The sequence below is a fragment of the Ammospiza caudacuta genome, chromosome 4 (assembly GCF_027887145.1).
Source record: "Ammospiza caudacuta isolate bAmmCau1 chromosome 4, bAmmCau1.pri, whole genome shotgun sequence".
Lineage (NCBI taxonomy): Eukaryota > Metazoa > Chordata > Aves > Passeriformes > Passerellidae > Ammospiza > Ammospiza caudacuta.
In genome coordinates, this window is record NC_080596.1 from 76,535,751 (window position 1) to 76,677,066 (window position 141,316).

The window sequence follows — 141,316 nt, forward strand, 5'->3', positions numbered from 1 at the left end:
CCTCAGTGAATTCTCAGGCTGACCCTGCTGCTGCTACTCACCTCAAAGATTAATTCATGAAAATATTTAAGTGGATTACTGGGGTGACACGAGCTGCAGCACCTCTCCCTGGCATGGATTTCCTCAAAAATAGGCCTGGTTTATCTGTTATTAAAGATATCAGCTGCAGGGGAGCACCAGCCCTGCCTCACTGGAGTGTTTCTTTCATGAGCTGTCCCTTGGCACCTTTGAACTAAAACATTTTCTCTCTTTTCTTAGAAACCAGAAGACGAAGATGCAGGTGCAAGAGGTGAGTGACAGGCCCTGGCATTTTCCTCTTCAACTTGGCAACATCTCATCCCCAAGAGATAAAGGAGGCAGGTGCCAAAAAGCAACCTAAAAATGCTTCATCTGATAGAAGATGGCTGGGAGGAGCCTGAGCAATGACTTAAGGGCAAAAACAGAACAGAAGGTTCTCCTGTTCTCTGTTTTTGGTTTTGCTTGGGGTTTTTTATCTGTTTAGGTTTTTTCTTTGGTTTTACAACTATTAAGTCATTCAAATCATTGAGCTCTCACCCAGCAGCAGGTACAAAACAGAAGGACAGGAGGTGTTTGTGGCAGCCCAGAAGCTTTGTGCATCACCCAGTGCTCATAACTCACCACATTTCTGTGCGTCCAATGCACCATTCCCAGCTCGAGCTTGGGGGTGACCATATTCCATCCCTTCCCCAAACCATGGCTGCCTATTCAGATGTGCCCATGGTTCCCATGTAAGTTCCTGCACCCCAAATCCCCCTCTGCACCATGCTGCACCAGGGCTCCTGCCTCAGTTTCCCCCAGGCACTGAGGAGCAGCTGCTGCAGCCTCACAGGAAACACCAGTGCAGACAGGGATAGACTGAGGGGTAACCCAGTTTCTAGGGCACACAGGAACCTTTTCTTTATGCTTTCCCTCCTGCCTGCCCAGCTCACCCTGGGTGACCAGGAAAACACCATCAGAATGAGAATTGCAATGTCCTGGCTTGGGACAGGAAATGCTTTTTGCCCACACACATTTTGCTTCTGCAAATCGACCTCCCTGCAGCTGGTTTGTCACTCCTGCTGCTCTGAACAAAACCACTTCTGCAGGTTTTGTGTGTTGTCATTATAGCACAAGAGTTCTATTGTCGTTACATTGCAAGGGTTCCATATTGCCGGAGTTTTGTACTCCTTGATGTTTCTTGTAGGCAGCTCCTCTGGGCACTGACTCTTCCTTGTCTTCACAGCAGACAACTGACTGCAGTTCCCACCAACCCACTCTTTTATAACACTCTTCTGATTTGCTACAGGTGTGGCCTGTTAACATCAGGCCTGCTCCCGATCCTTAATAATTAACCCAGCTGCAACTCTTTAGGGGATAAGATTACTTTCTAAACTACCTTTGTTTACCTATACTCTATTCCCCTACATTTGTGCACCCTGGGGCTTGTGGCAAGAGAGACACCAGGAAATCCCCATTACTGCCCAAAGGCAACCAGGGCTGGGCTGGTGCTTGGCACAGCTGGGTGCCCAAGAAGCTTTGGAACAGCATTTTCACACCTCTGGAGCCTCATTCTTTGCCAATCAAAGCATCTTTTAAACCAGATAATTCCTGTTCCCTGTTATACATCCATGGGCTTTTTAGTACAAGAGGTAATTGCCATTTAGTTCTCCAAATTAATACAGTCCCTCCCCAGCATTAGTAGGAAATGGATCCCTACGAATTTATTTTTCTTTCAAAGGCAGGTGGCATTTTTTAAACTGTCTGTAGAATGGAACAGACTGTCATTTTCACAAGGGATATTTATCACACCCAGAGCTTTCCTGATCCTTCTCTGCCTTTCCAGGGGAGAAATGATAAGGAAGAGCTCTTCATGCAGCCTTGTTTAGGAGAATGTTTGCAGTTTTCCCTTATCTCAAGCCCTGTTGCCAGCTCTGTGCAAGGATGTTCTGTCTCTGTGGGGAGAAAAACACCCTGCAGAGCTCTCCCACTCTGCCCTGATGCAGAGGGGCCTCAGGAAATCATCTCCTCAAGGATGGCTCTCCTTCAGCAGCCCTCAACTTGACAGAGCTCTCGTTTTTGCTATTGCACCATATTGCAGTTTTAGCTCTTGTACCATATTGCAGTTTTAGCTCTTGTACCATATTTCGGGTTTGATTTAGAGAGGAATTTTCTGCTGCTCTGAGCAGCTCCTGCTCAGTGCAAGGAAGCTCTGTGGAAGGTAACACTGCAATTCATCCCTCACAAAGCTCCCCAGGATCTGGCCTGCCATCCTTGCTGCCAGCACAAGGATTCATTTCCCACCACCAATTAATATCCCCCTGAAAAGGGGTGCCCAATCCCCAACTCATCAGATCAGCATCAAACTCTCAGTTGATGGAGAGCAGTCATTTTTATCATTTTGGGTGTAATTTGGCCGTCTGGAAAGCCTCCTTTAAACTTCTCTGCAGGCAACACGTTCCAACAAGAAAAAATCTCTCTGAAATTGTAACACCCTGTCTAACTCAAAAAGCCCCCACAAACCCTTAGCTCTTCCTTCTTCATTCTTTTCTGAATGTAGAGAAAAGCTTAATGAGAGGACAGGAGCGTGCAGAAGTTTGAGGTAAATTTATAAAGCCCAATTTATTTATTTATTAATATAAGAATTGACCATCAGTGTATCTTGAGAATACCCTTCTGTTATCTGTCACTGCTTGAAATGGAGGCAGACCTTTGACCTGCACAAAGAGGATTTAGGAACACTTTGCAGCCTCCTCTTGGAGGTCCCTGGCTGCAGCCCAAGGCTCAAGGAGTCTTAATTGCCTTCTTGCTCCTCTCTCTTTATATCTGAATAAACATCCCCTCTTCTCCCTCCAGACCTGCAAACGGGAAACCTCCCACGAAACCCAGGACACCAAACTAGCACAGATCAGCATCTGCTCCTCCTGGCTGCTGGATCTTCTCCTGGGAGCTGTCAGCACAGAAATCCATCTCCTACCTAATCCACGAGGCCACAGCACCTCAGCCACTCTGCCCTGGCAGGTCTGAGGAGACAAGAGGGAGCACGGACACACGGACAGGCAGCAGCAGTTCCTGTGAGCTGCAGGGTCAAGCACAGCTCCTTCCACACCCTGAGCTCCCCTGGGCAATGCTGCAGGGTCAAGCACAGCTCCTTCCACACCCTGAGCTCCCCTGGGCAATGCCAGGGGTGAAGCACAGCTCCTTCCACACCCTGAGCTCCCCTGGGCAATGCTGCAGGGTCAAGCACAGCTCCTTCCACACCCTGAGCTCCCCTGGGCAATGCCAGGGGTGAAGCACAGCTCCTTCCACACCCTGAGCTCCCCTGGGCAATGCTGCAGGGTCAAGCACAGCTCCTTCCACACCCTGAGCTCCTCTGGGCAATGCCAGGGGTGAAGCACAGCTCCTTCCACACCCTGAGCTCCTCTGGGCAATGCCAGGGATCAAGCACAGCTCCTTCCACACCCTGAGCTCCTCCAGGCAATGCCAGGGGTGAAGCACAGCTCCTTCCACACCCTGAGCTCCCCTGGGCAATGCCAGGGATCAAGCACAGCTCCTTCCACACCCTGAGCTCCCCTGGGCAATGCTGCAGGGTCAAGCACAGCTCCTTCCACACCCTGAGCTCTCCTGGGCAATGCCAGGGATCAAGCACAGCTCCTTCCACACCCTGAGCTCCCCTGGGCAATGCCCGGGATCAAGCACAGCTCCTTCCAGACCCTGAGCTCCTCCAGGCAATGCCCGGGATCAAGCACAGCTCCTTCCAGACCCTGAGCTCCCCTGGGCAATGCCAAGGCCCAAAAGCCACCTCTGCTCCCAGGGACAGGGCTCAGGCACTAGAGCCAGGCCAATCCTGGTGCTGACACACCTCAGTGATGAGAAATAAGGACATGAGCTGGACCTTTGCTCAAAGCTCTGTGTGATTTCCTCCCAAAATGCAGCCAGAGATGGCACTTGCTACACAAAGCCATAGAAATAATTTTCCTTACTCAACACATCTTGTTGTGGTCCCTCTCTCCTAGGGCTTTTGTTGTTTCATGTAATGGAATACAAGACTGCTTTGAGAAGCTAAATATGGATTCATTGCCTTACTTTTGAGGTTTTTACAGTCCTGGGGGCTAAGGTTCACTCCTCCCCTCACATTTGTTCTGTTGCTACCTCTGATCCTATTTCTGCAGGAGTTTGGCCTGAGTAAGGAAAGTCAGATTTGCTTTCTTGCTGAGGGAAATGCCTGAGTGATTTTAAAAAAACAATTTTGTCACTTGTTTTGGTTAAGCAGGTTGTTTGCCATGTTGATATTTTAGGGATATGTTATGGACTACTGTAAGTTCTGTCTTTTTCAGATCTGTATTTCATGTAAATATTTCCTTAGTATACTTGCAATTTAAGAACTGAGATATAAAATAAAATAAAATTATTCTAGTCAGATTCATGTTCATGGCCATTATTTATTTCTTTCTTTCTTCGGTTCCTAGTCTCAGAAAAGATAAAATCCTTCAGGGAGATAATAAACAAGGGGTTGAAAAAGTCTTGGCTAAGGGAAAAGCCAGTGATTAATGCACCATCCTGAGCATTAGGGTGCAGACTTCAGCTTCCAGCTTTCCACAGCCTAAAATCATCTGAAGTTGTCTTCCCAGGGATTTGTGATGGGCCCAGTAACACTCCCACATCCCAGGAAACTGCCAAGAAGGTGACTGAGATAAAGAGTCTGTGGGTTCTCTGGAATTCTTGTCACGGGGCTGATAAAAACCTGGCCAAAAGAGGAGTGGAAGAAACCCTTTGATAGTCTCCTCCTCTGTAAACAAGATGGGAAGGAGAGAAAATCAAAGAAAAACAAAGTTCTTCCAAACTTACTTATTTGTAAGAAAGAAAAAAAAGAAAAAAATCAGGATTAGATAAGTGTACCTAAACAATAGCGAGCAAATACTGAATGGCAATTCCACAGAGCTACACACACTATGAAAATAAAAATAACAGAAAAGCCCCAACATTGAGGCTGTGAGATCAATTTAATTATTGGATGGTTTCTTATTGAATTAGTGTGAGCTAAAAATTTTCCCTTAAAAAGTTATAACTCCAAGTGTTTCTGCCAAAAAGCTTTAGGTCTTTCCTCATTTTCTCATATCCACTTTTTCACATCACACATCACACCACATTCCTGCAGCCCAGGCAGAAGGGCAGTGAGCTCCTGCTCTGGTACTGACCCCCACACCCAAGTCCTCTTCCAACAGATGAAGGAACAGAAGCAGGATCTGTTTGCTCTGGGAATTGTTATTTGTTTCAGAGGGGTTGTTTGTTATTTCAGAACACACCTGAGCCCAGCTCGGGAGGCTCTGGGATGGCTCTGGGATGGCTCTGGGATGGCTCAGCACATCTGCACGCTGATCCTCCAACCCAGCTCTGCAGGCACAGCTCACACAGCCCCAGTGACCCTGACACATCCCAGCAGCAGCTTCCTCCACTCATTATCACACTTTGATGCCCAGTGATACAACCACAGCTCCCAAAGCACTTTCCATAACTCAGCTGTCGGCAGCAGCGCAAAGAGCGGCGCCCGTTTTCTGTTTTCTGACAGAGACAGGAACCATGAGGCTTCTTGGCAAAGGGTTAGCAAAAAAAAAAATTAATAAAAAACCCTACACAGAAAGATAATCAACAATAAAGCCTGTGTGCAAAGCTCCAGGAAATGCAGCCATTGCCCTGTGCCAGTGGTCACCCAGAGGCAGCAGCAAGGGACACCAGAGCACACAGTGGGCTTGGGGCAGGACAGAAGGAACCCGTGCTGAGACCAAAGAACCACAAGCAGATAAAACAAAGAATAAGCAAGTCACAAATTCTGGACTAGAAATTAATTTTTTCAGAAATTCTTTTTTCCCTCAACGTTTTGTCACAGAGGCCAAGCACTGTCACTTTACCCAAGAGGGTCCTGACGATATCACATCCCCCAAAGAGCGGTGCAGCCTCCCAAGCCAAGTGACAAAGTGACAGAGTGACAAAGTTCATCTCAGCTGTGCTGCACTGTCCCCAAGGACAGACACTCCAGGAGAAGATGGCTGGGTCATCTCAGGGCTGGGTCATCTCATGCTCTGAGTATCAGCCCAACAGTAACTGCATCAAACTCAGCAGCACCTGGCTTCTGACAGATGAGGGAAAACAGAGCTTCTTTGCAAAGGTGTAATAAAAAAAAACTCACACAGAAAAGCAATTAACAGGAAAGTTCAATCAAACACCAGCCCAGCCCCTTGCACTCAGGTGAAATGATTCTTTCTAAGCATGCAAAGGTTCAGGAAACATCACCCATCCCCATGTGCAAGTGGTCACCTGGAGGCAGCAGCAAGAGCCCTCTCTGGTGAACCATAACAGGGTTTTTTTGAAGAGCAGAAGACCCTGTGGTTAAAGAAGAGAGCCACGAGTTTTAAAAACAAAGAAAAGGCAGAACACTCACTTGTGCAAGGAGCAATGTCAACAGGTTCCAGTGCCAAAACCAACTACCTTTGGCTGAGCAATAGCAAAGAAGAACTGAACAAAGTGCAACAAGAACAGAGAAGTACCCAGCAGTGTGCCAGAAACCTGTGCTTGGAGATAAACAACACACATGGATCTACACCAGGAGCACCTGAGTCACTGTGGGCTCTGCAGGCACACGGGACTCCATGAATGTGCTCAGGAGAAGGAGGCAGAATCCCCGCCAAGAAAAGCGTTCCAGGGTCTGCACCAAAGATGGGGCAGCTCTGTGCCTTCTGCACAGAATCTGTGGGGAGGGAAGTGATCCCACCTCAGCCATGAGCAGCATCACTCTGGATCTCTAGGAAGATCATCCAGAAAAAATCCCTGAGGCACTTCTAAGAAATGATGAGGTTAAAGGGACCCAGACTCTGGACTTGAACTGAAGGCATCTGCATCCTGGTGTTGGGGTCCTGGTGACATCACATCCTCCCCAAAGAGCGGCAGAACCTCCCAAGCCAAGTGAGAAAAACCATCTGAGCTGCTCTGCAGCAGCCCCAAGCACAGGCACTCCAGGGGAAGATGGACACGTCTCCTGCCCCGCTCCTGCTGCTCGCTCTGGGATTCTGTGAGTACGGACACGGGGCTGTGCAGCCCCTTCACCGGCAGGGACAAGGAAAACCTTTCTATTGAATCCAAGACACTGGGGCAAATGATTAAGGGAAAGGAAAAAACCAAAGCAAAACTGCTGACCTTGAGGTGCGCTCAGTAGTTGTGTGGGGAGAAGCAGAATCACCTCAGGCAGCAAAGGGCAGCCAGAGGGGCGGCTGCAGCACCACCTGCACTGGGAACAGAGATGGATCCAATGAGTGCTTCCAGAGGGGAGGGAGAAGTTTAAAAGTTAGTTTTCACAGAGAGCTTAAACAGCTTATCACTTCAGAGAAGCTGGGAAGGTGTAACGTCCCTGAGAAGACACTGGAAGGGCAGCACCCATCTCTCAAGCCCGGGATTGCTGAGCACCCTCCATGCACCCTCCCAGCAAGGACTCCAAGGAAACCTTCACATCCTCCACACAGTGAGGTCTTCCCTCTCCATTTGAACTTCCAGCACATAGAAAGGGAGGTTTCCTCAGAGAACCCTTTGACTCTTCCCAAGTGGTTCCAGCAGGGATTTCTCTCCTGCAGGCTGCCCTGGGATCTACGGCCAGAAACTTGAGATGAAGGTCAGGTCTCCCAAGGACATCGGGCAGCTCCGGGTGGGACAGAGGCTGGAGCTGGAGTGTCACACTGACAGGAGCCATGGGGCATCCTGGATCCGCCAGGACAGCAGTGGGACCCTTCACTTCATTGCCTTCATCAATTCCATGTCCCGGCTCACGTTTGAGGGGGGGCAGAGAACGTCCACACGCTTTGAGGCGAGCAAAGACAGCACGATCTATCGGCTGGCAGTGACATCTTTCACACCACGGGACCAGGGCAGCTATTTCTGTGTGATGAATCTCAACCAAATGCTGCACTTCAGCCCTGGCCAGCGAGCCTTCCTCCCAGGTCAGCAACACCTTCCCCAGCCTCACCCAGCCCTGCCAAAATGCCCAGCACCTCCTGCCCGTGCCCTTCGTAAGCACCATCCCTCCACAAACCCCATTTCCCTGCTGGCTTGCCCAGGGCATCCTGTGAGCAACCCCTGCTCCTCCTGCCACAGCCTCCCTGCTTCCCACCTCTCCTCCTGCCCAAAGGCAAACATCATTGGGCTGCATCTCCCCATGCCCATCTTCCCCACCCCAGCCATGGCTCTGAGGGGAGAGCATTAAAGCAAAGTCCAGCACCACCCTCTCCCTCCTCAGCACACGCAGCTCCCAAAAGCTCAGGGGGCTCAGGCTTTGTGGGGGTGGTGTCACAAAGTGAGAAACAAGCAGGCTGCAGCTTCTTCTTGGCTTTTGAGTGACCCTCCTTGGGGAGACCCCATCCACACTTGGCTCTATGAAGTTCCCCCAGAGCTGAGACCTTTGCTGTGCACAGGAACAGCCCTGCCCAGGCTGGAGAGCAGAAGGGCAGAAGAAATCTGTTTTATTTTATTTCCCTACATGCTGACTTCATCCATTTCACTTACAGCCACCACTGTACTGGCACCCAGCACTCCAGGACCCACCACCCAGGGGGGCACCACTGAGGAGCCCAACCTCACAACTGCAGATCCAGGTAACCTGAATGCAGGGAGGGAGAGAGGAAGAGCTGCGCCCTTGTCCACTGATACCAAGGGGGATCCTGCAGATATTTTGGGATGGGGGGAAGAGTGAAAACCCATACAGCTTTAACAGAGCTGGAAGGAATAAATTCCATCATTTCATTCCCCACAGGAAAGGCTAAGCATGATGTAAAAAGCATGAGCATATCCCATGCCTGGAACACCAGGAACAGGGGGAGGGAAGCGAGAGCCTCAGGGCCCAGGTCTGTTTTTAGTCTCATCAAAGGACACGGGAAAACTTTTGGCCACGTGTCCCCCCTCCAGGTGCCAGGAAAATGCTGAGAGCAGCAGACCATCACTGCAGGCCCAGGGAAGCTCTGTGCCTCCGTGGCAGCTCCCCTGGCTCCTCCAGAACTGGCTGTAACACCAGCTCTGAGCACCTGGTGGACCTTCCCTCTTCTCTATCCCTGCAGACAGCAGAATGCAGGAAGACCTGGATTCCTCCTGTCTCGCCTTCCTCTGTGTCACTTTGGCAGGGCTCTGCCTCCTGCTCCTCCAGCTCCTGGCCACCACCATCGTGCTGCATCAACTTAAGGTTGCACCTACCCCCTCTAGGTGCACCTCAGGCCTGAAACCACAGCCCTGTCCCCGAGAATGTGCTGGCTGCTTTGGGAGGTGTGGGACAACAGGACACAGTGCAGGAGAAGGATCCCTGCAATAGTCACTGCCTGGACATCCTCCAACCAATCATCCTGACACTTCCTGAGTGCCCTTCCCCTCCCAGTCCAGCCCTTTCCCATGATTTTGTAGGAAGCAGGTGCAATGATCTGATTGCAGCATCAGGGGCTTTTCCCCAACAAAAGGCCATGTGTTTTGCATGGGAAGCATTGCCTTGAAAATATATTTTCTCTATTCAATGTTGCTGAATGTGACATGTGACACACACCAAAATTAAATGCATGAACATTGAACAGAAAGCTGTTCAGAAAACTGAGCAAAAGCATTCTTCTGTATTGCCATCCCTGTAAACTCTGTTATTCTTCCAAATTAAATTACTACCTCCTGACCCAGAGATTAATTATTTATTGCCTGTTCTACTGCTTGGGAGCCTACAGAGGACAGTCCTGTGGGAAGAAACAGGGTATTTAAATTCAAGAAAGCATTTCAATAAGATAAACACGTGTACAACAACATGGAATGCTAACACAGGATAAACAGAGAAAAATAAAACCCCAAGCAATAAAAAAAAATATTTGGGCATTAATACCTGACATTACTAATAGTGATGCTCCACTGTGCAGTGCTGCACTAAGATCCCAATCCTGAAGCAATATTGATCCAGACAAGACTGATGCAGTGAAGAACTGGGAGAAGGGAATCTTTGGGTTTGGGGTTTTTTTGTCATTTTGTCGGGTTTGCTTGTTGGTGCTTTTTCTGCAGTCTTTCATTTGCACAGGAAATCAACCTCTAAAAAAGAATGACAATGCTGACAGTGGTAATTACCCCCCTGAACACAGCTCCAAATCCACTGCACAGTGAAATCTTCCCATTTTTGACCTCTAGTAGCACTGCAACAGACACCATGAGTTAGCATAAGCCTGTAAGGGAAGGGAGTTGAAAAGCAAATGCAGCTCTCCACCTGTGGATTTTCAGGGAGATCCTGCATGTTTGTAGAGTGCTGTCCATCCCAGGGGGTAAAACTTGTCCTTCTGTCTCTTAGACATGGTTTTCTATCACTGAGCTCCTTATATTTTAGTATGTTTTACAAATACATCCAGTACACTGCACTGAACTGCTGTGATTCCACCTTGGCTGCAAAAGGCACAATCCTCTTTGCAGCAGGGCAGAAGGCTGAGAGGAGCAGAAGAGCTTGGGGTGAGCACCAAAACAAACCCTTTGGTAGCCACTGCCCCAGTTTCTCACTGAATACCCCAAAAATGACAGACTTCACCACAGAAGCCTCCAGCAGAGGCAGTGACCCAGCACAGCTCTCCAAAGCAACACTGAATTTCCTTTAGCTCTTCCTTCCACACAGTCCCTTGATCAGCTTGTGCTTCAGCTCAGCTCAGCTGCACCCAGCACTGCACCTTGCATTTAACAGAGCCTGTAAAGTTCTCCACCAACAGGTAGACCTGATGAACAATATTCTCTATAATCCACCTACAACCTGGATTTTCTTTAGAAGACTTTGCACCCCTACTAATAAGGTACCAGTAGAAGGCAAAGCCAAAACATCTCTTGCACTAAAATGTTAAGAAGCAATTGCAAGTATGAGTGCAGCAGTGAGAAGGGAAAGTGCCAAGAGCAACCCCAGCCCTGCATGCACACTCCTCTAGCAAATCATGCAAGTTCAGGGCAAACTGGCTGGGTTTGTGCTTGGGTGGCAATGTCTGGGCAAGGAGCCTGGACTGCTGCTTGCACTAATAAAAAGAGGAGAACTGGCTGAGCTGGAGTGCAGAGAAGCAGCTCAAGGGTGCTTGTTAGTGCAGGCAGGACAGGCCCTACACATCTGACAGCTTTTGGTCACAGCACATGGAAGAGGCTCCAGTTCCAGCGAGCTGACAGAGCAGGGTGCAGGCTGGAAGCTGTCACAGGGCAAACTGGAGTCTGGCATGGAGAGTGACATTCAAACAGGAGAAGGAATGCATTTGTTCAGAGGTCAAGGTTACCCAGCTGCACACTTGCTCCAAACTAACAATGGAGTAGCTCATAACTCAGGATCTGAGGGGCTAAAGACAAGCCAGGAGTTAACACTTCATGGTGCACAATTTAAGCATAACCTCAACTAATAAAGAAAAAAAAAAAAAAGAGTACAAAATGATTGCTGAAAAAGCCTATGAACATGAAAAAGGATTCAGATGCTCCCAAAACACAGAGTATCCAGAATTTGTTGACAGACCCCTGCTTTTAGACCAGAGCTTTAATTATTCAGTGAACTTTTCTGAGTGAGAAATGATTTTGATAAATAAACTCCAGATATATAATACAGCCAAGATTACCCCACCAGAACCAGTAACTGGACTGGTCAGTTAAAGTCAAAAAGCTTTGTCTGTCCAAGTATTTGACAGATGACATGTCACAGGAAAGTAACCTAAGCTCCTCCCAGACTGCTCAGACTAATTCTGTGGTGCATTTTGTGCAAGTGCTTGGAATCCACCCCCAAAACCATGCCCTTGCTGCTGCTTCTGCAGCATTCAACACGGAACAGCAAAATAAGGCAGGGAAAAAAAGTACAGAAACCTCTGGAAGAGCAGTAAATAGGCAGTGAAACAACCTCCCTGTAAGTAGCTTTCTTCCTTCATCAGAACACGCAGGGTCAGCACTACCTATCCATCACCACATTCCCATCCTGAGCTGTGCTGAATAAATTGAATGCGTGTAAATTTTTGTCATGGGAGATTGACCGCATCTGTTTGTGTTCCATATTCCTGGAAACCTCCCACATAACTTAGAAAGCTTGGAAAATAGTGGATTTGCTCTCAGTTCTGAGGGGAAAGAATTGTCAGCAAAAATAGCTACATTCATGTATGTATTTCCTCTCCCCACAGGCAAATGTCCCATGGATGATGCTCAAGAACTGAACTGAAACATTATTTACACCTTCCCCATCCCCTTTTTCTCCAGCCAAAGAAAAAGTCCTAGCCATAACCTGACACTTAGTAAGAAGAAAGAAACCAACAGCAGTGTCACCAGGTCTGAAAATAAACACCAGGCAGAGGAAATGCAGGAGAAAAGGGCATCTCCTGTTAAAAGCCAAACTCAGGGAAGGTTTGCTCACTGCAGCCCAGGTCACAGCACCCACCAGTCTTTGTTCCAGTCTGCACTGCTGTTTTAAAACACCCTCTAGAAAGTGAAAAGTTTGAGGTGGAATAGGAACTGGACAATACTTCAGGGCTTTTGCATTTGAAAATACAGATACAACTGTCCTGTAAAAATTAGCATAAATCAGTGTGATCTGAAATCCCAGTTCCTACAAACAGACCCAGCAGGACTCAGTAAGAGCTCACAGGAGGCTGTGAACAGCTCCAGTTCCTGCATTTCTCTACAGGACTGCTAACTTAATGCAAACTTGGAGTCATGGAGAAAGATTAGGTCACTCTCATCTCACATAGGTACGTTTTTGTAAAGCACTTATCCTTTTTACATATTAAGGCTTGAATTAAATTCAGAGTAGTGATGTAACACCACATTGCAGCTTTACTCACTACAAATCATTGCTGCCAGACTTTTTTAAAAATTTCATTTCAAAAGCCTCTTTCCCTACACTTCAGTCTCCTACTCACAAAAGGAAAGGAGCAAGGGTTGGGATGGATTAAGGACCAGGTTATCCCTCCCTGCCCAAGAGACACATCAACCTCTGAAGTGATAAGCACAGAAAGAAAAACTGTACCTTGCAGTGGGCAAACAAACCTTGCAAGCAAAATCTAACCCAAACTTACTGCCTTTACCTTGGCAAGCTGGCTCTGAGTGATAAGTAACTTCAACCTTGAATTTTAACAGCAGCCATCCTGTAAAGCACCAAGAAAGATTCAAAGCAACAGGATGGAGACAGGTCTAAGCTAACAGAGATCAGAGGCTCTGACTCATTACTGGGAACACACAGCATCCACTTCAGCTTCCCCACAGGAGACTGAAATCAGTGCTTCCACAGAGGAACACTGCTTTCAGGAGGAAGATTGTTAGTTCATCCATGCCTAGCTGCAATGTGCAGTGCTGAGGTCACAGCAGGAAAGGACTTAATTAAAAAATACTTCAGAGAGCAGATGAACATCCAGAGTACTAACAGGAGGTGAGGACATGAACTTTGTGTAAATGACAACCAAAAATGAACAATACCTGTGAAGTTTAAAAGGTGCTACTTTCCTTTCCTACTCTTTTGAAGATTTCATAATGCTTTATAACACAAGTTAGACCTGAAACACCACAAGAACACATCACAATACATTTCCTATTTAAGGCATTTGCCAAAATTCAAATCCAAGTCTATTAATAGACATTGAACTGACACTACAAACAAGCTGCTGGTATGAAAATCAAGTTATAAACATCCATTACTTTCAAAGCACCCATAAGTTAAACTTTATATAAGCATGGTCAAAAAATTCTTGACTGGCTGCCCACCCACACCACTAAGTTGGGTGCATTTGCTCAGGGCTGCTGTTGTGACAGCTTGCACAGGGAGGAGCAGCAGTGGCAGCCCAGCACAGCCCCAGGAGGACAGGCTGATCTGGACACAGATACAAACACACTGAGTGTCCTTACTCCCACCCTGCAGCACCAAAAGGCACCTGGGACACACAGGGCTACTTCAGGGACCAGTCCAAGGCTTCACAATCTGCTCCAAAAGTGAAATGGAGGCACATCACAGGTCCCACTGCAGCTTCAAAATAAAATACATTTCTACTGTGGATATTCCCACCCCACTAGGGACACTGCACACATACCAGATGCCCTCTATACTTTAGGTATGGAAACCACAGAGTTTTATTCACTCTTCCCCTGCAAGCCTGCTCTCCAGTTACCAGGAGCACAGCAGGCAGTAGCAGGAGAGAATCCACATCACTTCACAGGGCAAACCAGATTATTTGTGCCAACCAAAGTGCAGAACTGCTTCCAAATGCCCAGCACAGCCTCCTGTTAGGGTGAGCACACACACTCACACACTCTCAGTACTGAACCGTGAGCAGCATCTGTTGGTGGAGCTGCACAACTGCAGGCAAGGATTTTTAAGTCAGACAGGGAAAGAATGGCAATGATCTGGTGAGAATAGAGTTTCTGAGTAAGCTATGGATCCATAACATGATATTTAATAACCAAGGTGAATCTGTAGCCTATTTCCATTTAATAGCTGTTCCATCTTTGGGCTCTAAGCTACCAACATTTACTGGTGTTCACACCAGTGCTAAAATACCATCAGTGTAACACAGAAAGATGCAGCACTCATACTTCAGGCTGGCTGTGTGGGGGGTTGTTATTGTTGGGATTGTTGGGTTTTTAATTACTTCATGTCCCATTTCATATAGATCCAAAGCATTAAGCAATTCCAGTCAAAAGCAAATATTAGAAGCAATTTCAGCAAGACTAGGAAGCCTACATGGAAAATAATATCCTCACCCGTTTATTGTTGATTTCACCACTTGGTAATGCGGCTGTTTAGGACTCAGTGTGAATACAATGCAAGTTTTGCAGAAAATCACACACCTGCGTTTTTTCACATGTATCAAACACATCTGAAGTTTAAAATTTGTGTGCCTTGACTCACTTTATAATGTCTCTGTAGGTTTGTCCATTGTCACTGATCCCACAAGAGTCCGACTCAGTCTCTCCAGTCAGGTGACAGACAAATTCAAAAGGTGTAGATTTCCCAAAGACGGTCTTCAGTCTGTAGTGCATTGTGCTAGTGCGTTCAACCAGTGTGTCAGTGTTCAACCACACGAGCGTGGGGTTGGTTGGTTGCTGTTTGTTTAACTACACAATACAGAAATATAATTTTACATGTAGCTTTGCATGCCTTATGGCTGCTTGCCCTACTATAGGACAGTGCAATAAATACAAATATATGCACACTAAAAAAGATTTAACTGCCGTGATCTACATCTCCTTTATGAGTACAAATTTACCTAGTCAACAATATGACAAATTTAGCAGAGAAAGTGGCAATGGCAGTAATATTCTACTACAAAAACAAGGCTAGAAGCAAAGTGTTCTCAAGCTACAGAAAACTTGCTACCTCCTAATATATGACGTAGGGCCCAGTTCTGCCAAGTGCAGAGTTGTGATCAGTAGACTGCATCAGAACATGCTTTTCCCCCCATTTAACAATGAATACTTCTACAATTTATTTGGTTTTGATAACTGTTTATAAATAGCACACTATAATGACTATTAAACTATACAGCAACATGACATTTATAGCCTAATCCTGAATACAAAGTTCAAAGAACATGACTACAAAGGCCAGAGAGCAAATGTCATCAACTAAAAGCATTTCCACTTCAGAATTTATTGAATGTTCTCTTACACAAACGCTTTTCAATCGTGAAACCAGAGGAACAGGATTTCCTATTCCCTCTCTGCCCCAGTAGCAGTTTAGCCACACATCACCCTTATAAATTAGTGATGGATTTCAACAGGTAGCCCCTTGGGGCTATATATTTTATATACTTTATATATATGCACATTTACTTTGAATTCTATGTAAAAGTTGAAAAAATGTTTGAAAGAAAAACTCAGAATATATCACAGCATTTTCAGCGAAAAAAATACAAATTAGTTTTATAACGACTATTCAATTTATCAAACTTTTTTTTTCTGAAGTATTTACCTTTAATTATGTACACATTACAGGAAATAAAACTTTGTCCACAAACATTCTCTAAGATGACAGTTATCAATAAAATGATAGAATAATAGCAGGAAGAATATTAAACAAATGGGGGTGATCAATTTCTGCTTTTAAAAAGTAAAAAGTCACCATATAATTAAGTACAAAAACCTGCATTGAATGACAACTGCTGGTGTAGTAACTTGATCAGGTATGGAGACCAAGAGTATAGTAGAGCCCTATGGTAATAATATTTCTGTAGCATTTCCACTTGGTATGTATATACTAAATGTTGGCAAAGTTTCTGTAGCATTAGCTTATACAAACATAGGAGTCCTCAGTCTGCTGCATAAAAGGGAACAAGAGTGTTTTACTTCTCCTGAAATGCACCTGAAATCCAGAGTGTCACTTACAAACTGCATAATGTAACTTTTCTTCAGAAAAATATCTGTTTGGCATCTCCAGGGCTCTGTTCCATTGGACAATAGGGGCATTTTAACCTGGGGACAAAGACAATGTGTTAGAACTGGGGCAATGTGTGACAACAGAGCATTAAAGGCACTGAGCTGTCCCTCTGCAGCAGGAAACAATTGCACTCTTAAGCCACAACACTTTACCTGGCTCCATGAAAAGTCACCTTTAGCTGAGAGAGAACTTACCATGCTTCTCCTTCTAGTTGTAGTCTCTCACCTGTCACCCTGAATTACTAGATTATCATAAAGAGCAATTTCTCCGTAGTTATTATTCCTACTTGTGGATTTGCTTGTTGCATTGTAGAATCACAGAATGGTTTGTGCTGGAAGGGACCTCAAGGACCATTCCAACCCTGCTGCCAAGGGCAGGGACACACTCCACCAGACCCACCCAGCCTGGCCTTGCAGAAATTTTAAATCAGCTGGTAGCTCTCACTGTGGCTTCGTCAATATCCAGTTCATTTTAGTGTCTGGTTCCCAAGATGCTGTGATTTTCCAACCCACTTAGATCACCTCCTGCAGGCTCTGACTGAAGGGTCAGCCTGGTCTCCCTGCTGAGGTCTCTCAGACAATCCCACCTACTTACAGTATTTCTTCTTTTTGAAGAAATTGATCCTGTTCTGAAGCATTGATCCATTTTGCCCCCCATCTCCTACATTTGGGCATTTTACCTTCTCCCCCCACCCACCCCTCCAGAGTTAATTTGTCAGAGCTGTGCTGTCAGTAAAACTGATCAATGAAAGCACCAGGAATGAGTGATCAGGGACAGGAGTGATGCAGCAGCAAGTTTACAGCTTCAAATGGCTAAAGTCACCCAAAGTCACCCACAAAGGCATCCCTTAAGGCACAGAATGCAAACATCACTTGACATTTTCATTCACAGCCTCACTTATTTTCACACTGGATTTCCCAGAATGACTTAGAGCTCTAAATTAAGCTGACAGCCTCCACAGAAGCTGTATATTTAATCCAAACAACCACTGTTCTTCCTCAAGAAAATCTGTAGAGATTTGTCTCTCCCATTTCCTTCTCTCCAAAAGCCTGAAGGATCCCATGGATATCTAAGGAGGAGTATTTCCAGTTATAATTCCTCTCCCTGCTCAATTATTAAGCCATATTTCCCCTAGAGGTTTAATTTTAGTTTTCAATAGATTTTTCATGCATTACTAACCTTGCTCCCAAGGAAAAACTGTGTGTGTAAAGCCTTCCAGTTTGAATTTAAGACAACACAATGGTGGCAACAAAGTGAAAAATTACTCTGCTTGCTGCATTCCTTCATGCAAGCTCACTTTCAACAACATCAGAGGGTTTATTATGCTCTTCTCCAGTGCACCAACCCAGTTTATGCAGCTGTCAAGCCATTCTCCAAGATTAACAAGCTTCCACCAATCACTTAATTAAGAACTCAGTTTTCCCACAACACATTATTCTAGTCTTAAGATGTGTTCTTATCTGTATGTTGTTTGTACTTACTTGCTGCCATTAAACATTTTATTCAAAGCATCTCTGGATATAATATGACCACAGACTAATTTCATAGGTGGATTATTATCTGTTGTTTGCTGACGAAGAATGGGACAGGCAAATATTGAATGATACCAGCACTTTTTACCGAGGTCCACTTCAATCTGTGAAAGAAATGAACATAATTTATCTCAGGAAATTACATTTCTAGATAAAACCCCTTTAGGTCATGGCAGTTACTTAACAGATTTCACAATTCAACTGTGAAAGCAACAAAATCCATTGTGTGGATGCCTGACAATTTCCCAGACAAAAATACTTGACTGTGATCTTAAAATGGTGATTTATGTTGGGGATGGGGAGTAACAACAAAACAGCATATTCTGCCAAGGGACAAGTGCAAATTTTTTTGTAAATCTATGCTCTGGCAGGAAAACTGAGCTGGTGAACCATCAAGACTTTCTGGAACTCACAGGCTAGAAAATAAAAAGTAATTTATAGATTTCATTTTAGGGAGAAATTAAAAAAGAGAAAAACCCTTGGATTGACTATATTCATGTTCTACGGCTTCTTGAAAGGCTCTGCCAACACCTTGCTGTCATGTGAATAATGAAGCATATCACAATCACTAATTTTCAGTACCAACACAGAAGATACTTGTGCAGCACAACTCTTGCCATCAGTACAAAATTATTTCCAAAAGGGACATATAACAGAGAAGAACAGGTCTGTGACTTCAGTAATTAACTGAGAACTGCAAAAATCACACCAGAGCTCACCTGGCTCTGAGCAGTCCTCTGTTCAAAGGTTTAACCTTCAACAAAACCTGACAATGTGACCTTTTCATGCTACCTAATCTGTCTCTGCACAAGGAAAATAAGGTTTCCCACCCCCATACTGCATTAGCAGAGGACACTAGAGACCCTTCCATTTAAAATGCAAGGAGACACACGTGTATTATTAACTGATTTGCATCAGACAGGAATCTTTTTCCAAATGCTCCCTGGCTGGACAGCAAGGCAGGAATCTGTCACACTCAGAGGTTACACTCCCAGCATTACAGAAAACACAGCAGGGAGAAAACTCAGCACTCCTTACTCTGTAAATGAATCTCTTCCAGCTGCAGTGGAAGAGGCTAACTCAGTTCATGCCCAGTTTGCACTAAATAAGTTTCCTTTCCAAATCAGGAGCAGGTCCCTGGAGAGCTGCACACACTTGGCAAGAGCTATAAAGGGAAACTGGGGTTTCATAACAACTGAACTTCATTTCAACTGATCTAAATGAGATGTGCTGGAAGCATAATGCACTGGATCCCAGCTCCTGTGTCCCCAGATGCAGCAGTAATTCTTTCATCTCCTGTCTGCCTGATAAAGAGCCAGTGCAAAGCAAGCCCTGGACTGAGCTCAAGCCTAGCTAGGGGAAGTGAATGTGTCTCTGTGGGACCCATTTTCTTTCCAGTTATACAAAACATCTCTGGGAAAGTGGAAGGTGAGAGCATCAGTTTCTTCAAGGTCATTTGTCAAAGACCTTTCCAATCTGAAAGGGGATAACAAGTGAAAGGAGGGGCAACAAACAAAACAGAGGTACAAACCTGATGGACAAAAAATAATGGAGATAACAACAAGAAACAACCTTGACAGGTCATCAAGAAACTGCAACCAAACCTGGACTTTGCAACAGGCACAAATCTAACCCTGAGGAGAGGGGATCAGTAGAACTATATGAACTGTAGGAGGAAAGTGCAGGGGAAGGAGACTGAGGAGGAAAAGCTGGAAAAGGGGGCTAGGGGGTCGTGCTGTAATTGAGGATCCATGAGCACGTGTCTGCCTGTGAATCTGGAGTTTGTGCTTTCACTGCTGAATGGCAATCATTTCCAGCCAAGGAGCAGGAGGAGATCTTGGCTGCCTGTACTTTTGTTTCAGGTGAGTCCTGTGTGGGAGCTGCTGAGGGAGTGCTGTGTCTGGGGCAGCCTGTGTGGCTGCCTGGCTCAGTGTCTGGGGGTGTCTGTGAGCCCCAGGCCCCAGAGCTGCTGGAGGTGGTGGCCATGTAAAACATCCTGTAACATGCAGCACAAAACAAACCTGAAAACAGCATTTGCTGTCAGAAATCTGCCCCAGGGGTAGCTCAGCCCCCACTCACCGGGAGTTCATCCTTCTGGTTCCACACCCCTGTGCACTGCCTTTGCTCAATTACTGCCTTGATGTTGATTAGAGCTGGTAATGCTACACAACCTGCTGAAAAACTGCAGAAAAAGGACATGTTAATATGAGGTGCATGTTAGGAAAGCAACACTTCTCACATTTCTATTTTAAAGGTTAACTGGGAGACAAGGTTGTTGTATTTTTTCATTTACATCTTGTTATACCTGAAGGGAGCTTGGAAGTACAGACAAGCAAGAGTTTGGGGCAGGTTATCAGTTATCCATGTGTTTTAGGTACTACATTGTGGACAGAAAACAACAGTTAATCCCTCCTCTGAGATTCATATGGAATTGATTTCTTCTACCACCCACTCTGATTTTGAGCTGTACAGGAGGAAGACATCACATTAGTTTATACAGGAGGTTGCTCTCAGCTATGGTGGAGTATGTGCAGCACAAGAGTTTCCATGTAACCCACACACAACTCATAATCCTTTAATTATATATAATTATCATGTAAAGAAACGTGTCTTTCCACCCTCACCTTAAACCAAGAAAAGAAATGTAGAAAAAGCAGGTAGGTAAGGAAAGGCAGGAAAGCAGGGCCTGTGACAAGAACAGCAGTATAAAACTGCCCAAAGTCTGTGTCCCAACAAACAGTTCAGCCTCCTCTGGGATTTACCCACTACCAGAACTCAGCACATTATTTGGAAATATTTCAGTATTTTACAAAAGGAAGTATGACAGAGTTTGCCATGAATTAACAGATGACCTGATGGATTTAATTCAAATGACAGTACTGGAAACCACCAGCAACAGAAACAGGATTTGACCTTGCTATCAGCCTGCTCTGTTTGTTTGGCAGATTATTTTACTACTTGTGCAAGTTTTATTGTCTACATAAGTCATGCCTTTCCTCCATGTGAAACCTGTGGATCTCTTGCCTATGCTAAAATATATATACACACACATATATATATACATACATACATATACACACACACACAGATATATATATATATATATAAATAAATTCTATCCCTCACCTCCTGGCTGTTTTAACCCTTACACTTTGCTTTTTTATTAATTCAGCCCAGAGTATAACTTGTGTTAACCCTGTGAGAAGTCTAACAAATAGCATTAGTGTGAAAACATCTCTGAAGAGCTCTTTCAGAATATAAGAACTCAAGTCAATAGTAAATTCAAATTCCTGTAGTCCTTCAAGAGCCCAAACCACAACCTCCATAACACAGAAGTTTTTCTGCTGTCTCCACATAATAAGTTAGACCATGAGGTCTGTACAGGGAGAAGCCAATCAGCATTAAGAAAGTGCCCTCTACTCATGCTCAATAAAGCAAAATATTTTACAGCAGAGATTTCACTTCAAGCTTGTTTAGTTCCTAAAGGATCGGCAGCACTCCAAGCTCACACCAGATGAGAACAGTCCTGTTTATGACAAGAGCATCAACAGCACCTAAACAGTAAATACATTTCAGCACAATCAATTCCACACCAGGAGCAGAGCAGATGTCCCACCACTCCAAACATCAAGAACAGGGACTTTCCACATCACCAAAAGTCTCTTGGCCATGTGCTGTGAAAACTGCATTGCAGCATCAGTGCATGAGCAATGAAATTCTAAGGCAGTGCTGGTTATTTGCATGAAACAAGAGGAAGATGAAAAAAAAACATTTAAGCTCTAAATACCTATAAAATACTCCAACTGAAACTTGAAAGATTATTGTAGAAAAATAATTAGTCTGAAGTGCTCCCTTTGTTGTTTCTGTTGTATTTTGTGACTGAGGTACAAACAGGAAAAGCAGAAGGCTTAACAATGTGAGAGCTCTGAACCAAGCACAGAAATCTAACAATAGTGAATGGAAAGAGTAAAAAAAAATAAAGCAAAAAAAAAAAAAAAATTTAAAAAAACCTGAAGCAGTGAAGCTTCTGCTAAGTACCAAATCCAGCCTAGAAAGACACATATCATTTATTTTCTGTTTAACATTTTAAATGAAAATGAGAACATCAGGGGAGTGTACTGGGGGAACTGACATGCAAAGGCTAAATAGCAGCTAATCTGTTTCATCTTCAAAGAAGCTAGAAGGAGATTGGGTTGGGTTTTCTTCATATTTCCAACAGCCTCCTACAGATTTGCATTTTGTCAGATTAGCTACTGAGTTTAAAAGTGCCTCTTTCTTCTTTGCAAAAGAGGCCCAGCAGACAATTTGGAAATTTTAGCAGCTGAAACCACAACATAAATGTTAAGCATTCTTTTAAGAAGATGACTAGTAATGTGTGGAAAAAAAAAAACAAAAACAAAAACAAAAACCAAACAAAATTAACAAATGCTGATGGAATCATGGCCACATTTTCAGGGTTATTTTTCAGCTGAACAGCAGGGACAGCTGTCACACATTTGTTGTGGGAATAACTGGCTGATTGCCATCCCCATCTTTAGCAGTTATGTCTAAGCTATGGAAGATAAATTCCACCCAGGAATGCTTCCTCTTGAGCTGCAGTGGTGCAGGGTAAAGTCCAGCACACAGGAACCTCTGGTTTTTAACCTTTGCAGGCTCGTTAATTGTAACTATACCCTGTATTTAAAGCAAGCTAGTCAAGAGTCATTTCTTTTGTCCTTAACAAAAAACAGGAACCAAACCATGAAGCACCTGTCTCAAAAGCAAGAGAAAAGCAGCATACCTAACACTGAGAGGGGATTCCACTGAGAGCCCCAGGAGAGCACAGGCATCCCTGGTGAAGATGTCACAGATGTCAGCCCACTGGTTGGCGTCCAGGAGGTGAACGTAGGGCGAGTTCTCGATGCCCTGCCGCAGGTACACCAGGCTGCCCATCAGAACCTGGATATCTGCCAGGGAGCAGCAACAGCAGAGTTTGTAAACAAACAAGAGATGGGGTCTCCAGCTGGAGCTTTCACATGGAAAACAGGCAGATACACACAAACAACGACAGCCATGACAGCCAGGAGAGCTCCACTCCTGCTACTTTTTGGCTGGGGAGTTGCCAGGGTGTGCTGCCTGGGAATTTGCTTCTAGCAGGTTTACTTGTTTTTGTAAGCTTTCTGACACACACAGCACCCTAAAAAAATAGGATTTGTTGGATTCAGCTTGAGATGGTTCATTTAACTCACATGATCTCCATTTTTCAAAAGTTTAATTTCTCTTTGTATTACCCCACGCAGCAGAAAATAGCAGATGACTATTCCAAGAACATTCCTCTGCATTTTTAGCACTTTACTCTGGCAGCAGGCCTATTCTAGATGTAATCTACATTTTATTTAAAGAGTCAAAACCCTTAAATTTAAGCAAATGTGCAATCATTCAGGTATTATTTCTGAGCCCTCTCAAAAAAAGAAGAAAGAAGATCATTCTAATTGAAAGGATTTGGGTTATACATGATAAATCCAAAAAGAAGAAGCCTTTAACAAACTGAGAATAATGGAGTAAAACATATTTGGAACATGTTTTACTCCAAGGTGCTATATCCCAATGCTTTAATGTGACCAAAAATGTACCTTTCTGATGATTTAGGGCAAAGGGCTGGAAGTTTTTCGCATACTGCAGTGCTTCTCTTTGATTTGCAGTCCCACCCATCAATAAGCTGATGAAATACAATCTGTGCAGTTTGAATTCCAAGGAGCTGTTCTGTGCCATCAGCATCTCTCTGTTGGAGACCGCCCACCTGCAAGAACGAGGAGGCACAATGGGACGTGACACCAGAGCAATTAAATGTGAGCCCACAGCACATGAAATCACTGCAATTATCTATTATCCACATCTATTCCAAGGACAGTGGGACTGTTCCCTGAACTTCTGAGAGCCTCCACAGAGCACAGAAAATGGCAAGGCCCTTTACAAGTGATGGAGCACAAAATGTGGACGATGTTAATTCTGGTGCTGCTGTAGAGGCTCAGCACTGCAAAATTCAACGTTCACTGCTTGAAAGACATGACTAAATTAGGCACAATATAAGGCAGAAATAGCTCAAGTCTATTGTATTTCAATTAATAGCACTCTAAATCTTAACAACTACTGACAGCTCTTCAGCTGCATGTCAAGAAGTTTGACCAAGAACATTTTCCAACACCCTCATACACCAAACATGTCCAAGGCACCGTGTTTGTGTGTGTGCATCTGTTGCCCTGGAGAGGGAACTGCATCTATGGGACCACATTATCAAGATCTCACACTGGGGAAGGAAATCAGTTTAAATATTACACTTTACTCTGCTTAAACTTTGCTTTCTGTGTTATTTTCAACTTGGATAATAAAAATATTTCTCATTTTCTGTGTCTCTTTCACCATGACAACACTAATGTTTGGCTCCTAAATAACATGAAAGAATTCTTAAACATACAGAGAGAGTAAAATGAACTGAAATTGTCAAAGCATTTTATTCAAGTTTTTCTTAATTATTTAGGATTTATCCATCCCTTTCTTGGGTTTTTTTTTGGTGCTGGTTTATTTCTTTTTCCCTTGATTCCATTTAGTCAGGCCTAAATCAATCCAATCTTTCTCTTAAGAACCTCAAGTTTCAATGTCCTCCAGTACATCTGTTTCTCATTAGTGTTAATTAGTTCTACTATTTTCACTGTGGGGGCCCTATTAAGCAAAAAGCTTTTCACTTTTTAGCAAGGAAGTGAGGAAGTCTGTGTTCCTTAAAAAAACCAGGGTATGTGAGGCTACTTTTCAATCAATACTAACATGAGAAAATTAAGCATTCTCACTGTATTGGGAAGGCTTTCAAAGCAAGTCAGCCTCCTGCACTAGGATGTTGCATTAATGAGCAAGTATCCACTTTCAATTTGTTGTGGTGGAAGTATCAGGAGCCTGACTTCACTGGCAAGGCTTTGTAAAGACACAGTAACCTTTCAGTAGGAAACAGTGGAAAAGGGAGCCTTTGAACTACAAACAAGCCCTACTGTCCCCAGTTTCAGGCAGTTCCAGATTTTCCTGCATCTCCACCAGGAAGAGCACACTCACTAACCATGGGTGCTGAGTGGGTTTTGGGGTGGTCTCATAAGTTGGGGTATAATTGCATTTTTATGATCAGTGTGCACAGTTTAAACAGGATATTACGGCAATAAAGTACAATGCCAGCTACAAAAACAAGAGCCTGAGGTTAACAACCATAGCACATGAAGGACAAAATCTGTTATAAATAAACACTAAGACTAGTCCACAAAGAGATATTAATCTCTATTGCATCAAAAGAGCCTCCATCCTCTCCCTGCCAATATTTGCACCCACATGACAGAGTACTTCATCTTGCTGAGGTTGAGTCTATTTTTCCAAATTAGCTTTTAGGCAGGCTTTCCATTTTTAGGTCTTTGAGTGGCAGCACAAATTTATATCAGAAGAAAGCAACCACAGAGGCAAGGCCTGAGGTGCTCAGTCTGGGACATGCTGTTCCTATTTCCAACAGAAAAACAAAAAACCAGCAAGGGAGGTTTAAAACACTCAATCCACATATTCTCTACAAATGCCCAAAATTATTAGTAATCACATCACCTGTCTTCCTACCTCTTCTCAAAATGACACCCAGTCATTTTCACTTCTGAGACTCAAATCCATCTGATTTTTTTTAAAGTTTACACTGTGCTTTGCAAACCAGAGGTACACAGGATTCCCTTCAGCTCCCACATGGGATTTAGATGTTAAAATGAATTTAACAAAGCCTAAAGATTAAATTAAGTTTAAATCATACCCCAAAGGACCCAGCAAATACCAGGACCTGTGCAACTTGCTGTTTACAGGCAGAAGAGAAGAGAGCATCTCTTTTCCAAATTACAGCCAAATCTTTGAACCTCCAAGTCATTTCCACAGGAGGAAATCACACAGAGGCCCAACCTGGGCTCTGAAGGGCCAGAATACACCCTGAAAAATAACTGCATTTCTTTTCCCATCACCAAACCACGGTGAGAAATGTCACTGGAAGTTCATGGCATACAGAGATTACACAGCTCAGAGTGCAAGGCCAGACTAGGCCTCTACAAAAGTCAACTTCCACAGCCCACAAGGGAAAACAAAAAAGTTATGGCCAGTCGCATTCTATTTAAATCTGAAAGGTCCTATTTTTTAAGTGTTGAAATTTGTATTAGAAAGAAAACCTGGTTAACAAATACAGTTAGGATCTTTTTTTTTTTTTTTTTGAGACACAAATACTAATTTCCATCACCTCAGCAGGGTTTTGAAGTCCTTTTGAAAAGTCATTAATTTGACAACTCCCTTCCCATGGCAGTGACCAGGAGCCACCTGTGTCTGTTTTGTTTCCAGCCCTGAGTGAAGCTGAGCACAGACAGAAAGTGCTGGCAGAGCCAGAGAAACTGGTTGGCTTTTAATCCCAGCTTTTCACAATTTTGCATGGATAAAACCTGCTATACTCCATGTCCTGCTTCAGGAGACTGTAATTAATCATCCTTGTGTGACACTTTGCCTCAACACCGCTGTCAGCAGCCTGACCCTGCAACGGGCCAGTCTGGGGCTGTTTCAGGCTGAACTTTTATTCGCTGGTGCCAATTTTAGCCCAAGGAGCACAGTGCCACTTTCTGTCACATGGGGGCCATTCACACAGCACTGGTTTCTATCCCTCCTCCTGAACACTTGTGGAGGAAATGAAAGGGAAATACCTTCACAACATCAGCAGTTCTGTAAAATTGTGAAAAGCTGGGATTAAAAGCCAACCAGTTTCTCTGGCTCTGCCAGCACTTTCTGTCTGTGCTCAGCTTCACTCAGGGCTGGAAACAAAACAGACACAGGTGGCTCCTGGTCACTGCCATGGGAAGGGAGTTGTCAAATTAATGACTTTTCAAAAGGACTTCAAAACCCTGCTGAGGTGATGGAAATCAGTATTTGTGTCTCCAAAAAAAAAAAAAAAATCCTAACTGTATTTGTTATCCAGGTTTTCTTTCTAATACAAATTTCAACACTTAAAAAATAGGACCTTTCAGATTTAAATAGAATGTGACTGGCCATAACTTTTTTGTTTTCCCTTGTGGGCTGTGGAAGTTGACTTTTGTAGAGGCCTAGTCTGGCCTTGCACTCTGAGCTGTGTAATCTCTGTATGCCATGAACTTCCAGTGACATTTCTCACCGTGGTTTGGTGATGGGAAAAGAAATGCAGTTATTTTTCAGGGTGTATTCTGGCCCTTCAGAGCCCAGGTTGGGCCTCTGTGTGATTTCCTCCTGTTGAAATGACTTGGAGGTTCAAAGATTTGGCTGTAATTTGGGAACCCCCTCAGCCAGAGAGCTCAAACCATGACATTCTGTCACATGCTGATCTCCTCCCCAGAGCCATGGCTTCTACATCAGCAGCACCATTGTAAATAAGGCCCCTCTGTGCCCAGCAGCAGCCAAGAGAGGCAGACAGCTTTTGCACTGTCCAGTTGAAACAGAATAAACATTATACACAGAAATAAGATGGGGAGGGGTAAGCCTACACACAAACTGTGCTGACAATACACCCCATTGTCTGCCCATGCAGCTGGAAAATAAAAATTCCTTTGAGGGACGACCATGCCTTCTCCTTTGTTTGAAAAATATTTAACACGTTGCAGAAACTACATGATACAACTCAGTAGCAATGAGTAAGGCCTAAAGCACTGCAAACTGGAGCTGAAATGAATTTAGAGATTTCAAGGGAACACTCATAACAGCAAGTTACTGTTCCTCAGGGATTACCCTTCACAGCTCTGCTATTATTTGAACTACAAGATATATGTGGTGTAGCTGACAGTAAATCTTGTTTCAGCTGTAATGTCAGTGTTGCTTCCCTTCAATTAGCCAATTGAACAGCAATAAACCACCCCAGCTCTCCACCTGGGTAACTAGATTCAAAGCCCAACTATTTAGGTCAAACTCTGCATGACCCAGAGGCATTACCCAGGATTTGGTCAATGAACACCAGGGTTTGAATATCAGAGTGTCCTTGCACTGAGTTTAGATGCCAATAATGCTCAATTGACACACCTATGTTGGTTCATGTAAAAGGCAACAGAAAATGTTGTTAATATGAAAATGTGCTTAACTGAATAATGCAAAAAATTCTATCTTAAGTATATGATCTGTGCTCTGGAATGAAAGACAAATTTTGAATTTGTTTCAGTTTCACTGTTTTTATTTTTTAAAAGTCACTTTAAAGTTGGTTAGGTTGTTTTGTTTGTTTGGTTGTTTTCTATGTTTTGATTTTTCTTACTTTTGAGAGCAACCTAAGTTTAGAAAAGTTAAAAAAAAAAACAGGATGAGGGATTTCAGGGGGTTTCTTACTGTTTTTCAGGAGGAATCTCATTAACAACACTGCCACCCCAGGCTCTTCCCACCCTCTGGTCCCTTGTCTGGAGAGGGAGGGTGACTGAAGGACAAGAGAACTTTGATCCAAGTCAAGTTCTGCTCACCCCAAAGGCTTCATGGTACACACACATTAAATAAGTCCTGGTATCCTTCACAATGGGACCTCTTAAAATAAGGTTACTAATGATCCAACAGAAAGTCAAGCATCATCATTGGCCAACAACTTTTCCTCCAAGTGATGTTTCTTCCTTAAAGCAGCACCACAAGTGATTCAAGTGAACCCTTAATCTAGGAAAGAGACCCTCAGTTAATCACTTCCCATGGGGAGTGACACAGAGGGGATGGAAAAGGAAAGATCCACTCAGTAAATTCACTCACTACCCCTCTCAAAGGACAAGCAGGGACACATCAGAATACACAAAGAGAGGACTGAAAGTGAAAAAACTAAAGAACTGTTAAGAGCATTCCTTAAAAAACATGGGGAAAATAAATGAGTGGACTCACTCTAGTGCAGGTCTCAAAACTCTAACTTTTAATGCTTCCAATATTCGATTTAACTCCACAAATGGCTCTTTTTGACTTTGATCTATTGACAGACCAGATTCCTGAAAAGACAAAAAAAAAGGGGACTTTTTCGTTAAAGCATAAAAAACAATGGGTTGGCCGACAGTTTAAATATTCATCTGGAAAATTCAAATGAGGAAGCCAAGACAAAGCTTCATCTTCCTCAATGGACAACCTTCAACAGCCACACTTGTTACCTGACAGAGCTCCTCAGCTACATCCAGCATTCCCTGCCTGAAGAAGTGCTCCACCATCACCTCATTGAGGATCCTCTGGCTGTCAGCCTGCCAGCACCCATCTATCCCCACGCTGCTGATGTCCGAGTCAAAATTCTGAAAGACACAAATTAACAGTTAATAGGCTGCAACAAACCAGCCCACACCATTTCTCTTTAATCATGCAGGACACCTGTGGCTCCACCCTGATGCCTTCTGCCTATTACTCACTGGGCCCTCAATTATCTCCGAAGTGAAATAAATACATGGCAGCTTCCTTCATTACCTCCTGTGGAGGAAGAAAAAGAAATCTTTTAGGCTGCTCCTTTCAAGTCTGAATATTATTCACTACAAGGAATTACAGCAACAAGTTTAACTAGAAAGTTAGAAAACTAGTTAGCTAATAAAGGGGTTTGAGTCCATGATGGATTTCTGAAGGAAGTACCTGCAGAAATGGCTCTTTCCATATATGAAACCTGAAAATGTTTAGAGAACAGAACACAAAATCACCTACATTAGAATCAAGACAGAGTCATCAATATATCTCTGTTAACTCAGCACACCAAATTGCAAGTAATGCTTTAACTTAAGGATTTTTACATATCTGGCTAAGCAATGCTGAAAGAGCAAGAAGTCACTTCTCCCCACATCCAAACAACAAAACCCAAATCTCTGATGACCCCAACATCCCAACAACAGGCTGAGCTTTGAAGATCCAAGAGATATTTTTTAGAACTAACCCAGCTGATCCCAGTGCCATGTATTTTTAGGCCAGTGGCCTAGGGACATATTCCAGCAATAACTGAAGACATTGTCACGCTGGCTCCTTGGTAACACTTGGCACTGCTTGGCACTTTGCCTCTTGGCAGCAGGAGAGCAACATTTATTCTAATCCAAGATATAAACCAGGATTTTTAACTGCTAACACGTTTTATGGTCAGGGCAAGCAGGTTAATTTTAATAAAAATCCTCACCCACTGCTTAAAAAAAGCCTCTTGCAAAATAAAGAGTCTAGAAGCCAGTGCATTGCTTGCTGCCTGCTCTGGTGACTACAGCCCTCTCCCAAGAAGGAACTTCAGAGGAGCTGTGAGGATCCACAGCCCTGCACAACATGGGAACAGCAGCCTCTCACAAACACAGGTTTCTGTCACACAGGCAGGGCAGATAACACCCAGCTGGTACCAGCTGTCTTCCCATGCACAGCTCAACTTCACACTGCACCTTCCTGTTACTCACCACTTACTAATTTCCTTCATCAGCACCTCTACGTCCCCTTTGATGCTGCTCTGTGTCACCATGAAAAAGGGACAGCCTTTTCATCCCTGCCCACACAGCTCCAAAGCCACTGCTTCCTTCAGGGCTCTCAGCAAGCTCTCAGTGAAACATTAACCTCAGCCTGGCAAACTGACTTTTCCACCTTTCTGAGATGGTGGAGCGAGGTGAGCATTTAAATTATTGGCACTGATTCATGTCACACATTTAATAACATTCTCACTTGGGTGTCTTAACCTGTAACTCCTTGTCATGCTGTTCACCTCTAAGCTGTATCTTGAAAAACTTAACATCTTGATAATACTGTTCTTATTTGTGCTGATCAGTCAAATCCTTAAAGGTTCATCAGCTTTGCTGACTCTGCTCTCAGTGTCCAACCACCACCAGTAGGTAACAAACAAATCCACTAACAAAGCACTAAGGATATAAGACAGGGTTCAGAATGCACAAACTCACATTTGTTACCTCATTTCCAGGGTGGAGATCATCTTTAATCTAAAAATAATTGACTAGAAGTTATTCTTCATGCAATTCCAAGTCCTAGCAATGACACAATCCCCTAAGCAGAAACTGGACAGTTCTGGGCAGTTACCAACCAGTGAAGCTGCACCTATGCCTCAAACATGATCACATCATTCTCACTGCTCAGGGGCAGAGATGCTGAAACCAATTACCTCAAAATGCTCATTTTCTTTTGAAACAGCAAACCTACCAGCCCTTACAAACCCCACCATTAGATCTTTCCAAGTCACATAACAAAGTTATCAAGTCCCATCATTCAACCTGAGGACCTCAGTCATTCTCTGACCAACTCAGTCTTGGTCAGGTTCTCATTCCAATAATCTTTTTTAGTTAGTTTTAAACGATTCTGAGGTCTGTATTAAATGTGGGATTCTACAGCTCTGCCTCCTCTGGGTGCCGAGGAGCTTTAGGAACTGATTGCACAGATTACAGTGAGTGACTGCCACATGTCAGAAAAAATTATCACTTGCCTTTGGCTTATATATTTCACAACTGTCAGGCATGAAGGATCTGCTGGTGACTACAACCCTCGGTTTTGTTTTGTAAATGCTAACAGTATGCTAACTGACAGCACGTGGGGTGTAGTAAGATTTCAACAGTTCAAAGCATTTCTGCAAGTTAAAAACTCCAGAAAGCTTAAAACCCAAAAAACACAAAGTAACCCATGTGTCAGTTAGTACTCCTGAGGAACACATCTTTTTTAAAAGCTTAATTTGCAAGCCTGGGGCCAAACTGTACAGAATTATGTGCTAAATACACTAATGATACAATGTACAGCACATTACCAATAAGTGCTAGAATGTGATGACTTCAAGATGCTCACAAACACAAGCTGGACCTTTTCAACCAACATACAACCCTCCATGTTACAACAGGATATGAAGAAGGATGATGATTAAGGACAGTTTTATTCCTCAGTTATTTAGTTCAGATTACTTTGTGCATTCCTCCTTTCTGAATTCTTACCCAAAATACAAATAAAACATTTGTTTATCTTCTCTGTTCAATCTGTTTACACATAATAGAAAGCTCAACTTGCAGAGACTCTGTATTTATGTAGCCCCATTCTTCACAGCAGCACAATTAAATGATGTTCAGTAAAGGTTTTTAGTGTGTTCCTACACAAGTTTTTACATGAAATGAACATTAACTTAGGCAAAAGGCTGCTGTCCCAAAACAAAGACTGGATTAAAATGTTTGCCTTATTACAGATATAAATTCAGGGGGTACATGGAAGGAACTACCCTTTACTCCACCTACTTTCCTAAATGAAGGCATTTAACCACTACTCAGAGTGCTCCTAGAGGGAAAACATTTACCAGCCTATCAAACATGCTTGGAGATGAATTCAAACCGTTCCAAAGAGTGACTGATTTACAGGGACACTGAAGAATGAGCTACCTGATAACAACTTGCTGAACAACAGTGACATGACGAGTTCTGGAAGCAGAGAAATTGCCAGTACAATACAGAAAAAAATGGATGCAAACATTTCCTTTCAAAGGAGAAAATGCTCTTTGGAAGACAGGGTAACCTTTCATGGATCAGAAGCTTGCAATCCACATAGGACTGCCCTGAAAAGAGGTTCAGCTTATTAGATAAACTTTCCAAACAACACACAAAGCTCTGGCATTTCAGAATTTAATGTATTTGATGCCAAATTTGAACTTCATTTTGCTCTAAGGGTTTCTGTTCTCAGAGGGAACTCTGCAGGCAGACAAGTCTAGGGCCCAGCCAAGTTCACAAACCACAACTACAATAACTTAAAAACTGACCAGACTAAACTTTTTATGTATAACCCTGTCCCATATGGGAAAAAAGAAATTTAACCTGAAATTGCCAATGGCAGATAATAGTGCCAATGGCAGCAAGTTCTTTCACAATCCCAGCTATTACAACGACCTGTGTGGGCGCAGCTGGTGAGAGAGAGACGGTGAATTTTGTTTTTTGAATCAGAAGGCATATTTATTAATATATATAATACATTATTACTATACTAAATAGAATATAGAGAGAGGTTTGCAGAGCTGCTAGCTAAGCTAAGAATAGATAGAAAAGAATCTACAACAAAGTTGTGTCTAGGGACTCAGTCCCCTGGCTTGCACTGATGATTGGCCCTTAATTATAAACATAGAAAATGAGCTAATCAAGGTGAATCTTGTTGCATTCCACAGCAGCTGATAATAATTGTTTACCTTCTCTTCGGGGGCCTCTGGCCTCCCGAAGACGCAGAAATCTGAAAGAAAGGATTTCTGTGGAGAAATGTCTGCGACACCCAGCTTGCTAAATAGGAAGTCTATTGATTCTACATGCAACAGCAGCTGCCATGTGGCTGTGTCACATGGAACGAGCAGCAGTATTAGCAATTTCCCAACCTCAAACCAGGCCATGCACCTGGGCCTGAGCACACAGGCTCAGTAACACCATGAGCAGTGGTTGGAGATGTCAATCTGTCTGTAAAGTGAGTGAGGACTTACATGTGACACAAACAGAACTCCAGTCTCGTGAATCAAGGCAAGGGCTGTGCTGCCTTAAACTCTACTGAGTGTTTTATTTTGGAAGCAGCAGGTTTTGACCAGAATGTGTTGAGAATCAATTCACTACATCAATTACACAATTACTTCTACTGCTTTAAGCTTAAGTACATGATGGTGGAGGGATGGGGGAGGGCAATTCCAGTTTGGGACTCTGGTGCCAACCAGGACTTTGCTGGCACGTTCCAAGTGTAGCTTCCAGCAGCTCAGGGAAATTGCACTGGGTACATATGGAAGATTTGCTTCAAATGTTACAGTTCAGGGAAATGCTGAATTTCACCTGCATTTAAACATTACACACATTCATCTGACAAAAAGGCCCAGACCTTGGGGTATATTTTAAAGCAGGCCCTTTAAGATACTACCATATTTGGGAAAATTTAAAAAAAATCTTTTATATTTATATTGATATTTATATTTTATATATCTATATGGCTATGTTTATATTTATTCCCAGCAGCACAGGGAAATTGCACTGGGTACATATGGTAGATTTGCTTCCATTGTTACAGTTCAAGGAAATGTTGAATTTCACCTGGATTTAAACATGACACACATTCATCTGACAAAAAGGCCCAGACCTTGGGGTATATTTTAAAGCAGGCCCTTTAAGATACTACCATATTTGGAAAAATCAAAATTATTTCTTTAATATTTATATTTATTTTATATTTGTATAATTAATATATTTATATCTTTATATGATTATGTTTATATTTATTCCCAGCAGCACAGGGAAATTGCACTGGGTACATATGGTACATTTGCTCCAAATGTTACAGTTCAGGGAAATGCTGAATTTCACCTGGATTTAAACATTACACACATTCATCTGACAAAAATACCCAGACTTTAAGGTATATTTTAAAGTAGGCCCTTTAAGATACTACCATATTTGTGAAAATAAAAAAAATCTTTTATATTTATATTGATATTTATATTTTATATATAATCTATATTTTTATCTCTTTATATGGTTATGTTTATATTTATTCCCAGCAGCACAGGGAAATTGCACTGGGTACATATGGTAGATTTGCTCCAAATGTTACAGTTCAAGGAAATGCTGAATTTCACCTGCATTTAAACATTACACACATTCATCTGACAAAAATACCCAGACTTTAAGGTATATTTTAAAGTAGGCCCTTTAAGATACTACAGCTGGGGAAAATCAAAAAAATTCCACCAAGGACATATTTAAGGAGGCAATCCTAACTTGTGCTCTGAACTTCCCAGAACAACATCCTTTGTTACAAGCAGAACTGGGGACTTGTGCAGCTCCCACTGCTTTTAATATTTTAATGCAAACACCACAGACAAAAAGTGAGAGTGAAAATCCAGAGGAACAAGCACACTGCACACAGCCAGCTGAGCTCATCTTTGAAGACCTCGCTGAAAAAGCCCTTCTGACACTCAACAGGAACAGAGCAGATTAATGAGATCCTTTCTACTATTTTACCAAGCAACATATCTGAAATTTTACAAAATGCTTTTATTTACATCTCTTATTTTTCAAATAAAAACACTACATAAACTTAAAACATCAGAACAGAACACTGGAAAAACTATTCCCATGACAAGTGAAGCAGTAATTTGGAGATTAGACTCAAGCCTAAGCTTCATTATGCTTGTAAGCATTTTCTTTGGCTTCTAAGAAATACCATCACAATTTCCACTGAACACTGACACCCTCTCCATACAATCTGGGGCTGTTCTACCTCAGAGGATTTAAATGAAAGTATGGCTAAACCTGGAGGTGTATTTGTACACAGTCCACCTGCTAAGGCTGAATTGGAAAGTTTAAAAACTTAGGACAAGATTACATAGATTTATTTCAGGCTTCAAGCTGGTAATAAGGATGGAATTTTACTCTAGTTAATTGGTTTAGATACTGCAGCAAGGATTTGAGACAGATGAATCCTTAAGCTTTGGATAACAGTGATGTGTGGATTAAAGCTTTTAGTACAAAGTTTGAACTCTCCAGGATGGTCAGTCAGACATAAACAAAAAACACAAGTTTCATGGACATTCTGCCTAATAATGCAGCATTGTGTACTTTGTTTCTTCATCTCATTATTGTTACATTGTGCTTTAGCAGATTATCATCACTACCAAAGTTGAAATGAGATTCCCAAAGGATAAATCAGTGCTGTGTACTGAACAAATGTTTAGATCCTGTCAGAGACACAATCTGATGTGAGGCTACCACAAAATGTGCATAATAGCAAGTATCAGACTCCCTGCACACAGAACTAATAATTTATATATTATACATAATATATAGCATATAGCATATATAATATACAATCTATAATATGCAATATACAATATATATAATAGAAGTAATTTATATATTACTTTTATATAAAAGAAGAGAGAGAAAAAAGCATGGCCTGAAAGTATACATGTAGCACCATTTCAGTATAATTTCAAAGAATTGTTAATATTTACCTACAAAACCAGGTACAATAATATTCACATCCCAGTTATTACTGAACCTGGAATTCAGATGTCTCACATGTAAAGCACCAAAGATAAGCTGCCCTATCTTATTTAGACACAGAGACTGTGAGATGCTGAATCTCCTCTATTGCACATTAAGAGCACTGCTGTAAAATTCAGCTCCCAAAACCAGTAACACCCCTGAAAGAGGTACAAAATGCCTTTCATAAAAAATTCTCTGGTCTTACAGGATCACAGAAGGTTTTAGGTTAGACCTTAAAGATATCTTGTTCAAACCCCTGCCATGGCAGGGTCTTCCCATTGGACCAGACTGCTCAAAGTTGCTTTGAACACTTCCAGGGATGGGGCAGCCACAGCAAAATGGCACTTCAGAGTTACCTGCTGCTGACAATCAGCTAGAAATACATATATACACATTTATAAAAACTAACAGTATTTCTTACTGAGGCACACATTGAAGAAAACATTTTGCTAAACTGATAAAACACAAAATATTTCTACATGCTGTAAGATCTATAGGGTCTATTCTGTAAGAAATCAGATTTGAGCTGTCCCAGAGGGAACAGGCTGGCTGCAGAGTTCTCAAAGCAAGTACTGGCTGCCCACTGGCTTGCCTTTGCTTCTGCAGCTGACAGAATATTTAGTTCAGATTAACTGTAGGAAAAATCTAAATGTTGTGTTATATTGTGATAATGCAGTCAAAGCAGAAAACAAATACCTTATCAATGGCTTTTCCAACCCTGGATACACTGCTGTGGATGTCCTTGTGGTCTGAGGCCAGCTTCTGGACTGTGTCTTTTATTCTCTTACAACACTGGGTCATAACAAGTGAAATCGTCCCCGACAAGTCCCCATCTTGATCTGGATAAAAGAGAGGAAAATCACCAACTTTGCTACAGAAAAACTGGAATATCAAATCTCTCAATATGCAACAGCATCAACAGACAAAAAGTGGCATTAAAGAAATGCAATCTAGAGAGTATTTGCAAAGCAAGATCAGCTTAACTGCAGGCAGATGTACAGGAATTCACCTGTATGAAAACTCTCCTGTGGAATTAGGAATCCAGCTGGGTGCACAGTAACACTGAACAAGTAAAACAGTTTAAAAATTTAATGTAAAAAAATTTATTCATCTGCTGTGACTGGGACACATTTTCCTGTGTCCCAGTCACAGCAGATGAATAAACATCTCAAAGTCACACTCAGTTCCCAAATCTCTAAGCACAGAACAGAAGGACACTGATCAGGATCATTTTCTTTAGACAGCCCCTAGAGGTACATGAGAACACCAGGTTTAACTTCAGGATGCAAGCAAAAGTGGATTAATGATGGCCCAATAATGAATTCCTGCCCCACAAGCCCCCACTGCTACTGGCCTGTGTGTCTGAGCTGTGTGAAACTTCTGCTCCCTGACTTGTGGCAGAAGCTCTGAACAGTTCCCAGTTCCCCTCAGTGGATGAGAAGCTGTCCTTGGAGGACCTGTGGACCTTGTTATGAGATTTATTCTCTAGAAATATTCTCTGTGACATTTCTTAGCTGATGTCCAACAGGTTCACTGCTGTATGACCCACTCTGTGAAGAAAATAACAAACAGGACAGGCTTACAGGCCCTGACCACATCACAGCTTCCACCCTTTGTGCCTTGATTCAAGCATCACTCAGAAGCTTGAGTCAGAAAAAAAATTACCTTTTTTTGGTGCTTTACTTCAGTTCTTTCTTCCTGCTTTTGATTTAAAAATACAAGAAAAAATTTCCCTTCCAGTCTTACCTCTGAAGGTCTCTCCTTTCTCAAAGTTGAAGAATTTTTCCTTTAGGGACACAGACTTAGCAGCCTTCCTGCATGGGAAGGTTAATTTAAGTGGGAGAGGAGCTCAGAAATGTCTCCCTAATATTCCAGACCCAGAGCCTTCATGTGAAAAAACAAAATCACCAAAATATCTCTTCAGAAGAAGGATTTTATGGAAAACGTGTTCACTTTTTAAGTTTGTTCCTTTTTGATTTCATGTTTTAACACATCTTTGCTTTCAGCAGCGTGTTAAGAGCCCAGTTTCTGCAGAGAGCAAAGAAATCCAGAAAAAACTGCAATCATAGGGAGCAGATAATAATTTCACAGCCGTTTTTCTAGGCCCCTTCCTTCTTGCACCCTCTGAAAGCTGCTCTGGCACTGTCACACACTGAGCCACCCCCTGTGAGCAGCAACAGCTCCTGCCCAGCCCCACCAGGGCAAATTTCCACAGCATTTCTGCATTAGCCATGGGTTCTAAGAACAAAAATAACCTTTACCATGCTTTTTCCTCCCTGCAGCCCCATGAAGCCAAGGATCATCTCCTGGGCAAAAGGCTAATGGGGTTCTGTGGCTTTTTTCCTAGGGGATGAGTGAGGAGAAATAAGATTGAAATAGTCACTTCAGTGATTCTGTGCATCCCAAATTAAAACTGAAAATTCCACTCGACTATTCCAAAAAGTTCATCACCTAAAATTATTTCAAGAATAATCATTGCTATTTAAATTTTATTACAAACACTTGAAATAACATGAAGGATCTGTAACTGTCTCATGAATTTTGCCATGGCCAAATGACCAGCCAGAGATTATGCACCAAGTAAAATGGAAATACTCATTCCCCAGGAAACAGAGAGGCTGAAATGCACTTTCTTCAAGCCATTAAGCTAAAATCCAACCAACCCACATGGGTGCCTGCTCTTACCACAAGCAAAGAAGTGAATTTTTGGTCCCTGACATCGTAGCACAAAGCCAACTGCAGCAAAGCAATGAAAATGTCTGCAGAGGAAAAGCCATCAGAGCTGCAGAAGGTTTTCTCTCTGCTCCAACCAAACTCTGAGCTACTTGCACTAAATCAGGAGAAAATCTGCAGCCATCCCATCCCTGCTGCTAATTCAGGGTTCACAGGACTGAGAGCTTCTCTCTGTGACGTGTGCACAGTCACAATTTAAAAAATTCAATGTATTGGCCCACAAGCAGCAAGCACAGGGCAGAGGGCAGTGCCAAGTTTACTCAGGCACACACTTACACCACCCAAGAACATGCAATCCTTGGCCACTCCAGAAGACAGATTTATTAAGAGAACAGAGAAGGAAAACAAATTTGTCCTCCCATTCACAGGCCTGAGCACAGGGATGGTCTGCCCTTAGGCTGCAACATGAAATCAGCCCAAGACATTTTAATACACTTGTGGTGGGGGAGAAGGAAACCAGTTTAGAGGCTTAGGCAGTTTCTAATAGTTTCTTCTTCTCCACCCACTTCCTTTTTTATCCAGTGCCTATTTAAGGTCCTTTCATGCATCTCTGCTCTCAGATCTTGTCCTAACCTCTTCTTCAGCACTCAGGGCTTTCATTTCTCTTTCCTTTTTCCTTTGAAATTACATCCAGGAGCCTATTTCTGCAGTTCATAGCCCTGAAATAGACTTCCACATTGAGGTGGCTGGCTGCTTTCAGTTCCAGCCATTTTCAGAAATCCTCAAGATAGTGGGTAAAAGCTGAAAATACCTGTTCTTTTCAGAAAGTTACAAATAACATGTTAAAGAAAAGAGAAAATAGCAAGAATTTTGACCCCTATGAATCCAGCTCACCCTCAGATGCCAAAATTGGAGTCCCTAGATGTCTGAGGGTGCATTAGCAAAGTACTGGCTTCATTCTAGAGCACTCACTGAAAGAAAGCTCAATTTGGGATGTGCTCTCTGGGACAGCATCACTTGGTAAGTGCTGAAATTATTCACTGGACAGTGCCAAATCCAACTTGGATGGAAACCCAATGAGGATCCTGAAGGAATCACACACTGGAACCTTCTAAATTCATTACAAAGGGAGTAAAAGCTCTGGGGCTGCCACAGGAACGTCACAGCCAAACCTTTAGAGCCCAACAAAGACCAACACGAGCGTGAGGGTGACACACACAGCTCTCCAGCAAGGTCAGCACCTCACTTTGTGAACACACATATTTTAGTGACTGTCCTCAATGGCCAAGCCCAGGCTGTTCCAAACAGCACAAACAATAGTTACTGAAACACAGGTCAAAACAATGCCAAAAAGACCAAGCCTTATTTCATCCCAAATAAACCCCTCACAATGAGAATTCCATGTCTGCTCTCTACAGAAACTTCTGGGTACACACAGAGCGGCTCCAGCACACTGGTGCTTGTGTTCCTGGAATTATCCACACTCCCGAGCGAGCTCTGCACCTGTATTTGCACAGGCAAACAACAGCAACCACGACCTCCCCCATCCAAACAAAAACAAAAGCAGAGCAGCAGCACAGTTGGTCACAGTTTGCTCTCACAGTTCCTATTTTTAATCCCCGAGCCATCACCCGCTTCCTGCATGGCCTTGGTAAATCACTTCAGCTGCCTCTCCACTCCCTCCCACTCCAGCGAACACGGCCCTACCTCCGTGCCCGGGATTTCGCAAGCCTGAAACGCCCCGTGTTTACAGCTCTGCAAGCGCCCAGCATCAGCTGTGACACACACACGAGCCTTGTTTACCTCTGCTTCACCGCCAAAGCCGGCCCAGCAAAGGAACACAGCTCAGGGACACAGGAAAAGAGACAAAAACAGAAAAGAAACGGGGGCGGGGAGTGGAGGGGGGAAGCAAACAGGTCAGCTCTGCCCTATTTCCTCCGTATCCCCCCGGGACGACCAAGCCGCCTGTCACCCAACAGAGGCACGCCAGAGCTGCTGACCGGGAACAAACAAACCCCTCCAGGAGGCCCGGGAGGGTGAGATTGATCACACAAATCTGGAATATGCTGAGCTGGAAGGGACCCACCAGAACCAGCGAGTCCGGCTGCTGGCCCTGCACAGGACAGCGCCAACAATGCCACCACGGGGCTCAGAGCATTGTCCCAACACTCCCTAAACTCTGCTGTGCCCACTGCCCTGGGCAGCCTGCTCAGCGCCCAGCCACCCTCTGGGTGAAAAACCTTGTTGTGATAGCCAACATAAACCTGCCCTGCTCCCACCTTTTAAATGTTCCCTGTCAACAACGCCCCAAAGCTCCGGGGGCTGCGGGGGAAGATCCCCGGTACAGAGCCCTTGGGATGGGGGGCCCCGGAGCCCGGGCTCCCCTCAGGATGGGGGTCCCTGGAGCACAGGCTCCCCTCAGGATGGGGGTCCCCGGAGTCGGGCTCCCCTCAGGATGGGGGTCCCCGGAGCCCGGGCTCCCCTCAGGATGGGGGTCCCCGAAGCACAGGCTCTTCTCAGGATGGGGGTCCCTGGAGCACAGGCTCTTCTCAGGATGGGGGTCCCCGAAGCACAGGCTCCCCTCAGGATGGGGGTCCCCGGAGCCCGGGCTCCCCTCAGGATGGGGGTCCCCGGAGCCCGGGCTCCCCTCAGGATGGGGGTCCCCGGAGCACAGGCTCTTCTCAGGATGGGGGTCCCCGGAGCACAGGCTCTTCTCAGGATGGGGGTCCCTGGAGCACAGGCTCTTCTCAGGATGGGGGTCCCCGGAGCCCGGGCTCCCCTCAGGATGGGGGTCCCCGGAGCCCGGGCTCCCCTCAGGATGGGGGTCCCCGGAGCCCGGGCTCCCCTCAGGATGGGGGTCCCCGGAGCACAGGCTCTTCTCAGGATGGGGGTCCCCGGAGCACAGGCTCTTCTCAGGATGGGGGTCCCTGGAGCACAGGCTCTTCTCAGGATGGGGGTCCCCGGAGCCCGGGCTCCCCTCAGGATGGGGGTCCCTGGAGCACAGGCTCTTCTCAGGATGGGGGTCCCCGGAGCCCGGGCTCCCCTCAGGATGGGGGTCCCTGGAGCCCGGGCTCCCCTCAGGATGGGGGTCCCCAGAGCACAGGCTCTTCTCAGGATGGGGGTCCCTGGAGCCCGGGCTCTCCTCAGGGGGGCTCCCAGCCCACAAAGCCCGAAGTTTTCAGGGGTGTCCAGCCCACAACGCCCCCAATCTCGGGCTTCCCCTCGCCGGAGGGAGGAGCGGGGCCGCGTCCCCTGGGCAGAGGGGGTTGCGGGGGGGTTTGCACGTACTCTCGGTCTGCAGGATCTCCCTGCGCAGCCCTCCCGCGTACTGGATCAGCTCCTCCAGGCTGCGCTCGCACAGCTGCCCGTATCCCGAGAACTTCTGCAGCACCTTCTCCAGCTCCCGCTCCACCGTCACGCACTGGTCCATCGCGCCCGGGCCGCGCTGCTCCTCCTCCTCGTCGTCCTGCTCCTCCTGCTGCCCCGCGGCCGGGCCCCCCGCGCCGCCCGGGCCCCCCGCCAGCCCCGGCCCCCGGCCGGCCCCGGCCCCGCTGCCCCGCGGCACCGTCACCCCGGGCCGCCGCACTTCCGCGCAGGCAGCGCCGCGGACACGCGGGGACCTCACGGCGCTCCGCGCAGGCAGCGCCGCGGACGCCTCGGCGAGGGGCCTTGGCGCAATGCAGGGCGGAGCGGGGATTTTCGGTCAGGCGGCGCGGCGGGCAGCTCGGGCGCGCCGCCGGCGACGGGGGAGGGAGGGCGGGCGGGCGGTGTTTTCCGGTGTCCCGGGGGGAGCGGGAAGCGCTTCCCGGTCAGGTGGCGCGTAGGAGTCAGCCTGGGGAACGGGGATGCCGTTGCGGTCAGGCAGGGAGATGGGCAGCTCAGCGCGGGGGCCTGAGGGGCGCTGTTGCCATGGCGACGCCGAGGCCTGAGGGGCGCCGGGCCCCGGACGGTCCCTCTGGATCTTGGGTGTGAAAAATGCGGATTTTATGATTGGCTTTTCACAAATATTAAAATGAATATGATATGTTTTATGTTGGAAAGTTATGCTGTATTAATTTTTGAAGTAGTTTGTTAAGTATAGTTTTAGGTTATAACATAATGTTAAAATAGAAAGTATGTATGTGGGATATTTTTTTAAAGAAAGGAATGAGGAACTCGCACCAGATAGCAGGCACAGGACACCTAAATCTTTCAGAGAAAAAGAATTTATTGCTCTCTTATCAGAAGAAATGAACTTCGTCCCACCTTGCTCAGCCCTGACGATGCTGTCAGGGTTCAGAGGAAGAAGCTGACACCAGACAGAATCCTGTGTTTGAATGGAATTTATGCACCATGTAGGAGGTGCATGAATATGCAACAGGTTGTTGTTTTTAAGGGTTAATCCTGTGTTAACGTGTGTCCTTTTTCAGGCTTATTTTGCCCAGAAAGAGGCACCTGGACTGTCCATAACTCTTTGTTTCTATTGTCTCATATTGTCCAAATTATTATTACTCTAATTGTATTCCTATTTTTATAACCATTTTATTACTATTAAACTTTGAAAATTTTAAAAACAAGTGATTGGTGTTTTTCACAGGGCTGAAGTGCATTGGACTGGCAGCAGCTTTTAAAAATGTGCTCAAAGAGATGGCTCAGATGGAATTGCACTTGGTTAACAGCAGCTCCAGGCAAATTCAGAGGAGATCACCAAGATGAGAGGGATGAAGCACTTCTCCTGCGAAGGCTGAGAGAATGGGGATTGTTCAGCCTGGAAGAGAGAAGAAGGCATTGAGTGACCCAGCTGAGGCCTTCCTGGACCTGAAGGGAGCTTACAGAAAAGATGGGGCAAGACTTGACAAGGGCAGGTAGTGACAGGACAAAGGGGAATGGCTACAAAGTGAAACAGAAAGGGTTTAGGTTGGATATTAGGAAAAAATTCTTTACTGTGGGGGTGGTGAGGCCCTGGCACGGGCTGCCCAGGGAAGCTGTGGATGCCCCATCCCTGGAAGTGTTTGAGGATGAAGCTCTGAGTGACCTGGGCTAGTGGAAGGTGTCCCTGCCCATGGCAGGGGCTTGGAACTGAATGGTCTTCAAGGTTTCTTCCAAGCCAAACCATTCTGTGATTTTATGCTGATGGCTCTGTGAGCTTTGGGGTCTGGAGGCAGCAGCCCAGGACACACAGGACTCTGTGTTTTGTGCAGCACACTACAAACAAAGCTCCTGATAAATTTGGACAAAGTTAACTGGAAAACCAGCATTTGGTCTGAGCCTGGGGTAGTGTTGCTTCATCTGTGTCCACAGTGCTGGGCACAGGAATACAGGAATTCAGTATTCTCACAAGCACAGAGCACTTGTGTGATGTGCAGTGTCAGTAATTGGCCACATTTTGGCCCAAACCCCTGCTTTTATATGTTTTTGCTCTTCATTTAATCACAAATCATGCTTAAACACAAGCACTATCTTCTGGTTTTTTAGGTCATCAGCACAGGGGGTTTAATTTGTGAAGTTCTCCACTGCTGTGGAGAACTCAGCACACTCAAGCAAGGCCTCCTTACTTATTTATTTATTTTGGATGTTAAACAGAGCTGGTCTTTTTCAAGGGGGCAACAAATAGCTTTTCACTGGTACAAAACCAGAAAATGCACACTGGCTAGGAAAAAAAAGTGTCTTTATTTGTAGCTTTAATAATTTTATTCTGCTCCTGTAAGTTGGTTTGCCCTGACTGACGTTAATCACTGTGTGTTTACAGCAGGGGGTGACCATCAGCTCCAGCTGTGGCTGCAGAAAGTCCTGATCACCTGCAGGGTGTCACGGCTGGCCCTGAGCAGGGCGCTGGGCTTACACCCAACCCGGATTGCTGTGTGAATCACCGCCAGATCGCGGGACTGCCTCACCCATGGCAGGGGCTGGGACTGGCCGGTCCCTGAGCTCCCTCCCGGCCCGAGGCACGCCAGGGTTCCACGGCTCCACAGCCGAGCTCTCGGGAGCGGTCACTGTTACACACTCACACCTCTGCTAAATCTGCTTCTCCTACAAAGCAGGGAACATCTGATTTAAAATTCCTCTGCCCACAGCACAATAATAAATAAATAAAACTGCCTCCCCAGCAGTCTGGGCTGCTGCAATCTTGCTTTGAGATTCTCATAGAAGCTTTTGTTATTCAGTATCAATTACAAAGAGGCACAGTTTCCTATCACGCTTAAAACATGTCAAGATGCACCCATGTTGATAAAGAAGCACATCAAGAATTTCTGTGCTGGGGAATTCTCAGAAATTCACAGAATTGTAGAATATCCTGAGTTGTAAGGAACCCACAAGGATCATCAAGGTCCAATTTCTGTCATCCAAGTAAATTGTAATGCAGAGGTGGCTCTTGGGAAAACTCTTTCACGTTGTTTGAATATTAGTTTGCTAAACTGTTATCTTTATAAACTCATTTAAAAATTGTGTGATATTAACATGGTAAAGGATTGAATTAAGATGTTTAATCCCCTGTTTTATGGTCAATCCTCTCCTTTACTATTTCAAAATGACAATACTTTTCTTATGTTCCCCCCAGAAGTCTGGATTACTGTGTGTATTCCCAGGCTGCACAGTCAGCAACTGCCCGTAGGAGAGGATGGGGGAGGAGAGGGAATCCTTGCCATTTACCAAGGGACAGCAGATAAAAACACTGCAGATTTAGCTGTCTGACAAGGAAAGGTGGCTGTCCCAGTTCTCAGGATTTCAGCTCATTAGCTCCTAAATGATAGCAAAATTTTTGTGCTGCCAAAATTATTTAAAAGCAGATCCTTGCTTTAAGCTTTTGTTTAAAGGTGGAATTTATATTCTCCATTCTCTTCACATTTGTAATATTTGCTCTGTGAGCATAGGACTGACTGACTGATGACTGTTTAATGATGTTAATTAAGTAGTGTTAACCCTGGGGTCTTTAAAAATGCCAGCGTGTCTCATCCTTGTGCTCAGCCCCAATGAATTTCAATTCACTCTTAAGATATTTAGATTTTCCAGATAATTAAAACTCCCTGAAAGATTGTTTGCAGGTGACATGTCTAAGACATTCTGAGCTGGAACTGGAAACCAAATGACAGCTACATCTAGAAAATGGAACATTTTCTGGTAGGGTCAGCTTAGTGCATCAGGGATGCAGAGGTGGGGAGGGAAGAGAGGATCAGAGAGCCTGGGGGAGGCACTGGATCCATTTAGGTTTGCCCTGCCAGACCTTTGGTTAACTCCTCACCTGCTGTTCTTGGTTGTATCCTCCCTCATCTGGGTGCTTCAGTGTTGGCAGCTGCTTTGTTTTGGGTTGTTTTGGGTACTGGCTTGAAATATCATTTGTACTTTTCTGAAATGACTCCAGGGCTTTGAGTTGTGGCAGATGATTGGCTTTGTCTCTGCAGGGGCCTCATTGAGCTCAGGCCACGAGCACTGGCAATGGCACGCTGGTGACAGCCTCCCCAGCAGTTGGTGCTGCAAATAGTTCAGCTGTGAGCGTAGAGGAGTCATTGTTGTGAGGTGCCTTCCTGCCGGGGGGGCCAGGGCACCCCAGGAAATTACAGGGGAGAATCAAAGGAAACTACTGGAGCAGGGTCTGAGGTGCTCATGTAAAACAAAGAAACAAACCAAACAAAAAAATCCCACCACAAACCCAACAATGTTTTCTAACTAAAGTTAAATATACAAAGTCCTTCTTCAAACTCCCACCCGTCACTTCACACGGGTGGGAGTTACTTCTCACTCACTTGAAACAAAAGGTAAAGAAATCAGGCAAAAGTGGCAAAAGAATCTGGCCTTCGCAAAGCTTCTGGAAAAGAACCCTGTTCCTGGGGCACTCCAGGGCTCAGAGCCTGCCTGAGGCCCTCAGACAGGTGATGGGAAATGTTTTATTGACTGTCCTTGGCTCCAGCAGCTGCAGGGACAAAGCCACTCCCTTTGTTTTTGCCAAGGGCAAAGGATTCATCTTCCTGATGCTTTGCCACCTGCTCATTAGGGGACGGGCCCTGGCTGAGGCAGGGCAGGTTTCCCAGGCTGGGAAGGAGAGAGCAGCACTTGGCTCTGTGAGCCCCTCCACCAGGCTGTGCCTCTGGAACCTTCTGTCCCACCTGGCTCTGTGAGCCCCTCCATTGCCTGTGCCTCTGGAACCTTCTGTCCCACCTGGGCTCTGTGAGCCCTTCCACCAGGCTGTGCCTCTGGGACCTCCTGTCCCACCTGGGCTCTGTGAGCTGTGCCTCTGGGACCTCCTGTCCCACCTGGCTCTGTGAGCTGTGCCTCTGGGACCTTCTGTCCCACCTGGGCTATGTGAGCTGTGCCTCTGGGACCTTCTGTCCCACCTGGGCTATGTGAGCCCCTCCACCAGGCTGTGCCTCTGGAACCTTCTGTCCCACCTGGCTCTGTGAGCTGTGCCTCTGGGACCTCCTGTCCCACCTGGACCTGCCACCCGAGACTTGCTGCAAACCCTACAGAGCTGCTGAAATCCCTTTGTATTTAACACAGTGCTACCAGCACATACAAGGTTTGCACTCTACTTTTATCTTTTCCAGATAAAAATGTTGAAGAATGAAGTTGTATGTGACTCACAGTGGAAGGGTACAACATTTACCAGCTCGTAAGAGCTTTGTGAGTGGCTACTTCTGCAATCCCTCCACTCTTCCCCTTTCAAGAACCAAAAGGAGCACATTCCTGAAGAACACAGTGTCATGAATTTTTTTTCTGGAAGAGGCTGTGTTGGCCATGTCACAGAATGAGCTGAATGTGGATTGTTGAGTTTTTTTCCTTTAAAAATTATATCAACACACTGAGAAACCTTTAAATGTGTTTTAAAGGCTCTGAGGAGGAAAGTGATTTAAATGCTATTTTCCAGATCAATATTAGTGTGCCTTTTTGGAAATGGATAGTACAGAATTACAGCATGTACACTCTGGGGGTTTCTCAGTGCTTTTAAATTTAAGCTGTGCTATTTTTGTGCTCATCTGTATGAGCTGCCAATTTTCATGCAAATTATGGATTCTTAAAATAACTGAACATACAGAAGCACTGTTGAGTTTCTTTCAGAGGAGAGCCTTCCTCTCAATGCAGTAACTCGATTTTAGTACATTTTTTTTGTAGCAGGCTAAATTGCATCTTTGCAGGCCAACACTTCTTGTAGAGCCTGGCACGGTTCTTGGAAGATCACTTCAGCAGGGATCCACGCTGTGCCCCAAAATGCTTCCAGTGTGAGCACAGCCCCAAGTTAAACCCCTGTCCGAGGTCGGGGTGCAGCTCACGCTTGCCTTTGGCTGTCGCTTTGGCACCAGCTCTCAGTGCCGAGGCCAAGCCGCAGAGTCCGAGCTCCGAGCGCGCAGATGAATCTCACTGTGGAATTTTGGAATTTGCTTTCAGAGCCGCGCAGATGAATCTCGCTGAGGAATTTTGGAATTTGCTTTCAGAGCCGCGCAGATGAATCTCGCTGAGGAATTTTGGAATTTGCTTTCAGAGCCGCGCAGATGAATCTCGCTGAGGAATTTTGGAATTTGCTTTCAGAGCCGCGCAGATGAATCTCGCTGAGGAATTTTGGAATTTGCTTTCAGAGCCGCGCAGATGAATCTCGCTGAGGAATTTTGGAATTTGCTTTCGCGCCAGCCGAGGGCTGGGAGCGGGGCTGGCGTGCGGGAATGAGGAGCGGAGGGATCATCCCCGCAGCCAGCAGCCCGAATCCAAATAAACTCTGTCCACTAAGCTGCCCCAAAACTGCCCGAACACATCGACCCTGCAAATACCGGCCCCCAGTTCTGCCTCTGTAAATATTTTTCTTTTCATGAAAAGCGTCGGCCGAGTCGGATCCTGCCCTCTCTCCCTCCCCGCTATCCGAGGTATTTATATATATTATTTTTCTCGCAGCAAAGCGCAGCCGCAGGGTCCAAAGTTGCAGCCGGGGACAGGGACGCGACCGCCCCCCGAGCCCGGGGGTGCGGGGTCGGGCCGCAGTGCTGAATCACGGCGCGGGGAAGGAGAAGGGGAAGAAGGGGAAAAGGGGAAGGGGAAAAGGGGAAAAGGGGCAGGGGGCGGTGCCGGCTGCTCGCGTCACTGTTATGTCTCCGCGGCTCCGCCGGGGCGGGGACAGCGGCAGCGGCGGGCGGGAGGCGGGGGGGCCGCGGCCCCGCTCCCCTGACAGCCCCCGCTCCCCTCCCTCCCTCCCTCCCCAGCCCGGCCTCCGGCTCGGCGCTCCCGGGAAGATGTGGGTGAAGCTGTGCTGTTTGCTGCTCTACTTCCTGGCGCTCTTCGTGCTGGCCCGGGTGTTCGAGGCCGTGGCGTGGTACGAGAGCGGCTTCCTCGCCACGCAGCTGGTGGACCCGGTGGCGCTGAGCTTCAGGAAGCTGCGGACCATCCTGGAGTGCCGCGGGCTGGGGCATTCGGGGCTGCCCGAGAAGAAGGATGTGCGGGAGCTGGTGGAGAAGTCAGGTACGCGGAGCTGCCCCGTGACCCGGGGGGACGGACGGAGGTCGGCGCCCGGCCACCCCCGCCCGGGCTCCGGCCGCCCTTGGATGGAGGCGCGGGCGCCGCTTCCCTGGGCAGGGCGGGTTTGGGGAGCGAGCTGGCTGCCCCCGGCAGGGGAGTGCCATGGAGGGAGCCCGGGGATCTCGGGGGGTGGCGGTCACAGCGTTGTGAGCCCGAGCGAGTGGAAGGCCTGCGCTGGACGGGGCACCGGCAGCGGCCCTTCCCTTCCCTTCCCGGCCCGGCCCGGCCCTCCCCGGGAGTTCCGCTGCGGGCGCTCGGGTCAGTGCGGGTGGCACAGATACGACCCGATGTCGGCTGCCGTGAAAAACGAGGAGGAGAGACTCCGAATAGCTGCAGTAGGATAGTGTTTACAGCTGGGGCCGGCTTGTTCCCGTGTATGCCCAGCCGAATGCTGGGTTTATTACAGGTGCGGTTATCAAGATGGGCCCCAAGGAAAGCGATGATTTCATGGCTGAGGAGAGCAAGGGATGGGTACCCAGGGTTGAGATGGTTTTACACAAGGGGAGCAGAACTAGTTCCTACTTAGAAAAATCAGCTCGGAAAAAGGCGGGGAGGCATTTCAGAAGTAAGGAGAACCAGGTGAAGGAGATAGACTTCTCGGGGCTGGTGAAGAGCAGGGGAGATGGAAGAATGGCAGAAGTGCCCTGAAAGTAAGGATGCTGCCTGGAGCAGCCGGAGGGAGCTGGCCCCAGGGACTGGGAGATGGGGCTGATGTAATAGCTGTAGTGCCAGCCAAGCAGGAAAATGTGAGTAGTGGCTTTTAAATCAGTGATGGAAGGGCTGGTGATCCAGGCGAGAGAGAAATCCCAGCAGATGGGATAGGCAGTGAGGGTCTCTAATGTCTGGACAGAGAAGGATGTAAGAAATCGTGAAGGATTTGTATGGATGTAGTGCCTGCCAAATAACCTTATAAATGCTGGTTTAAATAATTGATATCAATCCTGGGCATTTAAATTTATTTTGCTTTTGCTGTTCATTGTTTATTTATGTTTTTATGTTGTTTATTGGCTTTGCTGCTCCAACAGGAAAAAGCATTAGGCACTTTCACTTTTGTTTCCAATCACTTTCACTCCTTGGCTGTCAGGTACTTTAATGATGTCATGATGTTTGGGTTGCATATGCTGCAGGGAAGTGTTTAACTCCAAACAAACTGTATTAACCAACTTCTTCAAATGTCATGGAAACACTTCTCATACCAACAGGCTTTGCAGCATTTTTCTGTGGTTGCGTTTTGTTGGGGTTTTTTCCCCTCTAAATATTATGAATATTTTTGCAAACCCCTAAAGGGTTTCAGCTGTTGCACTTATTTTCATATTTTTAAGGAAACTGGTTTTGGACAAGACCTCATTTCTTAAAGCTTAGTAGATTAGTTACTAGAATGCAGGTTGTCATTAACAGTGTTTGTAATGATTGTGAAACAGAACACGAGAAGGAAATGAGATTACGAAGGAAACATAATCAGATGATTTTACCGTGAGCTTTTTATGTCACTGCATTTGGAGTTCATGGGAACTTTTCCCAACTGTGCAAACAAAGGCCAACAGCTAAATTATTCTGCCTGAGATTTTTACTAGTAACAGGACCACAAACATTGGGTTTTGGTCCAGAATTAATGATTGAAATTCTGAAAGTATGTTTGAATTATCAGTGTTAAGAAATTGCTTGCTGCAAAATTGCAATCCTGTGAAACGAAAGCAAAGATGTACATGCTAAAATTGCTCTCAGCCACTGAGTGTTGTTATTTGCAGAGAATGAGCCTTAGAAAATGTTCTTTTATTCCTTTGTGTGCTCGTGCATGTGTGGTGCATCTGTGTAATCAGAAACAGAGCATTCATGTCTTCTGTGGTCTGACCGAAATCAAATTGTTCACAGTCACGTCACCAGAGACAGAATTATAGTAACAACTTAAGCTTTAGCTACCTTTGTACTGAAAAGGTTCTCTGAGCAACCATGCAAATATGGTTAGTTAAACTGTTACTAGAATTCATGAAGTCATCTTTCTCCAGTGCCATTTTAATTGAATTTCTCCAACTGTCTCTGTTTCAGGAGACCTCATGGAAGGAGAGCTTTATTCAGCTCTCAAGGAGGAAGAGGCCTCTGAATCGGTTTCCAGTACAAACTTCAGTGGTGAAATGCATTTCTATGAGCTTGTAGAAGACACAAAAGATGGGATCTGGCTGGTACAGGTATATAAATTTGACTTTTTGGTTTAATATATATTGATCACACCCAAAATGTGGTTCAAAGGAGGAGTTTATGAGGGTAGTTAACTAGTTGTAAAAACGTGTAACAGGGAGATGGTGACAAAGATAAATTTCATCCAGGAGGTGAGGAATGGAGAAATAAAACAAGAAAGGCTGGAAGTGCCAGAGTTCCTATACAGACAGGAAGAAAAAAAAAGCTTGTTATTCTGTGGATTGCTTTTTGAAAAGCAGGCATGTTAGAAGCAGGGAACGAGCAGAGCAGCACACACTGAAGTACACAGAGAATGCAAGTCCTTGGCCCTGGGTTTGTGAGAGCCGTGTGATGTGTGAAGGAGGTGCGTTAGTACAGATGCTCCCAGCTGGCACAGGCTCCTGCTGCTGCTCTTCCCTTTGCTTGCATTGCATGCTCAGACCCAGCCAGTTTAAGTTTCTGCTTGTCTGAGGGGCTTAGAGCCCTTGTCAAATCTCTGTGGGCTCTTCACAAAGGCAGGAAGGATCTCAGTCTGCCAGCTTCCCAGGCCAGCAGGCTGCTTCTGCAACATATTCCAGTGGCTTGAAGTTAACTTTCTCCCAAGCCTTTTGTGCCCAGCAGTTTCACAGTCTGTTTTCCAAGGGCTGCATGAAAACAAGAGATCATTTAGGAAAATAAAGACAGACTTTTTCCAATAGGATTCTGAAGCAATTAATCATCATTCCTGAGAACATAAGTAACCTAGACCAAAATGTAGAAGTTATTTTTCTGTGTCAACGTGTCTGTTGACAAGAGGGTGTTTTTTAAGGCATAATTTTCTCCTAACACCCATATTAGGTGGAATTCACACAGGTGAATTCCCCACCAGGCAATTAATTAATTGTTCCATTGACAGCTCCTACCTGGTTTGTCTGGTCTCACTTCATGTTTTCTATTTAACAGGAAGTCATTAAATCTTGATAAGCTATTTATTACACCTGTACTGTCACCACATCAGATCTCATCCCAAAATAGACAAGAGGACAGATTCCCTTCAGACTCAGAATGGCATTTATGTTTTGGGAAAGATACATTTGGAGTTCATTGAATCCAAGTTTGAGGTTTAAATCACACAGGAGGGTATTCTTCAAGCAGAGGGAGAGTGTTGAAAAGCAGTTTACATGTCCCCAAGCTAGCTGACAAATACAAGCATGAATATGCTGTGAAAAACCTTCCCTCCTCCCTGTGCAGCTCAGAAGGGTGAAATATGATAGTTCTCTGTTGTCTCTTGCTTGCAGAATTTTATTTGTAATGGATTTTCCACTAGCATCCCAACAGCAGGTCAGATAGGCTGTGTTTTGATATCTCCAGTGTGACGAATGTTGTCATCATTCTGGGAATATTTACACAGCTATTCAGTTGGTCACAATAGCTGTGGAAAAAAAAATTAGTGGAATTTACAGAATAATTTACTTGCTGAACACTATTTGTCTGTTTCTCTACAATAAAAACCACAAGAGATGTCGAATTTCTATTTTTCATTCTTGCTTTTCGAGTTTTCGTCACTTGGAGTTTTCATTTGCTCCATTCCCCAGCACAGCTCCTGTCTGGGTAACTCCTGTGCTGGATTCTTCATGTCCTTTCACAGGATTTCCCACTTTCCTTAGACCTCATCCCTGCAGAGCTGGTTTTTACCATCCCTCCCCAGTTCTAGCTCTTGATTCCCTCCCTTGCCCATCCTCCTTTGCTGTTTGCAATCCTGTGGGAAGTTTCCAGCTAATTAAGCAGCTCGATGCTCGTGCAGGGGAGCGAGGGTGGGTTTGGTGACCGTGGGCAAGGTCAGAGATGCCCCTGCTCTGTTGCTGCTGCCTGGGAAGCAGGAGGGATCTCCAGGTCCTTTTCTGGATCCTGAGCCCTGAATCCCTGTTCTCTGGGGCTGCTGGAGAGGAGCAGAGGGAGAGGAGCAGTTCTGCCTCAGCTGGCACGGTGGCTGCTGCCTGACTTGGTTTGACACTCTGTGATGCTCTGTGAGAGGACTTTGAGGATGATTTTTATTTTCCAGATGAAATTTCTGCTGCGGCACAGGCTGGGAGTGTGATAGCCATCACTGTCTGCAGAGAATCAAAGGGAAAAAATTGGAAACAATTACTATGTCTTGATATGTTTGACAAAAATTGAGGGGCAAGTTTATGATTGAGAGTCAGCAAGATGAGTTCCTTGAAGAAAGCCAAAGTCAGTACACAGGGAATCAGTGTTTTGTGGCTTTGTTTCTTTATTTTCTGGAAATCCACATGCAAAGCATCCTGGTCCAGTGGTAATTTGTTTACCAGTGTAGCTGTTCACAGCTCCTGTGTGGCACTTCCACAGAGCCACAGACAGCAGCATGTTCTTTCTCCTATTAGCTCATGATCTCATCACCTTTCCTTTTATGTTGTTCTTCTTGCTTGCCAGCTGCTGTTGTGTACTTCTTTGGCTGGCAAGGAGGGTGAATTTTAGTTTCTGGAGCTGCTTCTCCTGTTGGTTAGGGGAGTTATGTGTAATGTTCTTTCTTTTCCAGGCTCTGGTTAGTCTCTAGAAGCCTGTCACATCAGTATTGTAGTCATTATGGCTTTTGAAAATTATCTACAGAAAAAAATCCTCTCTGAATGAAGTTAAAATCCAAATGAATGTATATTTTTATTATTAAAGTCTCTACTATAACATAGTGGCAGAGAGAAGTAAAGGGAACGTTTTTCTTGGCACTGAAGTACGAGGACAGACATTTTGATTGTGTCTGGTAGAGCTGCAAAGGCCATTATTATGGATATAAAATTCTGCAGTCTGTTCTGCATCTCAGTTTCTAGTTCAAGTGGTGTAGTCACAGGGCAGGGGATGTGCCTATAGCATTTTGGTGGTGATGGTTTGTTTGTTCTTCCTTTTGCTTGCATGTAGGATGAGTGATTTTCATATTTATTTGCATTCTGAATTTTGCCAGGTGATCAGCTCATGTTGCTAAAAAGAAACAAAGCAGAAACTCTTTCAAAATACATAATTCAGTATTTGTGTCTTTCCCAATAGCCCTTCAGGATCATTTACCACAAGAATACCTGATTTTAAGTTTCAGTTTTCTTCTTGAGAGGCTTCTTATCCGGTCAAGGGTGCAGAATAACATCAGCTGGAATGGAATAGTCCTTGTACTGCCTCTGTATCTGTGTTAAGTCATTGCAGAAGCTCATTTATTCTCAATCTCTGACTTAAGTGACAGCATAACTGACTGTCCAGATCAGTGCATAGGTCACCTCACCTCCCTGGAAAAACTGCTCATGACTTTGATGTGGTTAATTTCTGTGTGCTGTGGTGGATGTAGTCCTTGCCTATTTGGACGTGATTTCTCACAGTCTCTTTCTCAGAAAAGAAAGACAAAAAGTTTCCAGATATCTGCAGTCCATATGGGTGGATTCTGAATGAGTTGTGAATTCTTAGGAAAGAGAGTCTAAGTGGAAATTCAGTTCCATTAACACATTGTCAGATAATAAACAGAAAGTGAGATGTCTCAGAATTAATAGAAGTGCAGACATTCATGTAGAAACTTACTGACATTATCTGGAATAAGTGAGCTTTTTTCCAAGCTTTTAATAAGTAAATTACCAACCCATTTATAATTAATTGTATTTTTACATCTGTTTTAAATATAGAAATAGAGTTTGCAGCATAGCTGTTGATGAAAAAGGCTTCTATGAGTGGAGTTTTTGAACCTTTTTATCTTTGTGGAGCCCTAGAAATCTTGCAGGTCATGCATGGAATCCTTACAGTAATATTGAGATTCCTCTGCTCATTTACTCTCTGCAGTCACTGTGCAGGAGTGCATGGGTGTCTCAAACTGGAAACCACTGAACCAGACAGACAATTCTCATGTTCATACAAGCTTACCAGCTCATTAAATGAGTTACAAATAAGTTTTGTCTTTGGCAAAACTACACAGGCTTTTTCCAGTAGAAATGTCTGTGTTCCTTATGTGGAGAGTGACTTTGTGGGGCTGGCTGAGACTGACTGCTCTGAGGGCAGCCCCTGGGTGTGTGTGTGTGTGTGTGTGCAGCAGGGAATGGTGTCTCTCACTGATGGGTTTTGTTCTTCCTGATGGTGTAGAGTCTGTCACAGTGCCCAGAGCCGAGGAGCACTTGGACTCATGGTCTTTGTGGCTGAGCTGTAAAACCAGGGTGTCACTGTTACTGTGGATTTGAAATTGTGTGCTGTTGGTGTGAGCAGGTGTGCCCGACACTGTCCCAGCTAGAATTGGTTAAAATAAAGAGAGCTGGAGCACACGAGGTGTTTGTTCTGCTTTTGCCCCTCTCTGACTCACTGTCATGCCTTGTGATATTCGAACACTTTTGGTTGTGAGCGAGCTTCAAAACTTCCTGAGAACAAATCTTGTTCCTGTGACCTGCTTTGAGATCTCTGCGTACCTGTGTGAAAGAAACTGGACAAAATCTGATTTAAATGCACAGAAAACAGGGTAATGCCCAAGTGAGGTCGTTATCATGTCATGCTCAAGTTCTTCAGGGGTACCAGAAAAGGAGTCTGTCTTTGCATATTGCATTGCTACAGCAAACTTTAACATCAGCTGAGCTTCCTTGAGCCTCTTCAACATCAGTTGTATTTTTACTTGTGTTTTAAGAATCTATGTTTCATAAAATAATCTTTAAAATGCTTAATGGTACTTGGAAATTAAGGAGCAGCTGGATCTGTGATGGTTATAAAGTAGCTACTGCAATATTAATGCACCTGCCCAATACACTTTGGGTTTGGATTAGGCAAGAGAGGCAAAGTGCCTTGCTTACTTAGTCCTCTTTTTCCAAGTGTTTGTGTCTTTCTGGCTCTGGGATATTTGCTCCTTAAGTCTGTTCTTTAATGTCATAATTATGACTACTTTAACATATAGTTAAAAATATTTCTTTTTCTAATTTACTGACTTTTCTAATTACTTTCTTGATTGAACTCTTCTGTGTAATTCAGTGTCATGAGAACTCTTCCAGTGCAAAAGCTCCCTGTTCCATTGTCTTCTGCAATCACCAGAATCTCAGCATTTACAGTATTACAGAGATGGTAATTCAGACCTGCTGACCCTCTGGCCTGGGTTAGGTGTGGGTTAGGGAGCAGATCCATTCTGTGGTGTGAGCTTGTTAAATAACAGGGTTACTGTGATCCTATTGGGTTCCCTTAGCCCATTAAGATGATTAATGGATTAATTGAGTTCCCCTCATTGTCTTACTTGTCACTCTGACATGTGATATGCCACAGATTGTGAACATAGCTAATAATAAGCAAAGCTGAGAGGGTTTGTGCTTCTCCAGGCGTGGTGTTTGTTTCCCATCTGTGTTAGCTGATCTCCTAGAAGGTACCTTCTCCTAGGAGCTTGGGCTTTATTTCTGTAACATGAAATAGAGTGTGTGATTGAAAGGGACCTTTCTGATGAGCTAGTTCAGCTTTCTGCTAGACCGTAGAATGTGTTTAGAAAATATTTTGCTGTCTCTCTTACACTGTAAATTGTTCAAATACTCTTGTTGACTGTTTTCTTCTTAGAAATGTGTGTCTGACTTCTGGCTTGGGTGTATTCAGGGCTAATTTGTTCCTATTGGGCATAAACTGACATTGCCCTTTAGTTTCACAGTGTCCTGATGTCAACCACACTCTTCCCAGTAAGGGAGGTCAATCAACCAGTTTGTTTTGTCAGGTCTGATATTCCCTGGCTTTGCTTGTTTTGCAGCCAGTTCCTGGTGATGGCTGGTGCTGGTTTCCTTGTGGAGCAGCTGATAGCCCCGAGCATTTGCTCCCGTTGCTGTTTCTATCTGATGAACTCCCCAAGTGTCCTGTTCATTACTGAATTCAATTTCGTGTGTGACACTCTGCATTACAAGATTTGTGCAGCTCTTCCTGCATGCTGTTGTAATCCTCTTTCTCACATAGATGTGCTTCCCAGTTTTATGTCTTCTACAAATGGCTTTGGGAGACTTCAGGTTCCCACAGGAAGGGCATTAATGGGAATATATGCTGAGCTGAGCTCTAAGGTAAATCTATTAAGTCTGTTAGCACCTTTCTGGCATTTTGATGTCTTGCTGTAGCCACTTTCTTGCTCGTTTTAAAACTTTCCTTTTTTTTTCCACTCACTATAAAAGCCTATCTGTAGCTCTCGTGTAATTTTTCCATGTGACATAAAACATGACACAATAGCAAACTACAAACAGGGTACTGCATTCCCTTTTTCTCTTGAAACTCAGTTGTTTTCCTTCAGGGAAAGTTTCTGTCAATCAGGAATGATACATCTTTAGTAGTTGCATGCTGGAAAGAGGTGGAAAATGCAACTGTCTCTGCACCTCTAAAACTTCTACAGTTTTGCATCCTATTGAAATCAATCTGGTGGGATTTTTTTTTTCATTTGCTCTTAAATATAGCTACAAACTTGTTACTGTCCTGTCAAAATGTGAATTGGTCTGACAGGGGTTTGCAAGAAATTTTCACAGGTTCACCTGTGATCCTGTGTGTTTGTGCTAGGATGGAGATACCCTGCTGACTGATTTAAGTGCATTAAGTTAGTTGAGTTCTGCTTTCACATTCAAGTGATGTAATTTCTTCCCATAAACTTGCTTAACTGGTCCATGGCCAGCCACCTCTCCCCTCCACTGAAAACTGAGTCATGGTATTAATTTAACTATAAAAAGAAAATTATCTTACATTTCTGTCCTATCTTCATTGTTTGGTGATCCTGCTGCTTCTCCCCCTCTTCTATTCTTATTCATATGACTGAAAAACCTTTTGGTACAACTTGTAATAGTCTTTGTGTGACCTAACTTGAATAGCTCATTTTTCATTACTTTTTTTTTCCTTGCATATCTTTCTTTGATAGCTCTTCTTTTTGACCTTTATTTCAATCCTTGTGGATTGTCAAACTATTTCTAACCTCTCTTTGGAAGTGATTGCTAAGAAGGAGTGCAGAACTTGGCAACCTTTTTTTTTTCTTACTTGAAATATAAAATCCTGATAGCTTTAACACCATGGGCTTGAAGAACTTCCAGGCCTCTTCCACATTCAAATTCCCAGTCTCCTCAGTCACAGGTTTTTAAGCTAAATTTCTTAACTTCTCAAAATTCACACTTTTAAAATAAAATCTGTTACAAGTGTTTGCAGGTTATTTTTAATTTAAACTGAAGTACATTTTGATTGCTTAACCTGCAGTGTTTTCTTGGACTCCTCATGCACAGAGGTGGTGACTGCTTTCCAAAATACAAAACCCTTGCCTTGGCATGGTGAACTCCCAGTGCTGTAAGTGGGTGTTGTCTGCAAGGAGCAGCTGCAATGGACATGTTTATTTGGGGTTTTTTTTTCCATAATGACATAAAAAAGCACAAGCCCAAAATATTTTATGAAGCTTCAGTATGCAAAACCATAGCAGAGTTCCTCTATGTAGTTACAAAATACTGACTGCTACTTAGGTCATTGTTTTTCAGTATAAATAACTTTCTCCAGGAGAAAAGATTTTTCATAAGAAATTAATTAAGCTGGTGTTAAAATATAATGGTGATTGCCTTTGCAACAAATTTTTGTCTTGGCACTTAAAGTGAATGTTGTGGTGGCAGGCAGAAGAAACAGTGAGCAGGGTTTGTCCTCCTGCACACATTAACATTCTCTCCTCACTGTTGCACAGCATGCACACAGAGTTTTAGGAGAAGCCAATCTCTGAGTAGTTGTATCAATCCAGTCACCAGAGTTTTACTTCTGTGTTTACTAATAAAACACAGTGGTTGCTTGCCACGTTGGATGCATTTATCAAGCCATAGTAGCTCTGAGGATATTTTAAGGATATTTTATGGCTTTATGGTGCCTTTAGGAATTTGGTCTCCCTTGATTGAAGTGCATGAAAAGAAGGAATTTAAAATACCCAAAGCTTCAGTCACATTGGGTGATGTAATACAGTAATACAGTAGATTTCCCAGCTGGTTGTCTCAGTGTGTGATGGTTTCATTTATCTAATCAAAAAGGCTTTTCTATATGATGTGTGTGTTTTAAGAATAACTTGAAGGATTCTTACCTAGATTTTCACCTCCAGTGTTACTTAAACATTTTGGGCTTAGTGGAATAGGAGTGTAATCTGTGACTTCAGTTTGTTTCCCTATGTAGAGCATTCTGCTTGGTGAATTCTTCTATTTTAAGATTCTGTGAGGCTGCTGCTTACCACGAAGCAGATAATATTTATGAGTCTCAAAGGCTGGACACACTTTCTAGGCTGAATCTCAGCATGTCCACAGAGAACTGTTAATCATGGTGACAGCCCAACTTCCAGGGGCAAGCTGACATTTGAGGTTATTAAGTCAGAAAACGATTGGGATGAGTTTAATGGCGGGTAAACAAATATCTAACAAATGGAAGTTTCAATATTTAATTTAAAAATATATTTCAAGTGGCTGCCAGTAAGCCTGCAGAAGCATGTGAGTTGTTTCTAAAATAGAAAATGTGGTGGCTTGTGGAATAGTGCATGATCAGTCATGTCATTCAAAATTACCTGTCAGCTGGCAGCAGGCAGAGTTTTCTTCTCCTTGTGGGTTTTTCCCCCTCCCTGTACAGATAAAAGTCAGAGGATGAATGCTGCTTCTTTGTCATCTGTGTCAGTAGAAGCTTACAGTGAGGTAACCTGAAGTACAGCTTTAATGTACTGGGTTAGAGCAAATTAAACTTGGGATATATCACAGCAAGTGATCGTCCTGAAATGGCAGATGGGACACTGGGGTTGGTGGAACAGTCACATCAAGTTGCAGAGTGAGTCACAGGCAAAGCTGGAAGGAGTCAAGATCCTTAGGCATTATCTGGGGGTTTAATCAGCAGTTTCCACTGCTCAGGAACGGCTGTTGGCAGTTTAATCTGGTACCAGGTACATGCATTGCCACCCCTGCTTGCTCTGAGACAAGGTTTCTTTGGTATGTTCTAAGTTCTGAGGCAGAATTGTAATAAAATGATGGTCCTTTTTTATTGCAAAGAAGAGGAACCTGCTGTACCCCTCTCCTTTCTCTCCCACTATGAACTGGTTAATGATAGTTTTGTTATTTTACCAAAGTTTTTGTTAACTGCCACTGATTTTGGTGTCTTAACATGATGATGCACTTCTTTCTCTCTGCAGAACCACATTTCTATCTTAGTGCTTCACTCTCCAAAGACATTTACCATGACTCTCAGTTGTACATTCATACTCTGTGCCCTAAAAGAAGGGGAAGGACTATCAAGCATGACCAGCACTCTGTTTGCTTGAAACTTGCTGTTTATTTCAGGAACCAAGCTGACTGTGATACTGGTTTTTCCTTTTGGTACTAGGTCATAGCAAACGACAGAAGCCCACTGGTGGGTAAAGTCCACTGGGAGAAAATGGTGAAGAAAGTCTCGAGATTCGGCATCCGTACTGGCACTTTTAACTGCTCCAGTGACCCCAGGTATATCCTTCAAGGATTATCTCAATCCCCAGAGTATCTTAAGGCTCAGCTGTGTTCTAGCAGCAGGGCTTGCTGTGTTGTAAAAGTAGCTGTGACAGAAGGTGGCTTTATTCATGTTTTTATCTCTGCTAAAGTCTGCTCAGAATGCTCCATTACATTATTTATCAGCTCTGCAGCTTCCTAAAGCATCGTGTGGGTAATGCATGATTAGGCTGTGGAGAGCATAATACAGCAGTGGAGAGGAATGAGCAGAAGAGTTTGGCCTTCCAGTTTAGGCATTCGGGGAAAGGAACTGTGCTTGCTTAGGACAAAGCTGAATAGATCAGTTTTAGAGTTGTTATGTCACCATCTGGAAGGGGAAAGCACAGGTTAGCATGAACCTTGCATACAGTGCCTGCCTCCCAGAATTACTGACAAATCCTGTTCCCTGACAAATGTGTGTTTATATATAAACTGGCACACACCCTTGGACAACACACAGTGTGCTGTGCAAGAGTCACTCTGTTTGCATATGATTTCTAACCAGGAAGAAGAGCAGAGCCAAAGAAGCTATTAATAATTCTCTGCTGCTGTAAAAAGAGGCTTTTTTAAAACATTTTGTTGGAGGCGTTTGCTTTACATGACAGGAGACTTTGTCTAGAATTCCAGTGGCATGTATGGATACACACATCTTATGCAGCTTAAGTCCTAAATGTTTATAGAAATCTCAATGTTAATCATAAGAGGAAATGCTTAGGCTTTGTAGTGCTTATGCAAAAGAATCTTGTATTTGAACATCTTAAAAATTTGGCAGTGTTTCTCTTTGCATATCTCCTAAGTAGCCTTAATGTTCTGATCAAATACCATGTTTTAAATTAATTCATTTTTTTTAATACAAGAAATGTTTTATCGAGTAAACCCTTGTGAATAGTTTTCATCAGGTTGCAGCTGAAATTCAGAAGAATACTACATGCTGCAGTAATCAGCATACCTTTATTAGTAGGGAGGTATTTTATGGCTCTTTCTAAAAATGCTGCATTCAGATTCCTGGCAAGGGGAGTTGTAATTGTCTAAATCCATGTTAACAGACCAAAGCCACAGAGGAGCTAGGTAGGATGGCTGGTGGATGAAGCTGGTGGTCCCAGTGTGCAGGGTTCTCAGACAGTGCATACCTGTTGGCTCTGTCATGGTTTGATTGTTGAAGCTTGCCAGATATTTCCTTAAAGGAGGACTAGATAATTGAGTGTAGTGATATTGGTAGGAAAAATGCATGAGAGAAGGGATCTTGTGAGAGTTACTGTGCTCTGGACAGTTCAGCCATGAAGAGTCTTTTCTTTTAGTTTTGGATTTGGGGTTCATCCCATCTACCTGTCAGACAGTGTGGGTATTTTTTTAGCCCAAATAATCCAGCACCGTGTGTGTGCTTCCTGCTCTGCTGGTTTTGTGGCCAGCTCTCTCACCTCACCCCTTAGCCTGTCAGCATCTTGACAGAATGGTCCCAGTAGGAAGCAGACACTTGTCAGCTTCATTAAAGCAACAGTGTCTGCTCAACTTCACCCCATGGCTGTTTGGCAAAGCCAGGATGGAAGGAAGCACTGGGAAAGCTGTGGGATATTGAGTTACAATACAGATATTGAGTTACAATGGGATATGGAGTGGTTTTCTTCTTGCCTGAAAGGCCAAGGAAAAGCAGCTTTTAATTCTAAAGCTTTAAAGCAAAGAGATAGCTTGTGTATTATTCAAATCCAGTTTACAAAGCATCAGTGGCTGCATGGCTTTGTTTACTTTAATGACCTGTGAAAATTAACACTATTACTCTGCCTGTTTTATGAATGCATATCTCTTTACAATGTTCCTGTAAGATATAAAAGTATTGTAAGAATAAATATGCTTTGGCAGAGAATACTGGGTACCTTTATTTCCTGCTATTATATTATAAAGGTTCCCAGGTGCTCAGCATGTCTCATTTTTGGGCTTAGAATAGAAATGTAAGGACAGTTCTGGGGTTATGAAAGTGGAATCTAACCTGCCATTTTCTTTGTAGATACTGCAAGAGGAGGGGTTGGCTGAAATCCACCCTCATTATGTCGGTTCCACAAACCAGCACCTCCAAGGGCACAGTGATGCTGAAGGAATACAACGGGCGCAGGATTGAAGTGGAGCACATCTTCAAATGGATCACAGCCCACGCTGCCTCTCGCATCAAAACCATCTACAACTCTGAGCATTTGAAAGAAGAATGGAACAAAAGTGACCAGTACAGGGTGAAAATTTATCTGTTTGCCAACCTCGACCAGCCTCCGGCCTTCTTCTCTGCACTGAGTGTAAAGTTTACTGGAAGAGTAGAGTTTATTTTTGTCAACGTGGAAAACTGGGACAATAAAAGTTACATGGCAGAAATTGGTATCTACAAGACACCATCGTACATACTGAGGACTCCTGAGGGGATTTACAGGTATGGAAATAACACTGGTGAATTTATATCACTGCGTGCCATGGATTCCTTTTTGCGCTCGTTGCAGCCAGAAGTTAACGATTTATTTGTTTTAAGTTTAGTTTTGGTTAATCTGATGGCTTGGATGGACCTGTTTATTACACAAGGCGCCACTATAAAGCGTTTTGTGGTTCTTATAAGCACTTTAGGGACGTATAATTCACTATTAATTATTTCCTGGCTACCAGTGTTAGGTTTTTTGCAACTACCCTACTTAGACAGCTTTTATGAGTACAGTTTAAAACTCTTCAGGTACTCAAACACAACTACTTTGGCTTCTTGGGTGAGGGCAGATTGGATGTTCTACTCCTCTCATCCAGCCCTCTTCCTCAGCACGTACCTTGGCCATGGTTTACTAATTGATTACTTTGAGAAGAAGCGAAGGCGCAATAACAACACGGATGAAGTAAATGCCAACAATCTGGAGTGGCTGTCGAGCCTGTGGGACTGGTACACCAGCTACCTGTTTCATCCCATTGCTTCTTTTCAACACTTCCCTTTTGACTCAGACTGGGATGAAGACCCGGATTTGTTCTTGGAGCGGTTGGCCTTCCCTGATCTCTGGCTTCACCCTCTGATACCAACTGATTATATAAAACACTTGCCCATGTGGAGGTTTCAATGCCTCAGCGCCCATTCTGACGAGGAAACGCTGGAAACCTTTCCAGACAGCGAAAGTGACTCTGACAGTGAGAACAAAGAGGTCTTCAGCAGCGACAGAGAGCTCTCGGAGGACGATGAGCTGAGCACGTGTCACAGGTGCAGTGAAGGAGGTGTGGATGCCTGTTCCTGTGCCAGCCACTCTTGTCACCACGAGCCATGGGAGCGCAGAGCCAGGTCCTACAGCTCGTACAGCTCCGCGGGCGACCTGGAGCCAGACTGGTCAGCCTGGCCCTCCGACATGTTGCACTGTACGGAATGTGTGGTGTGTCTAGAAAATTTTGCAAAGGGCTGCCTGCTGATGGGCCTGCCCTGCGGCCACGTGTTCCACCAGAATTGCATCATGAAGTGGCTGGCGGGCGGGCGGCACTGCTGTCCCGTCTGCAGGTGGGCGTCCTACAAGAAAAAGCAGCCATACACACACCCGCAGCCTTTGCCGAGCGAGCCCCCGTCTTAGCTGTGTGCCCCTGTCTTTTGTAAGCTTTCGGGATATTACTGCTTGCCTTTTCAATGTTAGTCACTTAAAAGATTACGTGGTTTGAAGTTTTAGTTTAAATGTTAGTGCAGTGAACTAAAATATACATGATGCTAACGTTAATGACAGAATCATTTGGTTGCCTTGTATGTTGAACTGAATGCAAACTTACCTTGCAAATAATTTGTTCTCTTCAACATCTGAAAACTTGATGCTGTTTTTGTAAGCACAAAAATCAAGCCTACAAGAGAAGCGTATTCCAGCAAACATTTACGAGTTGGGATGTGGGTGAAATTGAAATTCTAATCGGAGACAATTGCTTAATTTAAGTGTTTCTTATTTTAGAGTCTGTTCTGCACATCTTTGTTGAATAATGTATGTTGTAAGACAGTACCATTTAAAAAGAAATCGGTGAAATAAATTATTTTAAAAGGAGATTTGTAATGTTAATTGTTTTGATAAATATTTTGTGTGTATGGTTACGGATGTCTTGCTGGCCTGATTTATCTGTGAAGACAATAAAAATATAACACAACTCTTGTGACTAATAAATCATCTCCTAGGGATGCAGGAATTCAGTGCTCTGAGCCACTGGCCAAGGAGAAGGCAGTGGTGTTTCACTGGCAACTGTTTCCTTCCTAAGTCTGCTGTGTTGAGGTGCTTCTCTGGATGTGGTTTTGCAGTTATTACAAGCTGCTTTTCCAGATGGAGACCCTCTCCTAGCAGCTGTCTCTGCAGTACCCTCATCTGCAGACATCTAGGAAGACTTTACGGCAGCTCCCTCTACAGCCTCAAAGTAAACTGTTGAGAAGGAGCAGAATGTTGTCATGCAGTGACAAAAGTGGCTTGTAAAGGTACAAATTGCCAGCTTCCAACTGTGCTGGTATTCTGAAGTGATTTCTGGTTCCTTTGATAGTTCTTTGGAGCCATAAAAAAAATGAGTCTTGTTTTCTTGATATTTCCATATGAAACCCTGATTTTGGTTGTACCTTTCAGAAATCATTTGGCTGAAAGTAGAGAGGAATTGTTGGTTGGAAGGAAAAAAGGGGTGGGGGGGAAGAGCAGGAGATTTATATAAGTAGAGGAAAAGGCTAAACTAGAAAGATATTTTCAATTGTCTTATTTCTTTCCTAAATTTTGCCTTTGTGATAGGAAAGGAGGAGAATGACATAAAGATGATGATAATAGGAAATTCAAACACAGCTCCCCATTGCAGTTACAATCCATCTCCCAGTGTCTTTATAGAGTTGGGAGGATGATGCTCAGAGCTGCTGGCATTGTTTTATCTGTCCAGGGTACCTGGCCATGCTCTTTTTTATAACAAATGTTTCAGGGCTCTGTCACCAGGTGTGTTCCCAAGAGGATATTCATGTAATTAGCAGAAGAGCTGTTTTTAATTTACTGAGTCCTTTTTTCTCTCTCATTTCCTTTTTCCCGGGGCAGTACTGAAGCAGAGAGGTACAAGGGGCACAATATCAGCAACTCTCCTGTGGTCCAGAAAGTCATTTTTATTCCAGTTGAGACCTGCCAGTACATGTCCTGTCTGTGTCATTACAGCCTCAGCAGAGCAGCAGAGAGACATAATGAGGGCAAAGATCATTTCTGCTTCCAATTTGTGCAGCAGCACGGCGTATGTGCTTGTCATGAGTAGCTGAAATCCACATTGTTTCAGGACTGTTTTGAAATCTGCACTGAACTGAGGCCTTGCCAAGGGAAAGGAGAAGTTTTGTGAGTATAAATGAGGCTGCAGCTGAGGTGCTGACACACACAAGTGAGGTGCTGTACCACAGCCCGCTGCAGCCTTTCTCTGGTACCTCGGCACTTTGCCAAAAGCTGTGAGCGCTGAGCTGGAGCAATGCTGTGTCCTTGGAGCACTGAGTGCTCGTGGATTGCACTCTGCTGATGAAGGCTGACCTCCTCACCCTCACACACAGCCCCAGCAGCTCTGCTCCTGTGCACTGGCTCAGCCTTGTTTGCAAAGCTTTGTGCACACCTGTTCCAGCTGAAGACTGGTTCTAATGGCCTCAGTTGCTCTACTCATCCTGTTCTTTTGATGGATGACCCAAACTGCTGGTTAATTAGCAGGAGAGCCACTGAGGGCACATCCACAGGAGCAGGTAATCATGACCAGCAGGTAGCTGTGGAGGGAGGTTTAGTCCCCTCGTGTCTGGGTTATATAAATTGTTGTGATGCAGTTCCTGGCAACGCATCTGTTACAGAATCTTGAGCAGCTGGTGTAGTGTATGGAGAGTCCCAGCAGGACAGCAGAAGCAGTTGGATGTGTTTATTTTATGAAATGCTCGTGTCAGTAGCAGCAGAAGCATCCAAGGAACATTGTTTTCTACAATGCAGGATCTCAGACAGCCCTTCCCTGACGTGTTGACAGTTGAACATCCGGAGCAAGGAGCAAAGACTGTGCCTGTAACAAGGTCAGCGGTTTCGCTGCTCGCATGTTTTGCCTCGCAGGGCTGGGTTGTGCTGGTGCTTGTGAAGTGTCTTAACTGAGATGCTAAACATTCGTAAAGCATTGTTTTATTCTCTGATGTCTCGTGCCTGGAAGCTGGAGACCAATTGTAAACAGAAAATGTCAAAGCACTGAGGTGAGGGTATTCACTTGTTTGTTAGGTTTAATAAAGGCAATGGATGTTTGGTGCTGCTGTTACAAAAGATGGATTTAAATAATCTCTAAATCTCTTTGTCACTCTCGATTTCATCAATTATTGTTTTATTAGCACTGGCTTTCCCACTGCTGGTGCTCAGTCCAAAATGAGAGCTCTCTTTTCCAAAGCTTGTTTAGGTATTTTTTCTGCATTAGATTCTGGAGGGAAAGATGACCAAGGTGAAACTGTACATTTTTGTAACTCATTAAAAAGTCTGTCTCCAGTAATTAAATAATGAGGGTAAGTATAATCCTAAGGTATTAAAGAGTTAGGTTAAGTTAATAACACCTTTTTCTTTCTAAGCTTTTGCACTCTGTGCATCACTGATTTATTTCTAACGCTCTCAGTCTCAGATTGTGCACCGGGGTGTGAAGAGATGGACTGACTCTCTGGAGCTCCAGCAGAGCGGCTCCAAGCTGTCCCTTCATTTCGGCCAGGTGACCCTGCGGAGAGGAGGGTGAGGATGAGCCAGCCTGGCCTCCGGCATTTCTCCCAAAGAGCCCCAGGGCAGGGTGGCCATGGGCCGGAATGAGCCCTGTCCTGGCGCGTCCTGGGAAGAGGCCGGAGCGGGAGTCAGCCCTTGCACCGAGAAGTTACGGAGATGGCGGAGTTCCAGAGAAGGGAGCTGAGCTGGGAAAGGCTCTGCAGCAAGGGGGTGATGAGCACTGAGGGGGCTCAGCCTGGGGAGGCTCAGGGGCGCCTTATTGAGCTCTGTACGGCTCCTGACAGGAGGGACAGGGTGATCCCCACCATTATTGCTCTGTACGGCTCCTGACAGGAGGGACAGGGTGATCCCCACCATTATTGCTCTGTACAGCTCCTGACAGGAGGGACAGGGTGATCCCCACCATTATTGCTCTGTACGGCTCCTGACAGGAGGGACAGGGTGATCCCCACCATTATTGCTCTGTACAGCTCCTGACAGGAGGGACAGGGTGATCCCCACCATTATTGCTCTGTACGGCTCCTGACAGGAGGGACAGGGTGATCCCCACCCTTATTGCTCTGTACGGCTCCTGACAGGAGGGACAGGGTGATCCCCACCCTTATTGCTCTGTACGGCTCCTGACAGGAGGGGCAGGGTGATCCCCACCATTATTGCTCTGTACAGCTCCCTCACAGGAGGGGCAGCCGGGTGGGGATCAGGTTCTTGTCCCAGGAAACCACCGACAGGACGAGAGGGCGCAGCCTTTAGCTGGACCAGTAGAGTTCAAGTTGCGCATTAGGAGGAATTTCTTCACATTGGAATGGGCTGCCCAAGGCGGTGGTGGAGTCACTGTCTCTGGAGGTGTTTATGGAAAGACCGGACGTGGCACCCAGTGCCATAGCGGTGTTCGGCCGTGGTTGGAATCGAAAATCTCAGAAATCTTTCCCAACCCGACAGACCCTTGAATGAGTTACAAACACGCCCAGGGTGAGGGCCCGGCGCTCCCTCAGCGCCCGCCCCTCCGCGCGGGCGGGGCCGTGCGCAGCGCCACGTGACTGGCGGGAAGCCGCGAGGGGCGGGGCGAAGCCGTTCAGGCCCGGCCCCCCGCACGGAGCGGGCGGGGCGTGCGTTGGCGCAGGCGCAGTGCGCGCTCCGGCCGGCCCGGCTGCGGGGAGCCGGAAGCGCCGCGCGGGGCGGCCGCCATGGGGCTCTTCGGGAAGACCCCCGAGAAGCCGCCCAAGGAGCTGGTGAGGGGCCGGAGCCGCCGCGCGGGCCGCTGAGGGGCCGGGAGTTTGAGGGGGAGTGGCGGCAGGGCCGGGCGGCGTTGCTGTGGCGTCGGGCGGGGGCTGCGGAGGGGCCGGGCTCGGCCTGGCCCTGGCGGAGGCTGCGCCCGGGCCGGGCCCGGGCCCTGAGACCTCAGAGAACCCCCCGGTGTCTGGAGGGGCCTGCAGGGAACCGGAGAGGGGCTCTTTGTGAGGAAGTGGAGTGGCGGGGCAAGGGGGAAGGGGTACCAGTTGATAGAGGGGAAATTTAGGTTAGATCCTGAGATGAAATTCCTCCCTGCGAGCGTGGTGAGACACTGGAATGGGTTCCCCATGGAAGCTGTGGGTGCCCCATCCCTGGAAATGTTCAAAGCCAAGCTGGATAAGGCCTGGAGCAAGCTGGGGTAGTGGAAGGTGTCCCTGCCATAGCAGGGGTGGTTGGAGCTATATGGTCTGTAAGGCTCCTTCCAACTCCCTGATATTCTATGATTCTGTGATTCTAGCTCCTCTTGCAGGCACAGCTTTAAAATTTGGAAACAGTAGCTGAAATGTTGGGACTTGTGGGGGGAAGATGAGTCTGTAGACAAACCGTGTGTCCAGGAACAGTTTTCTGCTGTCACAGTGGAATGAAATAATCAAGTCACTGGTGGATTTCACTGTTGCCTTTCCTAAGTAGCTATGAATGTGTTAGAAAACCTGCTGTTTGCTGAGAGGAAGATCATACATTAGAAAAGCAGCAGGGAGAAGAATGACAGGCACACAAGCTGAAGGTTTGGACAAGCTGCAGTGTCACAGATGTCCCCTGGTGCTTTGTAGCAGCTGAGTCCAGGGGAGCAGGCTATGGCTGTTGCTCTCTCTCTCATATCTGGAGAATCTGGTGAGAGAATCAGATGAGGAATGTGCCTTTGGGAGTGTCCTTCCCCTCCTCCCCTGCCTGTGGCAGAGTCTGTGTGGGCTGGGTCAGTGTGCTGGGCTCCTGAGGGGGGCACAGGGGGAGCTGGGGCTGGGGGCTGCTGCTCTCGGCGTGGGTGAGCTGTGGAACCCCCACGTGTGTTCGTGCTGCACTCAGGAGTTCTCACCTCCTGCCTCAGGGCTGCTCTTGCTCTTTTGCCTTCTCTAACTGGTGAGCTTGCCATGTTCTCCAGTAGCACAGAGCCTGTGAGGCATCTTGGAGCTCTTGGAGGATGGTGCCAGCCACCTTGAACCTTCTTTTGGTGCACAGCAACAGCACAAGGAGCACTGACCATAAAATAAACCACAATAACTTCCACCTTTACATGAGGAAAAGCTTCTTTCTGCTGAGGGTGGAACAGCTGTGGGGTCTCCCTCTCTGGAGCCATTCCAAACCCACCTGGACACTTTCCTGTGTCACCTGCTCTGGGTGACCCTGCCTTGGCAGGGGGTTTGATCTCCAGAGGTCCCTTCCCAAGCCAGTGATTCTGTGATTCTCTGCAGAAAACCCTGCAAAGGCAGCATGGGACAGGTGGAGGGAAGGGTGACAAGAGTCCTCTTGCTGTCATGAGCCCTCCCTGGGGGTGCAGGCTGGCCTGGTGGCTTCACAGGCCTAACACTGATACTGAGACACCCATTATTAGTTAAAAATTCCTTTCCTCCTGTACCTAACTGCAGCTGATTTTCCTAACTGCTTTTTCTTTCCTTTTAGAAGGAATAAGCAGTAGCTGTGTGTGCATCCTGCTGGAGTCTGCCAGCAGCTGTGCTCAGATGCAGTCCCTGAGCAGGGCTGGGGGAGCCATCCAAGCACTGCAGGAGGATGGGGAGGGGTTGAGATTTTGGTGATGGCAATGATGTGCCCTCAGTTCCTTTGTCTGCCCACTCTGGGTGTGAGATAATTTATTTATGATCAATACAAGGCAAATATCTTCAGCCCTTGTGAAGAGCTGGTGATGCATTCCAGCCTGTCTAAAGCTGGGGATTTGTTGTACTTTTAATGCCATACTTTTAATGTACTTTTAACACCTGGATTGTTTGAAGTTAAAAAGTGGATTTTCCTCCAGTGTGGTGTGAGTTGGCTCTTTTCAGCTGGAGTGCTTTGCTGGCTGATTCTGGAATGGTGCAGTGCTGTGAGGGTGATGTTTTTGTTTAGATCAGGAGTGAAGCAGAATTGTTTCATCAGCCTGAAGCTGTGCTCAGGGTAGTTATCTCTGCTCAGCTGGACCTCATACTCCCGTTCCAGCATTGCTGCCTGTGCCATGGTCTGTGCATGTCCTGTGTGAGATGGGCACTGTGGCTTCCTTACAGCTCAACACACTGCTGGCTCATGTAGCTGGGAGCATGGGCTGGCCTGGAGCAGAGTCAGTGGGATTGCCTCCTCCTCTTACACAGAGCAGGAGAAGGGAAGGCACAAACACCCAGCTGTGCCTTTGGGGCAGTCAGGTCAGAGCCCTGGCAGTGCTGGGAAAGAGTTTCCTGCTGTCAGAGTGAGCAGGTTTTGATGACAGCCCACAGCCAGTCTGATTTCATGGTGTGTTTGTGCTGGGCTGGGCACCCCAGAGACAGAAGCTGCAAATCCTGCTGTGGTTCACTTGGCAGTTGCTGATTGTGCTGCTACATGGAGGTTTGTTGTGTGTTGGTTTGTTGTAGAATACAAGTTGTGGAGCAAATCTCTGGCAGGTGTGACGTTTGAGGCAGGACAGAGCTCTGTCATGTTTCTCTCAGTCTCTTCCCTCTGCTTTTTCCCTCTCATGTTAAAAGGGACCTTTTCAGCTTTCTGTCAGGGTGAGGAGTGACTCTCCACGATGTTACCTCCCCTGCTCTGAAGAACAACAGGGGAGGCTGCACTCACTTCTGGGTTTGGGTTTTTTTTACCTGTAACCCAGGGTTTAATTAAAAGTACAGGAGCTTTGTGAAACCTGTTAGAAACTTCTGCACCTCTGCAGGGCTTTGGGTTGTATGTGGGGGTTTTTAAGCTGATTTTGTACTTGGGCACCTCAAATGATGGCTGCAGTCAAAACATAGTCCTGTCCACCATGACCAAGAGAAAGTCTTCTGAGACTGGTGAAAGTCTAATAAATCTGTTGCTCTGCTGGGTTTGTGCACCAAAGAGAACTTGCTTTACAAGTTTTCATTGCACAAGTTCTCCTCACTCTGCTTCCCTGGATGGTCAGGGCAAGTGGAGCTCCCTGGGTGAGCCACAGGATCTGGAACAGAGGGATCTTGGCAGGTGCCAGGAGGGAGCTGCCAAAGGAGTGGCTGTGTTTGAACAGCACCAAAGGCAGGGGAAGGGAAGCTGGAGGGCAGAGAGACCTGAGCAAGGGGGAGGAACCAGCAGGAACCTCAAAATGTTGAGCAATGCAAGACTGGGAGGGATGTGCAGCCTGGGGCTGGCTGGGCACCAGCTCTGCAGGAAGGGATCTGCTTTCCCATGGATAATAAATGAGTCCTGAGCTCCCAGTGCAGCTCCCAGTGCACTTCTGCAGCAATGAGGGCAAACAGGGTGTGTGGGGAAGCTGTGCTCACAGTGCTGAGTGCTCTGTCACTGTGCTGCTCAGCAAGAGGCCACACCTGCACAAGTGTCCCAGTGTGGGCACCCAGCTCAGGAGGGATCTCTGCAAGCTAAGGAGGGGTGGCAGAGGCTGCACAAGTGTCCCAGTGTGGGCACCCAGCTCAGGAGGGATCTCTGCAAGCTAAGGAGGGGTGGCAGAGGCTGCACAAGTGTCCCAGTGTGGGCACCCAGCTCAGGAGGGATCTCTGCAAGCTGGGGAAGGGTGGCAGAGGCTGCACAAGTGTCCCAGTGTGGGCACCCAGCTCAGGGAGGATCTCTGCAAGCTAAGGAAGGGTGGCAGAGACAATCAGGATGGAGGAGGGCTGGAGCCTGTGGTGCAGGAGGAGTGGGAACTGTGCTAATTTTGGCTTGGAGAAGGTGAAGGAGGAAAGATTTAAAGCCTCTCACTGCCTCTGCTGGGGTTGTGGTCAAGGCACAGACAGGTACCTCTGGGGTGGGGGGCTACAGCCACAGCTGGCCAGAGGAGAGTTTTGAATTGAACATGAAAGGCCAGCTTGGATGGAGCTCTAAGCAATCTGGTTCAGTGGAAGGTGGCCCTGCCAACAGCAGGGCACTGGAAATATTTGGTCTTTAAGGTCCCTTCCAACCCAAACCATTCCAGAATTCTCAGAGGAAAAGTCTTCACCACCCAGGAGTAATTTCAGTGCATCTGCTCAGAGTGGCTGTGAAGTCTCTGCCCTCAGACTGTGTCAAAACTCCATGGATGAGACCTGGACAACCTGTCTGAGCTCTGAACTTGATCCTGCTTTGAGCTGGGGCTGGCTTGGAGACCTGCTGGAGATCTGACTGCAATGGGCAGTGGCACTCTCGGGGCTGTCATGTGTGCCAAAGTCTGTCCCTTGTGCTGAAACCCCCTGGGGCAATTCCCTGTGTGGGAAGTGAGCCAGGCTGTGAGCATCTGACTCCCAAATCACATCCTGCACTCATTGAAGAGTTTTGGTTGGAAGGGATCTATAAAGGTCCTCCTTAACAAATTGTCTGAACATGAAGAGCAGTGCAGTAATTGATGGTATCTCTGCAATGTTTGGGGGTTTTATCATTTGAATAATGAAATATTTGAACATCACTCATGACTTGCAGCTCATGCATTTTGAAGTGCTGCTTTTGATACTGAATGTTTAAGTTACATGAAAGTATAAAAGCGTAGTTTTGAAGTTGGAATTTCAAGTAACTCTCACTTTCTCTTTTTCAGGTCAATGAATGGTCCTTGAAGATAAGGAAAGAAATGAGAGTGATTGATAGACAGATCAGAGGTTTGTACTTGTGTCTCATGTTTTGTTTTTACTCTCCTTGTGTGTCTTCAAGGTTTTTTTTTACTTTAATTGAGGCAGGCTGTGAAATTTAATAACTTGGGGTAGTCTGTCACATCTGGAGTAAAGGAAGATAAATGTGATCCTGGGCCAGACTCAGTCTGTGTTACAAAATGATGTTGCTGTGAAGTTATCCTAGGAACATTTTTAAAAGAACATGAATATTTCATGCTCCCAGTAAGACATAAATGCTCTTAAATCCCTTTGGATAACATGTATTAGACTTATTATCCAGAATTTCACCAACACTGATTTAATGAGCAGTATCAATATGGTAAATAATTCCACATATGGACAGTTCAACTGGCATGTTCTGGTGTGAAAGTGCACATGCCAAGCAAAAGTAGCTTGCTGTCAGCTTGGAAAAATTACAAACAGAAGAGAGGAAGGGAAAAAAAAAGTATTTTCTGTGTGTGGGTGTTTTGGTATTAAATAATGAGCACTGCACTGCTGAATGTGTCTTGAAAAGCAGAGGAGTTGCTTAATATTGCACTGCTGTTAGTTCAGAATTTGTTCTACCTGCCTTCCCTGAGCCTGAAAATAGGTTTGGGCCTAGGTTTTGTTTTGCCCTTATTTCTTATTTCAAGTCCCTACCCTGTCCCTGGGATTTGTCCGTGGGAGGTGCTGGTGAAGGATATTTTGTGTCAGCATCTGGTTCCTGTTTGCGGTGGCACCTTGAGGAGCACATCCTGCATTGCCCATCCTTCCCCAGCCCTGTGCCTCTGCAGTGGCCTGGCAGGGGTTGTGTCTTGCAGACTTGCAGGGGTTGGTTGGAGAAGGTTGTGCAGTACAAAGTCTGTCCTTGGCTCCAGCATGAGGAACACAGTTTGTGTCTTTCCCAGGAAAATTGATCTACAGGGATGTGAATTCTTTTACTTTCCCCAGGGCACTTTGTGTGGCTGTATCAGGCACAGAGGAGCTGCTACTCTGATCTTACTAGCAAAATATGTTTTAGAGGCTGCATCTTCCACAGAAGCAAAATACCCACATATTCACTGCTGATGTTTCTGGAAATTTTGGGGTTCTCTTAACTTTTTACATGCCATAATGCTTTTAATGGCCTGCACAGATACTGGGTTACATGGGTGTGTGATAGTTTGATGTAGATGCAAATCTAATTATTTTAGCAGCTCTAAACCTGTGTGTGTTTCAGAGTCCTACATTCACAGAAATACAGTTCAGCACTAGCCACCAACCATCTGCTGCACTGATAATTGCCTTTAAAATAAGGTACAGAATATCTTGGTGCCAGGATTTCACATTTTACCAAGGGTCACCTATGGATTGGTTCTGCTGGACGCTTCCCAGGCTAGCAGGCTGCTCCTGAAGGATGGCAGCCAAGTGCCACCAAAGGCTTCCTCAGAAGTTACCCACTGCAGTTGGATTCTGTCATGCTCTCCTGTTTCACCTGAGCCTGACACAGGAAATCCCTGCAGTCTTTAAGGAAGGATGCTAAGCTGGAACCTGTCTTAGTTTCCTTGGGGAAGGCTGTGCTGGATGTGTTTGAACAAGGCAGCACTGGATCCACCTGGGATGAACTGAGTGGGCTTGGATCACTTGGGCACTTGGCTTGAGAGTCAGCAGAGTTACTGAAATAGCAACACACTCTGAAACCATCTGTTGTTGGACTCTGGCTGCTGTAGTGATTTCTCTTTGGGGTAGGCTGTCTTTCAGAGCTTGGAAGGTTTGGAGAGATGAAAGGTATCCTTGTTCCTTCAGAATTGAAATTTTTGAGTAGATAGAGTTGGAGTAACACAGTAACTTTGTGTTTTGCTGAGCTGTGAGGCCCTCTCACAGGTGCTTGGGCTGCTCTGTGCCTCTTGTGCTTGAATGTGCTGCAGAGGCACTGGGGAGGTGACTTTGGCTCCCTTGAGGAGTGTGGCTGGCACTGCCCTTCAGAGATGGAGTTGGCAGTTCCTGCATCCTTGTGCCACTGATCTCATACCCAGCACTTGCTGCCAGTGAGAGCATTCCCTTGGGGCAGGCTGCCCTGCACAATACTTGGGGTTGTTTTCAGCCTGCCAGAGTGAGTGTTGCAATTCTCAGTGCTGCTGGGTTCTTCTGGTGCTTTCTGTTTCCTGCTGGATCACTTCAGCTCTTTCTTACCTGGGACTCAGCTCAGTCCCATGTCTGACACACAAATGTCTTCAGGTTTGTGGTGTTTCTGAAAATAATAGTGGGAAAGCAGCAAAGGTTTGTTTTTCTGATTTTAATCCTACAGCTTGCTGCCAGTCCTTTAAGGTAAACACCTCAGTGAATGACACTGAGAGAGTTACTGGTCTTGAGTACAGGGTGCACTAACTCCCACCTGAGAAGCTGTGGTGAGGTCTCCAAGTGCCAGAAGGAGTGTGTTGATGCCTTTGTTTTTATAAAAGGGCAGCTTCTGATTCTTCCAATGTATAACTTTGTCTGGTGTAAATCAAGAAGACTCAAAGCTAAATCTGAGCAGAGGCTTTCTTTGAAAAAATTGTTCTTGTGGTCATTTCAATCAACTCTTTGCAGGAAGGTGAGGAACCCTTACTATCTGAAGTCTTTATTTACTTTAGGATAATTTTTCTTATGGACTCTGAGATCCACATTTCATCAGTGACTAATTTATTGCTGAGTCTGGAAAAGAAAGGAGATTGATATTGTCCTTACTTATTGTGCTTACTCTTGCACTTTTTACTCTGGGCTTTTTGGAGTACCTGGCTCCTCCTGTTCACAGCCAGTGTTGCCTGGCAGGGCAGAACTGTCAGCAGTCACATCAGATTTGCTGGAGAAACCACTGGTATTTAAGAATTTTAATAGTTCAAATCCAGCCATGCTGGATTTGCTCTTTGCTCATGCTTAGTTCAGTATTCCCACTTAAGCACACTCTTAAAAAAGCTGTGGAACAAAGCTGGATGCCAGGAGAGTTTGAACAGGATGTTTCAAGTTGGATGTATATTTTGTGTATATTTATTTGCATCAGGCCAGTTTAATAGTCAGGAAGTTATTTTGAAGTTGTGAGTCAAGTCTTCCTCTCAGAGTGCTGTGTTCTTAGAGGACCTTTTTTGCTTTGTAAGCTCTTAGTCAGCTCAGCATCATGGACTGATATTCTCAGACAGTCCTTTAGAGCTCTCTTGACTGCAAAGGAAATTACAGAGCTGGGTGTTCAGTAATTAGAATTTTCCTATTAAGATTTAGCTGAATTAATCAGCTGACATGTAAATCAGCCCAGAACAAGGTAACAGAGGGAATCTGAAATCAAGCAGAAACAATTCTTTCCATTGGAAACACACCTCAACAAATGCTGATTTCTCTTCTATATCCTTAGGAGTTGGTCACTGTTTGCTGTGTTTCTCTGTGCTGCAGATATCCAGAGGGAAGAGGAGAAGGTGAAGAGGTCAATAAAGGATGCTGCCAAAAAGAACCAGAGAGATGTGTGTGTGATCCTGGCCAAGGAGCTGGTCCGCTCTCGGAGGGCCGTAAGCAAACTCTATGCATCCAAAGCTCACATGAACTCAGTTCTCATGGGCATGAAGAACCAGCTTGGTAAGAGCAATTCTGGGCCCAAGCACTGCTCTGGCAGCAGAAGTGAGGTCTGAGGTTTCCTTGTCCAGAACCAAAATTAAATGCAGGCAGAGCTTGAATGTGGGAGCAGCTGTGCTCCTGTGGAGAGCAGCTGATTCCTGTGGGCTTCAGGAACCTGGGAAGATCATCCCAGAGCTGTGAGGCTGCTGAAGTTCTGCCCCCTAACCCCAGCAGGCACATGCAGCCACACTGTCAGAGCAGAGCCTTTGCCACCACCCCATAAACACACACAGCTTTCACTCACTGTCAGCAGCTCCACCCGCTCTTCCTCTTCAGGTCCACTTGTGGAACACACACACAACACACACAACAGATCAGTTGTTCCAGGAGCTGCTCTCAGATGCTCTGTTCAAGCTGGCCATACACCTGCTACCTGCCCCAGATTTCCTTCTCTGCCTGAACTGCTGGTACCTGGCCCTGCAGGCCCCTGAGGTTTGTGTGTTCCCTGATCCACTTCAATCCTTCCCCAATCTACCTTTGGTCATTCCCCTAAGATGCAGATATGTTCCTGTAATCCCATTAAAAGATCCATTGCAAGTTTCCCCCGTGTCCAGACATGCTCTTTTCCCCTACATCCCTGTAAGGAGTCCTGCATCCCTGTAGTCAGGATTGAGTCTGCAGGATTCTCTGAGGCTGTTTCTCCAGTGCCCTGCCTGGATGGGTGTCCCACCCCAGGCTCTGAAGAAGTCAGGGAGCTCCCAGTTTTGGTTTCCTGGGATTCCTGCCCTCCTTGTCCCCTGCATCCTTGCTGGTTCCCTGTTTGCTGGGATGAGCTGCTCAGCAGATGATGTGACAGCTCTCCTCAGAGCCTGAGGGTTCCAGTGGTGTGAGAATCACATGCTCTGGAACTGAGCTCACAGCAGTTGGGAGCACATTCTTAGTGTGCATTTCCGAAGAGTTGGAATGCATTCCTGATACCCCTGTGTCCTGGTGGAGCCTGTGTCCCTGATTTTGACAGGATCTGTCACAGGAGTAGAATTCTCTTCATCGTGTAGTTGTTGCTTCTCTAGCAAGAGTCTGGGGGCATTTACCAACAGCTGCATGGGGATGGGGCAGCAGTGCTTGATTTCTTAGTGTGGATGAACCCTTTTGCCCCTTGACTTAACACCCATGTTCTGTAAACTCTCCCTGGTCCTTTGAGTTCCTCCAGAATCAGCATATTTCCCTTGTTCCTTATCCACATCAGAAATCTGTTAAAATATGCTTCCTGCAGTTTTCCATAGCTGGAAGCAGTCCAGCCTGTAACAAGCAGAGCAGAAAGCTGTAAAGACAGGAGAAGACTTGGTGGAGATGAACAAGCTGCTGAAATGTCAAAGCATTTCCTCCACCCCACCATCATCCAAGTAGATTTTAATGTTGGATGAGTGATAAAACATAAAACATGTAAGGGTAATTTTATGATTGTTCAAATGTGGCTCCCCATGCATCTCACTTAGGAAAGGAAGGTTGGTCCATCCTTGCACCTTAAGGTGTCTCTTAAAAGGAAAAACTCAAATCTGCCTCTTTCTTATTACCACTGCCAGCATCTTCATCTTCCTGGGAATGTTCTGATATATCTAGATAGGAAATATGGAGGAATCTAGAATTCAGTCTGGGGTTTGTTTGAGAAATGACCACTCAAGGCAAGGTGTCTGTTAGTTTGTTACAAGTGTAGCCCTCTTAAATTACTAAAATGAAAAATAATATGTGCTGTGCCTTCATTTTGCTTCATTAAGGAGTGAGCATTTTATATCCAAACAGGTAAGTTCTCCATGTCCAGGAAGCTGCAAAGCTAGATGGCAGAATTCAAAAAACTTAGTACCCTTAATTACTGCTTTTTGATCTTGGTATGTCAATACATGTGAGGAGAGCTTATAAGTTAGAATAGCCTTTGGAAAGAGTTTTGTTAAATTTAAACAAGCTTATTTGTGGCTTGTCTGCTTCAGTATTAATGTTGTAGCTTACTCTTTGCTGTGGAACTATTGCAGCAGAACTTCTGCCAGGGCTGGTTTCAGTGGCTGGTGTCAGGCAGGAGATCCTGGTTCAGCAGTCACTGCAGCTCTGCTGCTGAGGGGCTGGGCAGGAGCAGCTTTTTCCTCTCTTTGGTGACCTGGGTGCAGCTGGGGTGAAATCTCTCTGCAGGCCACCTGGGCTCCTCATTGCACAGTGCATTTATAGCTTTGCTATAAATGTCACTTTTCCAATGTGGGTATAAGTTGGGCTTTTCCAGGAATTTAGTCAAGAGTGAAGAAGTGCAATGCCTGTTTATTTTTTTAAATTGAATTGCCTAAATGTAAGCAAATTTCCATGTAGGGATGATACAATTTCTCTGCTTTCAGCAGTGCATGAATTGTTCTTCAAACTGTTCTGTGCCTCTCTCCTTCACAGCTGTCCTCAGAGTAGCAGGTTCACTGCAGAAGAGCACAGAAGTCATGAAAGCTATGCAAAATCTAGTAAAAATCCCAGAAATCCAAGCAACAATGAGGGACTTGTCCAAAGAGATGATGAAGGTAAGGTCTGGCACATAAATGAGACTTGGGTGAGCACAGTGTGGCTGTCTCTGAGCTGTGCAGTCACTTGGGTGTCCCCTTTGTCACAGGGAGCTCAGGACACTCTGACTCCGTGGCCAGTCTGATACTGGAGACACAAAGAGTTTAAAATCTAACAGCAAAAAGCTGCTAGACCAACATTCCTAATAATAATTTTGAGTCAAAATTGGCAACATATGGGGAATTTATTTGCCATGGACATGTTCAAAGAAAGAACAATTTTCAGGCATTTATATACACTATAACAGCCAAGATCTTTTTAATACACACACCTAAAAATCTGCCCAATTTATTGCATCATGGTAGAGATGTTTTGTTTCTTTTAATTACTAGCAGAACGTCTCATCTGTCTTTGTTTAATGGATAACCTGAGTTTCATCCAGCTAACAGTGCTTTATTAAATTTGCTGTCCTGCTTAGACAATTACTATTGATTAAGTTTTCTGGGGAGTACAAGCCTTTGATTCCTTAACTTTCTCAAGGTACCATTCTTGTTCTATGACATCTAAATGATCTCTAGTTATATGATAACCATTAAACAATTCTTTATTGAATTTTGTTCTTCAGCTATAGATTCTCTAAGGGCTCTGGGTCCATAGAGTTCCTTTCTGCAGGTGCAGTGAGGTAATTTCTCAGGGTTTCCTACTGACACTTAGCCAATACAGATCTAAACCAATACCAGCCAAAATAACACAATCAAACATTCCTTAACTAATAATTAAGTTTATTACAAAATTTTTAAAGAACCACAAAACTCCTGGCTAATTCAGATATAACTCACTGTCACTGGTTTAAAGCATCCAGCTCAGTGTCTCCATGTGATGGGAGTGCTCTGATTTGAAAGCATACATAATTCTCTGTTATGACTCTTACATTTTCAACTACCAAAGTTGTTTTGCTTTTTCCCTTCTTACCACTCTAGACTGTTTAGTTCAAATAAGTTTATTTCTAAATAATTTTATCAGTGTACCAGCATGGTTTGGCCATATCTAGGTTGCAGGGCCTGCAAAGGAATAATTTCAAATGCAGATACAAAACCTAAGCTGTGTCAAAGAGCAGTTTTACAGTGTGCTGCAGAGTTCATGCTGCATGACTGAAGCTTACACTTGTATTTCACATGTTTGGAGCAGGCTGGGCTCTTGGTTTAGATGTGCAACAGCAGTAAATAACCATGGAATCATGGAATGGCTTGGGTTGGAAAGGATCTTAAAGGTCATGTAATTCCAGCCCCCTGCCATGGAAGGGACATCTGCCCCTGGAGCAGGTTGCTCAGAGCCCCATCTAACCTGGCTGGGAGCACTCCCAGGGACTGGGCATCCACAGCTTCTCTGGGGAACCTGTTCCAGCTCACAGGGAAGAATTTCTTCCTAATACCTAATTTAAATCTCTCCTCTTTTGGTTTAAATAACTTGATGTTTTCCAAGTGAGAACAGGTGCCTTTAATCCTCAGTTTTCTTCCTGCTTTTCCTCTGCAGGAGAGATGTGTGCTCATGTTACATGCCTGGATAGGCAGAACCCCATCTCCCAAGGAGAAATGAGTTTTCTTACTCTGCTGTTTCCAAGGGCATCACAGGCTGCCTTGTTCTTTTCCTGCTAGGCTGGGATTATAGAGGAAATGCTGGAGGACACCTTTGAAGGCCTGGAGGATCAGGAGGAGATGGAGGAGGAAGCTGAGGCAGAAATTGACAAAATCCTTTTTGAAATTACAGCTGGTGAGTTTGTGGGTGCTGAGAGCCAGGTCCCTGCTCTGTTCAATAAGCTGCAGCAAGTGAAATCTTCACCTATTCTGTGCTCTCCCAGTGGCATCTCTTCCCTTGGTGATGGGCAGAGAGCTCTGACAAGCTGATTTCTCAGGGAATACTGCCTGAGAAGGCCAGTGGGGCTCAGCAGGGCAGAACTAATATCCATCAGCTGCTCTCTGTGCAGTTATGTAATTGAGGCTCTCACAGATCTGTGTGTGGCTGTGCACTGAATCCTCTTAACAAGGTGAGACTTACATGATTGGCTGGGTATTGTTATTAATGAAACCAAGAAATGATTGTTATTAATGAAACCAGAAACTGCTGCACTGCCTTGAGTCATAGGCTGTGTTGTGAGTCCTGGCAGTAACATGCTGTGTCTTGTTTGGGGGAAAAAACCCAAAACAAACACAAAATCCCTCTTAAAGCCAAAACCACAACTTCTGCCTTCCAGCTCATGAAGTAATAATGATTTACTGGTTCAGTTATTTGGCTTGGAGGATGCTTAGAATGCTCCTTTCACCTGGATTGCTTGTGATGTGGTGTGACAAAAACAAGCACGGGGCTGCATTCAGCTGCACGACCCTGCTGGCACCTTGTGCTCAGTGCCTGGCACCTTGCCCTGTTCTTTTCTCATCCTCATTTGCCTTCTCCATCCTGTTTCCCTGCTCCCGAGCAGGCAGGGGGAGCTCCCGGGCAAGCAGCAGGGCCTGGGGGGAGCTGGGGAAGGAGCACAGAGGCTCAGAGCTGGCAGGGCAGTGCTGCAGGACAGCCCTCACCCCTGGGCTGGCCCTGGCCCTGCTCAGGGCTGTGACCTCCGTGGGAAATGACTGGTTGGGTTGTGTTAGGTGTCCCCAAAAGGCACTAATTATGAAATGAAGACCTGACGCTCACTAATGAGCCTGTTTGCTGTTGCAGGGGCCTTGGGTAAAGCTCCCAGTAAAGTGACAGATGCTCTGCCAGAGCCTGAGCCCATGGGGGCAGCAGCTGCTGCCGTGGATGAGGAGGAGGACATCGAGGCCATGCAGTCCCGGCTGGCCACCCTGAGGAGCTAGGCCCAGCATGGATGTGTACAGATGGCTTGATTTTATTCTGTCCTACCTTCAAAATGCAAAACTTTATGTATTCTCACTTATGTAATATATATATTTTTTTTGTTTCTTCCTGAGGATTTTTTCCTCCAAGACACTACTGTAATATACTTCTTGCAGTTTTCTGTTCAGCCCATGTTTCCTGTGGTGACATGGCAAGGGTGGTGTAATGTTATGTATTTTTAGACATAAAGTCCTGAAATATATTCTCATCTTCAAGCAGCATTTCTCTCTAACAGGCACTTGGGTTTAATCTGCTACCAAAAACCTCCAGCACTGTCAGATCTGTGTTTTCCTGAATCAATACAAATTTTATTAAAGCTGCTTCTAACAGTCACTGCCATGGCAGCAGTTTAGTTTGCATCACTTTGGCCTTTCACAAACAATACCCCCATTTAACACCTCCCTTTTAGTTTTATTACACTTTTCTTTAGCACATTTAGGGCCTTCACTGCATGGTTAGAGAGAAGTTTTCAGTCTGTTCCAGCTCTGTATGGTCACAGGGGAGCCTGGCTTTGCCAAGGCCTGGCACAGTGAGGGCAGGGCAGGTGGCAGCAGTGGGAGGGGGCCCTGCCTCACCAGGCTGCTGGCAAAGCTTCCCTTGGCAGTGCCAAGGCCTCTCTGCTGCTCCAAGAGCACGTTCCAGGGTCACAGGAGAGCTGTGTCTCCTCCCATGGATGTCATGGCTCACAAAAGGCTGTTTGGAAACCAAAAATCTCTGACCCAAACCTGTCACTGCCACAGCACCTCCCCAGCAAAGGCCAGAGCTCTTCATTTAAGGAAGCCAAGTCTCCAAATAATTGTAGAAAAACACACAAGGCACACAGAGAGCTGGATGGAGCCCAACACCTCCCAGTTTCAGCCATAAAAGCATGGGAAGGGCCAAGCACTGCTCACCTTTGTGCTGGGGGAGGCAAAGTACCCCCAGTGCTTCAGGGCTCTGCAATTCAAGTGCTCATCTCCACCCCAAATGCAACAAAAACCACCAAGAGGGACAGCTTGGTTCTTGTGGTCTTAAAAAACCCAGAAAGGACACATCAGAAACAAAGTGGGTGAGAGCTGCAATAAAACAAGACTGAACAGCAGCACAGTGGTAAGAGCTCAAAATGCAGCTTCACCAATGAGTCTTTTCAGATCTATGAGCACACACACGGGGTGTGTGAGGTCAGTGTGACTCAGCTCCCTGGGAGGGATCTGCATTCCAGCTGGTGCCAAGGAAAGCAATGAACCTGCTCACTGTCATCTCCTTCAAGGTGATAGTCCAAGGGAGAACGTTCAGGTAAGTGTTGTGTTTAAGCACACTTGACAAATTCAAGCACAAATGCCAATTCAAGGCACCTGAAGTGACTAGAACAAGTTATTTACTGTCAAGAGGTGGCAGCAAGTGAAGGTGGAGGAAAGCTCTCACTGAATACAGTGAAGGGCTGGTGTGTGGGCAAACCTTCTGTAAATCAACTTAACTCTTTACAACAGGCTCCTGCTCCCTGCACATCCCTGCAGCCTCTGTCCCCTCTCCTGAGGGAGCAAGCAGGAAATTCCTCTGAAGAAGAGAAGAACCCTGCCACCCAAGCCAGACCCAACAGTTGCTGCTGATCACAAGCAGCAGGTCAAGCACTACAAAGAGCATTTGCAGAGTTCAATTTGTTGCATAAGCTCAGAAAAGTGAACTTGGAGGCCACCCTGCAACTTTCAGTGCTGGGAAGGAACTGAAAGGTTAATTCTGTCTCAGGGTATCTCATCAAATGAGAGATTCACTTTCCCATTCATAACCTCTCTTCCTCTTTGAAGTTTTATGATGTTTTCAGTGTTTCTCCAAACAGCCCTGAATTCTGTGTGTACCATTTCAGACTGAAGCTGCAAAGCTCCTGTGACACCACAGCACTGGCAGCAGTAGTGTCAGCTAAGCCTTCCTTGGGTTAATAAAAAATAACTATAAACAGGTCTGCTGCTAAATTCCATAACCTAAGCCTTCACAAACTTCAATAAACAGCATGAACCATTTATGATACACAGTTTTCCTCTGCATTTCAAAGTACTGCATCAAATTAATTACATTTTAAACAGTCAACTGAAGAAGACAGGCAAGGAACAGTATCTGAAATAGAAGAATTTTTATGTAACCATTCAGTGTTAAAAACAAGAGAATCAAACATCAGTTCAAATTAAAGAGCAGTTTCGAACAGAAGACATTTGATTAAAAGTTTCTTTTAACATTTAGAAATTTAAATACATTTACCTAAAGATGGTTAACTCCCATCTCTATGTTACTATACAATAGCTTAAAGCTAATTTAAATGCTAGTTCTATGTTAATGTGAAATTCCAGAACTGCATTCTTAACTTTTTATGTAAATTGGTTATTAAACTGAGTGATTCCATACTTCCTCCCACCCCAAAATAAATTTTAAAAATTGAAGCTTTACAATGCCTTGAATAATATTTTTTCAAAGGAGTAATTTGGAATAGTTCCCAACAGTTCTATAGGAGGTATTTTGTACAGTTTGGAGAGCAACTCCGTATAAAGTTCTATTGCAACTGAGCATTCACAGTATGCCACAGTCCATACATATTACTACATATACATATCAGGTTTGTAAACATTGGAAGAATACACAGAACATAGTACCACGACCCTCTGGTACTGCTGAAAGGAAGATGAGGTAACATTCATATAATCTCAAAGTCCACAGAGGTCCTGACTGAGTAGGTAAAACAGCTGCCAATGCTTCTGTTTCATAGTGTGTGGTTAAGGCTCTACGTCACGGTCTGCTAAGGCTGGATTCATTAGCTCTCAGTATCCCAACTGCATCTTTAACAGCGTGGTAAATGACATTCTTCACCTGCAGGAGCAAAGCAAAACGTGCTTGGTTTTACAAGCAAACAGCACAGAGAGTTTTCCAACTTTCCCACTTACTTCCCCTCACCCTGTGCAGGTTACTTCAGACACACTCATCTGCCCGACCTTCATGCAAATCACCAAATTGGGAAAACAAAATTTGTTGTATTTTAGGGGTTTTTTGTTTAAAGTTCAAGAGCACTGAGCATTGAGAATTTACCTGCAATTTATCTTCGTGGTTCGTATGCGTATGTGACAGATACCTAAATTCCTGAGTGAGCCAGAAGCAGTGCTTGACATGCTCTGGGGATACAAAGTCTTCTGCAACTTTAATACAACTGTACAAATTATGAACCTAGAGAGAACAAACAAGCATTAGGCACATGCTCAAAGGGCTGCCCAAGCAGTAAAGCCATTCCATGTCCCTGGTGCTTGCCTGGTGTGGAGCTCCTGCTGGGATGAAAACTACATCTCCTAGAAACTGTACAATAGCCCAGCCTTGAACTCCGTACTCCTGGTGAAGGCGTTTCCTCAGCGATCGGTCCAGGTACCAGCTCTGATCGTGAATGGGATCATGATCTACAGGGTTTTCTTGGCCCTGCTCTTCTGCAACCTGGCAAAGCGACAAGACAACAGCATTTTAACACACCAGTCTGACTGGACAGTCAAGTTGTACCTGTGGTATTCCACAAAAGGTGTGCCAGAGGGACTTGCACCACGTGTGCAGGTAGGAGAGTTACACAATGCAAGTTTGGATCTTCACTCAGACCTCTGTCAAGGTTTCAGCATTGCTTAGGTCCCACTGGCTTCAAAGACACATTGCAAATGTGGATGTGGAAAATGTAAGTAATCCCAAGTGCCAGTGGCAAGTGAAGCTGCCTGTGTTCACGCTGGGAAGCACTGTCACACGTGGAACCAGTGTTGTGACATTACTAATGCTGGAGAGGGGCTGTGGAGAAGGGTGTGAAGTGACAGGACAGGGCAATGGCTTTAAACTGAAGGACAGCAGGTTTAGATTAGAAGAAAAAATTAGGAAGAAATTAATTGCTGTGAGGGCAGTGTAGCACTGGCACAGGTTGCCCAGAGAAGCTGTGGCTGCCCCATCCTTGGAAGTGTTCCAGGCCAGGTTGGACAGGGCTCTCAGCAACCTGGTCCAGGGGAAAGTGTCCCTGCCCACTGCAGGGGGTTGGATTGAGCTCCCCTTAAAGCTCCCCTCCAACCCCAGCCACTCTGAGATTCTGAGACTCCACAGCCTGTGACTGGAGGACACTTCCAAGTGTGGAACTCGGCAGGTGTCTGCCTTGAGGCCACCAGCAGGCAGTGTGTGCTCACTGACCCAGAGCACGCAAACCAGATTTTTCAGGAGAAACGAGACTGGGAGGCACAACAAGCACTTCAGGACAGAAATTTGAGGGTTGTGGAGAGGGAATTTCTGTAAGAAGTTGCTGTATAAATCCAACTTGCTGCAGCAGCCATTTACACCCAGGACTGTAGCCCAAAAACTCATCTGGGAGGAGATAAACAGCTTGATTCTACTCCACTAAAAGCTGCTGAAAGCCCCACACCTGCCAGCAAGTGTGATACAAGGACTGAGGTGTGAGACACAGATGTCAGGACTCCAAGTGCTAATGCTTATCAAACCCAGTATCACATTTGATCAACCATAAGATTTGTTCTTTGTTAATATTAAATAAGTCTGTTGCAGCCTCTCCCAGCTTCCAGCAAGAAAGCCATAAGCCTGACCAAGCCAACAGCTGTTTAGATAATCCAATTTATCTTTTTAAATATCAGCATATTGGCTCTTTCCACTTTTAGAGCACCAAAGAAGTCTCACCATTAAGACCACAAAGAACTCTGGGCTATCTGAAGTAAATCTGAACACTGAAACAAAGCCCTTTTGGATGTGGAAGCACATCTCTACTAAACCCTTAACTCCCATGAAAACATGACACAAAACACCACCCTTAATTCAGACCTCATGAAGGTAGGGAGAAAAAAAATGTAGTAAGAGAGAACAAGGAAAGAGGAAGAGTGTTATGTACCATGTACTGCTCTGACATTTCTCAAAAATGTCTCATATTCTTCAAAAAAGGATCAAATTAAACTGCTTTGCCTTAAATCTAAACCAGCAATTTTCTTGTTCACTATGTAACATTACTCATCCATGAGCAGAGTGGGCAGAAGGAATATCTGCACACAAGGTGACTGCAAGCTTCAGCTCTCCACCCTTTTCAGGTCCTACAAGACTCAAGGCATAGAAGTTTTGTCTTGGTACAACTCCAGTTTTTTGTTTCCACACTAACTGGGATATGAAGGAGGAGAAATCCCCAAAGATAGACTTGCAAGCCTCCGCAGGCAGAAGAGTTTCTGAGATGAGCAGCTCACCTTCTTCAGGAACTCCCGGATCTTCTCCGTGTCCTTGGCAGCGTAAATGTGCCACAGAGCCCCGGGCTTCTCTCGGCTTTCAGTGAAACGCTTGATGGTCAGCTCATCAGAGTCCCCATCCTGGATGGTCTTCAGCACTTCTGTGGAAGGCAACACCAGCACTTACACCACAGGATCTTCCCTCTGGCCACAGAATTATCCCCCAGCCACCACTGACATTTTACCTTCTTCTTGATCAGCCTGGCCTTTGGGGATCCCCACGTAAACCATGACGTTGGCTGCGTCAGACACATCCAAGTGCAGGTTGGTTGTGCCATATTTTCTGTCCTCTGGTGTTATTAAGCCTGGGGGAGGAATCAAAGGGGGGAAAAAGGAGTAGCAGATCCATTAGTAAGACAAAGAAATGGTACACCACTGTCAGAAGCACTTTCTGAGAGGATCAGAGTGCTTGTACTTCTACCAACAGATGCTTCCAGAACAGCAATTTGCTTTCTATCCAGCACCTTGCTCCATCTTGTGGCTTCCCAAGTGATCTGCTGACACGCTGACATAGACCAATGTATTTCTGTCTAGCCTGTATGATATATAAGAGTCATGTTTAAGTCCTGCTAGGACAAAGCATTTTGAGAAATAGTCTCTTTTTCACTCTAACCAGCAGCTGATACAGGATTTACTATCCACCATCTTTCTACTGGCCATGATGCTGCTGCTCCATTTTAAATGTCTTTTGAGTGACAGCAAATAAACCAGACATGGAAAAAAAATGCTCAAGAAGAGATTAAAAGCTAAATGATACAGTTCAAAAAGGAGAACAACAGAAGTAATACAGCCAGAAGCAGCAAAACAACAAATACATGTTGCCAGCCTGTGGAGCAAGTTGATTGCAAGTCTGGGAATAACTACTATTGGCTTGAAACCACGTGGACAAAAAGATGTTTAATAAAATAAATCACATCATGCTCTGGACATCACTGATACCTACAGATGAGGCAAACTCAGGTTTTCTGATCCATGGGATTAATCAAATTGTCTACAACAGCAAGGATTCACATAATCTACAATAAATTTCAATAGGAATATGTGGTAAATGTGACCTTTGAAGTTAAAAATTCCTTACCATAGGCATTGTACATCTTGGGGCCCAAATCTGGTCGCACAAAATAGTTGGGAAGTCGAGAGGCAAGGTTGAGCTTGCCACCTCTCCTGGTATATTCTGGCAATGGGATATTTTTCATCAAATCATCAAACCTAAGATAATGCAGCAAAATTTAACATTAGGTACTGATAAAACCAAAACCAGATGAAACAGACTGCAACAAAAGCTCTCTTCAGATGAAGTGTATTCTTTCCCTCGGGGGGTTTTTGCTGGACACCATGAAAAGGAGCCAAACAAACAGGGCACAGAAACACAGCAAATAAATTTAACTGCTTGGAGTAATGTTATTTCATTGTGTAATCATCTCAAGAAATCTCAAATAGCTTAAATCCAAATATTTAAAAATGTTTGGCCAAAAACTAAGCTTCAACTGAACTTCAGACTTCAAAGTGATCCAGGCTTTTAGGAGCAGGTTTAGGTGCTCACTTTACTTAGCAACAAACACAATGAACTACATAATTTACCATGAAACTTGTGCAGGATTTCCATTTATGTCAGGCACCTCTGAGAAACAGAACTGTTCACATGGCATCACCTGCTGCCCAAAGCTGAGGCAGGTATGAAAACACAGCAATATTCCTAGAGTCCATTATTTTGGGGGTGTGCCACAGAAACAATGAACATTTCCTCTGGAAATTCATACCTAGAGGGCATCATATCTCTGAAGTCTTCTCCTGGAGGCCAGTCCTTAAGCTTCAGTACCATTGGCTCTCCCTCCTCTGTTCTCAGGCGACCTAATTTGAAATATTAACAAGTCTTAGTTTTTAACAGTTGTACAACTCAGAATCTGAAGAATTAAGATAAATAAATCTTTATCTCCGACTAAAACCATGTTCATTCCACAACTTTCCATGTAGAACTGAAGACATACCCTACTCTGGTGTCAGAGGAACATCACTCTCATGACAAACGTGTTACAACAGGAGATGTCAGACAGACAGACAGACAGACAAGCAGCCCTTACTGCTTCCCTGCCCAGGCACTTCCTACAATTTAACTCAGAAACTGGTTGCAGGCCAAAAGCAGCTGATGAAGCCAAATCTCTTCAAAGATAAGTAACAGAAAAGAAAGGTGTGAGTCTTCCACCTCCCACTCTTTGTGCCCTAAGTATGAAACTCCCTAAGCTTACAACTATTTACACAGTAAAGCAGATCCTTAGATAAGGATGTGTAACAGACACACAAAGGAGAGCCCCAGAAGAAATAGCAACTGTTAATTCTCCTGGAAAACCTCAAGTTCACTTCCCCAAAATATATTTTTATACAAAGTAACTTCAGTTCCTCAGTACAAAGTAGTACCTTCAAGTTAAAACAGCAGCACCCATTTAACCTGTGAGCACCACCCCGACCTGTGCTCTTCTGCTTCACTCAACTGAAATAAAAGAAAAACTGGCAGATACTGACTTGCTAGGAAGATCCTAAATTTCCCTAGAATGTTTCCCCAAATGCCTAAAGGCAGCCAAACATACCCCTGAAGGACAGTATTTCATGGGAACGAGTTTTTATCCACGATCCTATGAGCATAAATGTGTGCAATGCATCCCCAAACTGTCCAAGGTGAGGAGAAACCCTTGAACATCCTGTACACTGCTTATGGATCACAAATCTGTGCCAGGACAGAACTATTGCTGCTGAGTGTTCTACCCACTGGAACAAAGTCACAGTACTTACTGGAAATATCTTCAAAACCATCCCAGAAATCCCCTACAGTAGCTCCAGTGATGATTTCATTGGTCCTGCAGTTCACCAGATCTACCTCCTGTTGGCCAAACTCCTTCCTAAAGGACTCTGGTCTCCAGAGGTCTGCATTTAACTTGTGATGCACTCCTGACACCATCACAGGCTAGAAAGCAAAAGAACACCATTTTGAAGAATTATTAAACGCCAAAAATTCTATCTACAACAGGGTAATACAAAAAATACATGGAGCATTTGAATGCAGGCATTTTGCAAACTAAATGCTCAGTATGTTTTAAACAGAATTCTGCCTTACCATGCATCTGAGCATTCTCTTTCAAACTGAGGCAGCTTTTTATACCTAGAGCCATAGCTTTTTATACATAGAGCCATAACTGCAGCTGTGTGCTTAGAAACAGATTTAAACAGTAAAACAGATCCTTAGATAAGGAAGCCTAACAGTGCTCACGGCACACATTTGATAAGGTTTAATGTTCCTTATCACTGCAGTGGTGGTAGCTGTGCTTCAACTGAAGGACAAAGCAGATGAATTGCAAATGGAAAAAGCAGGGAGATGGGGATACCTGTCCCTGCTTCCAGCACTCCCTGAAGACATTCCAGTTGCTCTCATTGTTGGGGTCCTGCAGGCACAGCAGGCGGTTGTCACACAGCCAGTAGTGGGGGGTGTCAAAGCCCATGATGGTGGGCTTGATGGTCAGCCCCTGGGGCTTCTTGGGCAGCTCTGTGATGGCTCTGTTCTGCACCAGGGAGGCAAAAATGTCATCAAGGATTTTGGGTGTACTCTTCAGTCCATTGTCTGTCTGATAAAACACATGAAAGAACAACAATAAAAAGTTAGTGCTCTTTTCTATTTCCATTGCCTTATCCTGCAGGTTTTGAAGAAAGTATTTGCTACTCCTAAAATTTTTTACTTGAGATCCAATTGTGCAGAGAAACCAACAACTGCAGAATTCTGCTGTCCAGAAATGCACCATCATTAAATGCCAGTGCCATTTCTTACACTTTATCTACAGAATTCTGGCACAACAATTTCTGCTGATTTGCATCTCAGCAACACTGCAGGAACCCAGAACAGGACTTGCTTTATATTAAAGAGCAGAAATTCAGTTTTAGCAAAGGACTCTCAAGGCCAGTATTTTTCCCCACCACTCTAAGATCAGACAAAGCCCAGAAACATCTGAAGTGAACCAGGCTGCAAATGAGGTATGGTGGAGACACCACAGAAGGTTCTTCCCTCCATCTGCAAGTTCATTGGTGCTTCTTTTTCATTCTAAAGGACATCCCAACCAATGCAGCTGCCAGGCTCTACCCTGAGGAGGTTAATCTGCTTTATCCCTTAGTTCCCAGTTTCCTCACCAAGACTTAGCACCACTAAGCTCCTCCTAACTGAGCACTGAAACTGAATTAATCCTTTTTCCCAAATTAAGACAATTTTACTGTGACAAGAAAGCAAACTGCCTGTGGCAGCTGTTCACAGGTTTAGAACAGAATCTAAGCCTGGGATCAACTCAAACTTGTAGGACAGAGTTTTTCCTGTACCTTTCCTGCAGAAGAGTTCAACAGGTTCCTCAAGAAGCCGGTGTTGTTGTTGCTCACAGGAGTTAATATTGCACTGTTGAATGTCTGCAGGGCTGCAGCTGGCTTGGCTAAGCTAGGGAGTGTCTGAAGAGGTTTATTTTCATTCTTGGAAATTGGTATGAGAAGTTTCTCTGAAATGAAGAAAGGAACACCATGAGAATACATCAAAACTGTGAAAATACTTTGTATTTTTTTAAGACAATATCCTCCTACATGCATACATGTACATATGTACATGTATACACAGATATATAAATCTCCTCCCAATACATGCAGATAAAATACTTCTGTCACTTAACTTTCTTCAATAAACCAACATTTTTAAAATCCCCCATTCTAAATAAAATCCAAAAATCCAAAACCCCCAAACAACAAAAATTCTCAAGATTTTCAAGAATACCTGCATTAATGGGATTTTAATCCAGTTTTTGACACAGAATACGCTAACTCTGCCAGGCTTTACTCCAGGGCACTGAACCCTCATGCCAGCAGGCCAATGACATCACTCTCAGCACAACATTTTGCTGGGTCTGACCTATATTCTTCTGACAAACAGCCACAGAGGGGTTACTCTTCACTGGTTCTGCACATACCTTTGTTTTCTTTATTCACATTTCCACTGGTTAGGTTTGAAAACCAATTTAGTGAAGGAGAAGTATTTACAGAAGCAGTTTGTTTGCTTCCAAGTGCTGACTTTAGAGGAGGATCATGTGTAGTGACTTGTGGGCTCAGGACAAAGCTGCTGTGTTGAAGGCCAGGCCTGTCCCCAGATGCCAAGTGCTGAAAAAGCAAAGCAATAACTTGTTTAGACACAGACACGCTCCACACAAAGGGAATACAAACAACAGCACGTCCAAACTCATCCTTTGAGCATTAAAATGGTTTGGCCCTCAAAACGTGTGATCCCCAGCAGAGGTCAGCATTGCAGCTCTGCAGGGTTTGGGAGCTCCTGAGGCAGGAGCAGCCAGATCCATCTGCCCTCAGACAGACCCAACTTTCCCAGGTGCATTTTCTGGGATTGCTTTGGGAACCAAGGGCAGTTTTAACAGAGTTCTCACATTTCTAGTCCCAGCTGATGCTCAGGCCAGGGCTGAGCTGCAGCTGCAGCTCAGAGGATAGAGCAGACATGGAGCATTCCTAAACTTGCTCTTAAGCTGGCAGCAAAGGTGCACTCACCTGCCAGGTGTGAGCTACACCTGCACAATGCAAGCACAGGATTGTCCATCTCCTGTGCAGCTGATTTATCTGGGCTTTTGGAGGTTCTAGAACAGAATAACCAAACCACAGCTTTGCCCTGGGATTCCTGCATGATGGTGACATCTCCTCTCTCTGCTCAAACAATAATCACCTCAGAAATTATTCTGCTTTTTTGTCTACCTATTATTACATTCTCTATTTCATCTCTGACTGCTGATGCTTCGCAAGCACTCTAAACATGACATAATACAAAATGTTTCAACCTTTAAAGAGCTTATCCTCACACAACCAGTGCAGCAACTAATTCTACAAAGATGTGTAGATAAATTTAATGCAGCTCTTTGTCCAGAATCACAGGAAATCTGGATTCAGAAGACTGAAGCCCAGTCAGTTGAATGCTAACTTTTGACTCATAACTATCTTCCACACTTGTAACAACTGAATTTTTTTTTGTCTCTTCTGTTCATTGCTTATACTGAAATCAAGTCCAACCTGCTTCTTACATTTAAGGTAACATTTATTTCCAAAACAAGGCTATGAGTAAGCATCTAATAAAATTAAAATCACTTAATTCACCCCATTTCTTGTGAGATACTTCCAAACTATGCTATTAATTTGTGCTGTTTTTAAAAGCAAAAATATACTACATCCATTATAAATATGTGTATCTTGTGAGGTTTCCTTTGTTTTAGATTTTTCTGCAGTACAGAGAAGCAAACCTACCAGACTGCCACAGAAATCAGTGAAGCTCCACACTCCTCTAAATCTCACTATTTTTTTAAATGCTTCGTTCTTCTATGAATCCCAGTGCTCTCCCACCTTACTCCCTCCTTTAGATGCTGAATGTTTTATATCTCAGGACCCAAGGAATAGCCTACACTTCACAACCACTCCCACTCATTTGTTCTTCACATTCTTCTCTTAAGGCATCTCTCCATCTAATCCCATTTTTGCTCTAAAATCCTCACTGAGCCTTTTTAAAGGACAGGTCAACCAGTGAGGGCTCAGTGCCAAAGGGACACAAATGAGATTTCCCCAAAAACTGAGAGCTGGATCAGAAAGATGAACAGTGAACACAAATTGTCCCTGTGTGGTGGGGTGATCACAGAGGTCAGGGCTGGCACCTACAAAGCCAAATTAGCAGTGGCTTCAGGAATATGCAACAGACTGACACAAACTTCACTGCACAGAGCCAGAGGCAGTAACAATACCTGTTTGGAATCCTCCTTTAGAGCTGGCTTGGATAGTGCTTTGAACTGCTTATTTGCACAAGGACAATTTGCTTTTATTCCCCATTTTGTTCTCACAGAGTGAACAATGTCACCAACATCATAGAGAGCTGAAGGGAGAGAAGCACAAATGAGCTCACACATAATCACAACATCCAGCAGTCACCAAGGCTTTTTAAGAAATTGTGTGTGCTGTGCAGCTAAACTCTAATATGTGACTACTGTTCATGATTAAACAAGAAGTTCTGCTACTTCTTTGTAAAGGTCAAAGATAATAAAATAGTATTAAACACACATGCTACTTCTGTCTTTGGATAATAAATGCTAAGCTTTTGCCAACTTTACCATTAAAATCAAACCTCACTCAGTACAATATTAACAACACACAAAAGACAGCAAAATCCTACAGCACATTTTGATGTTAATCAAATATTTCCAATACCTTTTCCAGGAATTATTTGTGTAGGCATTAGATTCTCTGGTTCATGTGCCTGTCCCTTCACACATTTAAACCAGGAGAAAGTATCAGAGTCATCATCTGTAAAACAAAACCATGACAGTGTTTTGTTACTGATTTGACTATTACTGATACATCCAACCAGGCCTACAACGCATCCTTTTGGTTGGGAAGGCTTTTTTTTGGGTAATTTTTTTGGCCCATTTCTTACATGCAACCACAGGCCTACAACACATCCTTTTGTTTAGGAAGGTTTTTTCAGCTCCTTTAAGGTTACCATTGACTTCCAAGTCCACCACCGATTTTATTTCCCCTCTTTCCCCCTTGTTTCAGGTAGCAATAAGCACTCCCACCTTCATGTGAGCTTTTTTTCCTCATCCTGTAGCAATCCACACACACCCCAAAGCCACACTTGGAGCAGACCCAGTGCAGGTTGAAGATGGTGGTGTCACACACGTCGCACATCTCGCGCACGCCGCGCACCGCGCGCTTCCAGGCCACCTGTCCTGCAGCCAAGGAGGGGACAGTCACAGTGTCAGTGCCAGCAAATTCAGTGTTTGCATGGTAAGTACAGCCACTTCAGCACAGTGATGTGACTCACACTTGTTCTTGTATTGGGACACCAAAAAATGCTTTTGTTGTTACACAACAGCCCAAGCAATTGGGACCAGTTTGCTTCCTCCTGTGCAGCACCAACCACAGCTTTTACTCCTGACACGTGTCTGTCCAAGTTAACAAGCACTTTCCTGATGTTCTCCTAAGTGGAAATCCCACAGCTACTCCAGGAAATAAATTCAGGTACTGCTGGCAAGCTAAACTTAATGTGTAGCTTGCCACAGCCAGCTTAGCCTTGCTCGCTATTCAGCAGCATGGTGGGCAAGTAGCTGTCAGCCTTTGGGGAGGTTTTATGTGTTTGTTTGTCTGACCTTCTCAGAATGGTGAATTTTCTTTGAAGCACTGACTGCTGCTGCCCAGATTTCCTATGTACCCACTACATTCCCCCTTCCTTACCCCAAGCCACTTCTTTCCACCTAAAACATCCCAAACCTTGACAGTATCTTGCAAAAAATTACAAGCCCTTCCAGAGCTGTATAATTTTTCAGTGAATCTGTGATTATGCAAGAATTATTTTAGTCTGATCTCCACCTCCTTATGTTGCCAGCTAGAAAACTAGACAAGACAAAAAGCACACACCTGCCTCCTCCTACCACCTTCCACACTTGTAACTTCTCTGAAACTTCCCTGCCCACAATGTTTCTTAATTTTAAAAGCAAGTTATGAGAGACCATGTCCTGATGCATGCTAAGAAAACCATACCAGCATCCAAGACATCTGCTGCTCTTGTTCTGAATAATGCCCATTGACTATGTATGGAACAACACTGGAATAGCTTAGCACAATTTGTTCTTAAGTAGGAGGTAAAAATTGTTTGACTGCTTGCTTCAGAATTCTTCCAAGAGACACAGGTCTCAGTATCACCAGCTCCATTCTCCTCTGCCTTTAAAAAACATGCACTATATTTATCATTTTCTAGGTCAACTCTCCAATTTCCCCCAAACAGGATGAAGGTGTTTTTTTCTTATCTTTTGAATGCAATTTCCTATCTTTTCTGAGTCTTCTCTCTTTGTACTTCTCCTACTTTTTGGTTCCTTTCTGCAGTTTGATCCTGTTTCCTTTAGGCATTTGGTAGCCAAGGAACAACGTGACCAAACAAGGTGTTCTTTCTACACTAGTCAATCTTTTACTTCACAGGGAAAACACATTTAAATTTACCAGAACTTCAAGCCACGGTAACAGAAGAATCCCCCTTTTTCCTGTGCTGACTGAGCACACTCCCACTGTATTATTGTTCAAAGAACACCACATATTCAGACTGTAAATTACTTCTTTCCTGCCCAGGGTATTCAAAATAACCTCCATATTAATGAAAGTGTGTTCCCTTCCTCTCACCAGTCAGGGCAATAAAATCAAAGATGAATTAATGAGACACTGCTCCTTTCAAGCCAATTCCAGAACTCACACATGTCTGTGTTTTTTAAGCAGAGGATGTTTCTGGTAGCTATGCCAACAGATGCATCCTCTGCTATAAGGAACACCAGACCTTCCCTTTGTTTCATGAATTCACCCAAAGCTTCACTCTCCCAAAAGTGTTTCTGTATTTCAGTCTACACATCTCACTCTGGCTATAGATAATTTGGTTCCACAGACCTGAACGTGTTGCAGGTCAAGAGAAGAGCAAAGCTTGCAGATTCCAAACAGCCCAAGGTAAAGACCCCACAGCGAGAATTTCTGGAATAACTCAAATCTTCCCCCGCTTTTGAAGGGCATTCAAGCTTGTTCAGCTTTTTTTCTTCTCTCAGAACAGTGGAATGACTGCCAAACTGAGGATCTTTATCTAATGTCAACACTCCACAAGCACAGCAGACAGTGACAGTCTCCTAAACTGTGCTGTACCCTGATCATGCACTTAAAATCCAGAAAACAAACAGAGTTTTAGGAGTCATTCTGCTCTGAGAAGTGATGATGCAAGGTTCTAACTTCCCCATCTGTCTGCTCACATTTGCTACAGAAATATTTTGATGTGGCCAAACCCCTGTGGTTTTGGGGTGCTAAGTTTGCCCTGTCTACACTAATTACCCTCTCCAATCAGTTATCCCATCACCAGCACTCCTCTGGTCTATGCCCAGTAGGGCTGCACAGAATCACTTCTAAAAGTGCTACTGGAAACTTGCAGGGGGAGGAAAATAAAAATCTCTTTTCCTGACAGACAGCATTAGGTCCATGATGCAGTTATAATAAAACAGGACCTGTGCAAAGTAAAATCTTAATTTCATTTTCACACCAGGAACAGATTTTGTTGTCAGCTACCTGGTAGTTTGATTTTTTTTCCCTTTGTAACAGGAAAAGTAATTTGATAAATTGAGAAACAACTTCTGACAAAGAAGGGTGGAACTGCCCTTCCCTTTCCCCTCCCTGTGAGGAGCAAAGAGTTGTTGACACCAGTTCACAGTGGCTTTTAACCATTCCCTCTCTGAAAAGAGAGGCACTCAAGTCTTATATATTTCCAAATATACACAATAAATTTTCCCACAGAAGCTCAAAGCTTCACATAAAGCTGTGAAAACATAAATGATTTCAATAAAAGTTGCTCTTACTGTGTGGTTCAATGGTTGACATGACTTCCTTTTCAGATATCACCAGCTGGCAGAAGTGGTCTCCAATGTTGGCCAGGATGTATTTTGCTGTGTCCAGATCTAGACCCACAACATTTTTGGATAAAGGCAGCCACAGGCTAATGGCCTCAGGGTCGTACTTATTTGGAGTTAAGAAACCTTCCTCACGCAGTATTCCATGCTTATTAAACTGCAGCCTGATGAAAAAGGGGCAAAAGGAGAAAAAGCCTCATCACCTTAAATGCTGCACTGGTTTAAATTCATCCCAATCAGTCCATGCTTGAGTTGCAAGTGTGTGTACTGTATGCCAATGAATTTACTCAAAGGTTACAACAGACATGGGTAAACACACACTAGCATTAAGCACGTTCAATGCACTGCTGGTTTTAAAGAAAAAAGACTGAAAACATTCAGATTTTTAGTTAGGAAATCTGCCTTACAACAAGTGGCTCTTTATTCACACAAAACCAAATCAGACTTACAATTTTTAAAATGCACTGGCATTAAGGCCACATCTAGAGATGGCAACAGCAGTAATTTTATCTAGGACTACATACAATTCTCAAGAGAAGTTAGAATGCCTTAAATATAGAATATATTTCAAGTAACAATTCACTTGGAAGCAGCTGTCAAAAGGCATCAAGCGAAATTTGAGTAAGATATATTCTTGAGTGATTCTGAGTAGGTGGAAAGAATGAGATCTATATTGTTAGTAATGTCTTAAATGGAAAATATGAAGAGCTCTGTTCAGGAACCTTTTTACTAAATGCTGAAGAAGGAAGGTAACTGCTGATGAGAGTGTGTGCTCACTGTAGTGTTAGGTGTGCCATGAGAACACATGCTGGCAGCTGCTGTCCTCAGACAAATGCCATCTCCAGATCTGGCAGATTGCAATTCAATAAAAAGGAATAATTCCCTCAGTTTCCAGTTCTAAACCAAAGGATTCATGTGATTTGAACTGCACTGCAAATCTGGATTGTTACCCTGAGAGGATGAATGAGCATACTCTGCTGTTACTTCGGTCTCACACATCAGATTATACAAAGATTTACTACAGTAAAATCTCTAATCTGAGGATAAATAACAGATTAGTAACACATTTGTATTTTTTAAGATGTTTAGCAACAAAAGTGAATTCCAGTGGGTGCAGAGATTAAACACTTCCATGAGAAGCTCAAATGTCCCCAGCTGAAAGCCCACAGCCACTTACTGCAACCCTTCCATGGCTGTGGGCTCATGGCTAACATTCCAGGTGTCCAACCACTAAACTCTGGGAAACCTGCATGGAATCTACCCTCTCATTAGTATCTCAATTTTACTGAGCTGTAGCACTCAAACTAAACTCATGTTATCCTACTGGCACTCAGCCCAGAACAGCAAAATAAAGAGCTCCAAGTCCTGCCAAAATATTTTCTGCTCAAATGAAGCACTTGTACAATTTCTAAGGGCTAAAAAACCCTTGGCAGCCGCTCATTAGTTGGGTACATTGGTCTTATAGCCACACACCGGCATTAAACAGCTCACAAACAGAGCCCTCCGTGAGCTTATTCTGGGGATTTCTGACTTTGCACGGAGTGCGACTGGACGGTTCTCACCTCCTGAAGTGGAAGAAGCGGCAGAAGACGGTGGAGTCCCTCTGCTCCTTGTTCTTGCGGTAGCTGTCCAGGCGGCACTCGCGGCACTTGTGCAGGTGCGGGGCGATGCTGTTGCAGGAGCCGTCCTGCACAAAGGCCTCCCCGCTCTGCTGCAGCTTCCTCACCCTGGCAGCGTCCGCCAGGACGGACTTGCGCGCAACGGCTGCGGGGAGAGCAGCCGGGGTCAAACACCTCGGCTTTTCTCACAGAAAACCTCAGTGTTTTAGTGCAAGAGTCACATCAACTTCTCCTGCGAGTTTCACGCTACACTGAAACCAAGCTATGCTAAAAATATTTGCGGTTGGCAGAAACCTCTCCTCCAGTCAGCATCTCGAGCTGCAGTTCCAGTGAAGCCACACAGACTATGTGGAACCAAGAGCTCCTTCCACTTTTTCACAGAGGAGCATTTTGAAACAACATCTGTTTTTAAAGGAAGTTCTTCAGCCAGAGTTGGAGCCCTGAGCAACCATATTTCACAATAAACTGGGACAGAGTACAACCTGGCCATTTCTCAGTCCTGTTTTCCCCCTTCATGATGCAACAGCTTTCAGCATCTTACAGTAACAGATGCCAAACATTTCCCTTCCTCCTACGCTGCCAGTGAGGCCTTGCAGGGGACACAACAGTGACTGCTTGGCTGGCTGTGTATCCATGCTAATTATGGAACAGCACATGGCAATCCAAGACCAAGCAACAAGAGATTGAAAAAAAAAGGAGGTGGGTATGTAGGGGATTCCCAGGATCCTGAACAATCAGCAGGACACATGACACCAGGAGTCCAGCTCCTTAAACAAGCACAGCCCATCACCTCCTGTCCCATGTGCAAACCACCAAATGGAAAAGAGGAACAAGGTGGGTGTTTTTGGGGTTGAGTGGGTTTTAATTTTTGGTGGTGGTGGGTGCGTTTGTGTTTGTTTTGCTCTCATGACAGTTTTTAAATCAAAGCCCCTCTTGAACAGAGCTTTGTTAAGGACAACTTCCATCCCTAACCATGTCTGTAAAATTCAGGACCATGGCTAAAAGGTAATCTCATTGTGCCATCAGCATCTGTATTCCAAAAGAACCTTGATTTTGTAACCTCTTTTACCATTCTGTTCTTGCATCTATTTTGTAACAACTTATTTCTAAAAACTAACGATTGGTCCTTTTCCTTTATCAGGAAAAGGTGTTTCTCCAGTTTGTTGCATTCCTATCTTAAGTGAACACACAAATGACTCAAATTCCCGATTTACTCACACAATTTAAATTACTAATTTTGCACATGTAACAAATTACCTACTTTAAGTAGTTAGACAGAAATTACAAGGATTTTGAAGTGACAGGAAATTTTAGGAACACTTACTATTATCCTGGACCTTGGCACTTCCAGTCCAAAAGCTTTCACTTTCACTTCTGTCACAAAGAATCTCATTTGAATTTCTTCTGATGAAAAACTCCATGTCTGCAAGTTCATCAATCTTGTTTCCTTTGTGGCTGCTGTGGCTGTTGCAGCTGCTTTGTGATTTAAGCCCACACTCACCAAAGGACAGAAGATGAGCATCTGAGGTTGAGGGTCTGCAGTCCAAAGTTCTCTGCAGTTCAACAGTGCCACTGCCTCTGGGTATTGCTATGGAAGGGCTGGCATGCTGCAATTGTTTTATGGAAATGCATTCCTTGGGAAAGTTTGTGGTGGCCTTCATGAAAGGTTCATTAGTATTCTTCAGGTTGGTTCCCTTTTCATTAGCTGAATCAGTTAAAGATGAAGGTCTTGAGGTTTTCAAAGAGGTATATTTACCATTTTGCTCACTGGGGTTTTGTGTTTGTTCTTTAGACATAAAGCTCACTTTAGGAAAGGCTGTCAGCTCTTCTGTCAATGGTTTCACTCCAGTACTGAGACAGGAAGGATGAGTTTCTGGTAGGCTTCGTCTACATGTGCTGAAACACAACATGCAATCATTAGGAAAAAACCCACAAATGTGTCAAATAAATCAAAGCATCAGCTGCTCAATCTAGCCACACTTAAAGCTTGAAAGAAGAAATTGAGTTATTTAATTATGTGCTTTGAGTTCTGATGGGTGAGTATTTTAAATTTTGTGTGAGGCTAAATGGGTCTGTGTTTTTCAGGTGTTTTATCTGGGTTTGATTTTTTTGTTAAACTAGAACAATAAAACTCTACACCCATGTAGGCACACACAAATTTAGGTACTTGCTGCTACTCCACTTCCTCCTCTCACAAATAAATAGTTGCTTTCTCATTTCCTCCAGGCAACTGCTGAATAACCAAATGCATTTCATTTGCACGTCTGTGGCAAGATTCTCAAGGATCTTCAGACTGGCACCACAAGTCACTATGCTGGAGACTGTAAACCCTCTCTCACAAAAAGCCTTTTAAAAGTCGTATTTTCCACATTCAGCAAATGAGACAAAACTAGCAGAAAAATCCCTATTAGCACTTCAAATTTGGGTTCCCCTGTCACACTATTTCTACCATCACATCCATTTTGTGACAGAACTGGGGGTAACAGAAGTCCAAAGGCACTGGCATCCAACAGAACTGTAACTGGGGACCTGGAGCTGATCTGCAAGGAAGCAAACACCTGCCTGAACAGGTTTGGTTTTCTTGGGGGCAGGGAGGGAAAGCATTTGACAAAGCAGGCACCACACCTGGGTATCCTTTTACACATGGGGACAATGAAACAGTGACAATAGCCTGGGACACTGAAGGGCCACTTCCTTAAAGTTAAGTAAGCACATGGCATTAGGAAGTAAATTACATATCCAGGCAGGCAAATTTAACACTCTCCTATGCTGGTTTTACAGAAGAGTAGTTACTACAGCTCTGGAAAATGACCTCAGAGTTTGTTGTGCTAAGAATCAGAATTCTTTTTGGAGGTAAAATGTCTGTATGAGCATAAACCTGCTTCCTTACCCCTGAGGAGTCTCTGCACCAAGGTTGGGTGGTGAGTTGGCTGCCAGGGGCAGGCCTGGGTGCCTTTGGTCTTTATTTGCAGGAGTACATCCCAGCAGGGCTTCACCCAGCACAGTTGGTACTGACTGCACGTGGCCCTGACTGGGAGAAACCTGCAAGGGAGATTTTAACAGTTAGGAAAAGTCAGGACAAAGTATGGCTTTGCAGGGTTCAGCCTGAAAGGAAAAATAGAATAATACTCTTCTTACCATGTTTAATAAAGTCAATTAAAGAGTCACTCAGTTCATGAAGTGGAAAGACTTTAAAGTGTCCTTTTAAAGTTCATAGGTTCCATGAAAGACTGTTCATGTTAATTCATTTCCCCCAATTAACAACTAACTTATTTGGGGAAGTCTATTAAAAAGTAGAAAAAAAGACAGAAAGCTCTGCTCTTTGTAACTGCCAGTGCAGAAATGTTTCTAAAGTAACTGCAGTAATTGGCAGTCAGAAATAGATTTCTAATCTCAGCTGAAAATCCCAGTGAAAATCAGAACTGTGAAGACTGACAGCATTACCAAAGATCTAGATGGGAACTTTCTTGTAGCAAGAAAATCTTTGCAGCAGAATTTTAGGAAGTGTTAAGTACAGAAATCCTACATTGATTAAATCACCAACCCAAGAAATCTATAATTAATTTAGAAATACAACAGGCCTACCACATTACCAGGGGTGTTTACAACAGTGGCTTTTCTGTGGGGGTCCTTCCCCAGCTGGGAAGTTACACTACAGCTCCTTAGCATCAGCTCCAAAATATTTCCTTTTGGCTTTGATATTACACAGCTGTCAGGCACCAAGTCAAGCTCTCAGAAAAAGGCTGCAGATAATTAACTCCACACAAGAAATCAGTACTATCATACATTTATTAACAAAAAATATGGCTTCAGCCAATCACTCCCACATAGTGACATCCACCAAAATCAGAGCAACAAATAGCTCCTGGTTTCCTCACTAGAAGCACACTCACTGGAACCACTCTGAAAAAAATGGTTGCAAGGCATTTCCCGAAGAGTGCAAAAGTGAAAAATGATCCAGTCCTCTGAAGGAAGGTAGACTGGAAAATGAGAAATAAATAACTCACTATTTTAAGGAAAGACTATGGTAAAACAAGATATGAATTCAGATCATAGTAATTCTTCAGCAGGGCACCTGGAATGTAAAACACAGCCCAGCTTTGTGTGTGTCAAGCAGAAATTATGCAGGAAACTGAAGAAAGGCAAACTGAGCACCAAAAGCTGCTCAAGGTACCCAAGCACAAGCTGTGGAAACCCAGGACTGCAATCCTTGGCTACTCCATGGTGCCCTGCTGCACACTCCTCAGCAGTAAACACAGGACAGGGCACTCTGCTCACTGAGGCACCTTCCCCTGTGCCTGGTACCTCAGGCTGCCTCTTTGTGAGGCTGTCAAAGACCTGCACAGCTCACTCTACACAGGACTGACTGCACAGCAGCAACACAACCCTCTCCCTCCCAGTCCTGAGCTTCCCAAAGACTGGCTACTCCTGCCTAAAATGCAGGTTTTGATCCGAAATACTGGGGTAAACTTACAGGGCAAGTTTTCTACAGCCAAGCCACGATTTTTCATTTTTGCATTTCTACACTGAAGCTACCAGTTTGTCTTTTGACCTTTGAGAGTTTATTCATCTCTCAGTGATACCCAGCAGGTCACTCACAAAAGAAATAAAAGTAGACATGAGAGTATCAGAAAAGTCTCATCTCCTTTCTGTACTGGAACAACCTTCAACTGCTGCTTGTCCAGCTGGAATCCTCAAAGGACCCAAGTGCAGCTGAAAGTTTTGGGTTCAAGTACAAAATTGTTGAAGAACATGAAAAGCAAAGGTTATAAACCTCAGAACTCCTTTGTGCTTTCTCCTACTGCAAGGATACAGGACCAGGCAGACCAACTCTTAAGCAAAAGGAGGGGGGCAAAAAGTACTGTTTAAACCCCAAACAAAAAAAACTGAACAAACAAAAACCCCAACAAACCACCAACATTCAAGGCTTAGTAGCTTTTGCTCCAATTATCACAAGGCAAGATGTTCAATTCATGCCCAGACAAGTTTGAAAGAACTCAACACACCCTCCAAGGGATTATATTCATCATTCTACTTTCCAATCTAATCCTTATTTAAGATGTTTTGAGAAGTGACATAATGATTACGTAACAGCCATATATAACAGAGCAAGACATTACCTCAGGAGAAGATTTTGTGTGTTTAGCATCAACACTTCCACTGCTGTCAGATGACTTCCTTTTCACACCCCCAAAGCTTTTTGATTTATCTGGAAGAGAAGGTGATCAAGATTAGTCAATCACAAATAACCTACTTAGTGCTTGAAGGACAAAAAGCAATAGGTCTTACCACATTTTCCATTGTTGTCATATATGATTTCAACATGAATTAATTCTGGATCAAGAGTTTTTAAAGCTGGAATCTTGAGAAAGACAGGAAACACAAAAGCAGCCATTTAGAGAGGTGAAACTATTTTAAATATATTTATCTTATATATGGTGGTATGGACTAAGCTTAGACACTTAACTTCTAGGTTCTTTGAATACCAAGCTGAATTTAACAACACACCATGTGACACTATCTCTGCATAAACACACAAAGTGATGCTTGAGAACACAAACTTGTGCTGTCTGCACAGCACAAAGAGCAAAGATCATGTTTGTTTCACTCTTACAACAGAAATTCCAGGTCTCCCTTATTTTTCATAGAAGGACATTTGTTATTTAATAATCTAACTGCAGCATAAAGAAACACTTTGGGTTATATTATTCTGCCCAACACTGACATTCATGTTTAAAGATTACAGTAAAGACAGAAATAAAAATTATTCTGGTGGAGACATAAATAAAATTTGTACTTATTCCCCATATCATTTGTAAACCACTGCAGCTGGTTCCTACCTCCTGACAGTTGACTTCCAGAGTTCTTGTAGCTGGATTTCCATTGACAACAACTGCTGTGAACCACTGAGTAGAAGGGTCCAGGCTATAAATCCTAATTTTTGAACCAATGATATTTTTTCCACCTACAAAATTGGAGAAAAAAGAAAAAGCTTAGAGACAAAGGAGGTATGAAGATGACCACAGTTATCAAAATTAATTCTTCCTGTTCTTACATTATGGGAAATGAAAACTGTAAGATGCAATATCTACTTTTTCAAAAAGGTCACTCCCTGCATGTGCAAGCACATAAGTACAAATATGCTGGTGTGAACCCAGTAATTAAGAATTTAAAGCTGGCAAACAAAAGGAACAATTTTAAATTTAGCTAAAAAAGGAGGCCTCTATACAACACCCTGGAAGATTTCATAAGCAAGCAACAAATTGGAAAAAAACATATCAAATTACTTGAAACAATACACAATTCAAAATTTTTGAGAATTGCTACAAGTTTAATCTATTTCACAAGTAGGAAGGCCATCTATAGGTGCCTAAATTACATCTTCACTCTTTGAAAAGAAATACTTGAAATGAACATCAACAATCCTTCACATTTTGCATTCACTGCTGTGAGAGTAAAATCAGTGTTTTTAAAAAGCTTTTATCCCCTAGAACAGATTACCAATTAATTACACCAACACTGCAAGGATTTCCCTTTGGACTTGGGCATTTTTTGCCATTTTCTGCTCCACAGGATGCTTGTACCTTGGACCAAGCGTGTCTCATCAAGGTGCTTCTTAACCAGAGCCTGAATTTCTTCATTTACATTTTGATCATCTTTAAGAGAAAGCCTGGAACCATCCACATCCTATTTCAGGAAAAAAAGAACAGAAGTTTGCATTCAGGATAATGCTTTTAACAAAATCCCACAATATTTAAAAAACAGATGGCAGAGATCCACACAAAGCCAATTCTCATTAATCTGTTCCCCAGCAGTTCTAGGATGCTGGACTGGAAGCAGGTAATTTTTTATCACTAATTCAACACAAGAATCTGCAACAGAGTCTGAAATGAGCTCTCCAGGTTTACTTCAATATCGTTCTGAAAATAACCCAGCTTTGTAGTACTATATTGCTAAGGAGCAGTAAGTTTAATTGAACTGTCCATTCTTAACTTTGGATTTAAGTTCCCAGAAGCAGCAGCATATTTGTCCTCAGCAGATGCAAATGAAAATATTTTATGTTTCTATTTATGATAATGCCAGGATCAGTCAGTGTCAAGACAGCATTATAAAATGTTTATATGAATGAAAACAGAGTCAGCTACATCTAAATTATTCATCATTCTTCAGCAAAATGTATGTGTATTATTTTTTCCTCTCAAATTCTTGAATGAGAATTGATTCTGAAATGGAAAGGTCACAGCAAGTTTCCACCCAGGGCTCAAAGAGTGCAACTAAGAAAAGGGTTTGGGGTTGGGTTTTATCTTTTTATCCCAAGCACTGCTCTGATACTTGTAAGAGGCAGGAGACTGAACAACTAGAAGTCAATAAACTGTTATTCAAGATGCCAGTAAAGCAATCTTTTCCACTGCAGTGCTGAGATAAGCCTTCTGCAGAGAGATCTCAACCCTGCTGCTGAGCCAACACAAGCAAGACAACTATCTACAACTCAATTTGGCTTTTAGTGACTCTCTTGTCATCTTCTCTAAAGGACTTGTATATTTGCTGACTGTTAACAGGTCTAAGGAGAACACTAATGATGGCACTACTTGCAGTCTCAATACAGGACAACCATTGCTACTTTTATTTCAGATTGTTTACAGGTTACAGAGACTAACTTCCTAAAAAGGCTAAATCTTTATCTTTAGCAGATACTATTCTTCCAAACACCTGCCCAGGGACAACAGTTTCAACCCACCTGTACCTAATTTTCACTAACAAACCTTCCTCTGGTGCTCAGTAATTCAATCATCTCATTTCCATTCTGCCCAATTCCTCATTCTGTTAAATAGCAAGATTTATGCCAGACATTCCTGAAAATCCTTGCACAAAGTTCATGTGTAAAAGAAGAAAGGGAAACTATTCCAGGTTTTCCCCAAAATCAATACAAAACTGCTGTCACACGAATAACTGTCCTTGCACAGTCCCTCATCCAGCTCTCCTCAGTGACCCTGTCCTGAATTATCTCCAGAAGGTTTTTAACCAGACATGTTTCATTCAGAATGGATATTTGTGAGTTACAGAAATAAACACCTGCTACAAGTTTTTACCCATCTGAAGTTTGCATTGATTACATTACCCTGATGCATCCTAAATATCAAGATAAGAGATTGATCTTTCATCTTTACAAAGCCAGTTAAGGTTACCTGGATGGGTGTCAAGAGGTCTTTAGAGAGGAAAACACATTTCTCTTCACCCAGGTAGCGCACTGAAACCAGTGATCCCATTCCAGCTTTGTCCACTAAGGACTTGTAGGTCTAAAAAAATGATAAACATGTTCTCAGAAACAGAGCAAGGAGATCTCATAATTCATCATTTGCATTTAAAAATTAATTTAAATTTTTTAAATTTTAATTTTGCTTCTATTTCTCTGTTACATTACCACATCTACATGCAACTCTTGAAAACAGAGCATGTTTCCAATAAAACTTCTAATACACACCTAATGAAAGTTATGGACTCCATTTGAAATTAATTTTATAAATCAGTATGAATTAGGAATTCAGTGCAGGTGGCTATCATTAGCAATTAATCATTCATGTCCACATGAAAAATTTATTAATGTAATAATTCTAATTGCACATATATTACTAATAAACCTCTTTATGGCAGACTGGGGAAATAGCTAGCAAATCAATCAATGTCTGCAGCATAGTTTACATTGAAGTTCTCAAAACTTGTGCAACCCTGATAACACAGTGAAACCTTTATTTAGGCACACATGATGATTTGGACAGCCTCACAGTTGTTGTAACACTGCAGTGCAATGATGAAGTTGTGTTCAGATATACCAAAAGCCTTAAGAACAGACAAGAAATCAATTTCCTTTAAAAGCTTCTGAACAGTTCCTAATGTGCTCAAAATTAAATTTAGTCTAGTGGCAGTACCAGATCTGAGAGGACAGGCACCAGGAGCCTGGAACAAGAGAAGTGGCAAGAGTAACTCCCCCCTACCTGAAAGGTGTAACTGTGCCTCATTTAAAAAAGGAAATCATTCTGACAGGAGAAGGACTTTTTTTGACCAGTTCTCCAAAACCCCAACCAGATATTCCCTGTCTTCACCTCAGTCAGGACAGCACTGGCAGAGGGACAAAAGCCCCACGGGAGGGACAAGAGTCTCCACAGGAGGGACTGGGCATCACCAGAGCTCTACAGAGCTGCTCCATTTGTCACAAACACACCCTCCCATATACTTGAAACAGTAAGTTGTGATCAAGTTTCAAATAAATTAATCCACACACTTCTTTTGTGACCTCTGCTTTCCTGCCCTGTGTGATGATAAAGGGAGAAAAAGTCTTTTTTTGCCGAGGCAAGATCCAGGACTGGCCTACATTTGATCCTTTGCTAAATGAGCTTTGGAACATGCACCCTGCATGAACTGACACATCAAACACTTCAGGAGGAAAACCTTATCCCAAAACTGAAGTACCCAGGAAGAACTATCCAGATACTTGGAAATGGACAACAGCTAAGTTTAAATATGGTTTTCAGAACAAGCTGTCAGCAAAATCTACCAGAGGAACTGCTGATATTAATGCACGGCCCAGGAAATAAAATTAAGGATTTATATCTCCATTTCCTCTCCCATTCTATTGGGTCCTACTTGTATTGCTTTGATTGGCTTTGTTTAAGAAAGAAAAACCAGCTAAAATGCAGCAATATCAATTACAATGCACACTTCATACCTAGCAAAGTTAATAGTATTAAAACACAGACTACAGATTCAGCATAATTTGTGTTCAGCAAGTTTACATGTCTGCATTTTCACTTATCTCACTACTTTCTTGAGCAGCAATATCCAAAGTAGTCAAGCACAACTACCCTGGCTGAATACACTGGGAAACGTTCCCTGTTCACCTCCCCTGGCTAATTTGCCTATTCAGCCATGCATGGCAGGTACAGAAAGCTCAGTTCCCTCCTTGTACAGTGTACACAGCTTTTTGTATGCAGAAAATCTAAATCTCACAAATCACTTGTACCAGGCAGGCATCACATTAAAAAAATCTGAATTATTTTTGTCTCAGGAACAAGAATCACCATAGCATTAGCTTGAGGCAGAGTCAAAAACTTAAAGTAAAAACACAGGCTATCCTTAGAAACCTATAATTTACATTTTTCTCTCTATTTTTAAGAGGAATTTTGTGGAAGATGAAACAAAACACAAGACTAGAGGAAGAATTAATTAACAATGTACAGAACAGGGTTTTGAGAGACAAGCAGTCATAAAAACACATCCTTGTATCCACCAACTTCAAATTCTGCCGAGCTCTGTCAGTCTGAGCTGCACAAAGAGATTTTCTCCCTTCCCAGGACACCCAGGAGTGAGGCTGCACCAGAGGAATTCTCACTGGTGACAGCACTGTCCCAGAGGTGGAACTGCAGAGCCCAAGAGACTCCAGCCAAGGTGTACTTGCCATTGCAGGCCACTGCACAGGAGGCATGGACTGGGTTTTTCTTTCAGCCAGCACCAGCTTTTGCTCCACCAGGAACGCTATCATCATCCTGCTGTAGACTTCTATCCATCTTCGCTTCTCCCATGATTCATCATCAAATTCTACACAAATCTACAGAAAGGAAGCAAAGGGAGTGAGTGACTACCTATAAAGTTCAGACACATCCAACATGGAAAAGATAAACCCATCAATTTACTCAAAAATAAAAACATTAAATGTACTTTAATTCCAGCATGATTATTGCCTGTCACACATTCAAACAATCCCTAAAGCATCCAAGGTTGACCCAATATTTTATAAGTGACAGTCAATGTTAATTGGTTTATCATCATTACTGTCATATAAAATAATAATATTTACATTTAACTTTACAACTTCCTATCTCAAAAAGTTGAATGCTGCTTAAAGATAATTAATTATGTTAACACTGTCACTGGTGTTTACAAGCAGGGAAAAATACACATTTCCCCCCAGAAAAATCCAGGAAAGCTAAAGGACTGCCTACAGTAGTGGCATGTGGATATTCCACAAACTCTACAGCACTGGAACAAGCAAGTTGGGTTTTTTTCAGAATTATTTTAAAAATACTAATTCCAAAGAATAACTTCAGCCAATTTATTGAAAGCACAAATGACAGGAGGGCAGTAAAGGTGATCAAATTATGTAATGTGAAGGTCACTTCCTGACTGCTCTTAACTGCTATTTATCCTTGTGAATTTCAGAAACAATGCAGATTTTTCAAGAAGAAAGCAGTTTCATGGCAAAAATATGATGGTTTGACCAATGTGTTTGGGATAGCATTACCCTAATTTCAAAGGCAACATGGGAGCTCAGCAAGTTATTGGGAAAGACCACAAATACAACTTGGCCTGAATACAGGAATTGGAACATCTTGATAAAGGACTCTACTCTTGGAAAAAAACATTTTCTCTTCCCAAAGAACACAGCAATCCAGCTTAACTGCATTTAACAAACAGCACGAAAAACTCAATTGAGTGAACCCGAGAAACATTTCCTGGAGTTTTATCATCCCTCTCATGGGAAAGGCAAGTGAAAACATGCACACAAACATCATTACCACAGCCAGGAGTCATCGAGCTAATGGGTGCAGAAATGAACTTGGTAATTTTGAGGTGCAGAAACTATGAAAGAGATAAGCAAATAACAACCAGAACCAGAATGGCTTGTTCAGGCTACTGCATCACTGCACACACAATAAACACAGTTGAGAAAAGCGTTTTAACAGTTTTGAGATTCCTTCTATACAAAATAAAAATTGAAATAAATAATTCTACTCTTTCACAGGAGAAATACTTAATCCACCCTCTCAGTCCTTTATTTTTTCGGGTTTAGGATGCTTGTACAGAACTAAGAGAGGAAAGGAGATGCGATGTGCTTTGGTACAAAGCTCTCCGCACCTCCATTGCCCATTCTGCAACTTCTTTACATTTCAACTGGAGAACACATCAAGTCAATCGCTTCTGGCAGAACCGTAACCAGCTCCAAATCCCACAACAGAGACCCCATTAGCACCTGCTGCTTCTCCTTTGCGGACAAAGTCCCCAAGAGCTCTCTGCGCCGAGAACCTCGTCCTCACTCCGGCACGGCACAGGCACAGCCCCGCGCCCAAAAATGGACAAAGCTCCACCCCTGCCGCACAGCCACAACAACAAACTGATAACAAAGTTTACGCTCTCAAGAAAGAGTTGGAAACATCCGAAGCTTCGTTTCGTTTGACGAGTAAGTCAGTTAATCAGAGTTCTCATCACCAAAAAAAGAGGAAAGGAGACAGCTGAAATTGGAAGATGGTGCTGTTCTGGTCATGGGAGCCTTCTGTAGGAGCAAGCACAAGATGCCGCCGCTACAATGGAGTTTTGTCCTTGGGGAGCAGCGCTCAGTTCGTACTCCAGTAAGTGTCCAGACCTGGCTGAATACTTCCAATGTCTACAGCTGCCAAATAAAGCCCCTTAATAACTTCACAGCCAACCCGTAAACTGAGCTTGACTCCCACACAGAATGCACAGCTAACCAATTACACCACGATTGCAAGAACCGTGCTACAAAAACCATGCTTGGTAATCATTAATAAGAAGAGGCCACCACGCAAGAAAAGTCCGAGAGACCTCCAGCACCAGGCGTGAGTTTGGTGTGACTTTAAAAGCCAAGTAGTCGCTCCAAAGAGCAGGAAAGGAAAAGTCACCAATCCCAACAGCATTGGAGGGTTTCGGTTTCAACTCTGGAGGCAAAAACCTGTTCACAGCTGGCAAAACCTTAATTTACCTTTAGGAAATAAACCATATGCACAGAGGCTGCGGTAAAAACCGGCTTTTCAAAATGCCGGTGGAAGAAAGCACATTTATAATTAGTTAGAGATAATTTGCGGCATTAGTACAAGCACAGCGGGCACTTGGGCAGGGGTGCACGTTCCCAAACGTGTCGGCCAAGTCTCCGTGTGCTCTGGCCCCGAGAGCAGCATGTGCACACACGTGTGTACACACAGCCACACCAACTTCCCCGGCCACGCTCCGCATTCAGCGGGTCTCTCGCAAAGTTCCCGGTTACCTTCAGGTCCTGCTTGGATATGTCCGTGTGTGACACGGCCCGGATCCTGCCCGCCTTCCAGGGCCATTCCGAGATGAGGCTGGCGTCCCACGTCCTGTCCTCCTCTTCCGACAGGCAGAGGAACCTCTTCCCTACGAGCAGCGACCAGCTCCCCTCGAGCCTCAGCACCATTTTAACTCATCGGGAGGCCTTCAGCGAGGAAAGCGACGGAAGGAGGAGAGGAACACACAGGGCAGGGCGGTGAGCGCTTCCTCCTTCCTCTCCCGGCCGCCCTCCCGCTTCTCCAAGCGGCTCCAGCCGGACCCTCGGACACCCACAGGTCGCCCCCCGCCTCCCACGGTCCTGTTAATCACTGCTCGGCGGGGGTGGGGGGAAGGAAACACCAGAAGGTCTTTCCAGAATGGCTGCAGCGCAGCTCCCGGCCATTCCCACCCCCGCCGCCTCTTTGTTTCCTCCTCCGAGGAGTCAGAGCGCCGGGCGGCAGCCGAAGGGAGGGAGCAGACGACCAGGCCAAGCTCCTTCCGCCTCACCAACACCCCGGTCTGCCCACCCGGGCAGACCTCCAGCCCTGCCCCTGCCCTCACCTGCTCCCCCCCGGCCCCGCTGCCGGCGCACCCCGCAGTCACACCGGGCACGGGTCCCGCTCCCCTCCACCCCCCCGCGCCGACCGCCGCCGCGGCCAAGCGACACTGTCGGAGCCGCGCCGCGCACACGCCCCCTCACCCGTGCGCGCGCCCCCGTCCCGCGCTCCTATTGGCTGCACTGCCCCAGCGGGGCGGGGCCGGCAGCGAGCCTCCCGTCGCGATTGGCCTGGAGGGGCGGGGCCCGCGCGCCTGGCCACACCCCCGAGACCGTTGCTCAGCAGATGGCGGATAAAAAAATAAAAACGATATATCCTTCCGCTTGAGCTTGCAGGGAAGGAGTCCCTCGGGGCCAGCCCGCGGAGCGCCCGCAGCCGAGCCCCAAGGGAGGCACGAACGCGCTCGGGAGGGCCGGGGCGCCTCTCTAGGGCCGTGTTCCCACCTCGGGAGCGCCGGGCCTCCAGCTGCTGGAGCTGCCTTTAGAGACGGCGGAGGGATCGAAGGGAGGCCAGAGGGCGTGATACGGCCCCTTATACGTGCGGCTCGCGGCGTACTCAGATATAGCACAGGGGGCGGTGGCACCTGTGGGACGTCTCTGCGCATGCGCGCGGGGCGGGACCAGCACCTGCGGGTGCCCCAAGGGCCGCCATCTTGTCATGCTGAGGGAAATGGGGGCAGGCGGGCCCTGTGGGCCAGGAGATGGGGAACAAAGTGAAAAATCACAACATAACAACGCGCCCGAGGTTCCTGGGGCGGACAGGAGGCTGTGGAGGCACTCCAGCTGTGGCTGACGGAGGTTGTGTAGTTGCATCTAAAAGCAAATGGCTTCCACCAGCTCATGCTTTAACATGGCACCTGTGTGTTCTTACAAATAGCAAGGCAAGGTTACAGAATCTGCCTCACTGCCCTCACAGGGAAGAATTTAATCCTTCTATCCAATCTAAACCTACTGCCTTTAAATATAAAGCCATTCCCAAGGAGAACCAAGGAGTTAAACAGAGAATATGACACAATCTGGGTGGTGGTGTTCAGCAGTGACCCAAAAAGACACACGTACTCCTCTACTATAAGACTTTCCCACCAGAGCACGTAGGAGGAAAAGACCAAAAGTGCAGAAAGTACCCAAGGCAAAGAAGCTGTTGAGTCATCCAGTTTACTGAAATCTCACAGTGCTCAGCTTGTGCTTTCTCCAGGGTTCTTTCTATCACCAGAGATGTGTTCGCTTCAAAAACCCCCATCAGAGAACGCTGCGATATTCCTGCCATGTTGTGGTCTCGTCCTCCATTTTCTCCAAGAATCCATTTCCACACTTAGGTTAAATGTATTTTTAAAGTCTTTCCCACTACTTTGCTTTCACTTATCATTTGCTTACTACATTTAAACAAACACATTCATGTATGAAATCAAAAGGCTCAAAAAATTCCTCTTGTGCCATGACGAGGAAATTGCTGTCTACTCCATGGAAATCAGACATTACAATTTCTTTTACAACTCTAAGGAATCTCCAAAGATTTCTGTCAATGAGATGAACTTAGTAATTGCTACAATTTTCAGCAGGGAGACACAAAATAAAAAGTGAATTATAAAAAAATGATAAAACAGCAACTGTGTGCAGTCTGAAGAGCCACTCATTAGCTGGCACTGAAAGAAAAAACAGGTATGTTTGCTTCTAAGATTTAAATGTTTACTATATAAACCAGACCTGCAAGGTGGAATTTATGATATCATATAAAGCAAGCTAGATGTGAAACTACCAAATGATTTGTTTCATTGTAGACTTTAGGCTGGTGTAGCAGTGGCTGTACAATTGATACATCACACCATGGAGGTGTTGCATAACCTCATTATTTAAAGCTCTTGGATTTTCTGCAGAGAGAACACTTTGCCTCAAAGAGTGGATGATTAATACATGCAGGAAGAGGGATGTCAGGCTATAATGAAGCAATATTAGTCAATGTAATAGATCAAGATGTTGGTAGCACTCCAGTTGCCTAATAGTATTTTTTTTCCATTAGCATCAGAATGAAGGCTTTAAGGAGAGATTTGAATGACAACAATGTGAGTTTATTAAATGAGCAGCTCCCACATGCAAAGAGTAGCATGGAGGTTGGTCAAAGGTGTTTTAAATTTAATGTTTTGGGTAGGTCCTGGCCTGGGAGGCTGAGAGTACAGGGTGACATAGTCCATTAATGCCATTGAAAATGAACTTACATAGGAGAGGATGCTAAAGGATGATGTGATCAAAAAGCAGCATTGTGAATGTGTAAAACAAAATAAAATGAATTGGCAGAGACCAGAAGAGAAGATGGGGAAGCAAACAGAGCACAAGTTGACAGAAGCCTGGACAAAACTCAATCATGCATGGTACAAACAACCTTTCAAAGTCCTGAAAAAATAGAGGTATTCCAACCTTAATGGCTAAGTAGAAGCCACACAACTGAAGAGTTTTTGCTTTTGAAACAGAGAAAGTAATTAGCTACTTCCTTCCATTCCCTAGGATTCTTCATTTCTTGAAATTAAATAAGGACCAAATCTCTTTCTTAAATTATCTTCCTTCTTTAAAAGTTATAAGTTAAAGGTAAAGTCTTGGATCAAAAAGTGAAACACATAAAATTTAAAATTATTACTCTAAACATCTTTGAATTTGCTGCATCATTTAGGAACTTGTTTCTCAGTATGACCACCACACAATACAGGAAAAAGGTGGTGTAATTGTAATTGTAATGTTTGTAATTGTTTTTCTTAACTGGTTATTTTATCACCACTTGCAATAGTCTCCACAAAAACTAATGTCTGTTAGAAATATTATGTGTATATTTGCCCACCTTCAGTGTGTCAAGAGAAACATCAAAATGTTCATGAATAAGTTTCAGGCTAACCCTATGATAATGGCACAGGTGCAGTTGTCCCACTCTGCATTATTTACCTCTGGAATGCTCAATGTCTGTTGAAGTACCTGCAAAACAAAGCACTGTAGTAAATAAGCAGAACCGATTGAACCTCAAAAGAGCACATTTCAGCCTGTTCTTCTGCCTGCATGAAGTCTTGAGAATAATTTTTTCCAGCTGGCCCTACCTACTGGGTTGAACTGGTAATAGGTAAGCCTTTAGCTCCTATGTGAGAAAGAAATAATCTCTGCAAACAGGAGCTCTTTAAACAGTAACTTCAGAACACACTTCAATAAATTCTTCCTTTCAACCACCATTAAGTAACAGAAAATTTCTCATGTGTGGGGTATCACTAGGAAAAAAAAGCAGAAGAAGCTTTGAGGTTTGAATTTCATTATTTGAATTTAACAGTTCAGTTTAAATTGGAATTTGGCAATAAAGCTCAATAGCCAATTTTATGCCTAAACAATTGCACATTCAGGCATTTACGCCTACCTCTCTGCATATAAAATCTGGATGTGCTATTCAAATATTTGTGCTTGAAAATTGGCCTCCCACTACCTACAAGTATTTGATGTCACAGACACTTTATAAGAAAGGGACATTTCAGTCAGAGAAGGGGCTGTAGATAACTGTCTAGATAACTCTCCTGGCACTGTGTTCTCCAGATGTTTTTCATACAAGGGAGCAGATTGTTTTTCAGGGCTCTCCTGCATTTCCAGGTTAAACCTACCAGTGTGTGTGCAGCTACAACAAGCAATGATCAGTGCAGGACATTATTAAAATCTGGTTTTTAAAATCTTTACTGTGGTGGCATTTAAGGGTCTCCGTTCTCAATCAAAGGCCCTCTGAGTAGAGGCACAGAAGAGGAACATGGAGTCCTTTATATTCCAGTGATTAATGATGGATGTGTAGGGATGTGTAATTAAAGTTGGTGAGGCTGTGAGACCACCAGGTGTGCTGACAGCATGGTGCCAACAGCGCCAGGGCTGGGGGTTTGGTCCCTGTATGGGACATTCACTTAAGAGCTGCACTTGGTGGTCCTTGTGGGTCCCTTCCAGCCCAGAGCATTCTGTGGAGTATAACTGGAAGCAGAGTTTTGGGAGATAAGCCATTAGCTCATTTCTCCAGTATGTCTTGAGATGTGGTGCTAAAGAATGAGCAAAAACGACCAGAAACTTTCTTATTCAGTAACACCAAACGGATGCAGTTAAATAACTCCTTATGCAGCTGATGTGGATCAGTCACTGCCCAGATCCAGCCTGGCTCTAGCTCTAGTTAGAGCAGGAAAAGATAAAAGCTCCTTGCTCAGGTACAGCCTGGTTACCTCAGCACACCTCACCTGGATCAGCTTTGCAAGAGTGGCAGGACTGGTTCCAGAGCCTTTTTTCAGTCATTATCTCTTTACCATAACTTAAAATAATTCATATCATACATCAGTTAATATTTTCTCACTGTCTGCAGCTGAAGGAAGCGCATGTTTTGATACAAAGTACATTTTAATTTTGTGCAATTAAGTTGCTGAAGGAAAAACTATGAGAAAGGCTGACCTCTTCTTTTCCACTCCCATACCTGTTCTGTAGTGGAGACTGTCTTTTGCTAGTGAGGAGTTAGTGGGACTTCCATTTTTTATCCCAACTGTAGAAACAGGAAATCATGAGAGGACTCTTAGGATGATAAATCAGGATCAATTTTTAAATTTTAATTGACTATTAATTTAACATTTAATTATTTAATTCTGTGTTAAGTATTACCTTGGGATTGGAATTAGATATTAAATTTTGCAGATTAATTCTAAAGTTAAATTAGTATTTATAGATAGAGTGATGCAATAACCTTTACAAAGTAACCATGAGCAAACATTATACATAAAGTGTGCTGAGTAATTCTGTGCTGGTTTTGTTTTTCTTTAAATGCTTCAGAGGAAGATTGTTGTGGAAGAAAAAAGCCCTTTCCCCTCAGGTAATAATACATTATGAGTTAATAATTCAAAGGGTTTGGGGTATCATTCTTTAATAAAAGAATGCAAATCAATATTATCTTGATGGATATATTTGAACCACGTTGTAGAAACCACCACCCCAGCAGGAATGTCTTGGTGGTGTGCAAAAGGAGACATTGAAAGGTGGGTGAAGAGATACAGTGAACTTTAAGCAACATTGTTTAATGATCTGAGCAGAGTTGTTCCTTGTTAATTAACACAGCCCCCAGAAGCCTCACACCAGAACTGCCAACAGAACGTGTTACTCATATTTTGCTACTTAATTATGTCCAGTCTCTTCCATCGCTGAAACAACATAACCTGGCTTTGGCCAAGTCAGACTTCACACCATTTCCTGCCGGTGCCAGAGAGATTCTTTCAGCTATTTCAAGTCCCTCCTGCTCTTTATTTTAAAGATCTGTTTTGTGGTAGAGTGTCTTCCCTTGGGAGCAAACTTACACCTTTCTCCTGTGGATCTGACAGATTCCAGCACTTGGGCTGCTGGGCATGTGCAGGTGTCAGGTCAGTGAGTCCTAGACTGGAGATAGAAATTGTTCTAATTTTAAACTCAAACTAAACTACCCTCCTGTGTACTTTTCTAAGAACATTTGGATTAAATTCATGCTGCTGCTTTTGATTATTCAAACCCACATCTTGGAAGTTCTCTTTCAGCCTCTGTAATTTAATGCAGTTTTTGACAAAGTAGTGAACATTTGAGGAGTGGTGATCCTCGAGTTACGAGTTTGTGCAATTTGGACAAGAACTTTGACTGTTCTTGAATGTGTATTCACTTAAAAAGAGGCTCAGGAGGGAGGACACATGAGAGAGTGACCTCAGGGGTGGTTGTACGTGCATGGATCTCATTGATGGACTGCAAACCCTTCCACCCCTGCAGAGAACACCAGCTCTCTTGGCTCCAGTTCTCCTGTCCTGTCACTCACCAACTCGCCCTTGAGCTGGAGCAATGAATGTCTTGTGTGGTTTTCCTGCTACTGCAGTAACTGATTCCAGTGGGAAAATGCAGTAACTTTTCACATCAAGGGTCAGCTGAGAAGTAATTCCCTTTTTTTTTTTTTTTTTTAATTCCATATATTGTGCTGATATAATGTTAACAAAGCTAATGTATCACTGAAGCTAATAATAATAATAAATTGAAATATTAAGAAATATTAAGATACCAGATGTTGGTGAATATAGAACTGGGAATATTTAGAAGGTAGATATTGCTAAATGTGACCTAGTTGTTACAGTACAGAACTGGGAGGCCGATCTGGAATCTATCACTATGTGTGTCATAAGGCAGATCATTTAATTCACCTCATTTCTCTGTAAATGGGGATAACAACAATCATTCTTATGAGTTGCTTTGTGTTGTTCACCTGAAAGATGATGAGTCTTATAGCTGGTAATTAAACCTTCTTTTAATCTTCAAATTTACTTTCCCTGTTAAGCTTTAATAAGTGTTTATGCTCCCTTAATGCCAGAGAGGAAAAAAAAAGCATGATTGTGAAGCAGCTGCTAAGAATTTCTCCCAGAAGATATTTAGTATTAAATTGGGATTGAGTCATCTGTTTTAGATAAAGGGGCAATGCAAGAAATACTATGTGAGAGTTGAAATTCTGAGTAAAGTGTATTCAAAGCAGAATGAGCTGACACCCCAGTTCCATCACACTGGCTCCCACCCCCCAGCATCCTCTGTCCAGAAATTGGAAATAGGCTTTGTAATTTCTCTTTAGCTTAGAGCAAATGTAACAGCATTGCTTAAAAATAGTTACAGCTGTGGGTTACAGATTGTTCCTGTTGTTCTCTCAGCGTCAGCCCTCCTGACCAGAGAGGTCTCTGCAGCTCCACCCAGCCCAGGAGAAGGAGGCACTGGGCAGTTCTGGGAGCACTGGTGTTGGTTTCTCGGCTGTTTTGATGACCCGGGAAGGCTCGGGATGGTCTTGGGCAGCCCGCGCGCCAAAGGATGAGAAGAGGCTTCAGGTTTTTTCTCGGTCTCGGTGTTTATTAGTTTTTTATCTAGAAGATTTTCTCTCAGCCCGACAGAGGTCTGCACAGCAGCCAGCCATGAGCACACTGAGAGCCCCCGGGCGGTCACTTATCTTTATACTCAAAACTACGTATACAATATTTACCTGTTTCCCCCAATACCTTTTACCCTTATTGACCAGTACACCTTTAGTAATAACCAATCCCAAAGTGCCAACATCACCACAGAAGATGGAGGCCAAGAAGAAGCAGAAGAAGGACAGGACACGCCCCAATTCCTCCATCTTACTTCTCTAGACCCCCCTGTACCAAAATCCTAAACCCTGTGTTTTACACTCTAATTAACTCATCCCTTCACCATTCACCCAGTGAAATCCTCCCATCCTCATACAGGCGTCGTCTCCTGTGTAGGATCAAAGTCCAGCCACCAGACACTTCTGGCAACATTCCAGGACTCCCGAGCCCCCCAAGGGTGGTCTTGGTCACTCTGCACATCAGTCCTGAGGTGCTGAGATCCCACACACTGGGATTGCCTGCAGTGCAGCTGGGCTTTGGTAATTATCTCATTCTGTATTTGTCACTGTAAACCACTTAGTGATTTTCTGCTCCTCTCTGTAAAGTTCTCTAAGTCAGCCGCATGTCAGTGAAACTTTAGAGTGTCTTTTCCCTGGTCTCTCTTCACAGCTGTCAGAGACTAATGGCTGCTCTCCAAAGCCTGGGCTTTGATGGTAGAGGTTTGTGTCTAAAATTAAAACTGTGGTTCCAATGCAGATTCCTAACTCCAGTGAAACCAGGAATTTCATCCACTGATTTAAGAGATCATATGTCAGCCCTGTCTTGTAAGAGAAAGATTGCAATCTGTCCTGTCTCTTGTCTCTTCTGAAAAGCATAGGAAGGTAATTTTGAACTTTTCCTGCTTCCCAGTATCTACTGCCCTAAATAGCACAATTGCAGGGTTTTTCAAAAATGGAAGTGACATTTTCCAGTTTCCTATGCAGAGGAACTTCTGCTGTGGCATAGATTTCTATTGCTGCTTTTTACTCTTATTTCCTATACACAGTTTATCACACAATACAATTTACAGCTGCAATTTTCTAATGAGAATATAAGAAACATAGCCAAGTTACTCCAGGCTATCTCTGTTGTTTGACAAACTTGGACACATAAACAGTGAGGAGTAGCTTAAAACCTGTACAGGTTGGGGTAACTGGAGACAGATTTGTTTCAAAAGCAAGGAGGGAAATATTTGAGGTGATTGAAATAATTAACAAGGCTGAAAATGAGGTGTTGGAAAAAAAATTTTGCAGATCATTGGAATTTTAGCAGGCATGGCTGTATGTCAGGTGTTGGGTTCCCTGCCTCTCTCCATGACATGATTAGCACTGTGCCTCTGGTTGCAGCAGAGGTTGGCTGTATCTCACTTTGTGTAACATGTAGGTCACAGTCTGCCAGCACAGAAAATATGCATTTAATGAACTTCATCCACCAGCAGGCATCTCATTGTCTAAGCCTACTCTGCAGAGAGCGAAGAGAAGCATCTCCAGAAGGAGATTAATACTAAAATAGATGTCTAGAATAAGTGGGGCAAATTATCCCTCAGAGATGTCTGATCTTCCTCATTTGCTGTAGAGGTCTCTAATTATTGGTTTATGTTCTACCCTTCCTGCTAGAGTAAATGCTGAACTAGATACAAACATGGAGTGGGGTGGTGTCTGTGCCTCTCTGGTTTACATTTTGTTGCCCAAATTAAGCAGGCACTGAAGTTCTGGGGTTTTTTTCTTTGTCAGAAGCTACTGCAATGAGTGCTGGTGTGGGGCACTAATGAGCTAATGAGGAGTGCAGTGTGTGCTCAGCTCTCACAGGGTTCCTGTGCTACAGGTGACCTTGTGATCATCAGAAGAATAATGTCTGTAGAAGGGAATGACAGGAATTGGTTGTGGGTTTAAAAGGTCTTTCAAAGAGAGAGAAAAATGAAAGCTTTATTCTTCAAGTTCATTATTTTATCGGACTGTTTTAAAGACATACAATGTTCTTACACAAAGAATGCAAAATCACAACCACAAGTTATAAAAGATACATATAAAAGTTTACAGATGGCTCAGATTGTTTACATTTACTATTCCATAACAGTGTGTTAGACATGCTCCAGTGCAAAGGAAAGTACTGTAGGCTTTTTTGCTCCCCAAATGTATTTGTGTAAGGTCTTTCAAAGTCAGCAGAACATAGGTAGTGAAAATGAAGCTTTAACTGGCCATGGAAGTGTTGCTTTATAGGCAGCCTGTTGGCATGGCAGAGCAGGATGTGCTGTGATTGTTGGGGCTTCATGAGCAGGTTGTGCCAACCTGTGGCTCCAGGAATGCTGTGTTAAAATGTCTGGGAATAGTGCTGCTGGTTCACTGTGTGAAACCTGTGTTATTACTTAACCTCTTTGCACTTACATGGTCATCTCTGGGGTTAACAAATATTTACCCACCTTTGAAAGGTGCCTTGTGTTCTTCAGAGAAGTGCTGAATAAATACAGGCTGGTATTACCCTCAGCAGCAGGTAATCCTGTTAATCTAACATACACTCTCTGTCCATGGTGAATATGTTCCAGGCTACTTGATCATTGCAGTTAGATTAACAAAGGATATTACAGGGATTAACTCTTAAGTAGTGGCTGCAGCTGCCCACCATGTGTGTTCACTATAACCCAAAGGCAAGGTCTGAAATCCTCTTCCCTATAGCAAAGAGAAGGAATGCACTTGACTTTTGCAGAACCAGTTTTCCACCCAGAAGAGCAACATCTTGACCTGAGAGGTTGTAACACAGCCTGTTGCTCTGATAGCTGCTGTGCTGCTGGCACCAGTGCAGAGACAGCTTCAGATCTCTGCCCACCACACCAGTTTTACAAAGCTGTTGTAAGGGTAAAACTGTCTCATTTTTCACTGCGCTGTAACAGGTGTGTTAGAGGTCACAATTTCTGCTACAGGTCACAAATTCATGTCTAGACTACTTTATAAAATATTATTGGAGATGAGGTCCTCCCCAGTGTCGTGCAGGCCCAAAGTTGGTCCTGCTTTGAGCTGAAATTTGGACACAATGACCGCAGTGGGTTACTCGTAACTCAGTTGTTGCACAAAGCCAGGTGTAGCCTCAGCAGCATGGAGCTTGGCACGAGTTGAAAACCATGCCCAGGGCTCCTGAGGACAGTCCTGTGTCTGTGTTACTGCAGCAACACCTTCATCAGCAGCACCCTGAGCGGTGTCAGGGCAGCTCTGGGAGCACTGTGTGATGTGCTGCCACACTTCCCTTGGGATGGAGATACACCTTCTCTGCTGTTGGTCACTGGCTCTGTTTCGGCCATTTCATTTCAGTGGCATTTGGAGAATCTCTGGGTTCTTAGAGATCTGGAAAGTGTTTTCAACAGAGGATGGCTGGGCTGGTGTCTGAGGGAGAAGAGAGCACAGAGAACACTGCATCATCTGCATGCATTGCAATTATGAGCCTCTTACTGGAGTATGGAGGCAAACATGTATTTGTAAATGCTTCATTTAGCAGTTTGAGAGGTTGGGACTTGCAGTTTTCTGGCTGAAGACTGCTATGGAAAATGGGGGTTGAGGAGAAATGCTATTTTAAAATTATTATGAAGATGCTGATATTTTTAAAGCAGTTTTCTGTTATGTTTTTTACTTTTTGTTAGAGTGTATTGTGAAATTGAAGTCTAGACTGCTAGGAGTCTAAATTTCCATTTTCAGGTGTAGCCTTTTCAAATTCCGTGCTAAGCAGAGGTAGTGGATCACTATTTGTGAGGGAAAACTACTATTGCTTTCCTCAGACAGGTATGCATGGTTCAGAAATGTGTTAGAATACTTTCAGTAGCCATATGAAGTGTTGGGAGCTCTCTAAATGCAAAGCTCTCACTTTGACCTCTGTGAGCTGTAAGCAGGTACCAAGCCAAGGAACCAAACCATTGTCTGGTCTAATTAATAGTGGCATTAAAGTGAGATATTGTGAGGCTTTAGAGGGCAGTAAAGTTTATAGGGATGGGGGGCCTCTATAAATAGCCTGTAGATGGTAACTTGAAAACTCTTATCACAATGGATGAAGTTTTTCTTTGTCTACTTTTGTTTTGTTTTGTTTTTTAAGCCTCTAATTGTTTGGTTTGGATCCTGGGATTTTTTCTGTTTCCATTCTGGAACGTAGCCCTTTTTGTCCCAGGGATGACAATTAATTCTTCTTCCTACTACCACATAATGAGAGAGAGAGAGAGAAGCAGGATGATGCTGTAAGTTTTTCATGTATCCTGACTGCAGAGAAAAAATTCAGTTATATAACTTGTCCATAAAAAGAGGCCTCTCTTCCCTATCATCCTTTTTTACTTTTTCCAGAATGGAATAAAACTGAAAGTAGCTTGGTGCAGTGGAATTTTATGTTCATGAATATACAGTGTATGAGAGTCTTACAGTGTAAGAGAGTATTTCTCTTTGCATTTGTAACTGAGGACAAAACAGTTAAAAGGCAGTGAGTGACTTCCACACCTTGACAGGAACAGAGCAGGGCACACATGGGGCATGCAGGTGTATTCTGGTGCATGGGAGGAAGAGAAGAATCCTGGCAGAAGTGTGAGAAAGCCCCTGGAGAGAGGGGAGCACTCACAGTGAGGTTGCTGCTCACCTGCCAGTGCCTTGAGCAGCTCCCATGGGAAGGAGCTTTGCCAGCTGTGCCAGGGCAGCTCGTTCCCATCTGCCTCCCTCAGGGCTCCACACAGAATTGAAAACATATCCTGGATTGTGCTGGGATTTAAACTGATCCAGAAGGTCAATAGCAGCCCTTCTAGTAAAACTTACCATGAAGTAGTATTTATACAGTTGTTAAAACAGGTTTTTATGCTGCCATATTAGCCTAGTAATTGCCTGGGGGGTTTCATCTATGTGCAGGATGCTGCTAAACAGAACAGTGCTTGGGATACCAAATTAATTGGTTAAAGGTGGTTCAGCAAGGGATGGTGAGAAGCCCACTTTGCTTTCCTCTCTTACTGCCTTCAGCTCTATTATTACACCAGTCTGTGAAGATATTCTCTAGAAACTGCAAAGACCCATCTGCAGCATTCTCCTGACATAATTAGGGCTATGGACAGCCTCCTGCACATTCCTCCTGTTTCCTTGAAGGAAACCTTTCTCTGCTCATCAGAGGGGCCCCTTTTGTTATTTACAGCCCCTTGTTATCATTTACACTCCTGTTTGCACGCATTGGCACCCCAGTGAAGCATCAAGGCCGTGCGCTGACCGTATTTCTCTCAATACCTCTCTTGAGCAAACCTCATGTTCACACTGGCACTTCATTGCCTGCCTCCTTTAAGGTCAAGAACGTGGTCAAGTCATCCTTCAGCACATTCACTATTGTTACCATCATTAAACACTGCACAGTTATGAAATTCAGAACAATCCATCCTTCCAGAGCAAGAATGTAAGGGCTGACCCACTGGATCCAACCAAAGCTGTGCACATCTCAGTATCTCCTTCCTGAGGTAGCTGATAACGAGGGCCCAGAGACACACACAAGCAAATTTGAGGGGAAGCCTTTCCCTAGTCCTGACTCAGTGTGCATCATCCACAGAAGCTTGCCATGGCCATTAAATGTCCTGTTTTAAAGCTAAGATAGGCTTGGTTTCACACTGGTTTGAAGTTTTGACAGTATGCCTTATTATTCAAAGTCACAATTTACGTGGTTTTGGATGGGTTTGTGCAGTTGTTGTTGTTTAGGGTGGTTTTTTGCTTATATGTGTGTGGGGAGAGGGGGTTATTGAACTGTTTCTATTCTTTTTACATTTCAGTTGTTCACTGTCCATAGCAGGGTGTTTAGGATGTAAACTGTAACAAATAGCAGCTAACAAGGAGCAAGGAATCTAACCTGAGTGTCAGAAGTACTGTAATAACAGTGGTAATTTATGAATGTCTTTATTGACTTTTAAGCTTGAAAAAGTAATTCCTAATCTAAAATACTCTTTCATCAATTTATAAAATGCTGTAAATCAAGCATTTTCTTTGTTCCTTATGTGTCCCTTTTATCTCAGGATATTCTATGATTCTAGGATTCTGATCAGTATAATGGAAAACATGCTGAGCTAGGATAATTTCTCATGGAGCTGGAGGGTCAGCAGATACCTCAGAACCACTAATGAGTTAATATAAAACACATGGATTTATTCCATGGCAGAGGAAGCATCTTGTAGCATGTAAGTAACGTGTAGCAGGACAAAGTTACGGAAAAGGAAAGTAAAGAACAGACTTCTCAGAAGACAATTTTGATGCACAACCGGAGGTATTCAGAGCTCAATATCTGAGATACTGAGTATCAGTGGCTGAGATCTGTGCTGCAGAGTTTTATGTTTGTTTATATTTGGATAACTGGGGCTAAGCCCTCCCATTTTGTTTACCTAAAGCCAAATGATACACTCAGACACGCTGCTCTCCATGTTTTCCCCAAGCTCTGGTGGTGAGTCACTGAGATCAAGAGTGTTTCTCAGAAATTGCAATTCCCAGTGCAAATGCCAGACCACACCCCTGCTTTTGAGACAAAATAGGCATTTCTTAATCTCTCCTTGCTAATGGCCATAGCTCTGAAGCAGTTAATGCAATAATAAAGATGGAAATAGCAGCCAGGAAATGCTGAATGTCTCTCCATGCTGTAACAATTCTTCCCAATGGGTAGAATTAACCTTTTCCTGTCTACTCCATATTTGTTAGTAAAGCTGTCATTTCAGAAATTGGCATTTCTCATCACTGTGTTCAGGAGCTCCATTCTTCTTGGATTTTTGTTCTAATTGTCCATGTTACCCCATTAGGTTTTCATTTATTTTGTTTTGCTTCCCATGTAGAAGTCAGGAGATAAATGCAAGGAATCACCCATTCTATTCCAGTGGGTGGAACACCAAATATTTATGTTTATAATTATAACACCAAATATTCAGCCTTTCAAGAGGCTGAATATATTTATCTCTGTGTGTGTGTGTGTGTGCATTCCTTGATGGGATGCACACTATTTATTCCTGATGAAACTATCTTTCTTCTCCTGCTACTTTTTAGGTGCTGTAATAACACTGCATGATATATGTGTGCAGTATGGATATGTGTAGTTTCTTTTTATATTCATTTTTGGTTTTGCCACATGACCTTCAGCACCCAACTCTCACAGATTTCCTGTCTGATATTTTTCTCTATTCCTGGCTCCATTTCTTGGCCGGGTTGTCTGCACTTCAGCTGTTCTCAAATGCCTCTGGTGTAGGTTTGATTCATTGGAGGACACAAGAGTTGTGTGCACTTGCTGCTTGCTGACCTTTTCTGGGTTTGGTAACAGAGCCCTGTGCATGTATGTCAGTGACGCTTTTGTTCTGAGAAGCTTGGCAGTTGTTGTTCAGCTGTGAGGCAGAGATCCCCTTTCCCTGAGAGGAATGAGTCTGATTATAGCAGAGCTCTTGGGGGGTCTGACTTTTCCATGGTTGTGAACTTCTTGGAAAAAGTAGTTGCTAGGAGAAGACTACATAGTATTTACAGCAAGGGTGGTGGCTCTGCCTTCAGTAACAAAGCTGATTTGTTTTATAATTTGGGAAGCAGAAATCAGACCATCTAATGGTGCAATCTGGGTAGGATTTTCCACTGCCAAACCTTCTACTGCTAAAGCAGTTCCAAAATGTTCCATGAGCATTGGATGGCATTCCTGCTGAGCTGGCTGTATAAATTAATTCATATCTGCTCCTACGCTTTAACTCTTCTGTTTTTGGGAGTGTTTTTGTTTGTTCGGTTTGGTTTCATTTTTTATAGACTGGATGATGCGGTTCAACAGCAAAGGGAAGACTTTCTTCAAGCAAAGTCTCTTTCCAGGATGCTTGGGATGTCACGTGCAGAGCTCATAGGCACAGAGCTCTTCACTTGATGGCATGCCATGCCTTTTGATGGCTTTGACTTTGGGGAAGATTTTTTTCTTTTTTTTTTTTTTTTTAAGTTTCCATGCCATGTCCCTCAAAGCTTCCCCTCCAAGTTGTGTCTTCCTCCGTGACTTTTTCCCCTGCTTTTGCAACATCTGTCAGCTTAGTTTTGGCATGTTTTGGTCCTTTGCACTGCAGCGCATTTCCTCGCAGACCATTTTTTGAAGTCCCAAACTCTCCCGATTTTTTAGATTTTTTTGTTTTGTTTTTTTTTTTTTTAATTGCGTTTCATTTGATCCTATCTCCTTTCCAATGCCTTTGTAAGCCTTTCTTTTCGGGTTCGCAAGAGTGTGACTTGTCCTAAGGCACAGCCCATGAGGAGTAGGTAGAGGGCATTGTCACCCTTCCGCTGGTGGCTCAGTGGAGCTGAATGTCTTTCCCTCCCCCTCTGTTTACCAAACAGCTGTTTCAGTAAAGCTCCCTGCATTTCCCTAGGTTTGCCATCACCAGACTGCCTTGTTAACTATCTGTGTACATTTGAGGCTTAAGGTCAGTCATCTGATCTTAATGATTGTGCCAGTTGTGTACAAAGCAGCAGCACAAGAAGGGTCCGTGTCCCGCTTACCCCTCTCAGAGATTGCTGCCAGCCAGAAAAACAAAAAATCCTCTAACCTTTTTGAGGTTTGCTGCCCAGAAAAGAGCAGTGGGGTCAGCAGCAATGGCAACTGGCAGGAGCTGCAGGGAACATGGTGAGCTGGGGGAGGCAAGAGTGAAAGAAGTTGGTTACTCACGCTTACATGAGTTAACAATTAGGAGTCAACAAATACTAACCACAAGCCTAAGAAGCAGGATTCACCTTAGCCCTGACAAGATAAGAGAAGCAGAATGCACCTCGGCAAGATAAGAGAAACAAAACCTATTGTCAGCAGAAAACGCTGAGCCGGCCAGTGAAGGACTGTGCGTGCTTCAGAAAGAAAGGTGGAAAGGGCAGAGTGAGGAAGACTGCCAGCCTTCATCGGAACGATCCCCGAGGAAGACTCACTTGGAGCCTTCCTCAATGCAGCCACCGGAATACACTGCACTTGTGTGTTACATATGCTAAGGCTGTTAATGATTTCTGGGAAGTAATTTGTATAAGCACTCCTATCCCAAGGAATGTAATGAATATGCATTGAATTTAACCATAAATTGTGCTGAGTAAAAGGGCTGGATGTACTTATTAGGAGGAGTGATCCCCCAAATACCCTCCTCACTGAGTTGGTCTCTGAAATTACTCTTAGCTCAACGTTGGAGGGAATCAAGGGGACACGAGGCTGAGTTATGATTTGAGCACTAAAATGTTTTGCTGCAGCTTTGGGTGTTGCCCTCTGTATTATCTGTCTTTATGATCCAATATCTTCTCTTGTTGGTCCAACATGCAGCAAGTACTGAGTGGCAAGTTTTATGTACTTTGGTGATAACACAAATATTCTTGCAGAGAGATCTGTACCTTGTACTTGATAATATCCCATCATTAATTGTAACAATGTTGTGAATCGTCTGCCAACGCGCAGTCCAAAAGCTCGCACTAAATAATCCTGACACGGGAAAAATCTCGGATAACAGACTTCCAAGTACTTATTTGGCTACGATATACAAGCAAGACAGCCACAGGATGATTCACCGCTTTAAGAATTTGGGCTGGATGACCTAATGGCTTCTTTTGGAGAGAAGGCAGTTCTCACTGAGAGCAAGCACGCCTGCAGAGGACGGCTAGTTTACACTCGCTTACTGCAGCGCACCGCCCAGCCCTGCCTTTGTGGCGCCCGTCAGTGCTGGCTGGAGCGATGCCGTCACTCCGGACCCTCACAGTCCCTGGGGAAGGAGTGTGTGGTGTCCCCATCCCTGCGGCTGTGCTCTCAGCGCCTCTGTAGCCCAGCATTGCGGGGCCGGTCCCGGTCACAGCGCGGGCTGGAAGTTCCCCCTGCTGGAGGCACCGACCCACTGCGGCCAGCGCAGCGCTCGCCTCCCCCGGATTTCATTTCCAGAGGTGCTGAACTCTAATCGCTTTAGTTACGTGTCTCTCGGTGCCTGCAGCTTTACCTGGAGGCTGTGAGTTGTTGGTTGGTCTGTCTGTCTGTCTGTCCGTCCCTCGACGTATTGGTTTTCTGGGGAGCAGATCCAGAGAGCCAACGTGGGAAAAGGTGTTGTGGGATAGAATGTAAGAAAATAAAGATGGTACAGAAGGTGATCTCACACCTGCAGAGTTGCAGCTGTACTAATCACCAAAGATTAGGAACAGGCCTGCCCTTAACAGGCCACAGCTGTGTCCAATAAGAAGACGAGTGCTACAAAAGAGTGGGTTAGCTGGCTGAGGTGGAGTTTTGTTGGTTGTGCTGTGGGGAGCTGCACGTGAGAAGTCATCGAGAAGGTATGGGAGCTTTGCAATAAAATGACAACAAAAAGGTGATCCTATTATGGAGAACGTTTGATCTAAGCAGAGGAAAGATGAGCTGTAAGGTCGGGCTGGATGGGGCTCTGAGCAACCTGGTCTAGCGGGAGGTGTTCCTGCCCATGGCAGGGAGTTGGAATGAGATGACTTTTAAGTTCTCTTTCAACCAAACCATTCTGGATACTGTGGACAGGGCTGTGAGGATGTCGGTGGTGACCTGGCACTGGGGAAGTCTGTGATCAGCTCCTAGAGCTGCTGCTTCTGGTTTGAAACGTTTAGTCTCTCCTTGCAGGAGTTCTTCCCAGGTTACTTGCAGTACATGAGAGATTTTCAGCATCTTTCAGCTCTGGGGACACTTTGCTGCAGCTGCCCAGTCTTCAGAAAGAGCAATGTGGCGTGGAGGTGAGGATCCTGCACCCAGGGACAGGGATGGCCAGAGCCCTGGACCTAGTGTCACAAACGGGCCAGCTGCTCCACAGAGCAACCTCCAAGTAAAGCTTGGGGCAGCTCTGGTGGCAAGCTTGAGATCTTGAGGATTACAAGACAAAACCTCATCGTTAATTGCCATGGGTGCATGTGTTTCCAGTAGAAGGGGAAAACCAAAGCAGGGGAGATGATTTTGGGCAATCTAACCACATTTGCCATGTCTCAGTGAAAGAAAGGAAAAGAACCCAAAGGAAACTTAAAGAGACCAACCTGCAGGTCAAACCAACATATGTTGTTTTGTGTGTGGGCAGCTGTTCCTCATGGAAATTGGACTTTGAGCGATCTGTGAGATCTGCTAATGAAAAGTGATGTTGAGGAGCGATTCGTGCTTGATGGGAATTTACCTGGATCCTGTGGCCAGCACCCTTGTGCCTGGACACTTTAGGGTGTAGGGAGAACCGGGGAAACCCCTCTCTTTCTATGGACCTCGAGCCTTAGCTTTGCCGTTCCTTTGATGCGAACAGTCCCTCGGGTTTCCTTGGCGTCCTGCTCGGCCGCGGTGCTCCAGAAGCGCCCGCGTACCTGCGGCTGGGGCAGGGACCCCTTCCGCAAGCCAGAGCTCCCTCTGGGGACTCCGGGCAGCTTGGGGGGCTCCTCCCGCTCCTCCTCCTGCTCCTCCTCCCGCGGGGGGCGGCTGCGGGCCCTGCCCAGAGTGGGCGGCCGGGCCCGGCTGCGCGTTGGCTGCGGGCGGTGCCGCCAGTGAGGCTGCGCCGAGGCTGCGGGGCCGGATGGCCGAGCCGCCCGCCCCGCGCACTCGGGCGGCGGCCGGCAGCGGGCGAGGACAGCGGGCGAGCCCTCGGCGCCGGGAGAGCCGGCCCTGCGGCACACGGCAGCGCCATGGTCTCATGGATCATCTCCCGCCTCGTGGTGTGAGTAGCTGCGCCCGGCACCTGCAGCGTGCTGTGTGTGTGTGTGTGTGCGGCGCCCGTCGCGCCGGCCCTGCCTGGGTACTGGGCTAAATGTAGCGGGGTGTTGTCCGGGCCGGGGTGCTTGGCTGCCCGGAGGGTGAGGCAGGTGGGTCAGGTGAGATTTTCCAGCGCGAGAAAATCACCGGGAGGGGTGGAGGGTAAAGCGGTGCCGCGCTGTGCCGCGCAAGGTGACAGCGGAGAAAGAGAGCGGGTAACATCGGCCGGAGGGGCAATGGAGCTTCCACGGGTGGGAAAATCGACACGGATTTGTTACCGGGCTCAGGGGGTTCCGAGGGGCAATGGAGCATCCACGGGTGGGAAAATCGACACGGATTTGTTACCGGGCTCAGGGGGTTCCGAGGGGCAATGGAGCATCCACGGGTGGGAGAATGGACACGGATCTGTCTCGGTGCTTTGTTACCGGGCTCAGGGGGTTCCGAGGGGCAATGGAGCATCCACGGGTGGGAGAATGGACACGGATCTGTCTCGGTGCTTTGTTACGGGCTCGGGGGTTCGCGAGGGGGCGTGGGAGAGGCGGCCGCGGGGTCTCCCAGCCGCCGCCGCCGCTTTCTTCTGTCTGTTTCGCGAAATAAATATCAAATATTCCTTTCCTCTTTGCAACTGGCCGCCCATCCCCTCAAAAGGCGATCTCTCTCTCCCTTTAATCTGTCAGTCCGAGAGAAGAAGCGTGTGGCTCTTTGCGTTCCTCCTGCAGCTTTTCCATGGCTGAAACTGCTCTAGGTGGGAATAGATGTAAAAATTCCCTGGAAATTCTTCCCAGGCTACAGGGGGAAACGGAGCAAGCCCGAGGTGTATGTTTATCTGCCTCATCTGAGAAGAGGTTTAGGGAGAAAAAGGTGTTTTGGATGTGATTTGGCAAATTCCTGGAGGAGGGAGATTACAGTCTTAAGGTGGGGCAGCAGGAGGGCTGATCTCCCTCTGGAAATGTGGCTGATATATGGCATCAGATGAGTAATTTGCCCGTTTTCTCCATCATACACATACAGGTGCCTCTCCTGCAGATTCAGGAGGACATCTGTTGTGCTCTTAAGTTATTTTGTAGTGTCTGCGAGGGCCTGTCACTTTCTTTGTCTGAAAGAAACGTGCCATGATGTTGCACCATCAGCATGTTTCCAGAAAAGCATTTTCAAGGTCTCTTTTGCCATAAGATGAAATATCAAAAGGAAAACCCACCTTCATATTAGTCTCAGTAAGACATTGAGTGTCAGATGTGAAGATTTTAGGGGGCTCTGGAGTTGAATTTAGCCCCTGGAGGTCTGTCATCTGGATTCAGCTGCAGCTAGCCATTATTTGGCTTGCACTTCATTCTGGGAAAGAGTGTTAAATATTTAAGAGACTTAATCTGAACAGTATAACCGTGCAGATATCTCTGCCAGTAATGTGAGCTGTAGCATGTGTTGTCTAAGGCAGCTTTTCTTCCTTCTCTACTAGAGTAATTTCCACTTTGAAAAACCCCACATCATTGTGTAACCCAGCTAATCCTCAAGAACAAAGAATGTCTACACAGGGATGGTAGTTTAACTTGTCTGAGCACATGCACATCTACACAGATGATTTCATTTAAGACACATGGGCTGGGTAAAAGCCTGCTAGGGGCAGGACCTGGAGCAGTTGACCAGTCAGGTAATCAATTAGCTGAGCACACAGACCTTCCTGTTCTCTTCAGTGTTATCAGAATGACATGTCACAGCATGGACTCAGCTGTGCAGAGGGCAGTACCAGTTATTTGTTATGCTGCATTTTCAGTAGCAAGTAATGAATATGCACTGTAAATATTAATTATTTAGTAGTCATAGTAATAAGTAAGAATTCTGCAAGGAAACCTAGGGCAAGCCAAGCTTGGTCACCACTTTTCTTTCCGCTGCTGAGTGTACATCCATCCTTTAAGACTATTTTGCACCAGGAACTGCTGGTTTGTTAAGATCCCAGTAAGAAACCTGGACTGTTCAGAGTATTGCTTAAAACACAATTTGCTAGAGGTAGCATTGCATAAAAAAGAGGAGAGTATAAATAAACTTGCATTCCATCAGATCCCAGAAACCCTGAGCTGTCTGACATGGAGGAGCCCTCCAGCCTGACACAGCACACCATGCAGATCTGTCTGTGCAAATGTTCCCTTACACTTTGATCTTTTCAACTCTCAGAGCCTTTTCTTTTTATTTCTAAAGACATTTCCATTCCTCACTCCTACTGCCAGATGAAAAGGATGTTCACAGGAGAGCTTGTTGCTGCACTTAAATGAAAACAAAGATGGACAGGTGGTTTAATGTCAGGCGATGAGCAAGTTTCTCCTGCATCCAGGAGGAATGTGCATCCCACCACAGGCCAGACAGCCAGGATAACTGGGATTTGGATCCCTGACTCCTTGGTGTACAGGAGGTCTTCACATTAGGATCAAGGCAAAGATTTAATCTATTTAATCCAGTTTCCCCACCTCATTATGAATCACTGGTTGATCCATCAGGACAGATAGCTGTGCTTAAGCAGAATGGCCACCTGGTTGGGCATTTTCCCCCTCTGCTTGTGCCTGTGTAGTTGTTTTTTTTTCATTAAATCTTATTAACTGATAAGGATTGTGAAGAAAGTGGTGTGGTTTAGTCACACTGTGCATGTTGATTTGTGCTCTTATGACTTCTGCTGATCTCCACAGGGGCTATGTCTGATATGACTCAGCTAACAGAAAGGGCTTTAAACAAAAACAAGCCTTTGCTTTGTCTCTTTGGTGCTTTGCTGCTTCCACTGTCTCTGATTTGGTTGTTACTGGTTCCGTCCTGGCAGTTTCTATTTCTAAAACATTGCTGAAGGAGAAGGACCTGTAGCACTTCTCACCTTTTTCAGCAGGAAGCCAGGCAGCTCCCTGCAAACCTCTCTTACCTCATTTCACCTTTAGTGTTTGGGCTTTGTGTCCAGAGCGCTGGCTGGTTCTGTTCTGCCTGCAGAGCTCTGTGCTGGGGACCCTCAGGAGAGAAATGACACCTTCAGAGCAGCATCTCTGCCATAGCTGTGTTTTAAAGTCAAGGATATTACATTCAGAATCTGCCCTAGGTACTGTACAAACGTGAAACAAAAAGATAATTGTGTCCCTGGATGTCTTTTCCCTCTAAGAGCTCAATTCTCACTCTCCTGTGGTTCTATTCCCAGGTAGTTTTTTCACTCAGTGAGAACAAAATCAGGATATTTCTTTTCTCATGGCAGTGGATTACAGATGACTTTTCCACCAAGGGATGCCTGTGATCCCTGGAATTGCAACTGTTGCATCTTGGAGTGACTTGTTCCTGTGCCTCTCACAATAACTGGAGTGGGATAACATCATTATTTGTGGGTTAATTACAGCCTTTTTTTGATTCTTCATCTCTGGGTACATCTTAAAGGACATCCTGGAGCACCTGTAACTCAGTTTCCTCATCTGTGAAGGACAATGAACTGTTGTGAATTTATCTTCCCTGAGGCAGACCAGAAGGGACCATTGGTCTGTCTTAGCACTACAGGTTATTGCTCTTCATTTCAAAGGAGATTCAGTTTCCCTCAAAAGGCACAGGCCTCTCTAGGAGAAGGACTTGGGATCTTTGTAATTGCAGACCAGTTCAGCTGCAGTGCACAGCACTGGCAATGCTGGACAGCCATTTTTGGCTGTTATCTAGAAGTTAAAAGTGGTGTATATAAATGCAGCCTGTTGCATTGGCATGGGAATCCTGTCCTTGCTCAGAAACATGAAACTTGGTTTATGTGCTTGGGGTCACACAGAACAGAAATAAAGGTTTTGGCTCCCATTCTGAAAGTTAGACACATCACACTGCCTCTTGAAAGACTTTCAATCTGGAACACGTGGCAGAGGAAGGAAATGTCAGTAGAAACAAAGCTGGGTTAGACAGGTTATCAGTAGATGATATGATGCTATGTGATGACTTAGGCATTGAATTCCTCCTGTGAGAAGCTTAGAAGTGCATTGCAAATTAGTATAAATGGTTGAATATGTTCTTCATGGTGAAAAATCACAGCCTTAATTATGCTTTTTTTGCCTGCATTTATTTTCTTTTAAATCAAAATATCATTAATGGTCTCTCTGATCTCTAATGTTTTGATGTGAAGCAGAATGGCAGCTTTAGGTATGTTCACTGGGAATTCCCATCCCTGTGTGCTGGCTGTCCCTGGAAGGAGTTGGAGTCTGAACAAAATCAAAGGGGAACCAAAGAATTCTTTTACCTGATGTGTGAAGATTTCCTTCCCTATCACAGTTTGTTAGCTTTCTCTTTCTTGGTTATTGTGATGCTGCTTTAGCAAGGCTGTGAGATCGGCCACCCCATCCTCATCTGGTGTCAATTCATAGTGCTACTGAGTCAGACATTGATTTCATCTTTGTATCTGTAAAGAATTTCCATTTTACAGAAACTGAGCAGATCCTTCCTCCTCCCACTTTTCATGTGTATAGGAAGCCTGAAGAAATTTATGAATGAAACAAAACCTGAAAAGTCATATCATGGATATTATCTGAAGGTAGAAAATGATAACTTGTGTCTTCTTTATGAGAGGCAGAGACAGCATCCACTCAAGCAGGCAGGGACTGCTCTCATAAAAGCAGAGCTTCAAGCTGTTGGTTATTGACACATCAGCATTAGCATTTCAGCTGACGTTACCACTTGATATATATCATGTGTTGGTTATTGATACATCTGCATTTGTGTTTTAGTTGACATGCATCATGTATGTGAAGGTCTGTAGTACTCACATATTCTCTGAACGGAGAGAGACTTAATTCTCTCCCAGGATTTTCCTGAGAAGCTGTGGGAAAGCTCAGAGGAAACAATTCTTATCTCCACTGATGTCCTTCACAGCCTGCTTTACTTGGTGCTGGCAGGTGACGTGAGGGATTTGGGTGTTCATTGCTCTCTGCAGGCCTCACACCAGAGGTGTAAAATTATCTGAAAATACAGCAAAGGACCCAAAGTGCAGCGTGAGCTTCCAGCCAAGGCTGTGGGATGAGTTTGGGGTGGACTCTTCTGTGCTCTGGAGCTGGGAAGTGGGAAGGGCAGACCCCCTGCCATTTTTGGAGTTTACTGATAAACTTTACCTGTATAAACATTGGTGTAATGCCTCCAGAACAGAGGCTGCAGGCTTGCACTGCAGTGTGAAGAGCACGTGGTCTCTGTGGCTGTTGATGTGCATCCCTGCTGCAGCCTTTGGCTCTGCTGAGGGGGCAGAACCCGTTAGTGACAGTGACAGAGGAGCAGCCAGCGCAGGTGCGACATTTGCTGTGCCCTTGGTGTGAAATGTGACCCTGTGATCACGCTGCAGGGCACAGCAGGGGCTGACCCAGATTCTCCTGCCCAGCACAGATGTGCTGGGAATGCTCCTGGCCCCAGTGGGGAAGGTTTTCTGGTGTGCACATCACAGATCTGACTGGTTCTGGGAGGATGCTTTCCCAGCCTGGCAGCTATGGGATACAGCCAAGGGGCTTTGCCTTTGTACAGTATTTTGCCTTTTTGGGACCCTTTCCATTCATTTTGCTGTATTAAAGCACTTTGAAACATTTATTTATTGTTGTGTCATTAGAGGAGCTTTTACTGCCATTGCATGGGTAAGGGCACCAAGACACACCAAGATAAGTGATGTGTTCAGAATTCCACAGGGTAACAGGTAACATATTTCCTCCAGACCCCTTGCCCAATAAATTTATAAAAGGGAACCTGATAAAGGGAATTAGGAAATGTGTGTGTGGCTTTTGTATGGATTTTTGATGGTGTGAGAGGGATAGAGCAAAACTGCATACTTAAATAGATGCTACTGAGGCAGTCAAACAACCAAAGGCCAAAGTATTCTGAATCATGACCTGTTCCCTTTCAGATCCTCAGTGCTGTCCCTAGGGTAAAAGTCAGCAGAAGGCAAGAGCCAGACTGCTTAATACAGACTACTAAATCAGGCATTACACTGCCTAAAATTGGTTTGCTAATCACAGGAGGGAGATTTAGATCCAAGGTACTTGAGCTGTGGTCAGTCAGTGTTTCAGCTCTAAACCAGAAACCTCATACAGGCAGTTATGTCCTAACTGATTTAGATAGAAGATGCCACTTTTTACTCTTTTTTTAGTCACAAGTTTTGTAATTATATCTATTGAATTACAGTTTTGTAAAATATCAACATTTCAACATTTTGCCAATTCCATGTGACTTATTATTTATCATCTATCCTTAAGGAACAGTGGGATATAAAATAAGCTGTGTGTTTCTTTCAAAGGTTTGGACGGTCCAGTGATTAGAAAATGTTGAAAAACAGTTTCATGTGCTCTTAGTGCAGTTAACAGAGTGAGACTGGAGCTTCCATCAGGGGTTCTGTGTTGCCTGGAGAGCTGTTGGGTCAAGGGGAAATGCTTGGTACAAATTCAATGAAGAAAGACAACATACATTCCCACCTCCAACTTCCTGAGCAGTTGGTTTTGAATACTGAGCACTGCATTTGTGTTTCTGCTTCCATGTCTCAGCAGGCAGAGCTGATACCTTGGGAACTCTCAGGCTGATCAGGCTAAAGGTGGATGAAGATCTGAGAGCTGCAGTAGTATTAGGCAGTTTGGATTGCTGCAGAATCTTTGTATGGCAAAATTTCTTCTATGTCTTCATTGGGCAGCAAGGATGTGAGTCTAGATTCCCTTTTGTTGGCTTGTCCACTTGGGGCCACTCAGGTCTCAGGTAGGTCTTGTGAGGTCTAATGAAGGGATCCATCCATGTGATCAGGCTCATGTGGCAAAATCTCCCTTAGATCACCTCTGTGATTAACTTCAATCACATGCTGCTTTTTGCAGGAAAGGTCTCACATACTTTTCTTATCACTGGTATGCTACTTAGATTGCAAACTCTTGTGGGCAGCAAGTTCATTTAGTGTTTTTTATCTTACAACACCTAGACAGTGGGGGATAGTCTCTAGCTGGTTCTTCTAAGTTCTGTAGTGATAGAAAAATAAATAAGGTATGAATACATGCAATTCTGCATTCTAGGTAAGTCATTCTTGATCCTGTGCTCCTCAGTAATTTCTGTGTGACACTCTTGCTGGTAAGGTGTTCATGCTCTGATTTGGCATTTTACATGCATGGAGTAAGACACAATTTAAACTGATAAAATACAGGCAAAGCAGATGGTGAGCAGAGTGGTGAGAAAGAGCTAGAAGAAGTGACAAAATGAAGACTGTGTTTTATCTTTCCATGACTTGTGTGCTTTTGAAGAGGATGATCTGAGGTAGCAGGGCACACCTGCTTATTCCACAGGTGGGACTTGGGAAGGCACTCCAGGCCTGGAGCACCATGCCAGAGCTAAAAACATGGGTGGAACTTTCCCAGGATTTGTACACAGAACAACTCCACCTTCTGCTGTGAGCCTCAGAACAGGCATAACTCCTTAGCAGAGAACCCTGCTGTTTGTTTCTTGCAGACAAGAAAGAAGAAAAGGGGAGGGCAGGGGATTTGAACTTGCTCTGGGTGGTAAAGCAGCGATCTGCAGGCTGTAAAAATGGTCACAGAGCCAGAAGCAGGGCAGGGGTGGCATCAAAGGAGAGAAGCTGCTTGTACAGTAAGTAGAGATGAAGAGCAAGGATTGTGTTTCAGAAGGGACACACATTTATATGGAGGCAGAGGATTGGGTGTCAAGTTGGAGATTTACTCTTGGCAGTGACAGGGGACAACTGGTGTCACGCTTAGGAAAGGCTTGTTTGTTTCTTCAGATGCTGCTTGCTGCATCCCTGACTGCTCATGCACCAATTGCTGACAAATAAACATCCAGATTCAAAGAAAGGATCCATCAATTGCTCGGTAAAGCTGCAGCCTCTCTTTCCCCTTTCTCTCTCGTGGAGCCAATAGTAATATTTTGCTTTCCAAAAATGGCAAATTTTACAGGAGAACAAAACCAATATTGAAGAACCTCTTTGTGAGGAGCTACAAAGAATGCCCCTCATGTCTGGAATGTTGTGCCTTTTTGGACAGATCCCAGGGATGCCAGGACCATGTGTGTACCTGCCTGTGAATTTACCAGGCAGTCCAGTGCTGTCAGCATTAATGAACAGTTGCAGCTCCTGCAGGAGAAACACTTCTGTCCTGTTGAGTTCATGCTGCTGCTTCCTTTCATTCAGCTCATTTATTCTATCTCCTGTTTCCAGCCTATAAATAAATGTTTGCACCGGAAAGCCAAAAACTGACAGACATTTCTTGCCTCATGTTTTGAGGGAGGTTTATAACCAAGGAAGGGGCTTGTGCTGCAGATTTTATATGAGAATATCAAGACCCTGGATTCAGTGCAGTGGGAAGAGGGCAAATTATTTATTCTTTCCTGATTTGGTAAGTGTAAAATAGTGATAATCTCTGTCTGTGAAAACTACCAGTTCTGTTTTGCCCATGGCAGAGCCTGGTGTGGGCATGAGGTACCCCCAGTGGAGCAGAATTGGAGGGGGCAGGTAAATGTGAATTCTGAGCTGAAATTTCCAAGCCAATGGTCAGAAGTCATGGGATGCTCTGAGATGTTTTACATAGACAAGCTTCTTCTGTGGCAGAGCTCTCCTGGCTGTCTGTCCCTGAGGAGCATTCATGGAGAAGTGAAAGCAGGAATCTGGTATGGCATTTCAGGAAGAACAGCCTTGCAGGGAGGACAGGTGGGAAACACCTGGTGATGGTAAAGAGCAGAGCAATCACAGGAAGATGACCTTCTCCATTCACCACAATATTTAATGGTCACCTTTGTCTTGATGTATTCAGCACAATGCTCTGGCACTTGCTGTGAGCATGTCAGGAGAGCTGCTCACAGCAAGTCTGCCCTCGTGATGAGGTGGTTGTTCTGGCTTGGGCAGTTCCCACAGGACTTTTCTGGGTCCTGCTCTGCCTTAGGCCCTGTTGTGGATGAGCAGTTTGAAGCTCTTGAGCCTCATTCTGCTCATGGAAGGGTTCTGCTTGTCCTGCTGCCTCTTCTGCTTGGGAGGACGAGGTCTGTGTATGTCTAAACTTAGACCTGTGAGACACTCACATTATGTGACCCACAAGAAACTATCCCTGGTGTCAGGTCAGGCTCAGTAACACCATCTGGCTCCTAAATCTACCTGCAGAATTCATGGTGGCATGTGAAAGAGAGAGGTGGATGCTGGAGCTGCCCTGAGGCTAAAAGGCTTTGAGTTCAGTCACGTATTTGATGGAAAAAGATTGAGTGAGAGGTTTGACTTGAGAATGACTGCAAGACAGGTGGTTATGTGCAAAGGAATTGCTGGTCAGTGTTTAGATCCTGTTGCAGACATCTTTTATGGAAAATCCCTTCCTTGGGATTTTTCCTCCTGAGGAGCTGAGAGGCCTCAGGAACAAAATGTAAACATTGAT

General features: G+C 44.5%; 7 protein-coding genes across 9 annotated transcripts in view; 5 read left to right on the plus strand and 2 right to left on the minus strand.

The window, feature by feature from the left end:
• LOC131556478 (T-cell surface glycoprotein CD8 alpha chain-like) overlaps positions 1-3,052 on the plus strand; it is a 5,919-nt gene extending 2,867 nt beyond the window's left edge. The window contains exons 5-6 of the mRNA XM_058803044.1: positions 259-289; positions 2,854-3,052. Coding sequence (XP_058659027.1) covers positions 259-289; positions 2,854-2,899 — 77 coding nt within the window. The 3' untranslated portion in view covers positions 2,900-3,052. The remainder of the gene's footprint in view (positions 1-258; positions 290-2,853) is intronic.
• A 3,965-nt stretch (positions 3,053-7,017) lies between these two features.
• LOC131557288 (T-cell surface glycoprotein CD8 alpha chain-like) lies at positions 7,018-9,340 on the plus strand. Its single transcript, XM_058804360.1, has 4 exons — positions 7,018-7,063; positions 7,620-7,982; positions 8,547-8,633; positions 9,093-9,340. Exons 1-4 carry the CDS (start codon positions 7,018-7,020, stop codon positions 9,338-9,340), a joined length of 744 nt encoding a protein of 247 aa, XP_058660343.1.
• A 5,032-nt stretch (positions 9,341-14,372) lies between these two features.
• RMND5A (required for meiotic nuclear division 5 homolog A) lies at positions 14,373-42,105 on the minus strand. Its single transcript, XM_058803043.1, has 9 exons — positions 41,883-42,105; positions 36,618-36,760; positions 29,088-29,222; positions 28,831-28,931; positions 23,553-23,719; positions 22,721-22,886; positions 20,020-20,122; positions 17,890-18,044; positions 14,373-16,443 (listed from the first exon to the last, which is right to left on the minus strand). The coding sequence occupies exons 1-9, from the start codon at positions 42,022-42,024 to the stop codon at positions 16,380-16,382; spliced, it is 1,176 nt and encodes a 391-aa protein (XP_058659026.1). The 5' UTR covers positions 42,025-42,105; the 3' UTR covers positions 14,373-16,379.
• A 6,639-nt stretch (positions 42,106-48,744) lies between these two features.
• Positions 48,745-64,800, plus strand: RNF103 (ring finger protein 103). The gene is made up of 4 exons (XM_058803312.1): positions 48,745-49,010; positions 51,114-51,253; positions 60,558-60,673; positions 62,697-64,800. Exons 1-4 carry the CDS (start codon positions 48,785-48,787, stop codon positions 64,261-64,263), a joined length of 2,049 nt encoding a protein of 682 aa, XP_058659295.1. The 5' UTR covers positions 48,745-48,784; the 3' UTR covers positions 64,264-64,800.
• Positions 64,801-68,521: 3,721 nt separating this feature from the next.
• On the plus strand, positions 68,522-82,712 carry CHMP3 (charged multivesicular body protein 3). Its single transcript, XM_058803315.1, has 6 exons — positions 68,522-68,615; positions 73,346-73,406; positions 76,800-76,979; positions 79,386-79,507; positions 81,143-81,257; positions 82,203-82,712. Exons 1-6 carry the CDS (start codon positions 68,571-68,573, stop codon positions 82,337-82,339), a joined length of 660 nt encoding a protein of 219 aa, XP_058659298.1. The 5' UTR covers positions 68,522-68,570; the 3' UTR covers positions 82,340-82,712.
• Positions 82,713-84,471: 1,759 nt separating this feature from the next.
• KDM3A (lysine demethylase 3A) lies at positions 84,472-113,853 on the minus strand. Of its 3 annotated transcripts, none has more exons than XM_058803310.1 (26): positions 113,812-113,853; positions 112,789-112,977; positions 110,188-110,337; positions 107,921-108,031; positions 106,319-106,421; positions 105,575-105,699; positions 105,024-105,096; positions 104,855-104,943; positions 102,625-102,776; positions 101,059-101,630; positions 99,678-99,879; positions 98,065-98,279; positions 95,263-95,415; positions 94,895-94,990; positions 94,435-94,562; positions 92,620-92,806; positions 91,988-92,157; positions 91,012-91,248; positions 90,422-90,593; positions 89,395-89,485; positions 88,713-88,843; positions 87,820-87,939; positions 87,596-87,735; positions 85,647-85,823; positions 85,431-85,565; positions 84,472-85,214 (listed from the first exon to the last, which is right to left on the minus strand). In XM_058803310.1, exons 2-26 carry the CDS (start codon positions 112,957-112,959, stop codon positions 85,134-85,136), a joined length of 3,981 nt encoding a protein of 1,326 aa, XP_058659293.1. In that variant the 5' UTR covers positions 112,960-112,977; positions 113,812-113,853; the 3' UTR covers positions 84,472-85,133. The 3 variants fall into 3 exon arrangements, with proteins under 3 accessions (XP_058659293.1, XP_058659292.1, XP_058659294.1); XM_058803309.1 differs by lacking the exon at positions 113,812-113,853 and adding an exon at positions 113,512-113,601; XM_058803311.1 differs by lacking the exon at positions 113,812-113,853 and having other exon boundaries at positions 112,789-113,014.
• A 17,917-nt stretch (positions 113,854-131,770) lies between these two features.
• REEP1 (receptor accessory protein 1) overlaps positions 131,771-141,316 on the plus strand; it is a 65,868-nt gene continuing 56,322 nt past the window's right edge. Inside the window, exon 1 of the mRNA XM_058803314.1 lies at positions 131,771-131,919. Coding sequence (XP_058659297.1) covers positions 131,888-131,919 — 32 coding nt within the window. The 5' untranslated portion in view covers positions 131,771-131,887. The remainder of the gene's footprint in view (positions 131,920-141,316) is intronic.

What these genes read in the sequence shown, in the direction of transcription:
- RNF103 (XM_058803312.1), top strand. Translation starts at nt 48,785, where the DNA reads ATGTGGGTGAAGCTGTGCTGTTTGCTGCTCTACTTCCTGGCGCTCTTC. An exon ending in GGAGCTGGTGGAGAAGTCAG is followed by an intron (nt 49,011 to 51,113) that starts GTACGCGGAGCT and finishes TCTCTGTTTCAG; the next exon opens with GAGACCTCATGGAAGGAGAG. An exon ending in AACTGCTCCAGTGACCCCAG is followed by an intron (nt 60,674 to 62,696) that starts GTATATCCTTCA and finishes TTTTCTTTGTAG; the next exon opens with ATACTGCAAGAGGAGGGGTT.
- CHMP3 (XM_058803315.1), top strand. Translation starts at nt 68,571, where the DNA reads ATGGGGCTCTTCGGGAAGACCCCCGAGAAGCCGCCCAAGGAGCTG. An exon ending in GATTGATAGACAGATCAGAG is followed by an intron (nt 73,407 to 76,799) that starts GTTTGTACTTGT and finishes TCTGTGCTGCAG; the next exon opens with ATATCCAGAGGGAAGAGGAG. An exon ending in CCTTTTTGAAATTACAGCTG is followed by an intron (nt 81,258 to 82,202) that starts GTGAGTTTGTGG and finishes TTGCTGTTGCAG; the next exon opens with GGGCCTTGGGTAAAGCTCCC.
- RMND5A (XM_058803043.1), bottom strand. Translation starts at nt 42,024, where the DNA reads ATGGACCAGTGCGTGACGGTGGAGCGGGAGCTGGAGAAGGTGCTGCAG. An exon ending in GAATCCCCTCTCAGTGTTAG is followed by an intron (nt 20,123 to 22,720) that starts GTATGCTGCTTT and finishes CTTTTTCTGCAG; the next exon opens with TTTTTCAGCAGGTTGTGTAG. An exon ending in ACCAGAAGGATGAACTCCCG is followed by an intron (nt 18,045 to 20,019) that starts GTGAGTGGGGGC and finishes TTTCTTTCACAG; the next exon opens with ATTGAAGTGGACCTCGGTAA.
- LOC131557288 (XM_058804360.1), top strand. Translation starts at nt 7,018, where the DNA reads ATGGACACGTCTCCTGCCCCGCTCCTGCTGCTCGCTCTGGGATTCT. An exon ending in CCAGCGAGCCTTCCTCCCAG is followed by an intron (nt 7,983 to 8,546) that starts GTCAGCAACACC and finishes TTTCACTTACAG; the next exon opens with CCACCACTGTACTGGCACCC. An exon ending in CCTCACAACTGCAGATCCAG is followed by an intron (nt 8,634 to 9,092) that starts GTAACCTGAATG and finishes CTATCCCTGCAG; the next exon opens with ACAGCAGAATGCAGGAAGAC.
- KDM3A (XM_058803310.1), bottom strand. Translation starts at nt 112,959, where the DNA reads ATGGTGCTGAGGCTCGAGGGGAGCTGGTCGCTGCTCGTAGGGAAGAGG. An exon ending in TGTGAATAAAGAAAACAAAG is followed by an intron (nt 92,158 to 92,619) that starts GTATGTGCAGAA and finishes TCTTCATTTCAG; the next exon opens with AGAAACTTCTCATACCAATT. An exon ending in CAGCAGGAGCTCCACACCAG is followed by an intron (nt 85,566 to 85,646) that starts GCAAGCACCAGG and finishes TGTTCTCTCTAG; the next exon opens with GTTCATAATTTGTACAGTTG.